Genomic DNA, 128117 nt, shown 5'->3' on the forward strand with positions numbered 1-128117 from the left:
CCCAGCACTTTGGGAGGACGAGGTGGGCGGATCCCAAGGTCAGGGAGATCGAGACTATCCTGGCTAACACGATGAAACTCCATCTCTACTAAAAATACAAAAAAAAAAAAAAAAAAGTTGACTGGGTGTGGTGGTGGGCACCTGTAGTCCCAGCTACTCGGGAGGCTGAGGCAGGGGAATGGTGTGAACCCAGGAGGTGGAGCTTGCAGTGAGCTGAGATCGCGCCACTGCACTCCAGCCTGGGTGACAGAGCGAGACTCCGTCTCAAAAAAAAAAAAAAAAAAAAGACCAGAAGATTCTTCTTTTTAGAGACAGGGTCTCACTCTGTCACCCAGGCTGGAGTGCAGTGGTGCAATCTCTGCTCACTGCAGTCTTGACCTCCTGGGATCAAGCGATCCTCCTGCCTCAAACTCCCGAGTAGCTGGGGCTGTAGGTGCAAACCATGCCCAGCTAATTTCTAGTTTTTTGTAGAGACGGGGTCTCCCCATGTTGCCCCAGCACTGGGATTCCAGGTGCGTGTCCCTGCGCCCAGTCCAGACTTTATCGTGTGAAGGGTTAGTGGTAAGCGGGACACCCTGTTCCTCTCATGCGCCCTTAAAGCCTGAGTCCACCTGATTTCTCGTCACTCCACGGCGGGGATGGGAGGGAACGACCTGGAGTCTGTGAGTATCACGTGGGGCTGGGTGGCTCCACCCATGTCCACATCCAGGGTCCAGAATCACAGTTCAGGTGAAGCAGCCGGCAGGCAGGGGAGGCATCCTTGCCAGGAACCACAAGCCTGCACAGCTCTGCCAGGGAGACAGCGCCTGTTTCTGCATCTGCACCTCGCTCCAGGGGCGCAGCCTCTCAACGCCAGTGACCCCACCAAGGCCTGGCAGATGGCCTTGGCATCAGCATTCCAGCCCAGCTCCCCAGGCTTGGCGAGATCATAAACCCGAGGCAAGAACAGGTGGTAAAATTTCAACTTTATTTGTCCAATGTGTTCAATTCCAGATTGTGAATTAGAAATGCCTCAAGAACTGTCAACGTCTGATTCAGCTCCAGCATCCTTGGCCACCTCCCCGCCTGGGAGTCAAGGGTCCTGGTTCTGCCTCAAGCAGGCCACGAGCCATGCTGTAGAGAGGCCAGTGGTCACAAGCAATGAGCCCACGACAGGATGTGGAGCCCTGGCTTGAGGGAAGGGGAAGGCCCAGGCCTGTGCTGGGCTCCAGGGCTGGCAGCCACCAGCCCTTCCTCCAGGCATGGGGGACACCCTGACAGGATCTGGAAGTCTCCATTTACCCAAAAAATGCAAGAGCCATGATCAGTCATGGCAACACTGCACGCGGTGCTGAGTGACCGTGTCCAGTCTGGCTCCGTCCCTCCCGCACGGGGGACAAGCTTCTCCAAAGAAGCCTGACCAAGGTGGAACAAATACCCTGATGTCGAAAAATGTCTAAAAATCCCACAAATGGAATTTTCAAAGAGAGCAGAAACCTCCCGCAGGAGGGAGGCAGCGAGACGCTGAACACTCTAGCGAGCACTCTGGACAGACCCATAAGTACATCACGGTTTCAAGAAACAAGCCCCACCGGGGTGGGCTGCCTGGAGATGGATCCCTTTCCAAAAACCGAAAAGCAGAAGGAAGAGACGGGGGTGAATGGACGGTGTGTGGGGGCGAGGTGTCACTTCAGAAAGGTTCCCTGGGTTTCCGGCGACGCCCTCCTTCAGATGAGGGCCGCAGGCTTCAGAGGCGTGCGCTGCTGCTGGGTGTGCAGCCCCGAGAGGTCTCGGCAGCGCCCGGGTCTGGCTTTCCGTCTTACAGTTCATCTTTCACAGCTTTCTGATCATCATCTTCCTCCATGTCTGGCTCCTCTGCTTCTTCCAGGTCCTCGAGATCCTGGGATACAGGAAAAGGTGGGGGACACGCTGGCTGCAACGGCTGAGGCTGCCGGCACCCAGCACCCCACGATGCTCACACTGGGGACCAGCCGGCCACGTTGGACATGGCCACCGGCCACTGGAGCAGCCAACCCTGGTCTTCACGAGATACACGGGGTCTTCCCAGGAAGAGTGAGGCCTGGGGGATTTCTGCCTATAGCAGGATGAATCAGAGCCCCCACTGTGTCAGGGACCCTGGGAGTCCCAGCTCAGCCTCGGACCCTTTCACTGGGCATGGCAGGCATGTGTGCCTCCCAGCTTGGCACCATGGAGCCTACAGAGAGTTCACATCTTGGCAGGACAACAGCCCCAGCATGATGTTTAGGCAGTCACCGCTGGCGTGACCCTTCTACTTCCAACCCTCAGGCTCTGGCCAGCGACAGACCACAGGCAGCACAAGGGGCCGGCCCTCCGTCCCCCGCCTGGGCAGGGTGTTTCCAGCTCCCACTGTGCACCAGCACTCCCAGCAGGCCCTGCCAGCCTAGACTGACCACGCCCTCATCTCCCTCACCATGGTCAAGCACCCTGCCCCTGCCACATCCTCCCAGCACCAGCCCCTCCTGCTTCTCCAGCAGAGTCACCAGTGCTGCTGGCCACGCGCTGACAGGCAGGACTGAGCTCCTGAGGGCGTCAGACCCACGTCTGCTCCCTCGTGCCCAGGCTCCGCCAGTGGGCTGGGGATGGACATGTGAGTCCCAGTTAGCAGCATGTGAGGAACGGGTGCCATGCGTCTGAAAAGGTTTTCTAAGCAAAATCTGGTTTTTAAAGATGTCTTTGACCTTGCCCCCTAAAGTGCTGGCCAGGGAGAGCTGTTTCAGCAGAGCGCTGGGAGCACATCCCTTGCCCTGCTGGGCAGAGGTGTGGAGCCCCAGAGCCCTGGATGTACAGACGTGCCTCCGACAGCACCGTTCTCATCACAAGTCAAGCCCAAGTGGGCATGTCCCATGGGGCCGCGGGGCTGAATCCCAGAGACGGGCCCAGGGCTGTGACCCCACTCACGTCATCATCCCCTGCCCCATCTTGGCCACCGCTCTCCAGGAACTTCTTAAAACCATCCAGTGTGCGTTCCCCGTTGTAATCGATGACCTGTGGAAGACAGGGATGAGTGCAGGGGCTGGTCCTGACCCAGAACCAATCTCCCAGCATTGGCTCCTCCTCCCTAGAGAAAGGCAGAGCAGGCCCGGCCCGGTGGCTCACGCCTGGAATCCAGCATTTTGGGAGTTCAAAACCAGCCTAGGCAATATAGTGAGATCCCATCTCTCTCAAAAAAGAAAAAAAGGTGGGTGCTTCTGAAGGAGCTCCCACAGCTCTTCTTCCACCCAACTAGCCCCAGGCTCCTTCCAGACAAAGCAGCACCCAGGCTGGCGTGGAGACCATCGCTCTTCCCAGGGCCCGCCCTGGCCCCATCTAGAGGGAAGGCGCACCGTCCTGTCGACGCTGGCAGGAAAGAATTTGAGTGTGGGGAAACTGTGCACTTTGACGGCCTCCACCTCGTTGGCGGTCGAGTCCATCTTGGCGATAACGATGTTCTCATGGTCCTTGTACGTTTCTCCCAGTTTATCCCAAATGGGAGCCAACTGTTTGCAGTGACCACACCACGGGGCATCTGAAAAGAAAGCAGTTCTAGGGTGTGTCCTGGACCACAAAGTCGCTGGCAGACGCTTCCCCGGGAGTCCGCACACCTCCCGCGTGCCCTGGTGGCACAGACCTGGGAAGCTGAAGGGGTAACACTTACAGAACTCCACGAAGACGTTCTTTTTCTCATCAAAAGCGACCTCTTCAAAGTTCTTCCCAACAAGCACCTTGACAGGCTGCTTGTCCCAGTCCTCCGGCAGCTCCTGGCTCATCAGGTGGGGCTGGAGGGCAGGCAGGGCTCCGTGAGGGGTGGTGCCGCCTGGGGGACCACAGAGCTCCATAACCCTCACCCCTGCCTGGCTGAGGTGCACGGCTGCCCTTGGCACCACCAGGATGGCAGCCTCGGAAGCCAACGGTGCCAAGAATCCAGGAAGAGAAGGCTGAGCCAGTGGGCTGGGCCCAATGAGCCCACGCAGGCCACACCCTCGCCGGCCAGGAGGCTTCCCTGAGGAGCATCTGGGCCAGCAGTGTCAACAAGAGGGCTCCTACAGGTCCCCAAGGGTGTGACCATAGTGGTCTTCACACGATCTTGGGCTCCGTCCTCTTATCTGAAGACCTTACTTTGAGGACGAAGCCCAGGACACTGAGAGCCCAGACCCCCCAAGGTGGCAGCTCTACCTGGGGGGCAGCCTGGCCCGGGATGCACCCGCACCTTGATTTTGCCCTCCAGGAAGCGGTGACAGAACTCTGTGATCCTCTCTGCCGTCAGCTCATCCGATTCGGGCTTGTACTTGGTCATCTCCTCCTCCAGGGTGATGAGGCGCACGGCCGGGCACTCTTCCTTCTTCAGGCCAAAGAACTCGAGGATGCGCTGGTTGTCGGTGTGGTCGCTGTCGATGAAGATGAACAGGATCTGGGGGAGAAAAGGAGGTTGCACAGGTGCGGGAGATGGCTGGCCTCTGCCTCCAGCCCTGACGTCACTCAGATGGTGCGGGAGACGGCTGGCAGGCTAGCCTCCGCCTCCAGCCCTGACTTCGCTTGGAAGCAGATCATGCCCCTGGTGCCTTTCCTCCAACCTGGACTCTGGGGTTGCCCAACCAGACCAGCAGGTGACTGGGAGCAGAGGTCTGGCCTGGCTGACCCCTCATCTACATCCAGGCTCTCCTGAATCGGGTGCCTGGTCTGGTCCAGGAGGCAGCCTCAGGAAGGCCCCACACTTCTGTCACCTCGGGAAGAGTCTACTGTTCCCTGGCACCACCCCACAAGCCACCCGGAGGAGCAGCTCACCTTGCCCTTAAAGCTCTCAGCTGCTGTTTTGAAGTTGCTCAGTTTGCCATCATAGTCAGACACACTCTTGGGCAGGAACAGCAGGATGTGCGTCTTGATTTCACCTCCAAAAATCTTCGGGGCTGTCTGTGTTATAAACTTAAGTTACTGGGTCTGAGTCACAGGCTATTAACGCAGAATGTTCTCCCAACGGCCTCCAGTGCTAGATGCTGGACAGCAGTGGTGACCGGGAGCCCCATGCTACCCCCAACCCACTCCTCCCCATCCCCAGCCTGGGGGCTGCATGGCAGCAAGGGAGCCGCACCTGCTCAGTGAACTCGATGACAAGGGGCAGCTGGTTGTATTTGATAAAGTCCAGCAGGTTCTCCTTGGTGACCTCCCCTTCAAAGTTGTTCCGGCCTTCATCAAACTGTGGACAGAAAGGGGGCCCTGACTGAGCACTGCTGCCAGGAGCACAGCCCCCGGGCCCGCATTTCCCTGGATGTGGGAAGTCACAACAGCCAGCAGCCCTGCCCTCCTGTGGGGTTTCGAGCCATAGATCCCAGCAATGGGTATAGGACATGACTGTTCCCTGACAGCCAGACTGGCTCTGGCCATGGCCTTATGACTGCCAGTGAATTCAACAGCTGGTTTTACATTCACAACTTGAGCCTGGTGCATGTGGTTCCAACAACCCTTGAAGTGTGGCCCATCCCCAGGGCCCCCAACCCTTTCAGGGCACCCATGTGGTCAAAGCTTTTTTTTTTTTTTTTTTTTGAGACGGAGTCTTGCTCTGTCGCCCGGACTGGAGTGCAGTGGCCGGATCTCAGCTCACTGCAAGCTCCGCCTCCCGGGTTTACGCCATTCTCCTGCCTCAGCCTCCCGAGTAGCGGGGACTACAGGCGCCCGCCACCTCGCCCGGCTAGTTTTTTGTGTTTTTAGTAGAGACGGGGTTTCACTGTGTTAGCCAGGATGGTCTCGATCTCCTGACCTCGTGATCCGCCCGTCTCGGCCTCCCAAAGTGCTGGGATTACAGGCTTGAGCCACCGCGCCCGGCCACTTTTTTTTTTTTTTTAAAGACGGAGTCTCGCTCTGTCGCCCAGGCTGGAGTGCAGCGGCCAGATCTCCGCTCACTGCAAGCTCTGCCTCCCGGGTTTACGCCATTCTCCTGCCTCAGCCTCCCGAGTAGCTGGGACTATAGGCGCCGCCACCTCGCCCAGCTAGTTTTTTTTGTGTTTTTTAGTAGAGATGGGGTTTCACCATGTTAGCCAGGATGGTCTCGATCTCCTGACCTCGTGATCTGTCCATCTCGGCCTCCCAAAGTGCTGGGATTACAGGCTTGAGCCACTGCGCCCGGCCCAAAGCTATTTTCTTTTGTATTTATTTTTGAGTCAGAGTCTCACTCTGTTGCCCAGGCTGGAGTGCAGTGGCACTATCTTGGCTCACTGCAACCTCCGCCTCCCGGGTTCAAGTGATTCTCCTGCCTTAGCCTCCTGAGTAGCTGAGACTACAGGAGCCCGCCACCACGCCTGGCTCAATTTTTTTTTTTGTATTTTTAGTAGAGATGGAGTATTTTAATAGATAGTTTCACCATGTTGGCCACAAAGGTCTCAATCTCTTGACCTCATGATCCACCTGCCTTGGCCTCCCAAAGTGCTGGGATTACAGGCGTGAGCCACCGCGCCCCACCGGTCAAAGCTGTTTTCACACTCACACTTCCCTAGCCTTTGCACTCTCCCCTCACGTGCCGAGGCACAGATCCAGAGGCGGCTGGCTGTGTGGTGCTGCAACAGCAGGAGGGCGGGAGAGGAAGATCCTGCTGGAGGAATCTAAAACACCACTTAGCAGTAAATTGTTTTTGTCTGGGAAAAATTAGTTTCCACAAAGGTGTGATTTATGGTAACATGTAATTGGATGATTATTCTTTTAAATTAACTTGGCCACAGTGGCTCACGCCTGTAAGTCCAGCATTTTGGGAGGCCAAGATTGGTGGACTGCTTGAGGCCAGGAGTTCGAGACCAGCCTGGCCAACATGTTGAAACCCCATCTCTACTAAAAATACAAAAATAAGCTGGGCGTGGTGGTGGGCACCTGTAATCTCAGGTTCTTGGGAGGCTGAGGCAGGAGAATGGCTTGAACCCGGGAGGCGGAGGTTGCGGTGAGCTGAGATCACGCCACTGCACCCCAGCCTGGGCAACAAGAGCAAACTGTCTCAAAAAAAAAAAAAAAGGGCCGGGTGCAGTGGCTCACACCTGTAATCCTAGAAGTTTAGGAGGCTGAGGCAGGTGGATCACTTGAGTTCACGAGTTTGAGACCAGCCTGGCCAACATGGTGAAACCCCCACTCTACCAAAAATACAAAAAATTAGCTGGGTGTGGTGGTGCGCACCCATAATCCCAGCTGCTTGGGAGACTGAGGCGGGAGAATCACTTGAACCCAGGAGGTGGAGATTGCAGAGAGCCAAGATCGTGCCACTGCACTCCAGCCTGGGCAACAGAGCAAGACTCTGTCTCAAAAAAAAAAAAAAAATACGGCCGGGTGCAGTGGCTCAAGTCTGTAATCTTAGCACTTTGGGAGGCCGAGACAGGCGGACGATGAGGTCAGGAGATCGAGACCATCCAGGCCAACACGTTGAAACCCCGTCTCTACTAAAAAATACAAAAAACTAGCTGGGCGAGGTGGCGGGCACCTGTAGTCCCAGCTACTCGGGAGGCAGAGCTTGCAGTGAGCTGAGATCCAGCCACTGCACTCCAGCCTGGGCAACAGAGCGAGACTCCGTCTCAAAAAAACAAACAAACAAACAAAAACAAAAATCAGTTGGGTGTGGTGACACCTGCCTGTAATTCTAGCTACTCGGGAAGCTGACGCAGGAGGACTGCTTGAGCCTGGTAGGTAGACATTGCAGTGAGATCGCACCACTGCACTCTAGTCTGAGTGATAAGAGTGAAACAGACCAGGCGTGGTGGCTCACACCTGTAATCCTAGTACTTTGGGAGGCTGAGAGGATCACCTGAAGCCAGGAGTTTCAGAGCAGCCTAGTGCAACATGGTGAAAGCCCGTCTTTACTAAAAATACAAAAATTAGCCGGGCATGGTGGCGGGTGCCTGTAATCCCAGCTATTTGGGAGGCTGAGAGGCAGAGGATGCAGTGAGCCAAGATCGCGCCACTGCATTTGAGCCTGGCAACAGAGTGAGACTCTGTCTCAAAAAATAAAAAATAAATTAAATACAGAAATAAAAGAAAAGAAACAAAAACATTTTTTACATTCTTAGTTCTAGTTTCTAATACAACAGATCCTGAAAGGCGCAATCCACATGCCCGTAAGGCTCTGGCGATCCCTAATAATGTGAGGCAGCTTCAGGGAGTCCTCAGGCCACAAGATGGAGAGGCTGTAGCGGCCCAACCACGAGGGGTCAGTCTGCAGCTGAGGATGCTGCCTCGGCTCAGGCTCAGAGAGGCGCTCCTGGGCTGACGCTCTTCAAGTGAGAATTTTGGGTGAGCCTTCCATCATTCCCTCTGAACTACATTTTTATTTTAAAAATTTATTTGATTTTTTTATTTTTTGAGATGGAGTTTTGTTCTTGTCACCCAGGCTAGAGTGCAACGGCGTGATCTTGGCTCACTGTAACCTCCACCTCCCGAGTTCCAGCGATTCTCCTTGCCTCAGCCTCCCGAGTAGCTGGGATTATAGGCATGTGCCACCATGCCTGGCTAATTTTTGTAGTTTCAGTAGAGACAGGGTTTCACCATGTTGGCCAGGGTGGTCTCGAACTCCTGACCCCAGGTGATCCACTTGCCTTGGCCTCCCAAAGTGCTGGGATTACAGGCGTGAGCCACTGAGCCTGGCCCCAAAATTTTTTTTTTTTTTTGAGATGGAGTTTCACTCTTGTTGCCCAGGCTGGAGTGCAATGGCATGTTCTCGATCTTGCCTCATTGCAACCTCCGCCTCCCAGGTTCAAGTAATTCTCCTGCCTCAGCTTCCCAAGTTGTTGAGATTATAGGCATGTGCCACCATGCCCGGCAAATCTTGTATTTTTATTAGAGATGGGGTTTCTCCACGTTGGTCAGGCTGGTCTCAAACTCCCAACCTCAAGTGATCCGCCTGCCTCGGCCTCCCAAAGTGCTAGGATTACAGTCATGAGCCACCACATCCAGCTAAAAAAAATTATTTTACTTTTATTTTTTGTAGAGACGGTCTTACCATGTTGCCGAGGCTGGTCTCGGACTCCTGGCCTCAAGCAATCCTCTTGCCTTGGCCTCCCTGAGTGCTGGGATCACAGGTGTGAGCCACCAAGCCTGGTACCCTCCCCTCAACTTTTTTTTTTTTTTTTTTTTTTTTTGAGACGGAGTCTTGCTTTGTCGCCCAGGGTGGAGTGCAGTGGCCGGATCTCAGCTCACTGCAAGCTCCGCCTCCCGGGTTTACGCCATTCTCCTGCCTCAGCCTCCCGAGTAGCTGGGACTACAGGCGCCCGCCACCTTGCCCGGCTAGTTTTTTGTATTTTTTGGTAGAGACGGGGTTTCACCGAGTTAGCCAGGATGGTCTCGATCTCCTGACCTCGTGATCCGCCCGTCTCAGCCTCCCAAAGTGCTGGGATTACAGGCTTGAGCCACCGCGCCCGGCCAACTTTTTTTTTTTGAGAGAGTCTTGCTCTGTTGCCCAGGCTGGAGTGCAGTGGCGCAATCTCGGCTCACTGCAAGCTCCACCTCCTGGGTTCATGCCATTCTCCTGCCTCAGCCTCCCGAGTAGCTGGGATTACAGGCGCCCGCCACCACACCCGGCTAATTTTTTGTATTTTTAGTAGAGATGGGGTTTCACCGTGTTAGCCAGGATGGTCTCGATCTCCTGACCACCTCGTGATCTACCGCCTCGGGCTCCCAAAGTGCTGGAATTACAGGTGTGAACCACCGCGACCGGCCCCCTCGAACTTCTTAAATGAGACTTGGGGAAATGAATCACTCATCCTTTCTTACTGGCCATTTCTCTTTATGCATCCTCAGAGTAACTTCGAAACCAGGTGCCATTTCCTGCTCTTGTGCACGCTGTGCCCAGGTCACCCTGACCGGGCCTGACCACCAAAGAGCTGATACTAAACCAGGCCAGGAGCACCAGTCACGCCTGCCCAAGCCTGAGGGGCAGAGACTTCCAAGCCTGCTACATCTTCCCCAGAGGGGCAAAGGTGGATTAAAAAAAGGCAGAAAAGCCAAGGTCAGGAGGCCCTTGGAGGGAATCCTTTGGAACACGAGCTGCTGATCACAGCCGGGCTCCCGGTGGCACTGGTGGGCTCGCACTCTGCCCAGGAGTAACGCTGGGCTGCAACTGCAGGCAAACAGAAAATTCCCCCCTGCCCTGCAGAACGTCTCCGGCTCCCTCCAGAGTGTCAGGTGCTGCCTACATCATCTCATGCCAAGAAGCCAGGAGGAGACACTGCCGCAGCTGTCCCAAGGCTGCCACCGTTTCAGCAGAGATACCACATCACACTCGATCACGGTCTACTGTGGTAAGGGAAACTGGTCCCCTTCGCAGGGCACAGCAGCAGGAGGCCAGCCCTGCCAGGCCACAGTGACAAACAACACAGAAAGGCCCAACGCAGGCCAGGTGGTGTAGCTCACACCTGTAATCCCAATGTTTTGGCAGGCTGAGATAGGAGGATTGTTGAGCTCAGAAGTTTGAGACCAGCCTGGACAACACGGTGAAACCCCATTTCTACAAAAATATTAAAAAATAGCCAGGTGCGGTGGCACACACCTGTGGTCCCAGCTACTCAGCAGGCTGAGGTGGGAGGATTGCTTGAGCCCAGGAGGTCGAAGCTGCAGTGAACTGTGATTGTACCACCGCACTCCAGCCTGGTAACAGAGCAAGACCCTTTCTCAAACAACAACAGGCCCAGTGCTGCCAGCTGGTGGAGAAGACAAAACGAAATATCAGAAGCTCTCACACCCATGGTCCCAGTGACCAGCGGCCCCCGCAGAGGCTTTCCTGGGCTGCAGTGCCCGCTAGGGAAGGAAGGGAAGAGCAGGCAAGAGCGGGCCACACAAGAGCACCTGACTCAGCCAGGCTGCCCACTGTGGCCACTGAACACACAGGAAGACCTCACTCACTTTGAGGGATGGAAGTTAATAGCCCGGAGGAAAAGGAACAAGTTGGACTCATCCTCTCAGCTGTGGGGCGAGCTCTGACTTCCAGCGCAGCCCCTACTGTGTGCACAGCACAGGGGGCCAGGCTTCTGCCCACGACCACCACATTCACCATCACAGACACCTGGGCCACCTTCGGTGGGCAAGAAAGCACCACCCACCAACTGGCATCAGACCCAAGTGGGGTTGTCTGTGCCCAGCTCTAGTGGACTCCAGAGAATCGAGGCAGAATGTTAACCTGTGGGGAGCCCACATGGATGGCCATGTGTGAGCCCTGGCAGGCAAGAGCAATGAAGCCGCCCTCCCAGCCTTCGCAGACACATGACCACCAAACTGTCCACAGAGTCCAAACGGCCACTCCAGACATCCAGGGCACTGAAGGAGCTGTGGGCTGTGTGACAAAACAGGGTTCGCAAGTTTCATGGGCCCTGGAGAAAGTCTCCCCCAGAACCCAAGTTTCAAGACAAGACTCGGAACCTTCTCTCTCTTTTTTTTTTCAGACGGAGTTTCGCTCTTGTTGCCCAGGCTGGAGTGCAATGGCATGATCTTGGCTCACTGCAACCTCTGCCTCCCGGGTTCAAGCAATTCTCCTGCCTCAGTCTCCCCAATAGCTGGGATTATAGGCGTGTGCCACCACCCAGGCTGATTTTGTATTTTTAGTGGAGATGGGGGTCAGGCTGGTTTTGAACTCCCGACCTCAGGTGATTCGCCCACCTCGGCCTCCTAAAGTGCTGGGATTACAGGTGTGAGCCACCGTACCCGGCCTGGAATCTTCTTTCTAATAAAAGCTCTAAAAAGACCTTTGCTTCCCTCAACTTATTCAACACCACACTGGCTTTTTCTAGTTAGATGTTTAATTTCCTGGGCACCCGGCAGTGGTAACTGTGTCATTTAGAAAAACCCTCTTCCTTTCAGGAACATCAGGAAAACGTCTCCTGGTAAAGAGCATCTACTGTCTTGAGTTATCTTGAGGAAGTGGCTGCAAAAACAGCTAAGTGACAAGAACAAGGACATGGAAACAAGCCGTCCTGACCCACCCACACCACACTCCAGGAAGGCTCCACCCTCCCTCCTACCCGGTCCCAGGGAGTGCTGGATGCTCAGTGCTGACTACAGAAAGTGAACGGGTTGGTGGCTCACACCTGTAATCACAGAACTTTGGGAGGCCGAGGTGGGTGGATCATGAGGTCAGGAGATCAAGACTATCCTGGCTAACACGGTGAAACTCCATCTCTACTAAAAATACAAAAAATTTAGCTGGGCTTGGTGGCGGGCACCTGAAGTCCCAGCTACTCAGGAGGCTGAGGCAGGAGAATGGCGTAAACCCGGGAGGCTGAGCTTGCAGTGAGCTGAGATCGCACCACTCACTCCAGCCTGGGCGAGAGAGTGAGACTCTGTCTCAAAAAAAGAAAAAGAAGGCCGGGCGCAGTGGCTCACGCCTGTAATCCCAGCACTTTGGGAGGCTGAGGCGGGTGGATCACGAGGTCAGGAGATGGAGACCATCCTGACTAACACAGTGAAACCCCGTCTCTACCAAAAATATGAAAAAATTAGCCAGGCGTGGTGGCGGGCGCCTATAGTTCCAGCTACTCAGGAGGGTGAGGTTAGAGGATCACTTGAGCCTGGGAAGCACAAGTTGCCGTGAGCTGAGATTGCACCACTGCGCTCCAGCCTGGGTGGCAGAGTGAGAAACCCTATCTCAAAAAAAAAGGGCAGCCAGGCGCGGTGGCTCACACCTGTAATCCCAGCACTTTAGGAGGCCGAGGCGGGTCGATCACCTGAGGTCGGGAGTTCAAGACCAGTCTGACCAACATGGAGAAACCCTGTGTCTACTAAAAATACAAAATTAGCCAGGTATGGTGGTGCATGCCTATAATTCCAGCTACTAGGGAGGCTGAGGCAAGAGAATCGCTTAAAGCCGGGAGGCGGAGGTTGTGGTGAGCTGAGATCGTGCCATTGCACTCCAGCCTGGGCAAAAAGAGCAAAACTTCGTCTCAAAAAAAAAAAAAAAAAAAAAAAGGCCAATGGGGCTGGGTGTAGGGGTTCACGCCTGTAATCCCAGCACTTTGGGAGGCTGAGGCAGGCAGATCACGAGGTCAAGAGATTGAGACCATCCTGGCCAACATGGTGAAACCCTGTCTCTACTAAAACAAAAATTAGCTGGGCATGGTGCACACCTGTGGTCCCAGCTACTTGGGAGGCTGAGGCAGGAGGACTGCTTGAACCCAGGAAGTGGAGGTTGCAGTGAGCCGAGATTGCACCACTGCACTCCAGCCTGACAACAGAGCAAGACACCGTCTCAAAATAATAAATAAATAAAAACAAGGCAAATGTTGTTACATGTTTTATCCTAAACGGAAAAAAAAAAATAAAAAGCTAACAGTCAAAAGCAGCTCTTCTGGGATGGCTGTGGCAGGAGAGTGACCAGAGGGCCCACAGCTGAATGCAAAGGCCACAGGTGTCAGTGCTGCCTACAACCCAACTTGGCAAAGCTGCAGAACATACCTATTGGGCCAAAGGTGCCAGGAGCAAGGTTCCCTTAAGGATAAGGAGAGCAACGCCACCCTCTGCAGACCAACCCCGGAACTAACCCGGGCAGAGCTGCCTGGGCCCACTCACCTTCTTAAAGAGGACAACCCCATCTTTGTCGAGCTGGTATTTGGAGAACACGTCACTGTTGGAAGTGATCCCAAATGGTATGTCATCGATGGCCTCTGCTGCCTGCAAGAACTGCTTGGCAGAGTCTGACTCCACGTCCTGAACGAGGAGGGAAAAGCAGAGGTAGTCACAAGCCCACAGCACCAAGCAGTAGGGGCAGACCCTGTAATGCCTGGGCCCGGGGGGGACACATGCAGAACTGCCAGCCGCAGCCGTGGACCCCTCCTCAATGGACGACAGAAAAAAGAAAGACTGGAATGACGCTCTGGTCTCTACCTTGAAGAAGCCGATGACAGCCACCTCGCTGGACTCCACCAAGGACTCTGCAGCTGCGCCGTCAGGCAGGGTGGTGGCAGCCGGGCCCGTGCGCTTCTTCAGCCAGTTCACGATGTCATCAGCCTCTCTGCCAGCTAACCCCAAACAAATGTAGGTTCCACTCTCAAATAGGAAGTGCCGCCCGCCCTGCCGGGCCTGTTCCTGTCTCTACTCTCTGCCAGCCAGGTTGAGGACACCTGACTCACCCCTAAGCAAGATGTTTTCCCACCACGGAAGAGGTCTGGTGTCATCGGCCCGCCTCCTAAACCCCAGTGTATATGAGACTGTGGTTGTGTTTATGGCGAGTGGGGAGGAAAGAGGATGATTCTCTCTATGAATAACAGGATCACTAACTCGTTTTTTTTCTCTGATCTCTCGGCATTTTGTTTTCTCTTTTGACACAGGGGCTCACTCTGTTACCCAGCTGGAGGCAGGATCTTGGCTCACTGCAGCCTCCACCGACTGGGCTCAAGCAATCTTCCCAACCTCAGCCTCTCAAGTAGCTGGGGTACAGGTGCACGCTATCATACCCAGCTCATTTTTGTATTTATTGTAGAGACGGGGTTTTGCCATGTTGCCCAGGCTGGTCTTTAACTCCTGTGCTCAAGCACTTTGCTCACCACGACTTCCCAAAGTGCTGAGATTATACGCATGAGCCACCAATCCCAACCTTTTTTTTTTGGAAGATAGGGTCTTGCTCCGTCACCCAGGTTAGAGTGCAGTGGCATGATCACGGCTCACTGCGACCTCGAACTTCTGGGCTCAAGCAATCCTCCCACCTCAGGCTCCCAAGTAGCAGGGACCACAGGCATGTGCCCCCACACCCAGCTAACTTTTTTTTTTTTTGAGACAGTTTCGCTCTTGTTGCCCAGGTTGGAGTGCAATAGTGCAATCTCGGCTCACTGCAACCTCCACTCCTGGGTTCGAGCAATTCTCCTGCCTGAGCCTCCCGAGTAACTGGGGATTATAGGTGCCCACCACCACATCCGGCTAATTTTTAGTAGAGACAGGGTTCCCCATGTTGGCCAGGCTGGTCTCACTCCTGACCTCAGGTGATGTACCTGCCTCGGTCTCCCAAAGTGCTGGGATTACAGACATGAGCCACTGCACCCGACAAATTTTTCTTTTTCTTTTTTTTTTTGAGACAGAATCTACCTCTGTCACCCAGGCTGGAGAGTACAGTGGCAAGACCTTGGCTTACTGTAAACTTCTCCTCCCAGATTTAAGTGATTCTCCTGCCTTAGCCTCCCAAGTAACTGGTATTACAGGAGCCCGCCACCACGCCCAGCTAATTTTTGTATTTTTAGTAGAGGCGGGGTTTCACTGTGTTGGCCAGGCTGGTCTTGAACTCCTGACCTGGTGATCCGCCCGCCTCGTCCTCCCAAAGTGCTGGGATTACATGCATGAGCCACCGTGCCTGGCCAATTTTTCTATTTTTTGTAGAGATGGGGTTTCGCCATGTTGCCCAGGCTGGTCTCAAACTCCCGGGATCAAGCAATCCACCCACCTCGGCCTCCCAGTGCTGGGATTACCGGGATGAGCCACTGTGCCCAGCCCCAGCTAATTTTTTTTTTTTTTTTTTTTGAGACGGAGTCTTGCTCTGTCGCCCAGGCTGGAGTGCAGTGGCGCAATCTTGGCTCACTGCAAGCTCCGCCTCCTGGGTTCACGCCATTCTCCTGCCTCAGCCTCCCCAGTAACTGGGACTACAGGCGCCCACCACCACGTCCGGCTCATTTTTTGTATTTTTAGTAGAGACGGGGTTTCACCATGTTAGCCGGGATGGTCTTGATCTCCTAATCTCATGATCTGCCTGCCTCAGCCTCCCAAAGTGCTGGGATTACAGGCATGAGCCACCATACCTGGCCTGCCCCAGCTAATTTTTCTATTTTTTGTACACAGGGTTTCACCATGTTGCCCAGGCTGGTCCTCTGCATTTTCAAAATTTTATTTTTTGAGACAGTCTTACTCTGTCGCCCAGGCTAGAGTGCAGTGGCACGATATCAGCTCACTGCAACCTCCATCTCCCATGTTCAAGTGATTCTCCTGTGTTAGCCTCCCGAGTAGCTAGGATTACAAGTGTGCACCACCACGTTTGGCTAATTTTTGTATTTTTAGTAGAGATGGGGTTTCACCATATTGGCCAGGCTGGTCTCAAACTCCTGACCTCAGGGGATCCACCCATCTCAGCCTCCCGAAGTGCTGGGATTACAGGCATAAGCCACCGCGCCCAACCTGCTCTGCATTTTCTAAATTTTCTTTGACGTGTACATTAATCAAACACACATGTTCTCACCCAGGAGTCTGACACAAGGCCTCATCTTAGAGCGGTGGTCAGTAACTCAAAACTCAGTGCCAGTTTTTCTACCTGTGAGAACAGGCTGACACCTAGTCCACCTAACTCGCCTCCGAACTTATCCCAGGCATTTCAGAAGTTCTCGCCAATGGCCCACTCTACGTGTCTCCCAGACTAGGAAGATGACACACTTCATGCCACCAAAGGCAATCAAACGACAGGGAAGAAACCTACTCCTCCTGGGAGACTGAGGCTAAGGAATGCTGACCCTTTCCCTCTTAGAACTTGAAACTTGACTCCCTGGTCCGAATGGGGAAAACCCCATTCAGATGTAGAAGGATTCTGCCAGTGCTAACAAGACAGTCACCAGCAACAAGTGGATTTAGGAGTGCTCATCTCATCTGCAAACCTGAGTGTGACAGAACCACGGTGACTTTGCACAGAGCACTTCCCATTCCAAAAGTCAACATGTGTAAAAAATGGGAACATCAATCACGCCTGTCATCCCAGCACTTCGGGAGGCTGAGGCGGGCAGATCATGAGGTCAAGAGATCGAGACCACCCTGGCCAACATGGTGAAACGCCATCTCTCCTAAAAATACAAAAATTAGGCCGGATGCAGTGGCTCACACCTGTAATCCCAGCACTTCAGGAGGCCGAGGCGGGAAGATCAAGAGGCCAAGAGATCGAGACCATCCTGGCCAACATGGTGAAATCCCATCTCTACTAAAAATACAAAAATTATCCAGGCTTGATGGTATGCACCTGTAGCCCCAGCTACTCAAGAAGTTGAGGCAGGAAAGTCACTTGTACCCGGGAAGTGGAGGTTGCAGTGAGCAGAGATCACACGGCACTCCAGCCTGGTGACAGAGCGAGACTGTCTCAAAAAAAAAAAAAAAAAAAAAAAAAAAAAAGAGAGAGAACATCAAAACAGCCAAGTGAGAGGCAACCACAGAGTTTGCTGCCACTAGAACAGGACAGGGCACACCTGCTTAAGGGGACAACCCTGCTAACACTAGAATGAACTGCTTTCGGGCCGCCCATCATGTGCATCTGACGTGCCACAGAACTGGTTTTACAGATGAGTCTTCTTTTGCCACAGTCACTGATTTGGCTACACAGGGGCTCGGCCTCCACGAAGGCAGCTTCAGAGGTGGCAGATGAGCAGCTGAGGGCCTGTGCTACAGACAGAGCTGGGTGGGCTTGGATTCGAGGTCTGCTACCGACAGGCGCAATGCTGTTACTCGGCTGCTCTAAGCCTCAGCCCTTTGTCTGGGAAAGACCTGCCTCACAGAGAGGATGCAAGGAGAAATCACGCAAGCACATGGCGCGGCAGCTGGCACGCTACAAACAATAGCTAGCAGGTGTCACCCCAAGAGCTACAGCTACACTGCTGCTCTGAGGAAGAGAGGCAGCACAAAGAGCCCATGTGGCCAGAAAGGCACCAGTCTCCTCTCCTCGATAGTCAGTCTCCAGACAGACCTCAGTCAGCCGACCCCAGAGTGGCACCAGACAAGACAGGTTCTCCACTCGAAGGTTCTTCCAGGATGAAAACTTTCTTCACAGGACCCTCAGGACACAACGAGGAGAACCCGGCCTGAGGAACAGGATCCCTCCAAGCCTCTGGAACCCGGCCTCCCCACCGCTCAGACTACTGCCTGTGCCTTTCCAAGCCGGCAGACCAGTCCCTGTCTAAAGACAGTTCAAGGGTAGTGCCACAGCCACACCTGTATATTCCTTGGGGGAAGCCGTGTCTCCGTTCCTGAAGAACTTGATGGTGGGATAGCCGCGCACACCGTACTGCTGGGCCAGGTCAGACTCCTCCGTGGCATCCACCTTGGCCAACCTGATCTCGGAACCTTCTGCCTTCAGCTTCCCAGCGGCTTTGGCATACTCAGGGGCCAGAGCCTTGCAGTGGCCACACCAAGGGGCATCTGGAAGCGGAAATGAGATGCTAGAAAGCAGCCTTGATTTCTTGGCACTGCTTCCCTTTCTCCTCTGGCACTTCCCTTCATAAAAACCTTATCTACTCACCAAGATAACCCCTCCTAACGCACAAGGCTGAGCTGATAGCCTGATGCTCTTGGGCAATATCAGGACAGAGGCCGTGAACGACAAACCACTACCAACCAACACCAGCGCCCACTCTGCTATGTCACCGTCAGCACAGGAAGACAAGTCTCTCAATGGTTACTGACTTCTTATTACCTGTAGGCAACCAAGGCAAGGGTCTCCCTAGAATTTCCCTTTAAGAGTACAGACAAAAGTGAAGACGTGAACGTGGCGGCCTGTACCAGCACTGGCTGTGAGTATGGGATGCACATCCGTGCACACAGGCCCTGAGTTGCTTAGAGTGCGGGAATAAGACGATCTGTCAACAGAGTTAGCAACTGTGTCCGGCACAAGATTCCCACCCCAGGGACAGAGCTCAAATCCTTATGGACGTGAGGAAGGCTTCGGATTCTCGTCCGAGACACCATCGGAATGACTACTGTGGCAAGGTGAAGGTGGGGTGGGCAGGAGCGGGGCGCCTTCCGGGTCGGCCCCCGGGGACGACTCGGCAGGGCTGGACCCTGGCTTGCTCTGTTGGCTCACACAGGTCGATCCTGTTTTTCTCGCACTAACAGGAAGATACTGCCGTGCGCAAGGCGCGTACCTGGACGGCCCCCCGGCTCCCAGCCAAGCTCTCATCCCCGAGAAACCCCGGACACGGCCCCCAAGGCGGGCAGGAAGGGCGCCCTTCAGTCCCGGGCGCGCCGGGGATCCCGACCCCGGGGGCGGCCGGGCCGTGCCTGCGTCCCAGAGCCTGGCCCGACGGCCCCGAGCCCCGCCCGCCAGGCCCGGCGCTCACAGAACTCCACCAGCAGGTACTTGTGGGCCGCCAGCGCCTCCGCAAAGTTGCTTTTCCGCAGCACCAGGACGTGGTCCTCCTCCTCGGGGGCGTCGGCGTACACCTGGGCGGCCGCGGCCACGGCCAGGCACAGCAGAGCGCAGCGCAGCATGTCGCACACGGAGCAGGCGGGGCGCTTCGGTTGGCGCCGCCGGGACAGCGGGGGCGACGAGAGCGCGCGCCGGTCCCGGCCTCGCCTTTATAAATCCTGGGTCCGGGGCGCGCCTGCCCCCCCCGCCCGCGCGCGCTGGCCGCGGCGCGCACGCGCCCCTGGGCCCGCCTTCGATTGGCCGGCGGACTTCGAGGCTCGTCTTTGCCGCTCTCGGATTGGACACTCACACTAGGCCCGGCCCCGGATTCGGAAACGCTCCTGAGGCCTCCCTGGCCTTCGCCCGGGATTGGCCGAGGACCTCGCGCTCGCTGTGTTTCTTAGCCTTTCATTGGCTGCCATCGAGAACTTTTTCTGCCTTGGCTTCTAATTGGTGGCTTTCTCGCACACCTTCTACGGGTCTGGAATGGCTGCCACTTTCGGTAGCCGGAGCTCTGCGCCTCCTGATTGGCCAAGGGATGCGCGCACTCTGCGCGTTCCTTCGTCGAACGTGGCAGTGGGGCGGAGTTCCCAGTCTAGAGGCGGAGCTGCGGCTGCGCCTCCGAAACCCCTCGTGTTGCATTCTGACTGGGCCGCGTACCCAACTGGCACGCCCCCTGGGCCCCGGGCCGGAAGCTGGGGTGACGCAATTTCCGGCGCGCGTGTCAAGCGTGCGGCGGCGGCCCTGGAAGGTGGGGTCCATCCCTTAGGGGCGGCGGTGGGCTCGGTCTGTGATATCCGGCGCGGTCCGACGCGCTCCGCGAGGTCACGCAAGACACCCACCAAGGCATGACGGCAGGGCCTTGGCACGGGAATCGTGCGCACAGGTCGAGGACGCCTCGGAGGGGATGAGAGCACAGGGACGGGGGGTTACGAGAATGGGGCTGGAGAGACGGGCGGGAGGGGCGGGACGTGGGCGCTGGGGACCTGCCGGTTCCCAGGCCCCAGGCAGACGCTGCCCCTGCGTTGAGCGGCCATAGGAAAGGTCCTCCCGGCTAAGGCCTTCAGGGAGCGGCCCTTTGCCCTGTACGATGTCTTCCCTCCCTTCCCACTGGTTGCCAAATCCTGTGAAGCTGTCCCTACTCTGGTGCTTCTCAGATGCTCTGGTCGGTTCAGGAGACCTCCCAGCCGTTATACAGCTGTGGAAATACCCTGGGCGCTGCTTCACTCCGAAGGCAGCAGCTGGGTTTGCCTCCCGACTCGACCCGCCACCGAGGCTCCCGAGCACTTGAAATGTGGCCAGTCCACCCGAGACGGGCTGTGAGTGCGCAGTGCACATCAGACTTCTAAGACTGAGTGCGCAGGGCCGGGCGCGATGGCACACGCGTGTAATCCCAGCACTTTGGGAGGCCGAGGCGGGCGGATCACGAGGTCAGGAGTTCGAGACCGGCTTGATCGTGGTGAAATCCCTACTAGAAATACAAAAATTAGTTGGGCCTGATGGCGCGCGCCTGTAATCCCAGCTACTCGGGAGGCTGAGGCAGGAGAATCGCTTGAACCCGGGAGGCGGAGGTTGCAGTGAGCCGAGATCACGCCATTGCACTCCAGCCTCGGCAACGGAGCAAGACTCCGTCTCAAAAAAAAAAAAAAAGACTGAATGTGCGTGTAGGGGCTGGGGGACACAAGGTACAGTATTTCGTTAATAACTTTACTTTGACTACTACGTGTTGAAATACTCTCTATACATACGTTGGATTACATAATAATATTGAGGCCAGGTGCTGTGTGACTCACTCCTGTAATCCCACCGCCTTTGGAGACGGAGGAAGGAGGATCCCTTCAGCCCAGGAGTTTGAGACCAGCCTGGGCACCATAGTGAGACCCCGCCCCCCGTCTCTACAAAAAATACATTTAAAAAATTAGCCAGGCGCTGTGGTGTGCACCTGTGGTCCCAGCTACTTGGGAGGCTGAGGTGGGAGAATCACTTGAGTCCAGGAGGCTGAGGCTGCAGTGAGCCATGATCCCACCATTGCACTCCAGCCTGGGTAACAGGTAGACACCCTGTCTCAAAAAATAATATTTGTTTACTCTTATCTGTTTTTATTTTTTGAGATAGTGTCTCATTTTGTCATCCAGGCTGGAGTGCAATGGGCAATCTCGGCTCACTCCGCCTCCCGGGTTCAAGCGATTTTCCTGCCTCAGCCTCCTGAGTAGCTGGGATTACAGGCACCTGCCACCACTCCCAGCTAATTTTGTATTTTTAGTAGAGACAGGGTTTTACCGTGTGGACAGGCTGGTCTCGAACTCCTGACATAGGTGATCCACCTGCCTCGCCTTCCAAAGTGCTGGGATTACAGGTGTGAGCCACCGCACCCGGCCTCCTCTTTTATCTTTTAATGTGGCTTTTAGAAACTTTAAAATTACATGGAAGGTCTGCATTTTGTTACTGTTGGACACTGGCAGCCCTCCCTCTCCCTCACTGCCTGGAACCTCCTGCTCTCCTTTTCCCCAGGTGCCTGCCCTCTCCATTCCCCTCACTTTCCTCCGCTGGGAAGCAGCACCACCACTAATTTTAAAGTTGAAATTTGGCAGGGAAAAGAGAAATGCTCCCATGTTAAATGTATACACATTGACTGCAATAGCATCCTGACTTTTGAAATGGTAAAACGTAGAGTAAGTTGCTTTTGTACTTTGAGAGTTTGTGTTTGTTGATCAGTTGTTCTGAGAGCATGCTTCTCATCCTTCGCACAGGGAACTCCCTCCACTAGAAGGTGAGTTCCTTGTGGTCAAGACTGGGTCCTCTGTGCCCCTCCCCCCAGTGCCAGCGGAGCAAAGGTCAGTCGGAGGCATAGGTTGTAACTGCTGGGAGAACTGTCTGCTTCCTCTGGGTGATTTTCCGGCCTAGAAGGAATATGAGTATGTGCCTCGCTGAGCACTGGCCTGGAGCCCACTCGGGAAACACCATCTCTTCAGAGCTCGTTTTGATTGCAGGCACGGTCCCTTCTGCCTTCTGGACAGATGGAAATTGCTTCAGGTTGCTGCACTATCTTCCAGCGTTTTTGTGGTTGCCGTGAGCTGTTTTACAGACCACAATTTGGGGCCTGAGACAAGCTGGGCATGGTGTTGCCTGCCTATAATCTCAGCTGTTTGGGAGGGTGAGGCAGAACAGCTTGGGCCCGGGAGGTTGAGGCTACAGTGAGCCATGATCATACCACTGCACTTCTGTCTGGGTGACAGAGACCCTGTATCTTTCAAAAAACCCCACCCCACATTTGTACCACATCTAGGTACGAGGTCAGAGTTCAGATGCCTAAATATTGGAGCTTGTGTTTTGTCCACTGTTGGGGAAAGAGTGAAGAGATTTGACTAACGTAATGTTGACTAGCTTGTGATGGTTTGGCGGCAGCTTAGTCTAGAGCATACAGTGAAATAAAAAGGAAAAGTGTTCACAGACAGTGAGAACTGGGACCAGGTGGAGGTACTCAAGGCACACAGACCCGGCAAGGATCCCAGTGGCTGTGGATAAGTCTCGGCACACAGACCAGACGAGGATCCTAGTGGCCATGGATAAATCTCAGGCTGGCTCTGGGCCAGTAGAACACACCTCAGTGCTGGTGTAGGCCTGGCCAGAGTAGCAGAGGACAGGGTTGCTCTTCAGCCCAGGTGGCTGTGGCCGACCTGACATCCTTCTGTGAAAACCAGGGTGCCCAACCAGAACTAACCTAGATAGATGGCAGCATTTTTATTTTTTTCTTTGAAGATGGGATCTTGCTATGTTGCTCAGGATGGTCTCGAACTCCTGACCTCGAAGGATCCTCCCCTCTTCAGCTTCCCAAAGAGCTGGGGTTAGTGTGTGAGCCAGCATGCCCAGCTGAATCACAGTATTTTAGACGGATGCCATGGCTGCCCAGAGTGTCCTCTTAAGGTGCCTCTGCCCTTGGACTGGCTTCCTGCACCAACCCAACAGGTGCAGCAAAAGTGGGCTCTGGGAACGCTGGAGGGAGGAAGCCTGGTCTGCGATGGCCTGAGATGCCCTCCTCTATGGGGGTTGTTCAGTGGATGGAAATGTGCAGGGCATGGGTCCTGCCCCCAAGAATGCAGGCTGGTTCCGCTGGGCACCTGTAGAGGGCTGATATCCTTTTCCTGAGGCCTGCTCATGTGCCTTCTAACCCTCGGGTGAGAAGATGGGCTGTGTTCACCTCATGCCCAGGCCCTTCGAGGAGTGTGCCCTTGGGGGTCAGGGCCGTCCTGTGGTTGGCATTTCTTTGGATCACCACAGGTGCTCCAGACATCCTTTAGGGAGTCTCAGGTTTGGAGAAGGGACCCATTAAATATTGGTTAGTTGTTTTTTTTTTTTCTGAGACAAAGTCTCGCTGTGTTGCCCAGGCTGGAGTGCAGTGGCGCAATCATGGCTCACTGCAACCTCCGCCTCCCAGGTTCAAGCGGTTCTCATGCCTCAGCCTCCTGACTAGCTGGGATTATAGGCACGTACCACCACACCTGGCTAATTTTGTTTTTTTGAGACGGGAGTCTTGCTCTGTCCCCTAGGCTGGAGTGCAGTGGCACGATCTCAGCTCACTGCAAGCTCTGCCTCCTGGGTTCACGCCGTTCTCCCACCTCAGCCTCCTGAGTAGCTGGGACTGCAGGTGCCTGCCACCATGCCTGGCTAATTTTTTGTGTCTTTTAGTAGAGATGGGGTTTCACCGTGGTAACCAGGATGGTCTCGATCTTCTAACCTTGTGATCCACCCGCCTCGGCCTCCCAAAGTGCTGGGATTACAGGCATGAGCCACTGCGCCCAGCCAATTTTTGTATTTTTAGTAGAGACAGAGTTTCATCATGTTGGTCAGGCTGGTCTCGAACTCCTGACCTCATGATCCGCCCACTTTGGCCTCCCAAAGTGCTGGGATTACAGGCGTGAGCCATCATGCCCGACCAACTGGTTAGTGATTAAATGTTTTGATTGATGCATTTTTTTTTTCTTTCTCCTTGAGACAGAGTTTTGCTCTTGTCATCCAGGCTGGAGTGCAATGGCACAATCTTGACTCACCGCAACTTCTGCCTCCCTGGTTCAAGCAATTCTCCTGCCTCAGCCTCCAGAGTAGCTGGGATTACAGGCATGTGCCATCATGCCCAGCTAATTTTTTGTATTTTTAGTAGAGACGGGGTTTCACTATGTTGGCCAGGCTGGTTTCAAACTCCTGACCTCAGGTGACCCGCCCGTCTCGGCCTCTCAGAGTGCTGGGATTATAGGCGTGAGCCACCGCGCCCAGCGATTTTTAAATGTACTGTGTGTACAATATTAGTCTTTTGGGACAGGGTCTTGCTGTGTCACTCAGGCTGGAGCACAGTGGTGCAGTCATGGCTCACTGCAGCCTCCGCCTTCTGGCCTCAAGTGATCCTCCTGCCTCAGCCTCCTGAGTAGCTGGGACTACAGGTGTGCACCACCATGCCCACCTAATTTTTATTTTTTTAGAGACAGGGTTTCCCTGTGTTGCCCAGGCTGGTTTTGAACTGCTGAGCTCAAGTGATCTGCTTCTGGCCAGACTACTCTTAAAAATATAGTTCTCGGCCAGGTGCGGTGGCTCACGCCTGTAATCCCAGCACTTTGGGAGGCTAAGGCAGATGGATCACGAGGTCAGGAGATCGAGACCATCCTGGCTAACATGGTGAAACTCCATCTGTACTAAAAAATACACAAAAAATCAGCTGGGCGTGGTGGCGGGCGCCTGTAGTCCCAGCTACTAGGGATGCTGAGGCCGGAGAATGGCGTGAACCCAGGAGGCGGAGCTTGCAGTGAGCCGAGATCACGCCACTGCACTCCAGTCTGGGCGACAGAGCAAGACTCCGTCTCAGAAAAGAAAAAAAAAAAAAAATAGAGCTCTTAGAGCAAAACAGCTCCCTTTCAGCCTGCAGTCTGGTCGAAGGTATGGTGGGGGTAGCAGCAGGCTTATGGGCACCTGGGCCGTGCTCTGAAGTCCCTCCTGTGTTCCCACTGAGCAGCAGCCCGCTGTGCCCAGAGGAGGGAGAAATCCAGCAGCAGCGCGGTGGTGAGCATGGGCCCTGCAGCATGTAGTACGTGATCATGGTGCAGGGCAGTGCTGGGCACAGAGAAGGTTCTCAGAAATCATGGTAACCTGTGGTTATTTGGTCACATCCCAGACCCTGACCTAGCACTGGCTGGCACTGTGACTTGTCACCCTCCTGAATGGAAGAAGTGTCCACCTGGGGGTGGCTGAGGAGGTGGATGCTAGGGGACTGCTGGGAGCTATGGACCTGCAGAGGTTGGGAGAGGAGACTGTACGTGCAGGCTGCTGGAGGCGGGGAGGCCTATCTGGAGCACCAGGCAGTACAAACAGGTCCCAAGTGGGGCCACGAGGATCAGGTTAGACTTGGGACCCGAGAGACACGTCATGCCCACTGTGCAGGTGCCACCTCATGTTATCCTGCACCAGGGGAGGGGCCAGCCCAAAGTCCTGGCTGCTGGCAGCATGCCCGTACAGCTTGGCACCCGGGTCTGAGTTCACATGTCTAGCAAAGCTGGGAAAATCCAGGAGCAAGAAGGTGAAGCCCTTTGGCTCAGCCCGAGCTCAGAAGGCCCTTGCCCGATGAGCCGAGCTGCTGACAACACCCTGGCACTGGGCTGGGGGACTCTGCTGGAGCATGGACGAAGCGAACTGGGAGCATGGAGGAAACTGCCTGGCAGGGGCAGCGGCCGTGGAGCTCACCCTCCCTGGCTGGGCTGGTGTTTGTCCGGTGGGGTGACCCTCCAGCCTGTGGTTTCACCGCCCCACCCCCTCTCCCCCACAACACAGGCAGAAGCAGCAGTGCGACACGAGACCACCTCACTTGGGGCCAGGAGCAGTTCTGGGAGAGGCTGGGTAGGGTCTTTGCTCCTTGCAGAATCAAGGGCTGGGGGCTGACCCAGCCTTTCTCTCCGACTGCTCTCAGATCTGGGTCTGGACCAGCTTCTTCAGGAAGGTGCCATTCTGTTGGGGTGTTTAACATAGGGTCAGCTCTAGGCTCAGCCTCTGTGGCCCCCACAAAAGCCTGGCAAGGATGGGGTGAGGGGGCAGTGGGGCCCACATGCAGTGCCCTGGCACAGGTGTGTGGTTAGTGACCTGAGGCATGAAGGTGTCTCCCTGCCCACCCCAGCTCTGCTGATAAACCCCAGAGCAGCATGGCTGTGTCAGAATGACCGGTAGGAGGGCCCCAGGGTAGCAGCTGCCTCTGTGTGGAATATGATTTTTCTCAACACCTTACCACAGAAGGCAGTTTGAAACTGGCATCAGGCCAGAAAAAGGGTAATTTCTGAATGGACACTTGTTAAGTGGTTCTTTGTTACTCTGCCTCTTCTCCCTGCACAGTAGAGGGGCATGGGTTTGAAGTTCCTGAAGGCTCTTGGAGATGGAGCTCAAAGAGGAGGCAGTGCTACCCCCACGTGACTGCAGACACGGAAAAGCTGGGCTGTCCTGATGCTGCAATAGTTGGGGCCCCTGGCTGAGCGCACCTGCCCCAGGAGGCCCTGTGTGGTTCCCCAGTAGCCCCTTTGCACTGGACCGCAGTGATGCCCTTAGTGTCCTGCCAATCCCATCACACCAAGCCTTTTCACTGTTGGGTTTCTGGCACTGCCTGATCCTGGAGGGTACCTGACTGTGGCTGTGAAGAGTTGGTGCAGTAGGCACCTGTGGACCCCGCTACCTGGGTACTGACTTCCTGCCTCAGCCACAGCCGCACCCACATGCGTCAGGGGCTACCAGGCCCACCCTGGCTTGGGCCTGTTCCTCCCTGGGTTTCCTTGGGATCCAGTCACTGGAGGGCACGCCAACAGCCGAGCCAACTTGACACCCCGGAGCCCAGCCAGGGAATCAAGCAGCTCTCCCTCTGGCAGCATCCGAGCTGCACAGGCCAGGCCTGCCTCCCCATTCCCTCGGCAGGGACCGGCCACCGCAGCCAAGGTCTGCACTGTTCTAGGCCGTGCTGCCTAGGGCTGGTGTCGCTGGGAGTCTTTCTTTTCTTCCCAGATAGTTGCAAGGGGCCCAGCAGCCACAGCACTTCAAGGGGGCCCTGCTCTTCCCACCACCCCACCAGGGTCCTCATCTTCCCTTTTGTCTCCTAAATCTGTCAGGCAGCAGAGGAGCCAGGCCCTCCCCTGCCAGACCCTGAAAATGCCAAGCAGCAGACAGCCCTGGCTCCTTCAGGGGCATTTATTTCCCGGTCAGAAAAGGAGAAGCAGGGACAGGTGCCTCTGCCTGAGCCTGGCAGACACAACATGAAGACCAGGGACGGGGTCGGGGAGGCACAGGAGACAGCTCTCAGCAATGTGTGCACTTGGTCCCTTGTTTGTTCTTGGCTGGGTCAGGGAGGGCCTGCTGGGGGTGGTGGCACCGAGAGCCTGGGGAAACAGGCGGCAGGCCAGCGGCCCAGGGACAGCGCGGACGGAGGCAATAAATACTGATGGCCAGGCAGGGCTCCTGGCTGGGCCCAGGTGGGGTGAGTGAGGCTGTCCATTGACGGCTCTCTAGGGCGTGGGTTCTGGGCGCTGTCCGCTGAGACAGAAAAGGCAGAGGCAGGACAACGCCCAGCCTCCTGGATGGTACTGAGGTGACTTGAGTTTTGGCAATTTGGCTTTCCCCAAGCCGCCGGAGTCATCTCCACAGTCCTGGCCATGGGAGGGGGCGGGCTGGCCAGGCACTGGTGGGCTGGGGAGCAGCAGCAGCACACCCCACATGTCCCTGGGTCACTGGGTTCGCCACCGGGGAAGGGACGGGGAGGCCACATGCTCATGCAGACACAGGGAGTTAGAGGCTAGTGAGGCCCCACGGCACACTCCACATGTTAAGGCATCATGGTTAGACGGGACTGACAGCGACAAAGGGGCCGGCCAGGGAGCAGCAGGGCTGGAGGATGGCCCGGCCCCCACAAGACCCTGCATCCCACACCCCAGCTCCACCACGGAGCAGCAAACGCACACGTCCAGGGGCAACCACGGGGCCTGGAGAATGGCTGCTCCGCTCCTTCCTTAAGCCAGGCCTCAGGTGTGACAGGGAGATAGAACCTGGGGGGCACGGAAAGGGCAGCAGAGGCCTGGCTGGGGCCTCTCTCCCCCACAGCACAGGCAGAAGCAGCAACGAGACACAAGACCACCGAGGAGGCTGGGCCTGTGGGCGGGGGAGGGTTGAGGAGGGGGGTCGGAGGCACTCGGTTGAGCCAGGCCAGGGAGGCGGACCAGGGTGGGAGGGGCACGGAGGGCCTGTCAGCACTTTGGTATGGGGAGGGGAGGGGCTGGGGGTACACATCCGCCTGTCCGTCGTCCGTCCGTCCGTCTGCCCTGCCTGCCTCTGGCTGGGCTCAGTCCTTCCAGTCCTTCTTGATGGTGAGATTCCACTCCCAGGACAGGTGGTCGGTCTTGTCGTCGTCTGTGAAGCGGGACTTGATGCTGTAGCTGCCCCGGGCCAGCATGCCCTTGGGTGCCTCCTCCACGGGGGTCAGGAACTCGTACTCCTCGGCCCGGGGCCCATAGCTGCCTACCATGTAGTCAGTCTTGTCAACTGCGGCACAAGGAAAGGGCGGTCAGCGGCCCTGCTTCCCCGCTCGGCAGCGCGCACCCAAACGGCCCCCGCCGCCCTGCCTGGGGCCCCACTCACTCTTGACGCCTTTCCTGTACGTGTGCTGGATGTACTTCATGCCGGACACGATCTCTCTGTTAACCTGCAGGACCCGAAGCGAAGATCAGGGAAGGTGGGCCCCAGCCCCGCCTCCCTTCCCTGGCCGCAGCAGCCGATAGCTTACCCGGAAAGAGATTTTTATCCGGTACTCTACACCCTCTTTCAGCACAAACGACTGCTTCTTGAAGCTCTCCAGGTCACCTGTTGGGGGGACCTCTCCTTCAGTGACTGCCCCGCAGCCGCGCCCCCAGCCCTACGCGGCCCCTTGGCTGCACTTCCCGAGATCCCCACCAGGGGCCGCCCGAACCCCCGCAGCCGCAGGGCGCTCACCTGTCAGGTCCAGCTCCAGGGGGCCCGGGGCCGAGCTGCACACCAGGGTCAGGCCAGTCACGACGACGTTGGGGACGTTGGGGTCTGGGGAGTGACAGGAGGTGAGGGCCTCACCCCCGCCAGTGGAAGCAGGGGCTGGGGAGCGGCAAGACAGCTGGAGTGCACGAGTGGTCACCGGGCTCCTGCAGCCCAGACTCACCTGCCGAAACGGCCACGCGGCCCAGCAGGGCCTCCTTGTACTTTCGCAGGCTCTCGTCGTCCTTGTCCAGCTCCTGGATCTCCTGGATGCTCTTCTGGGCCGGGGGCTTGTAGTTGACCGAGTGCTCATCTTCCTCGTTCTCTGCTGCAATCTGGGCCAGCTGCTCGGCTGTGGGCTCCTGCTCAGCCATGCTCACGCTTAGCCTGGGTCAGGACACCTGTGGGTGGGACAGTGGCAGGCCTTGGACCTCAATCCCCAACGGAAGCGCACTTTCTGAGCAGAAGCGTGGACTGCAGCCAGAGCTCCAAAAGGGCTCCAAGGGGGCCACCCTCACTCCTCTCCTTTGCCCAACTCCTCCTCAGGGGCATTCTCTGGGGCAGTGTGAGGTGCCCGCACGCCAGGTATAACATTTAAGACAAAATGGGAACTGCAGCCGGTCCTGGGGAGAGAGGGCACACCTCCCCCTCCACGATGGAGGAGGCAGCAGCCCCCGGCATGCGTGGGGCGGGGCTAGCAGGCCCCAGACCCAACTGGCAGTGCCCACACTAAAGCCTCTCTTAGGGCTTGCTGCTCCCGAGCTGCCCAGGCCCTCGCCCTACCGGGTAACGGGGCTGGGTAATCCTCAGTAGGGATGCTCCTCTGGCTGTGCTAGTCACATGTAAACCTGTGTGGTCGGCTATTCCTCAACCTTCAAACAGGATGCCCCTGGAGCTCGGATGCTAGGGGCAGCCAGAATACCGCAGGGAGCCAACGGGGCACGCGGATCCTAAGTATCTCCGGTTTCTCTACAATTGTACGAGTCTGTGACCTACACTTGGGAGCTACCACAGCCACTCAGTACCGTCGGGCCCTCTTGTAGATCGGGAGCCAGGAGTGCCCGGGGCAGCACTGACCCGGCAGGGACCCGAGCGCGGGAATGTCAGGCTCAGATTCTTCCCGGCAGCGTGGGCGGTGGGTCAGGGAGCAGCCCACCCGAGACGCCCAGGCCGGGGTCCAGGCCGCCCTGCTTCCTCCAGGCGCCGGGGCCTCTGCGCCGCGCAAGGGTGGCCGCAGGCGCCGAGATCCTAGGGCGCGGCCCGCACTTCCGCAGGGCCCGCAATCCGCGCCGGGCGTGGCCCGGGCGCTGGGGGAGGCCGCGCCCCAATCCCCGCGTCGCCCCGGAACGCGATGGACCGCGGCTGCCGGCCCGGCGCCCCCCGCGTCCCCAGGGAGGGGCCCTCCGGTCTGGCCCGGGCCCCACGCGCTTCGGCGGCCATGAAAGAAGCTCAGGGGCGCTCGGGCGGAGCTCGCAGTCCCCTGGCCCCCGCCGCCCCTCCGGCCCAGATCCCGCACGTGGGTCCGGGGCCGCCACCGCCCGGTCCCGCCCCGGCCCCGCCCTGACCCGCGCCGCCCTGGTCCGCTGTCACTGCGCCCCCGCCCGCCGAGACCCCGCCGCGGGCTCAGGGCGGGGCGCGAACAAAGGCGGAAGCCCCTACCCCGGCGCCCCCCGCCTCCACCGGCGCCGCCGGTCCCCGCCCCAGCCCACCGCCTCCGCCCCGCCACGGCCACTCACCGGAGGGTTCGGTCGCGCGGCTCAGGCTCCCTCCCGCACTAAATGACGAACGTCGTCGGCCGCCCCGCCCGCCCTGCCTGTCACTTCCGGGGTCACGAGACTTCCGCTCGCTCGGGCGGGGAAGGCCAGGGCGCATGCGCGGCGCGCGGGTGGCCGGGGACACGGCGTCGCCATCTTGCGGCCGGGCCTCGTGGGCGCGTTCCGCGTGGGTTCTGGAGTCGTCACCTTCCACCCCGAGCCCTGTCAGTGGTCACCTCTGTAAGCCAGGGCACTCCCCCACGCGAGCCCAGGGCGCCCGCGCCCAGGAGGCGAGGTTCTGTCCCGCCTCTCGCCGCTGTCCAACCCGCGCCCACTGCAGGCCTGCGGCGGCCGCGTGGGCTTTGAAAGCTCGCGCAGGTGCAGTGCGCTGCCCTCCCCGGCCCAGTCGGTCCTACTGCGACTCTTGTTTCGGGGCCTTGTTATCTAGTCCCGGGACTTCGGGGAGGTAACGGGCACGGGGATTAAGTTCTCGTTAAACGTGGGCGAGTGCACCGGCGCGCGGGCCGCTCCAGAGCCTTGGTGTCTCCCGTGGAAGGACAGGGCTTTGGGACAAGGAGGATCCCCTTGCACGCCCACGCCCCGTGGAAAGCTCGTGGTGGGCGAGGGCGCAGCCGGGGCTTTTTTCTCTAGGCTGAGACAGAATTCATGCGCAGCTCCCGCGGCTACTTGGCGCAGGCACAGCTGCAGAGACCCTAGTATCCCTCAGGAATCTCGCGACTCCTCAGGACCAGAAGGCAGAGACCTCCTGGCACCGTGAGCAGATGAGGGGCTTCCTTAGCCTGGGCTTCAGCGCAGACGCTCAGTTCCCCACTCCACTTGTTCCGAGATTTCACACATTCGCCCACAAGGCCGCATAACGTGAGTGGCCTGGCCCAGCTGTAGTGCTCGCACCCAGCCCTGTGCTCTCCTCTACTGGAGGCCAAGCCCCTAAAGGCCCTGCACCAGACACTGGGTGGGACGCTGCCCCACGTCCAGCCCGGAGCACTTGTTAGGACTGTGGACTCGTTAGCGTGGACTCCTCTTTTTATTTATTTATTATTTTTTTGAGACGTAGTCTCTGTGTGTCACCCAGGCTTGAGTACAATGGCACAATCTCGGCTCACTGCAACCTCCACCTCTCAGGTTCAAGCAATTCTCCTGCCTCAGCCTCCCGAGTAGTTAGGACTACAGGCGTGAACCAACATGCCCAGCTAATTTTTGTATTTTTAGTAGAGACAGGGTTTCACCATGTTGGCCAAGCTGGTCTCGAACTCCTGACCTCAGGTGATCCACCCGCCTCAGCCTCCCAAAGTGCTGGGATTACAGGTGTGAGCCACCACGCCTGGCCACCCCACCTCTTTTAATCACTCTTGAGCTCCAAGCAGACAGGGCCCTGTCTGGCCCATACTGCCCGGCTTCTGGCAGGGAACCCAGGCTGGCCAAGAGAAGCAGAGACCACACGCACACACTCGCGCAGCTGCTTTGTTCGGACACATAAATGAACACAGGAGGGCATTTTTGGGAGCCACTCTGCCCAGCCCCAAATTCTTTTGACCTATTTTCAGCTGATGCCTGCTCCCACCACCCACACCCTACACCCTGTCCCAGGCAATCACAGTCCTGCTTTTAGTATCTGTAAACTTGCCTCTGATGGACACTTCACATAAATGACGGTTATACTGTGTAATGTTTTTGAGGCTCACTCATGTTTTAGAGAGTATTTTATCCTTTTAAGATTCGATTGTGTGGGTATACATTTTGTTTGTAACCATTCCAGTTGGCAAACATTTGGATGGTTTCTTTTTTGTGCATTATGAATAATGCCGCCATAAGCATTTAGGAACATTATAAACCATTATAAACATTGCATTAACCCTTTTCATGAACATGTGCTTTCATTTCTCTTGGGTAGATTCCTGAGTGGAAGTCCCCAAATGTTTCCCAATGTAGGTGTGCCACTTTGCACCCCCTAGCAACGCTGGGCTGCTCCAGGTGGCCACAGGCTTGGCAACACCTGTTGTGCTCAATCCCAGCTGTACGAATGTGAAGCAGTGTCGTGTCACACTGTGGGTTGCACCTGCATTTCCCTGATGAGTCTTCCTGGGCAGAAACCTATTTAAATCTTTCCTCATTTTTAATTGGGCTGTCTGAGTTATGAGTACTTACATATCCTATATACAGTCCTTTATCAGATATATGAGATGGGGCGCTGTAGCTCACACCTGTAATCCCAGCACTTCGGGAGACTGAGGCGGGCGGATCACCTGAGGCCAGGAATTTGAGACCAGCCTGGCCAACATAGTGAAACACAATCGCTACCAAAAATACAAAAATTAGCCGGATGTGGTGGCGCACACCTGTAGTCCCAGCTATTTGGGAGGCTGAGGCAGGAGAATTGCTTGATCCCAGAAGGCAGAGGCTGCAGTGAGTGGAGATCACACCATTGCACTCCAGCCTGGGCAACAAAAGCAAAACTCAGTCTCAAAAAAAAAAAAAAAAAAAAAAAAAAAAGTGATTTGCAGACATTTTATGTGGTTTGTCTTTCATTTTCTTAATGATGTCTTCTAAGGGGCAAAACCTTTTATTCTAGTGAAGTAGTTTCTTTCCACATGGCTCATGCCTTTGCTATCCTAAGAACTCCTGAGCTGAGGAAGGCGGATCACTTGAGCCCTTGGTGTCAAGGCTGCAGTCAGCTATGATTGTACCACTGCACTCCAGCCTGGTTGACAGAGACCCTATCTCAAAAACAAACTCTTAGCCCAACTGGATATTGTAAAGATTTTCCCTTGTATTTTCTTCTGTGATCTTCTGCTATATTTTATGCTTGTTGACACTTAGATCTACAGTCCATATTTTTTAGGTTAACTTTTGCATACGGAGTGAACATCTTTTCTGTGTGTAGGAACATCCACCTGTCCTGGCACCTCTTGTTGAGAAACTGTGATTTCCCCCCGTGCAATGCTTCACTGTCTTTGTTGAAAATTTATTCACCATAGGCTGGGCATGGTGGCTCACGCCTGTAATCCCAGCACTTTGGGAGGCCGAGGAGGGTGGATCACATGAGGTCAGGGGTTTAAGACCAGCCTGGCCAACATGGTGAAGTGTGGTCTCTACTAAAAAATATAAAACTAGCCAGGCATGGTGGCGCATGCCTGTAATCCTAGCTACTCGGGAGGCTGCGGCAAGAGAATTGCTTGAAACCGGGAGGCAGAAGTTGCAGTGAGCCGAGATTGTGCCATTGCACTCCAGCCTGGGTGACAAGAACAAAACTCTGTCTCCAAAAAAAAACCAAAAAAAGACAGAGCGCGGTGGCTCACACCTGTAATCCCAGCATGTTGGGAGGCTGAGGCAGATGGATCACAAGGTCAGGAGATAGAGACCATCTTGGCTAACATGGTGAAACCCCGTCTCTACTAAAAATACAAAAAACCAGCCGGGCGAGGTGGCGGGCGCCTGTAGTCCCAGCTACTCGGGAGGCTGAGGCAGGAGAATGGCGTAAACCCGGGAGGCAGAGCTTGCAGTGAGCTGAGATCCAGCCACTGTACTCCAGCCTGGGTGACAGAGCGAGACTCTGTCTCAAAAAAAAAAAAAAAAAAAAAAAAAAAGGCTGGAACTTTTAAAATAATTTTGTTTTTTAAAAACTTTTTTTTTTTTTTTTTTTTTTTGAGATGGAGTGCAATGGCACGATCTCGGCTCACTGCAAGCTCCACCTCCCGGGTTCAAGCGATTCTCCTGCCTCAGCCTCCTGAGAAGCTTGGGACTACAGGCACGTGCCACCAGGCCCAGCTAATTTTTGTATTTTAGTAGAGACGGGGTTTCACCATTGTGGCCAGGATGGTTTCGATCTCTTGACCTTGTAATCTGCCTGCCTCAGCCTCCCAAAGTGCTGGGATTACAGGCATGAGCCACCACACGCGGCCGAAACTTTTTAAGATAGGATCTATGTTGTTCGAGCTGGATTCAAATTCCTGGGCTCAAGTGATCCTCCTACCTCAGCCTCCCAGGTAGCTGGGACTATAGGCATGTACTACTTCGTCCAGCTTCCAGCTTTTTCCATGTTTGTAAACTGCCTATTCATGTTCTTGGTGGTAATTGTTTCCCAAGGTTCTGTTTGTTTTGAGTTTGTGAGACTGTCTGATTTACAGAAGTTTTTGTTTTTTGGGTCTTGCTCTGTCATCCAGGCAGTACAGCGGCACAATCTTGGCTCCTGGCAGCCTCGACCTCTGGAGCTCACGGGATCCTCCCACCTCATCCTCCCAAGTAGTTGGGACCACAGGTGGCGCCACCATGCCCAGTTAATTTTTTTTTTTTTTTTTATGTTACAGCAATGAGTCTGGGTACTTTTTGTATTTTTTTTGTAGAGATGGGTTTTGCCATGTTGCCCAGGTTGGTGACTTACAGAAGTTTAAAAAGTCCTTACTGTCCTGCAAAGATAGGGACTTTTCTTTTTTACCTAACAATACCATGAACACACCCACCAAAACTGACAATACTTTCTGACATCTAATAGTCTCTGCTCAATTTTCCCCAAGTTTCTTCTTCTTGCAATCGTGTCCCCACATCAGGGTCTGGACAGAGGCCACGCTGTGCACTGGGAGGCCACTGCCTCCATTTCCTTTTCTGTGCTTCGTGCCACTCAGGTGTTGAGGAGCAGGTGTTTTGCTGACAATGTCCTGTGTTCTGGATTTGCTGGGCTGATCCCTCCGGTGTCCTGTGAACCGTCTGCCATCCTCTGCCCTTCTTAGGCAGGATGAGCCCAGTTCGAGTTGTAGAGGCAGGTGCTGGGGGCCTTCTGCTGCTTCACCTCATTGGCCTTGTCTTCTGGTCCTACCTGTAGTGAGGTATGGTTGGTTCTGGGAAGCTGGGCTGGTCTGGTCCACCCGTTATCAGTGGCCTCCTCAACTGTCGTCGTCAATTTTCACTGTTTCTCACGTGCATCATTTTATTGGGCACTCCAAAATGCTGATTTTCTAATTTTGGGATTTTTTTGAGAAAGTCTTGCTCTTTTGCCTGGGCTGGAGTGCAGGGGCACACTCGTGGCTCACTGCAACCTCCGCCTCCTGGGTTCAAGTGATTCTCATGCCTTGGCCTCCCAAAGTGTTGGGGTTACAGGCTTGAGTCACCGTGCCTGGCCTGATATTCTAATTATTTCTGTATTTCTTAGCTGGAGTTCTTTATTTTTTTAAAAAGGGACCCCCTGTCATCAATTGTTGCTCCAAAATTAAATACTTCATACAGAAAAGACAAATGCCTGATTCTTTCCTTTTATTTCCCAAGTTTTATAAGTCAGTGCCCTTACAACTTCCAAAGGTAAACATGAGGTTTCTTTCCTTAAGCAGCATCATCAACTCTTGGATGTTGATATATTCAACACAAGCTAAAAAAAAGGAATCTTAAGTCTTAAGATATCATTAAGAGTAACTTGAATTACTTATGAAGGATTTATATACTAAATATACGCTCACATTAGTTTTCATATATAGATATTAATTTACAAGTAATTAACATGCTAAAACATTTTATAATTCACTTCAATAATGTGTAGAGATAACATAAAAATTAACTCTAGCCTACCTTAGGCTACATGATCACAGACAAGCTGATGTAATTAAAATGAAAAGATTGATTTCCTGGTACTTTCATGGCTTTATTTTTACATTAAAATCTTTCATGATGTATTATTTATTGCTATCTTTCACCAAATGGTTGGCCAGTCAATCCCAGGGTGACTTCTTAATAATAACAGCTAATACATGTAAACCATAAACATTTATGAAAATTATACACCCTCATATAAATTTCATTATAACATACATAAATTACAAAAGAAAGAAAAAGTCAACGAGGATATGGCAGAAGCCAAAAGGAATACAAACTAACAAATGAACCTAACTATGTACAAATTATGCAGATCACATAATTTGCAGGAGGAGGTGGAAAGAAAGAAAAGAACTCATCTAGGCAACGTTTGAAACCAGTACCGTAGACGTAGACGCTACAGGTCAAACACAAAAACAACAGTGCACAATTAAGGAAGGTGCCCTCCATAGTGACTGTGCCTCCTGAGGGCACAGGTTGAGCAGTTCACCTACAGCACTGACATGGCATAAGTGAATGTCGTGTCAATCTGAGAGCCAGGTTTACCCCTGTCACAGGAAGAAACTACACATAAGGAAAGGGGCAGGTGAGACAGGAACAGTAGGAACTGGACAGCTACAGAAACCAACAGGGGTAAATGCATAAGCACGTGTCACAGATCCACTTCCCAGCTCTGTCCCAGGAGGGCCCAGAAGCAACAAGCACAGCCAGTACCCAGGTCTTGGTTGCTAAATCCCAGACTCCAGTGAGGGAGGGCTCCCTGGAGAAGTAGCTGGGTCCAGAGCTGGGACGAGGAAAACCGAAGACATCCCAAAATAAGGAAGTGCTTAAATAAGGATGGGGCACAGGAGACAATCTCCAGGAGCTCCCAGCGGCCAAAGCATGACAGTATCAGATTATGACTCACAGAATCAAACAAACATCCCTTGAGTTCATACTGATACACACATCTAAAGAAATAAATGGTAGGTCAGGCGCAGTGGCTCATGCCTGCAATCCCAGCACTTTGGGAGGCCAAGGCGGGCGGATCACTTGAGCTCGAGAATTTGAGACCAGCCTGAGCAACATGAGGAAACCCCATCTCTACAAGAAATACAAAAACTTCGCTGTGCGTGGTGGTGAGCACCTGTGGCTCTAGCTACTCAGGAGGCTGAGATGGAAGGATCACTTGAGTCCGGGAGGTCGAGGCTGCAGTGAGCCATGATTGAGCCACTGCACTGCAGCCTGAGCGACAGAGCAAGACCCTGTCTCAGAAAAAAAAAGCTGGAGAAGGGACTGCTCTTTCTTAGAGACGAATTCCAATTAATAAATGTCAAAGGAATGAGGAAAATGCAAAAATCACCTTTGAAAACTAAGTTAATAATTACTGCATTGCAAGACCCACCAGTGGATGCTGAAATCGGTGGGTAGACCGGGCGCAGTGGCTCACGCCTGTAATCCTAGCACCTTGGGAGGCCGAGGTGGGTGGATTGCCTGAGCTCAGGAGTTCAAGACCGGCCTGGGCAACATGGTGAAACACCGTCTCTACTAAAAATACAAAAAAATTACCTGGGCATGGTGGCGTGTGCCTGTAATCCCAGCTGCTTGGGAGGCTGAGATGGGAATTGCTTGAAGCTGGGAGGCGGAGGTTGCAGTGAGCTGAGATTGTGCCACTGCACTCCAGCCTGTGTAACAGAGTGAGACTCCATCTCAAAAAAAAAAAAAAAAAAAAAAAAAAATTAGTGGGTAAAACTTGGAAGAGAAACAGACATTCACTTAGTCTGGAAGTATCTCCCCAAGGTATTTATGGATGACAAAGGGAAAACAGTAACTATGTAGTGGAGAAGCCCCGGCAGCCGCAACTGCCACCTGAACTAACACGACCAAGAGTTGGACAGACTGACATTGCATATCTCCACTATCCATTGAGAAGAGGACATCCCAGCTGTGGTATTCATGCCAAAAAATAAACCAGCAGGGCATGGTGGCTCAGGCCTGTAATCCCAGCACTTTGGGAGGCCAAGGCAGATGGATCACAAGGTCAGGAGTTCAAGATCAGCCTGGCCAGCATGGTGAAACCTTGTCTCTACTAAAAATACAAAAATTAGCCAGGCGTGGTGTTGGGCGCCTGTAGTCCCAGCTACTTGGGAGGCGGAGGCAGGAGAATCGCTTGAACCTGGGAGGCAGAGGTTGCAGTGAGCTGAGATCACACCACTGCACTCCAAATTGGGAGAAAGAGTGAGACTCCATCTCAAAAAAAAAAAAACAAAAAAACAAAAAAACAAAAACCTTGTCCAGTCGTAAGGTCGGAGTCCCCAATGCGAAGGACATTCTACGAAATAGCTGACAGTACTCTTCAAAAGTGTCAAGGTCATAAAAGACAAAAGCTTCTTTTCTATAAATCTGAATATAAAAATGGTAACATTTCAGGAAATTCGTAGTTAAATAGAGAAACAGACTGACATTAATAGGCTGTGTTGGGTGTGGTGGCTGACGCCTGTAATTCCAACACTTTGGAAGACCAAGGCAGGAGGATCCCTAGAGTGCAAGAGTTCAAGACCAACCTGGGCAACATGGCGAGACCCCATCTATACAGTTTTAAAAATCAGCCAGGCGCAGTGGTGGGTGCCTGTAGTCCCAGCTACTAAGGAGGCTGAGGTGGGAGATCCCTTGATCCTGGGAGTTTCAGGATGCAGTTAGCTGTGTTTGTGCCACTGCACTCCAGCCTGGACATCAGAGGGAGACCTTGTCTCAAAGCACAATTTTTTAAAATTTAGCTTTTTTTTTTTTTTTTTTTTTTTAAAGATACTGAGATGCTACTATGTCCATTTCAGGAAGAATATCATAGCACTTTTCAGACAAGTTTTTTTTTTTCTTTTTTTTTTTGAGACAGAGTCTCGCTCTGTCACCCTGGCTGGAGTGCAGTCGTGCGATTTTGGCTTACTGCAAGCTCTGCCTCCCGGTTTCATGCCATTCTCCTGCCTCAGCCTCCCAAGTAGCTGGGACTACAGGCGCCCACCACCACGCCTGGCTAATTTTTTGTATTTTTAGTAGAGATGGAGTTTCACCATGTTAGCCAGGATGGTCTCGATCTCCTGACTTTGTGATCCGCCTGCCTCAGCCTCCCAGTGTGCTGGAAATACAGGCATGAGTCACCGTGCCTGGCCTGAGACAAGTTTTTCTATAAAACTTAATGACATAAGTTAATAGGAAGAGACATGATCCTCATCTTTACGTAACTGGAGTTCAGGTATTCATTATGCTCAACAAAATCAACCTTTTATGATGCTACTTTGTTGAATGTGATGAATGCCACTGATAATAGGAAATTTAATTCCATTTAGGATATGTGTGTTTCCAAGTAAAGTCGTTCTAAATCTGCCACGGTGGCGATTTATCCATGGTAACGTCTATTCAGTCCAGACATAAAAAAGATAAGAGATTACAGACATTAAAAAAAAAAGAATTACAAAGAAGAAACTGCAAAGCAAAATCACAATGAGATATTGCTTCACACCCAGTAGGATGACTAAACTATAAAAGATGAGTGTTGGTGAGAATGTGGAGAAATTGGAACCCTCATACATTGCTGGTAGAAATATAAAATGCTGCAGCTGCTTCGAAAAGTCTGGCAGTTCCTCAAAAACTTAAAGTTACCTCATGACCCAGCAATTCTACTCGAGAATTGAAAAGATGTTAATATAAAATGTATATAAAAATGTTCACAGCAGCATCATTCTTATAAAGTCATGGAGTGGAGGCAACCCCAATGTCCATGAACAGATGAACAGACAAAAAAAACATGTGGTATATCCATGCCAGTAGTCGGCCATAAAAAGGAATAGTCTTAGACATAGTACAACACAGATGCACCTTAAAAACGCTGGCTGGGGACGGGCACGGTGGCTCACGCCTGTAATCCTAGCACTTTGGGAGGCCAAGACGGGCAGATCAGGAGATAGAGACAATCCTGGCTAACAGGGTGAAATGCCGTCTCTACTAAAAATACAAAACACATTTGCCGGCCGTGGTGGTGGGTGCCTGTAGTCCCAGCTACTCAGGAGGCTGAGGCAGAATGGTGTGAACCCAGGAGACGGAGCTTGTAGTGAGCTAAGATTACGCCACTACACTCCAGCCTGGGAGACAGCGAGACTGTCTCAAAAAACAAAAACAAAAAACACTGGCTGGAAGCTGGGCATGGTGGCTGATGCCTGTAATCCCAGCACTTTGGGAGGCCAAGGTAGGCAGATCACCTGAGGTCAGGAGTTCAAGACCAGCCTAGCCAACATGGGGAAACCCCATCTCTACTAAAAATACAGAAAATTAGTGGCTGGGCACAGTGGCTCACCCCTGTAATTCTAGCACTTTGGGAGGCCGAGGTGGGCAGATCACGAGGTCAAGAGATCGAGACCATCCTGGCTAACACGGTGGAACCGTTTATACTAAAAATACAAAAAATTAGCCGGGCATGGTGGCAGGCGCCTATAGTCCCAGCTACTCAGGAGGCTGAGGCAGAAGAATGGTGTGAACCCGGGAGGCGGAGCTTGCAATGAGCTGAGATCACGCCACTGCACTCCAGCCTAGGTAACAGAGCGAGACTCCGTCTCAAAAAAAAAAAAAGAAAAAGAAAAATAATTAACTGGGCATGGTGGCGGGTGCCTGTAATCCCAGCTTCTTGGGAAGCTGAGGCAGGAGAATCACTTGAACCCGGGAGGCAGAGGTTGCAGTGAGCCGAGATTGCGCCATGGCACTCCAGCCCAGGTGAGAAGAGTGAAACTCCATCTCAGAAAAAAAAAAAAAAAAAAAAAAAAAAACTTGCTGGATGTGGCAGCATGTGCCTGTGGTCTCAGTTACTTGGGAGGCTGAGGTGGGAAGATTGCTTGAGCCCAGGATTTGCATTTACAGTAAGCTATGATTGAGCTACCACACTCCAGCCTAGTGACAGAGACCCTGTCTCTTAAAAAAAGAAACCTGGCCGGGTGCGGTGGCTCATGCCTGTAATCTCAGCACTTTGGGAGGCCCAGGTGGAGGGATCATGAGGTCAGGAGATCGAGATCATCCTGGCTAAGATGATGAAACCGTCTCTACTAAAAATACAAAAACAAAATTAGCTGGGCGTTGTGGTGGGCGCCTGTAGACCCAGCTACTTGGGAGGCTGAGGCAGGAGAATGGCGTGAGCCCAGGAGGCAGAGCTTGCGGTGAGCCGAGATTGCACCACTGCACTCCAGCCTGGGCGACAGAACGCCTCCGTCTCAAAAAAAAGAAATCTATTATGTTAAGTCAAAGAAGGTAGATACTAATGACACTGATTTTATGAAATGTCCAGAACAGGCAAATCCAGAGACAAAATGAAGGTTAGTGGTTGCTGGGGCTAGGGAGTGACTGCTAGTGGGTAGGTTTTTTTTGTTTTTTGTTTTTTTTAAGACAGAGTTTCACTCTTGTTGCCCAGGCTGAAGTGCAATGGCGCAATCTCAGCTCACTGCAACCTCCACCTCCCAGGTTCAACCAATTCTCCTGCCTCGGTCTCCTAGTAGCTAGGATTACAGGCATGTGCCACCACGCCCGGCTAATTTTGTATTTTTAGTAAGAGACAGGGTTTCTCCATGTTGGTCAGGCTGGTCTCGAACTCCTGAACTCAAGTGACCCGTCCGCCTTGGCCTCCCAAAGTGATGGGATGACAGGCGTGAGCCACTGCGCCCAGCCTAACTAGTGGGTAGGGTTTTTTTCTGAAATTCGATGGTGGTGGATGTGTGACACGGTGAATATAGGGAAAGTCGCTGACCTGTGCAGTGACTTTAAGTGGGTGAACTTCATAATGTTAATTACATCTCAATAAAGCTCTTACTTCAGACAACCCTGCGGTAAGTAACAGCATTCTCTCCGGAGGGTCCTGGGAAGGCAATTTGGTTCCCACCAATGTGTACCAAATGGAACCACAAAAGGGTCAATCACCCTTTTGTGATTACTGAATGCTACTTTTTGAACTAAAAAACTGGTTTTCTTTTTTGTACTTTTTATTGGGGGGTGGTGGGATGGGTCTCACTGTATTGCCCAGGGTGGATTCAAATCTCTGGGCTTAAGCAATCTTCCCAAGTAGCTGGATTACAAGGAAACACTACCATACCCAGATATAAACAAGTTTTAAGAACAGTTTAGGCTGGGTGTGGTGGCTCACAGTGGTTCACACCTGTAATCCCAGCACTTTGGGAGACTGAGGTGGGCACTTGAGGTCAGGAGTTTGAGACCAGACTGACCAACATGGTGAAACTCCATCTCTATTAAAAATACAAAAATTAGCTGGGTGTGGTGGAGCACAGGTGGAGTCCCAGCTACTCAGGAGGCTGCAGGCTGAGGCGGGAGAATTGCTTGAATTTTGGAAGTGGAGGTTGCAGTGAGCTGAGATCATGCCACTGCACTCTAGTCTGGGTGACAGACTCTGTCTCAAAAAAAAAAAAAAAAGAAAGCACTTTGTATTTTTTATATATATATATATATATGTACATATACGTATATGTCTGTGTGTGTGTGTGTATGTATATTTTTTTGAGACAGAGTCTCACTGTCACCAGGCTGGAGTTCAGTGGCGCAATCTTAGCTCACTGCAACCTCCGACTCCCGGGTTCAAGCGATTCTCCTGCCTCAGCCTCCCGAGTAGCTAGGATTACGGGCATGCACCACCATGCCCAGCTAATTTTTGTATTTTTAGTAGAGACGGGGGTTTCACCATGTTGGCCAGGATGGTCTCAATCTTCTGACCTTGTGATTTGCCCTCCTCAACCTCCCAAACTGCTGGAATTACAGGCGTGAACAACCAAGACCGGCCTATATTTTATATATTTTTAAAACAAAACAGAAGTCAGTCTACTCCACGTCCTCTGCCTTCAGGTGTCATCTACATCGAGGCCCTCCATGCCGGGCCCCAGCCCGTGGCCTCCCCACGCTGGCTGGCTCTTCCCCAGGCTAGACCACAGCCTCTGGGTGACGTCCTCACAGGGCTCCTTCCTTCATGGCCTAGCAGGGGCCAGATATTAATGCCGTGTCAACTGCCCACCCTGGCCATGCTGGGGGCCTGGCTTGTTCTGGAGCCTTCCAAGTGTGTTCCCAGCATGGGACCTTTGCACCTGCCATTCTCTGCCAGTGAAGCTTCCCCCAATACCCATTTATTTATTGAGGGCAGGCCTGACCCTGAAGAACTAAGACTGGCCGGGTCCCGCCCAGCTCCTCCCCGGTCCCTTTGTTTTCTTCCACAGCCTTTTCACCATCTGACATCCTGTATTTCACTGACTTCTGTCTTTTCCTCATTAGAATGTGTGCTCTACCAGGGCAGAGATTTCGTGTTTCATTCATTGCTGGTTTCCCTGGCACCTGAAATGGTGCCTGGAGTGCAGCAGGCTCCACGTATCTGTGGGGTAAGAAAATGAACTTCCTGCGGGGAGCGGTGGCTCACGCCTGTAATCCCAGCACTTTGGGAGGCCGAGGCAGGCGGATCACGAGGTCAGGAGTTCCAGACCAGGCTGGCCAACACAGTGAAACCCTGTTGCTATTAAAAATACAAAAATTAGCTGGGCGTGGTGGTAGGCACCTGTAATCCCAGCTACTCAGGAGGCTGAGGCAGGGGAATTGCTTGAACCAGGAAGATGAAGGTTTCAGTGCTCCCTCAAAAAAAAAAAAAAAAAAAAAAAAACAACCTCTAAAATGAAAGACTGTATTACTAGATTGCTGAGAGGATAAATGAAATGTATGTAGAACATCCAGCAGAGCTGCAGGCTCGGACACTGGCTGACCATTTGTGCAGCCTGAGAGAGGAGTGCTCTTGCAGCCTATGTTCCCACCATGCCCCACACTCCACTCCCGTTAGGCTAGACTGCAACGTATCACTTCTATGTTTCCTATATCAGACCATCAGTTCACTGCAGGTAAGAACCAAAAGTTACTCATTTACATGACAACTCTGTTGCCAGACACAGATATAACCATCTCATGAGATCTGAAAGGATTTCTGAGAGCAACAATGTAGCCCCTTGACCCACAGGAGGCTGAACATGATTCAATTAGCTTCCTAGTCTAGACTGCTTGTTAGATCTCTGTGCACACCAGCCAAAAGCCAGAGCACCTGTGGGAGCTGCACGCTGACACCTGAGACCCTCTCCAAGGACCCCAGGCTGAAGACAGAGCTGGGCAGGCCATGAGCCACTCTGGAAGAGCTCCAAGTCCCACAGGAATGCTGCCTCTCCTGCCTGGGGCTGGCCAGTTCCTACTCTCAACCCATGCCGGCCAGGGAAAGGGACCAGGAAGAACAGGGCTTCCCTTTTCTCCCCACATTTGAACACCCTGAGTGTAATCTGGCTTTGCCACCCTTCAGTCATATGTCCCATCTGGGTCAATCCCTGTGCTTTCTTTTTTTCCCAAGACGGAGTTGCACTCTTTTTCACCCAGGCTGGAGTGCAATGGCGTGATCTCGGCTCACTGCAACCTCCACCTCCCCGGTTCAAGCGGCTCTCCTGCCTCAGCCTCCGGAGTAGCTGGGATTACAGGCACATGGCACCACGGAACCACAGGACTGCCAGAGGCAGAGAAGGTTCCCCCCGAGTGCCCATGGGGCAAAGGCTGTCAGTTCAGTTCGTTGGCTACAGCTTGCTGCCTGAGCAAAGCATCACTCAGTCACCAGGTGGGGGGCAGCAGGGCGCTGGGCAGTGTGGAGTGTCTGCCCTGCAAGGCCCTGTGCCCGGAGGACTGGCAGCACCCTTCAGGAGAGGACCAGACAGCCCAGCTGGCCAAGACCTCAGGTCTACCTGCTGTCTGTGCAGTCAGTGGAAGAGCCCGCTCTTGTCTCATAAGCCCCCCAATGGGACAATAAATTAAACAGTCCTCTAGCCTTGGAAGTAGAGTAAGGTTTTGTGTTCTATGAATAAGGAAATTAAGGCTGGGTACGATGAGGCTCAGCCCAGCTACCCGACCTGCTGCCCACCAAAAGCCCCAGTGGCTTCCAGACCCAGCCTCTACCCTAGTTATAAATGGCCAGCCCTGCCCCCACCCCAGGAACAGAATCAGGTCATTCTCCTTTGACCACTCAGCAGCACCTGCCTCAAAGACCCCACCACTGGACCCCCAGCAAATGCCAGCTATTGCTTCTATGACATCATTTTCTCTACTTCCATAACCTCCAACCCTCCCAAGACCATGCCACATGTGGACACCACCTCAACGTGTCCACGTGCTATCAGCTGACAAACTGGAGAGGTCTGGCTCTAGGCAGTGCTCTCCTGTGGGCCAGCTGGTGCCTCTGCCCAGCCTGTCCGATGCGGAGCACTCCAGATGCTGACACCCCTCAGCAACGACACCTACCCACCCAGTCCCCCAAGGCCTCATAATACTTCATTCCCATGCCCCTAACTCCTGAGAATGCCAGAAAGCCCCAAATGCCAGTAAGTCATTCCTCCCTCCAAATGCCTGTTACATCACTACTGCACAACCAAAGCAGGGCTGCCTGTCAGTCCTGGCATTTGTCGCACCCTGCAGAGGCTGATCATACCAGTCCACCAGGTGCCCTCTCCACTTCCTAAGCAACAGGGAGCCAGTCCTAGCACGGCCCCAGAGAGCAGCACCCCTGCCTGGCATGAGCCTGCTCAGGTCTTGCTCCAACACTGACGCCAGGCCAAGGGCACCTGCTTGGGGATAACCTGATTCCAACTTACTGAACTGATGACATTTTCCTGTCACATTCACAGCAACTAAAGCTGGGTACTTAGTAATCCTTTCTCCTGCTAGACTGGGCTTCTGGAAGGGCCAAGATTAGTCATCCTGCTCATCTGGGTTTCTAGACTGTGGCCCTGGCTGGCATGGGGCAAGCTGCTTAGATGGCAGCTGCTGACCTGTAGTGACATCTGTGACCAACAGTGAAAAGGCCTCCCTTAGTCACACTCCCCTGCCCATGACTCAGCCAGGTCCATCCCAGCGTGGAAGCAAGCTTAGCCTGGGACGTGTGCCCACAGGAGCCCCTGGTGCAGGGAAAGGTTTCTGCAGACACGGCATATATTCCTGTCTGTCTCTCCACTACCACTACCCACTGCCCTGGTCTTCCGTACATCCCAGCAGTGGGACAGTGGCGTCAGGCAAAACTCAGGAGCTTCCTTGTCCCCCTTCCCATCTCATTCTCAAACCAATCCAGCATCGGGGACACAAGGCTCTCTCTCCACTGCCCAGCTTGGAGTGCAGGGGCATGATAATGGCTCACAGCAGCCTCGACCTCCAGGGTTCAAGCAATCCTCCCACCTCAGCCTTTAGACTAGCTGAGACTACAGGAGCATGCCACCACACCCAGCTAATTTTTGTATTTTTAGTAGAGACGGGGTGTTGCCATGTTGCCTAGGCTGGTCTCCAACTTCTGGGCTCAAGAGATCCTCCTGCCCTGACCTCCCAAAGTGCTGGGATTACAGGTATCAGGCGTTGCCCCACTCTTTTTTGAGACGGAGTTTTACTCTTGTTGCCCAGACTGGAGTGCAATGGCACAATCTCAGCTCACTGCAACCTCTACCTCCCCGGTTCAGGCGATTCTCTTGCCTCAGCCTCCCGAGTAGCTGGGATTACAGGCATGCACCACCAGACCCAGCTAATTTTGTATTTTTAGTAGCGACACAGTTTCGCCACGTTGGTCAGGCTGCTCTTGAACTCCTGACCTCAGGTGATCCGCCTGCCTCAGCCTCCCAAAGTGCTGGAGATTACAGGTGTAAGCCACCACGCCCAGCCGCCCCACTCTTAAATGGACAGATTGTCACAGCTTCCACCAGTCACTTCATCAAATACACAACTAAGAGAGAATCCTCATACCTTGCTCTGTGGCAACGTTAAAAAAAAAAATAGAAAAACAAAGGAATTACACTACAAAGTCAAAACTGCTGAATCCACGTTTCTCTGAAAACCAGAGTACCAGAAAGGAAGGAATAGCCCAGAGATGCTCTGGCTGTGGGAAGTCTGTGGACAGCACACAGGGCAGCCCGCCCCACCCCAACCTCCCCTCACCTGGAGGCACAGGCACAAGGGTCAACAGGTGGCTCCGGGCAAAGGTGTCCTCCCACCTAGTGAGTTAGAGAGGAAGGCGTTAGGCGTGAGGCAGGAAAGAGGATGAGAAAGGAAGCAGGCAGCTTCGGCCCTCCAGGAGTGGGGACCCCCCACCACCCCCACAACCCATGCCAGCGTCAGGCGTCCAACACCAGATGGGGCTGCACCCTCCATCCCCAACTCAGGTTCCCCCACCCCCCTCCCAGCTGGACAGACACCAAAGTCCTAGCCCAGGCTTGGACTCCAACAGTGGGACGAATCAAACAGTTCCAGTTCTACACACATTTCTATTTTATTATGGAAAAGGTGGAAACGCCACCTTCTCCACAACAGCAACCGGTAAAATTTATCCCAAAAATAACTCGGTACAAAACAGGTCTGTTTCAGAATTTAAAAAAAAAAAAGGAAAAAAAAAAAAAAAAAAACCTTTACATGAGTTTTTAAATCCTATTTTAAAACATAAAAGAAACAAATCCATCATTGGCCGCACAGCCCCAGCCACCGCCCACCCCCGACCAGGGAGCAAGAGGAAACGCCTGGGTCCTGTTCCACACGCGGATTTGCCGGTCTGTTTAACTGGTGTCCATCTGAAACACAGAGGAAAAAGAGGCTCGCATTCACAGAAGGCCTGCTCCCCACTGTGGCTTCGACCGGGCCCCCAGCTGGCTCCCCCGGGACTCACTCTCGCATTATAGGCGTCCAGCTGGGCATCCAGCTCCTCTGCCGAAAGCTGCTGCTTTGAATTTCTGCCGGCACCTCTGCCTCTTCCACGGGCGCCTCCACGGGTGCCCCTCCGAGTGCCTCCACCGCCACCAAAACCTCCAGCGCCACGGTTTCTAGTCATGCCACCTCTGTTTACGCTAGCAAGGAAAACGAAACCGTTCACGTAGCTGGAAGGACCCCAAGGGCGATACAGCTACACCCTAGGCCAACACCCTTCCCCAGAGGCCCCGGAAGTCACCTCTGTGCAGGTCTCCGCTGTGTATCAATCTGTGATGTGACAAGCTGAATATTCATGGGGCGGCCTGCGGCAAAGAATACAAGAGAGCACGTTCTAATGACAGGCTCTGAAACCAACCCAGCTGGCACCACACCCTGGTCTCCATGCAAACACTGGAAAGGGCCTCTGTGTGTCTCAAATGCCCCCGACAAGGGAAATGGCCTGGAGATACTGGTGGGAGAACAAAATGGCAAGGAAGCAACCCCACCAACACCTCCTCATCCTTCTCAGTCCAGACTGGGTGGGCTGCTTGCTGAGGTGTCAGGGTGCTCGTGGGTGGAGAGGTGTGGGTGACCTGACGAAGAAGAACCGGTACCTTTGTCTTTACGACTACAGCCCCGCACTCAGAGGTGTACTATGGCGGTTCTGAGAAGGCTTCACAGAAGTGAATCTTCCGGAAGGAGCTGAAGGAGGGGAGGGATGTAGCTTGCTGGATGGGGGTTCACAAGAGGTTGGTCCAGATGTGTGGGGCAGCATGAGAGGTGGCAGATGGAAGAGAGAGACAAAGGGGCAAATGCAAAGTGTCCTCAGCCACAGGGGTACCCCATTTTCCTACCTGGACAGGTGCCAGCCCCAAACTCCACAAGCCCCACAGTCAGCGTGGGTCCACCCCCAGACTCACCATCCAGCGGGACACCGTTGTACTGCTTCATGGCCTTCAGGGCATCTGCCTTCCGCTCAAAGTGCACGTCTGCTGTTCCTAAGCTGCGGCCAGAGCGATCATAGTGCACGGCCGCCTTCTTCAGCGTCCCGAATTCAGCAAAGAGTTCCTGGGAGTTGCAAAGAGCAGTTGTCAGAAAAGCAACAAAACTGGGTTCCTTCTGGTGGCCCAGGGACAGGCCCTGGAAGCGTGAGTTGCTTTGGGGGTGGTTCCCTGGGAGGCAGGACAGTGGTAACGGGAAATGAGGGAAGGGTGGGGCAGGAGGGACAGCAACTTCCAAGAGCACCTGGGTCTGAGGGCTCCTGCCATTGTGGGGACCTGACACGTGTACCATGATGCAGATAGAGGAAGTCGCAAAGCCCACTAACAAGGGGCACAAAATTAAGCCACTATCCTCCTCAACGAAGGAAAATTGACAACACACCCAAGGGCTGTTCCAAGAAACGGTAAAGGCCAAGATCAAGAGCAAGGGAAGCAGTCCGCTATCAGACCAGCTTGAAGGGCCTGTAGATTCGGGAGCCCTGACCCCAGCCCCTCCCCCAGAGGCAGATTCTGGCTCACCTTTCCCTCTCCTCCTACTCAAGCCTGCCGCAAAGTCTGAAGTCAAGCGCTGCCATGGAAACTGCCCTGACCTCAGGCAGGCTGGGAGTTGGAGAGGGAACCCAGAGTGTGGGGATACTCCGGCCGCAGGCACACAGCGGGAACTGGAGTTCACCAAAAGCGGTTTCCAGTGGATGCTAGAAACCACCTTAAAAAAAGTGTTGAGACACTGTGAGTGCTCACTGGCCCTACTCTGTCCTCCCAAGGCAAATGGCTGGGCTGTGGGCAACTGAACCCTGCCCAGCCATCTCCAAAACTGATTCCCAAAAAATCATTTCCTAACCAGAAAACAAGTTTAAATGCCATTGGGATTCAATTTTTCTTTTTTAAAAAAAGAAAAGCTTCAACCAAAGATGGGCTTGAGAATCACGTCACTGAAGGGACACGGGGGTGGGGAGTGATAAAACCACAGCGTACAACGTCTTTATAAGACAATACTCAAGGCAGACAGAGCCAGAAAATCACACAGGCTTCCTGTGCTTCATAAGGTACATAAAGAAGATTATTTTTCTCACATTAACCCACTAAAAGGGGCACAAAATTTAAAGAGCAACTGGGCTGGGTTAAACAGCCAACAACCACTCACATTTGATCAGTCTTGGTCCCTGTTAGAAACTGGAAGCCCTGGCTGGGGATTTTCACTCACAGAACCTATCTTCAGACTATCAGCAGCAGTTCCTCACGCTCAGCTAGGCTCGCACCTGCCTGCGGACTGAGCCCGGCTTTACTAGAGCTAGGTCTGTCCTGCAGCCCTTGAGAGCTGGGAGCGCTCCCTTCGCTAAGGCGGGAAGGGGGCTCAGGGCCCCATCCCCCAAATCACGATCCGTCCTGTGCAGGGCGAACGGCTCACCGAGAAGCCCTCGTCTCTTACCTGAATATCGGCGTCTGAAACTCCAAAATCCAGATTGGACACCAGCAGTTTCCCACCCGTCTCCACGCCGGCACCACCCCCGAAGCCACTGTCGAAAAGATCGTGCTGCCACTTGTCGGGAAGTTGTTTTGGCTGAAGAAAAAAACCGCAACAACAGCAGATCTGTGAGTCTCAGTCCAGGCCTTTCCTGGTCCTCACGGCTACTCCGGACCCTTCCTCTTCCCGGCCTGAGAGGATCCGGCCGAGACGGGGCCGCCAGCGCTCCCTCCGGCGCAGCAGCTGCCCCAGCCCGAGGCCGCACGGTCCCACCGCGGCCGCACAACTTCAGTTCCCTTCGACTAACTTCCCGCCGCCAGTGCCGCGCCCAGCGTCCCCTCCTCTCCTGCCGCCACGAGGCCCCGGCGGCCGGAACAGACAAAGAGCCGGGAAGGGTCTCAGCCTCCGAGACCGGGCCCCGAAAGAACGACCTCGCTCCCGCCCACCACCCCCTCCGCGCCCACACGCACCCTCCGGACCTCCGGGCGGCCGCTCCACCGGCCCTATCTGTCCGCCGGCCCAGGTCTCCACCGCGAGACGCCCCGGCCCCGGCCCCGGCTGGTCCCCTCCCGCTCTCCGGCGCGGCCGGCCTCCGCACTCACCCTGCTGTAGGGCGCCGGTCGGTTCCTGCCGCCTCCGCCGGCCGCGCCGCGGGCGATGGCAGGCCGGTTCCGGATGGGCCCGCCGCCTCGACTCACTCGCGCGGCGGCCTGCGCCCCACCGCCGCGACCGCCCTGGGAGCCGGCCCGGCCGCGGCCCCGGCCCCCGCCGCGACCGCCTCGTTGGCTCCGGTTCAGTTTAATGATGTCGTCCAGAGACATGTCCATTTTGTCGGCCATGGCGGGCGCGGAATCGGGCATCGGCTCGAGCCCGCGCGTCAGCACGCCGGCGCGTCACTTCCGGCGCCGCGTGAGGCCTTCCGGTGCCACGGCCTCGGAGCGACTGCTGATTGGCCGCCGGTGGACGGCTGCGCGCGCGGGACGGGGTGAGGCGGGAAGGCGCGTGCGCACTGGCTCGCGGGACTCGGCGGGCGCTGCTGAGGGAGCCGGGCCGCGACTGAGGTCGTTTTTATACCTTCCCGCGCGGACGCCGGCGCTGCCAACGGAAGGGCGGGCAGGGCGGCGCGTGATTAGGTTGGCGAAGGTGCGAGGGCGCAGGGGGTGGGGCGGCAGCCGTTGGGGGCGGAGCCTGCGCGCCCCTCCCTCCCCGCACGCCCCGCCCGATCGCCCTGGGCTGGGGGCGCTGGGGGCGCTGAGGGCGCGGCGGGTGCCCGGGAGCCGCTGGGAGTCCTTGTTTCCGCTCCCGCCCAGGACTGTGCGCTGGGCTCGCGGCGGGGTCCAGCGGGCGCGGCCTCGGCGGGCGACAGCCGCCGCAGACGAGCTGCGGGTTGGTTGTTTGGTCCCCACCTGCAGACCCCCGAGTCTGCACTCTCACAATTTGCTAGTCATATCCTTTACAAGTTTTCGTGCGCGGTCACGCCTGTAATCCCAGCGCTTTGCGAGGCCGAGGCAAGAGGTTCGCTTCAGCCCAGCAGTTTGAGACCAGATGGGGCAACATAGTGACACCCTATCTCTTAAAAAAAATTAGTTGAGGCCGAGACGGGCGGATCACGAGGTCAGGAGATCGAGACCATCCTGGCTAACACGGGGAAACCCCGTCTCTACTGAAAAATACAAAAAACTAGCCGGGCGAGGTGGCGGGCGCCTGTAGTCCCAGCTACTCGGGAGGCTGAGGCAGGAGAATGGCGTAAACCCGGGAGGCGGAGCTTGCAGTGAGCTGAGATCCGACCACTGCACTCCAGCCTGGGCGACAGAGCGAGACTCCGTCTCAAAAAAAAAAAAAAAAAAAAAAAAAAAAAAAAAAAAAAAAAAGATTAGTTGGGCTTGGTGGTGCACTTTTGTACTACCAGCTACTTGGGAGGCCGAGGTGGGAGGATTGCTTGAGCCCAGGAGGTCGAGGCTGCAGTGAGCCATGATGGCACCACTGCACTCCACCCTGGGCGACAGAGCCAGACCCTGTCTCCAAAAGAAATTATGACATATTTGCAACTTATTAATGAAAACCAATGTGCTATTTCATGGATTTTTTTTTTTTTTTGGAGACCGTCTCCTTTCGCCCAGGCTAGAGTGCAGTGGGACAGTCTTGGCTCATTGCAACCACTGCCTCCTGGGTTCAAGCGATTCTCCTGCCTCAGCCTGCCAAGTAGCTGAGACTACAGGCATGTGCCACCACACCCAGCTAATTGTTGTATTTTTAGTAGAGACAGGGTTTCGCCATGTTGGTCAGGGTGGTCTTAAACTCCTGACTTCAGGTGATCCGCCCGCCTTGGCCTCCCAAAGTGCTGGGATTACAGGCGTGAGCTACCACACCCAGCCCACTTCATGAATTTTAAGTTGTTTTGAGATAACTTGCTTTTGTTTTTGTTTTTTGAGCCAGGGTCTCCCCTTGTCACCCAGACTGGAGTGCAGTGGTGTGATCTTGGCTCACTGCAGCCTTGAACTCCTGGGCTCCAGCTATCCTCTCGCCTCAGCCTCTCAGGCAGCTGGTGCAGGCCACCACAGCAGGCTTTTTTTTTTTTTTTGAGACAGTCCCACTGTGTCGCCCAGGCTGGAGTGCAGGGCTGTGATCTTGACTCACTGCAACCTCTGCCTGCTGGGTCCAAGCGATTTTTGTGCCTCAGCCTCCCGAATAGCTGGGTGCTGGGATTATAGGTGTGCGCCACCATGCCTGGCTAATTTTGTGTGTGTACGTGTGACGGAGCCTCACTCTGTTGCCCACACTGGAATGCAATGGCATGATCTCGGCTCACCATAACCTCTGCTTCCCAGGTTCAAGTGATTCTCCTGCCTCACCCTCCCGAGTAGCTGGGATAACAGGTGCCCACCACCACACCCGGCTAATTTTTCGTATTAGTAGAGACAGGGTTTTAGTATGTTGGCCAGGCTGGTCTCGAACTCCTGACCTCAAGTGATCCACCTTCCTCGGCCTCCCAAAGTGCTGGGATTACAGGCGTGAGCTGTCACCCGCAGCTAATATTTTTGTATTTTTTGTAGAGATGGGGTTTCGTCATGTTGGCCAGGCCCACTTGAGATCTTTGAAGATATCCTCAACGTGAGGTAAAATGAAACTCCTGACAGTGTGATCTCTTTGTCCGTGAGGAGCTGAGTTCCCTCCCTTGGAGAGAAAAGTGTGCCCTTTCTCTAGATGGCTAAAGAAACCTCACAGATAGTTCTTTCTTTTTCTTTGCTTTTTTTTTTTTTTGGTAGAGACAGTCTCACTATGTTACACAGGCTGGTCTCAAACTCCTGGGCTTAGGCGGTCCTCCCAAGCTGGCCTCCCAGAGTGCTGGGATTACAGTCGTGGCCACAGCGGGTTGCTGCCGGGACTCGCTGTTCTGCAGTAGCTCCCCTGTAGCCCTGACCCTCTGTACCCAGAGCCCTTTATCTGTTATTTGTTTTAATAGAAACGGGGCTCACAGCAGGGCACGGTGGTTCATGCCTGTAATCCCAGCACTTTGGGAGGCCGAGGCGGCAGATCGCTTGAGGCCAGGAGTTCAAGACCAGCCTGGCCTACGTGGTGAAACCTCGACTACTAAAAATACAAAAATTAGTCTGGTGTGGAGTCGCGTGCCTATAGTCTCAGCTACTCAAGAGGCAGAGGCACAAGAAATGAGGTGAGATCATGCCACTGCGCTCCAGCCTGGGTGACAGAGTGAGACTCCGTCTCAAAAAAAAAAAAAAATTAATAAAAATAAAAGTAAAATAAAATAGAAACAGGGCTCACGATGTTTCCCAGGCTGGGTTCCACGATGTTTCCCAGGCTGGGTTCGGACTCCTGGGCTGGAGTGATCCTCCTGCCTTGGCTCCCTGAGTAGCTAGGACTAAACTGTACCAGGCTTATACCTATTTTGGCGCCTAAATGTTCTAGTTCTGCAGGCTCAATTTAGCCAGTCGTCCTGTTCCCCTCCACCACAGGCTCTGTTGCCATGAAGGTGAAGATTAAGTGCTGGAACGGCGTGGCCACTTGGCTCTGGGTGGCCAACGATGAGAACTGTGGCATCTGCAGGATGGCATTTAACGGCTGCTGCCCCGACTGTGAGTGTCCCCTCCATGCTGTCTGAGCTGCCCCGACTGTGAGTGTCCCCTCCGTGCTGGCTGCTGCACTAGCCTCGGTGGCTCCTGTTAAACCTGCATGACATCCCCACAGTTCCTTTTCTTTTTTTTTTTTTTTTTTTTTGAGACAGAGTTTCGCTCTTGTTGCCCAGGCTGGAGTGCAGTGGCGCAATCTTGGCTCACTGCAACCTCCGCCTCCTGGGCTCAAGCGATTCTTCTGCCCCAGCCTCCTGAGTACCTGGGATCACAGGCGTGCGCCACTACACTCGGTTAATTTTGTATTTTTCAGTAGAGACGGGGTTTCTCATGTTAGGCTGGTCTCAAACTGTCAACCTCAGGTGATTCACCTGCTTCAGCCTCCCAGAGTGATGGGATTACAGGCATGAGCCACTGCACCCACCCCCCAACATTTTCACTGTCATTTCATGAAGAAAAGTTGATAGAAAAAAAGCCGGGTGGTTGGGACTCATGTTTGTATAAAGACCCCGCACAGACTTGATAGCATGAAACTCAGCTGTGAAATACCTGGGATTAAAAAGGGATTAGAGGCCAGGCGGGCGGCCTACACCTGTCATTCCAGCATTGTGGGAGGCCAAGGTGGGCGGATCACAAGGTCAAGAGATCGAGGCTGGCACAGTGGCTCACGCCTGTCATCCCAGCACTGTGGGAGGCCGAGGCAGGCAGATCACAGGGTCAAGAGATCGAGGCAGGCTGTGGTGGCCCACACCTGTCATCCCAGCACTGTGGGAGGCTGAGGGAGGCAGATCTCGAGGTCAGGAGACCATCCTGGCCAACATGGTGAAATGCCATCTCTACTAAAAATACAAAAATTAGCTGGGCGTGTGGCGCGTGCCTGTAATGCCAGCTACTGGGGAAGATGAGGCCGGAGAATCGCTTCAGTCTGGGAGACGGAGGTTGCCATGAGCCAAGAGCAAGACTCCATCTCAAAAAAAAAAAAAAAAAAAACAGATTAGTTTAAACTTTTTATTTGAAAATTCTCAAAATTGAATGGCATAGGCTAGGCGCAGTGGCTCACGCCTATAATCCCAACACTTTGGGAGGCCAAGGCAGGCGGATTGCTTCAGGCCAGGAGTTCGAGACCAGCCTGGCCAACATGGCAAAACCCTGTCTCTACTAAAAATAAAAAAAAATTAGCTGGGCATGGTATCAGGCGCCTGTAATCCCAGCACTTTGGGGGCCAAGGTGGACAGATCACCTGAGGTCAGGAATTTGAGAGCAGCCTGGCCAACATGATAAAACCTCGTCTCTACTAAAAATACAAAAAAGTAGCCAGGCATGGTGGCGCATGCCTGTAATCCCAGCTACTCAGGAGGCTGAGGCAAGAGAATCGCTTGAACTTGGGAGGCGGAGGTTGTGGTGAGCCAAGATCGCACCATTGCACTCCAGCCTGGGCAACAAGAGTGAAACTCCGTCTCAAAAAAAAAAAAAAAAAAAAAAAGGTTTGATTACATTTAGGTTGAAAGCAGAGTTTTGTATCAGCAAAATGGTTTTCCATGAGACCAAAATGAACGTAAAGCAGAAGCAAGGGTCAAGGTTTTGCCCAGGGAGGACAAGAAGAACTCCCCAGAGGACAGTGGGCAATGGAGAGGACAGCGGGGAATGGGGAATGGGGAGGACCGAGAAGCTCCCTACTATCCCAAGTAACCAGGCGTATTTTTGTGGGGCCAGGTGTATGCCCATATTGCTTGACAGGGTCTCACTATGTTGCCCAAGCTGGACTTGAACTTCAGCAATCTTACTGCCTCAGCCTTGCAAGTAGCACACCACCACACTCATCTGGCTTTGCTTTTTTTTTTCTTCTTTTTTTGAGATAGAGTCTTGCCCTGTTGCCCAGGCTGGAGTACAGTGGCACCATCTCAGCTCACCGCAACACCCACCCTTCTGAGTTCAAGGGATTCTCCAGCCTCAGCCTCCCAAGTAGCTGGAATTACAGGTGCGCACCACCACAGCCAGCTAATTTGTTATATTTTTAGCAGATAAGGTTTTACCATGTTGGCCAGGCTGGTCTCAAACTCCTGACCTCAGGTGATCCGTCCACCTCGGCCTCCCAAAGTACTGGGATTGCAGGTGTGAGCCACTGCGCCCACCCCTGTCTTTGCTTCTTTAGGTGAAATTGAAATGACTGGATCTTAGTACAATTTTTTTTTTTTTTTTTTTGGAAACAGGCAGCAGTGCAGTGGCAAAATCATAGCTCACTGTAGCCTTCAATTCCTGGGCTCAAGTGATTCTCCCACCTAACCTCTCAAGTAGCTGGGACTGCAGGCAGGCTCCACGATGCCTGGCTAATTTGTTTTTTAATTTTTTGTAGAGACAGGGTTTTGCTGTGTTGCCAAGGCTAGTCTTGAACTCCTGGGCTCAAGGGATCTGCCTGCCTTGGCCTACCAAAGTGCTGGGATTATAGACGTGAGCCACCATGCCTGAACAAAACTACATAAATTTTTAATTTTTAATTTTTTTTTTTTTTTGTGGAAATGGAGTCTCACTATGTTTCCCAGGCTGGTCTTTGACTCTGTCCTGCCACAGCCTCCCAAAGTGCTGGGATTATAGGCGTGGTGCCTGGCCAGTACAAATACTTGTTATTCTAGGCTTAACTTTTACATTGGCCCTAGCTAAACAGAAATCTTATTACTCAGGAATTAATCCTCATTTAATCAAATGGGTAGGGTGTAATATTAGGAAATTATTGATTGACTCTGCCTGATTGGATTTGTACTTAATAGCTAATTAGGTTAATAACTAAATTCACAAGGCATGGTTTTATTTGACCTCTTTTAAATTGCTCTTAAGGATGTAACAAAGACAGCACGGGGTGCCCTGAGGGCAGTCACTCAACTTCTGGAGCAGCAGGTTAGCTTCTGAAATTCCTCCAAACCATGTGTCCACGCCTAGTCTGGCTGCATCTGTGGGCCAGATGTGGGTGGTGAATCCTGTGGATTAGAGGCGGCACTAGGCAGCCGCCAACTGACTGCAGTGGTGGGTCCACAGGCAGCCTGCAGAGCCAGCCTGCACCGTGCCAGCCGGGCCTGTGATGGGACATCCAGAGGGATGTTACCCTGAACTCTCAGCATCTCTCCACTGGCTTTGTTAAAATGGGGCCTGTTGGCTGCACACTAAGGAGTTGAGAGTCTGATTTTTGGATCTGCTGATGGTTAAGTTATAGTGAGTCAGTGTTAACGCGCAAAGTGTTTGACAAGTCTAATGTGCTTCCGGGCTAAGCAGCACCAGGTTTCTTTTGCTAAAATTGAACTCCTTTGAAAAATTCAGAGTGGCTAAGTTCCACAAAGACCGTGGGAGCCCGAGGCTGGTAAACAGTGAGTCTGTCCCGCATCCCAGAGGACTCTCGTGGCAATGCAGTTTTGCCGAGAGGAGTTTTAATTTAAAGAAATGCAATCAGGAGATCAGCAGGTCCTTGAATGAGTCAGCCTCAGTGCATCTGCGGACTCATCAGACACCCCAGGCCGGCTTTGGGTGGGGAACGCACTAGAACGAAGCAGCATCTTTGTCTAACTGGGCCTCTCCTGCGTACTCAGACCCCTCTCCGCAGGGGGCTAGCAGGCTTCAGCTCTCATTTGAAAGGGGTGATTTCAAGCAGAGTTGTGCTGAGGCTAAAAAGCCCCCATGGGCAGGTCCTCCCAGGGCTGGGAGTGGGCATGCTGTGGGGCCAGTGCCACCAGGACAGGAGGGCGGCCATGAGCTCCAGCTCCACAATGCCAGACCGACCCTGCCACGGGGCTGGGGCTGGGACTTGCTGTGCTTTGCTGGCAGCAGCTGTGTCATGGGGTTTTCCAGGCTCTTGGAGATCAGGGACACTTGTTTCTCTTGATCATGGCTGCTAGGAGTATCCCTCTCTGTCAGGCCCTCTCCATGGAGAACATTTCTAGGTGTTTGGGCTGGTGCCCGCAGCCTGTGCCTGTCCTGGGAGGCAGGGCCCATCAACATGGCGTCCCCAGTGCCTGGGCGGCACCCTGGATTCCTGATGTCTAGGGAAGAGTCTTCTAGGTCCCCAAGCCCCACCCCTCATGCCCTTGATCAAGAGACCAGTTCACTACTCAGATGTGTGTCTCCTTGGTGCCTTGACCATTCATGTGACCTTTTTGGCATCACAGATCAAGTGTCTGCAGGTGGGCTCAGGGCCTGTAGGTCAGACGATGCCCTTTTTCCCCAGCCTCAAGCACAGGGAACAGTGGTCTAGACCAGAGTGCCTCCTCCCTGATGCCGCCTCCTCAGCAAGGTCCCTGGGCTCCCCACTGAGCATGATGAGCCTGAGCCTGGGCGTGGTTGCCCCAGGTGGAGGCCTCATGTCTGGCGTAGTTGCTGGTGTTCGCCTGGGGGCAGGCTGGTCAGGAGACCGATTGGGTAACTCTCCTGATTTCGGCTTCTCTGAAACATGAGAGGCTGCAGTGCTGGAGCCACTGCCCAGGGTCCCAACCTGCACCCCTGCCTGGCTTGTCACATGCTCTGTGTCCAGCCTGATCATGCCTGTCCTTTTCCCCGCCTCCCCTCTGTAGGCAAGGTGCCTGGCGACGACTGCCCGCTGGTGTGGGGCCAGTGCTCCCACTGCTTCCACATGCACTGCATCCTCAAGTGGCTGCACGCGCAGCAGGTGCAGCAGCACTGCCCCATGTGTCGCCAGGAATGGAAGTTCAAGGAGTGAGGCCCGGCCTGGCCCTCGCTGGAGGGGGCGTCCCGCGGCCCCTTCCTCATGCTGGCGCTGATGGCTGCGGTAGCTGCTGCTGGGGACAGCGCCCCTGGGCTGTAACAAGGTGGAAACAAGGGCTGGAGCTGCGTTTGTTTTCCCATCACTATGTTGACACTTTTATCCAATAAGTAAAAACTCATTAAACTACTCAAATCTTGCTGGAGGCCACTGGGTGCCTGTGTTCTCAGCATATTGATGCAGTCTCGGTGTGTTTTGATATGAAAACTCTCATGAATAAACATCTCCGTGAAACGCTGTCAAAGCACTCATCAAACCCTGAGTCACAACTGGGAGGAGAAGCAGCGGGATCAGACGGTAGGGCCTGAGGCATGCTCTTGCCTGCTGGATGGCCGGGCGGCCCTGGACCCTCCCTCGGGCTGGCTCTGACGGACTCTGGCCATGCACAGCTGGCAGCCTGCTGCTTGTGGTACCCCCAGACTGAAGGCCACCATCTCTAAGCAGGCGTCCATTCTCACTGGGACTGTCTGCAGCTCCTCGGTGGAGCTGGGCCTCCCACAGTGTAGGGATCGGTGTCCTGACACTGGGAAGTGTGTGCACACATGTCTGAGGCTTCCCTACCTAGGAAAGGGTGGCCCTGGGAGGCTCCTTTGCTCCCCACAATTGTGGGAAGGGGCCACTAGGGGAGCGGCAGCCCCGGGGTCTCAGGCTGCTTCTGGACAGAGCGCAGGCTGTATCTCTAGTAACCTAGGGAGCCTTTGGCATTCATGGGGCCAGTGCCCTGTGCCCAGTGTGAGCCTCTTGACACTTCCTTCCTCACAGCACCCTGGGGAGTTGACCAGGCCTCAGCTGAAATCTGTGTCAGAGTTCCCTAGAAAGACAGGACTCTCTATATGAAGAGTATATATGAAGAGTTTATTGGGAGCATTGACTCACACTATCACAAGGTGAAGTCGCACAATAAGTCATCTGCAAGATGAGGAGCAAGGAAGCCAGTCTGAGTCCCAAAACAAAAGTAGAGAAGCCGACAGTGCAGCCTTCAGTCTGTGGCCAAAGGGCGGAGAGCCCCTGGCAAGCCACTGGTGTGGGTCCAAGAGTCCGAAAGCTGAAGAACTTGGAGTGTGATGTTCGAGGGCAGGAAGCATCCAGCACAGGAGAAAGATGGAGGCCACACTCAGCCAGTGTGGTCCCTCCACGTTCCTCTGCCTGCTTGTCTTCTGGCTGTGCTGGCAGCTGATTAGGTGGTACCCACCTGGATTGAGGTTGGGTCTGCCTTTCCCAGCCACGGACTCAAATGGGAATCTCCTCTGGCAACACCCTCATGGACCCAGCAGGGACAATACTTTGCATCCTTTGATCCCATCAAAATAACCCTCAGTATTCACCATCACACCTGGGAAGCACGGAACCCAGAAACAAGTACCAGGGCTCCAGTGCCAGTGCCTGTCCTGGCGAGATATCCAAAAGAAGACGTGACCAGGACCTTGGGGGAGCATGAAATGGTGAGGGCACAGTGAGCCTGAAGGCGGATGTCACCTGCCAAGAGAGCGGCTCGCAGTCCTGCCTGGTGCCCTTCCAGGGGCAGAGCTGGCAGAGAGGGGCCTCCAGGAATCGTGGAGCCCCAGTGCCTTGGTGTGGCTTTCCTGAGGTCAGTGCCTGACCTTCTTGCCCCGCTCCCAGAGCACCCTGTCAGTAGCAGCCCTGCTGGTGGAACCTTCCCCGAAGGGCGTGAAAGAAATGAGGGCCCCACAAACCACATGGACTCTGATGCCTGGAGCCAAGAATACGCCTCAGGGTGGGAAAAACCGCCCCCTGGGCACTGTGCAGTGTGGCTGGCTCTCCCGCCTCAGGAGTACTGGGGACTTCCTGGGGGACGACTCCTAGGGCTGAGCGCCCGTGGGCCCTCCCCTGCTCCCACTGAGGCTCACGCAGGCCGGGCCTGAAGGATGCGAGCGGCGTGGGTGGGGAGCTTGGGGCGTCGGGCTCCGACCAAGCGCCAGATCCCTGCGCGCCTCCAGCGCTCACCCGCGCGGCTGGGTCCTCTGGGATGCGCAGGTGCGACGGGTCCTCCGCGCGGGCTGGCTGCACCCCCAGCCCGCCCGCCGCCCCTCCCGGCCCCCCGCAGCCTCGGCCCGCCCCCGCCGCAGATATAAGGCGGCCCAGGCGGTGGCTGCTCCGAGCCCCGACGCCGCCGCCCGCCCGCCCGCGTCCCCATGGCCCGGCCCGCGACACTGGTGGCCGCCGCCCTGGCGCTGTGCCTGCTGCTGGCGCCGCCCGGCCTCGCGTGGTACAAGCCGGCGGCGGGGCGCAGCTCCTACTCCGTGGGCCGCGCCGCGGGGCTGCTGTCCGGCTTCCGCAGGTCCCCGTACGCGCGGCGCTCCCAGCCCCACAGACGGGCGGAACCCCCGGGCCGGGCCGGCGCCTCCCCGGAGCTGCAGCTGCACCCCAGACTGCGGAGCCTCGTGAGTCCAGCGGGCGGGCCGGGGGCTGACGGGGGTGGGGGCGCGGCGGCCTCTCAACCTCTGCCCGCCCGCCCCAGGCCGTGTGCATCCAGGACGTCGCTCCAAACCTGCAGAGGTGCGAGCGGCTGCCCGACGACCGCGGGACCTTCCAGTGCAAGGCGGACGTCTTCCTGTCCCTGCGCTCAGCCGACTGCCGCGCCCCCTGAGCCCGGAACCCGGACCTCTCCTGGCACTGCTGGGGACCCCCGCCACCATCGTCCTACTGGGGGACCCCAGGCCCCGCCGGCTGGGGATGGCGCCCCAGCTCTCCCCTATTCCGCCCACCCCGCAGTTCATGGTAAACAAATAAATAGTGAGGCAGCCTCGGAGTGAGGGGTACTGGAGGACTGGCAGCCAGGCCACGAGGGGATCGGGACCTGGAAGTCCCCAAGCCTGGGTATGAGAGGGCAGCCGAGTGTGCGGCGGCAGGGCAAGGTTGGCCTGGGCTGCCCAGAGGTCTTCAGACCCAGGGGCCAAGCTGGCCACGATCCAGCCCCGCGGTGAAGCCGCGTCTAACCTTGGTGCTCCCTGGGGGAAACTGCAGGGCCACTGCTGGCCTGGTCCCCAGTGTCTTCCCCAGTCCTTCGCTCCCCCACTCCAGAGGCAAATCTGTGAGGGCATGGCCTGGAGCCCCTGGCTGCTTTCCTCTTGCCCCCATCCCTTCTGGCCAGGCCAAGTCCGAGGGCGCAGGGGCGAGGAGGAGAGTTGGGGGCCTGAGCCCTGGCCCCAGAGACCCAGAGCATGCTTCCCCAGAGCTGAGGGTGGGAGACAGGTGGGTTCTCCCTCCGCGGTTGGGTGTGACTCCAGCACTGGCTTGGGCCCTGGCCTCCAATGCTTCTAAGGGAACAGGGCCAGGCCCACTTCCGGGCCCAGGCAGCAACAAGCGGGGCCTTTCCACCCTCCCCAAGCCTGGGGCCCAGGCAGCCCCTGTCCAGCACCAATCTATGGGGAAGTGGCTGGTCCCTCTGCTCAGGGGACCCTGCAGCCCAGGGGTCTGAGTGGGAGCATCGGCACCACCCCACTTCTGAAAGCAGGGGCCTGACAGCATGAGGATGGCCTGTGCCCCTCACACCTTGGCCCCTGGCTCGGAGAGCAGGGTGAGAGGCTGCCTTCCGGGGCTGTGGAGAGCCTCATGTGCACCTCGCCTCCGGCTCCTGTGCTGGGTCATGAGGTCGACCTCACAACAGCAGAGGACAGGCCCATGGAGGCCCCACATGGGTCAGGTGCTGTACGGCAGAGCCCATTCTGGAGAGGAGTGTGGGGCTGAAAAAAGTCCTGATCATAAGCCTCATTTTGAGTGCGGCGAGACCAGGCAATCTGTGGGCTCCCCAGACACCTCCTGGAGGCTGCAGTAAGAGCCTCTTCAGCCTCTGGGCTGCTCCAGTCGGGCCCTGACAGGCATGCAGGAGACAGAGATCCCATGGCCCCTGGAGGGGCCGAGGGGCAAGGAGCCTCAGCCCCGGCTCTCCTTCCTATTCTAGCGTTGCCTGCTATAGGGGGTGGCCCCTGGCTTTGGAGGGCTGGAGGCCGGGGTTTCATTCACTGCCAGGCTGCCCACTGCACACCCGGCTGCTGGGTGCATGGTCGGGGCAGGGCCAAGAGGCTCTGCTTGCTGGGTGGTTCCCTGGTCCTTCCCAGCAGGGCTGGGAGCCCCACGCAGCAGTGCCACCAGGCTTTATTTGGTTGTACCAAAGAGATTTACATCAGCCACGTACAAACAGAACAGAGTCCATAAGGAGAGCGGCGAAGCTGCTGGGAATGAAGGCAAGCGTGTTTTCCTGGAGCCGGCGCCGGGTGGCAGGACACCGTGTTGGGGGGTGCCAAGTGGGAGGTGCTGTGGTCTGCACCCAGAGAACTAAAGGGGTGACCGCAGTCGCTGCTCCCTAAAGCCCTCCGCTCTGCACCTCCTGCCACAGCTGGGTAGGCAGTCAATGTGGCCTCTGTCCAGGTGGTGGGGACATCCGGGGACCAGGTGGGGGCGCACGCAGGAGTGCTGCATTTCGGGCTGCAGGTGCCGTCTGCCCATCTCACTGCCGGCCTCTCCACTGTGCTGGACGCCCTCTCTGAGCAGCTTCGCTGGAAAGGGTGGAGAGTCTGCTGCAAACCAGGCACCTTGAAGGCAGGCAGGAGGCAGAGTCGTCACCAGCCCTTCCAGAGCCAGGCCAGTTAGAGAGGGTGGCCCTGCAGAGTCCTATGTCCAAATGCAGAAGGTGCAGAAGCAGAGCAGGGGGAGGGCCGGCCAAGGCCTCCACCAGGTCAGAAGTCGCCATCGTGCTCCCCCAGGGGCTGCGCTGCCTGCCGCCTGGCGGCCTCCAGGAAGGCCAGCTCCTTGGCTTCTTTCTTCTGGTTTCGTGCCTCATACTCCAACCTGGGGGGAGGGCAGGGTAAGTCTAGTAGAGAGCGCCTACGAGGCGGCTCCAAGGTGCCCCCACCCAGCTGCACCTGTTGGTGATGATCCGCTGCACGATGAGGTCCGTGGTGAGGTTGCTGCCACTGTCAATCTGACGGAAGATGCCCCTTCTCTTGGGTTCCTGGGGGTCCGGAGAGGAGGAGCGGGATGAAGGTCCCTGCTGACCTCCCCAAGACCCATCCGGTGCCCTGCCCCAGAGGGAGACCAGTGCCCAGGGTCCTGTGGGAGTGGTGTAGTCAGAGCAGCTGCAGCCACGATGCCAGTTTCCCAGGTAGGCACAGTGAGACATTAAATGGCTGGGAGGTGCCAGTGGCAACCCCTGTGCCCAGCAAGGGCCAGCATGACCCACCTGGTATGGGTCGGTGCCGTCCCTGTCAGGGATAATTTCCGTCTTGCCGTGACACACCAGGTCCACCTGGAGAAGGAGTGGGGGTCAGGAGCCCTCCCTGGGGAGGCAGCTGCCGTAGCCACCCACAGCCCAGCACAGGCCCTGGGGGTTGGGAGAGCTGACCCTGCCCCTTCCTCAGCCCAGGCACCTCCTAGGCCCTGTGTAGGAGGAGCCCATAGCCCGCCCGTGTTCCCAGCCCATGTGGGAACGAGGTGAGCCCATGCAGAGCCTCACCTTGAAGTGACTCAGGAGCTCTGCTGTGACTGCGTACGGGGCCCCAATCACCACTTCGGACACGTACTATGGGGACAGTAGCAGAAAGGCTTGCACGGTCCCTGCTACTGGTAAGCCAGGGCCACAGGGTAGTGGGAGATGGCCCAGACACGGGGCTTCCAGTGAGTAGCAAGAGGGCAGTGACCTGGTCAAAGCAGGGATAGGCTGGGCAGGCTGAGGACCCCTGGGGCTCCTCCAGGAGGCAAGAAGGAACAGCACCTGGAGACCCGACCACCCCTCCTCCCGCCTCAACAAACAGGTCTGGGCATGTGCCACAGAGCTCGGGGTGCTGGGTGCGGCTCTGCCAGGACCCAAGCCCCCTGCCCCGGCTCAGGGAGGCTCTTGGTGGGGGGATGTTGTGGGAATGTCCCCGTCCCTGGGCTGGCTCCTGGCCCCACTCACCCGGCAGGCCAGCACGCTCAGGGTGCGCTCATGCAGATTCATGATGGGGTAGTTCTTCCCCTTGTAGCGATTGACCTCCTGTGGCCAGAGTGAGGCTAGCTCAGCCCCGGAACCCTGGGGGGACAGGGTGTGCCCCTCCCAGCTGACCCTCAGGGTAAGAAGTCGGGAAGGGTGCCCGCCCTTGTAGGGATGCCCCAGACAGGATAGCTCTGGACCCCAGAAGCCCACGATCACCCCCCCGCCGCAGGGTCTCCTCTGACTTCACCTGGGGCCTCCTCCTAGAGACCACCTCCACCCAACACCAACCCTTAGGCCCCTCGAGGGCCCATCAGCTGCTCAGGGGCCCAGGGAGCAAGAGGGCAGTGACCTGGTCAAAGTGTAAGCCCGCGATGATATAGGGCCTCTCTGCCAGCCTGTGCACCTTCTCCAGGAAGTCCACATGCCCGATGTCTGTGCCCAGGTTAAGCAGTCGGGATGGAGATGACAGGTGGCAGCTCCCTGACAGCTCATGCCCAAGGGCCTCCCCGCCATCCTCCCTGCCGACAGCTGCTCCCCTGCAAACCAGCCCAGTCTGGGGCCCTAGGGAGTCAAAGTGAGGCCCCGGGGTCCCACCCCATGTGGCACACGTAGGGAGCAGCAGAGGTTCAGAGGATACGGAATAGGTCGAAGGCGCCAGCCACATAGATGACTGTCTCCCCTGGCTGGGGCTCCTTCCCGGAAGCAAACTGGATGATCTTCTGCGATGTCTGCAGGAACTGGGATACCCCGGTCCAGGGGTTCCGCCCACCAGGGCACTGCAAGCCAAGAGAGGGAGCAGGTTGGCTGGGGAGGCCTCCCAGGTGCTGCCCTCGCCAGCTCACCAAACCCTCAGCTGTGGCCTGCCAGCAATCCCATTTCCAGCCAGTCACCTCAGGCGGGGGACACACTGCCAGGCCAGGTGTCAGGCAGGACTGTGGCGCCACCCCACAACCACAGCAGGCACCACAGCTGACACCACTTGAGCCCAGACAGAGACCGCCAGGAGGAGGCAAGGAGCCCGGCGGCTAGTGCACACAGCCCTTGGGAGGGACCCGGCACCCTGAGACCATTGTCTGGTCACCTGGGAGGATCCTTCTGAGGAAAGTATGTCCCCAGTGGGTATCGGGTGAGGGGGCTACAAAGGGAGAGAGGGCCAGGCCACTTGGTTAGAGAACACCTGTCCACAGGCAAGTCCTTGCTCCTCCTCCAAGCAGTGGCTGCTGTGACCGGCCAGCCGGTACCACCGCTGCCTGCCCTCCCCCGCAGCGTCCACCAGTCGGCCGAACCTGGCAGTCAGTGCCTGGTCAGTGCCAGGGAGGGAGAGAGGAGGGTGAGGCTCTGGGCTGGCCTTTCCCCAAGGGATGCCCAGGACAGGTGGCCGGGGGAGCCCCCTGCAGCTGCGTGCTCAGCTTCCCCTCCACGGCCGCACTCACCTTGCCAAAACTGTCTGCATACTCCCGGTACTCAGAAGACATCTCCTGCACAGAAGGGCAGAGCAGGGCTGAGGGGCCTGCCCTCTAGGCGTGGCCACCCCAGGACTGGGTGGGGATGGGGAGCAGTGGGCAGGAGGGCCCTGAGGGGGCAGGGAGGTGCCCCTCCTTTCCCCTGGCGACCTTGACCCAGGGGCCTTGGGGATTCCGCCCCGACTCACCTGGCTGCTGTGGTGGGCTTTGGTCACCAGCAGCATGCGGCCCACGAGGTCTGTGGTGGACACCCCTTGTGTGCGCTTGCACTCTCTGGGGGACAGAGCGGGAGTGGGGTCTCAGCCTGGGACACTTGGAAGGCTGTCTCCTGCTACCACCACTAGGGACACTAGCGGCCCTGCTGTGGCAGAACCCACGGCTGCCCCAAAGACGAGGGTCCCCTCCCTGCGCAAGGCTATAACAGAAGACCTGGGTTGGGAACGTGGGGAAGGCTTCCACGCTTTTACTGACTAAAGGGAGTGACAGGAGCACAGAAAAGGACCCCTGCTGGGGCTCAGGTGTGCAATGCCGGGGAGAGGGCGGGCACTTGGGCAGTGGCTCTGCTCCCCGCCTCCCTCACACCCACGTCCTGAACGCTGAGCATCTGTAGCTGAATGAATTCTCAGCTGCAGCATCCCGTGCAGGAGCCACTGGCCTCATGTCCCTGACGTCTGGTAATTCAGATATAGTGCCAGCTCCCCAGCAGTGCCAGCCATGTCCCCCGAGTTCAACAGCTGCCACCTCACAAAGCTGTGCCTTTGGAGCCCTGAGGCCACGGGTCTGCAGCACCAAATGGTGAGGGCCTCCAGGCCATCCCACAATGGCACCTCCATCCCTCAAGTTCCCGGTCCTTGGAGTGAGGAACATGACTCAGGGCCCAGACGCTCCCCTCACGGGCTCCCGGGAAATAGCAAAGCACGAGCCAGGAGGGAGCCCAGTGTCCAGCTCCCTGGATGGCCAGGTCCATGGTGGAGACTCACCTGTACCTCCCGGCCTGCTTTACCTCCTCGTAGGTGTCCCGGCCGTCTACAGTCAGGGTGATGTCATCTAGGCAGTGACACACAAGGACAAGGATCCTTAACTCAAAGCCATCAGACCCTTCAGAGCCCAGGACCCTCTCAGCCCCTGGCCTGCCCTAGTGCCCGCGTGCCCATTTCTAGGTAGGGGCCCGGAAACATCTCAGATCCTCGAAGGGCATGGAGGCCCCCTGTTCCCAGATGTCCCACCAGCAGATCTGATCCTGAGCCACCTGATGTCCCCAGGCCCCCAGGCCCACCACTCACTGCCGTGAACACAGAAGTCACAGTTGTATTTGTCCAGGGTCTCTAGTGTAGTGACGTAAGGGGCTGCTGGCACCACCTCGTCCACCCATTTGATGGCCTGCACCATCTTGTATCTCTCCTCCTGAGTGAACACCGGGGGCCCCTTGTGCTTGGCGATCTCCTCTAGGAAAAGGACAACAAGGAGACTGGGGACCCAGCCCACCTGGCTGCTTGCGTACGAGGGCCCTTCCCAGCACCCAGCTGTAGCCACACAAGAGGGCCGGTGGGGGCAGGCTGTCTGTCTCGCCTGGCCCTTAGCCCACTAGTGCTGGTCAACTGGGGTGGCTGTCTCCCCTGTGAGGGTCTCAGGCAAAGGCAGAGATTTCTTCTGAAGAGCAGGTGCTCAGCCCCTGAAGGCTTGGGAGCCATGCTGGGGAGCAGGTGCCCCTTCTCTTTAGCTGGGACAGGAAGTGCAAGATGGGAAAGGCATTAGGCCATCCTCAGCTGGGGCTGGGCTGGGTGAGCCTACAGTGCTCTCCCCTACAGCTGAGCCCTGGCAAGGCGGCCCAGGCCTGCAGGCTTTCAGTCAATGGGCGCAACCCACAGGAGGGCTGGGGGGCCATGGGTGGGCGAGGCCACCTGTGCGTACCATCAGTGTGCACGCCTACGATGAGGTAGTCGCCCATGGCCCGTGCCTGGCGCAGCTGGTTAGAGTGGCCGTAATGCACCATGTCATAGCTGTGGAGACAAAGAGAGTGGGTGGTGCCTGTGCCAAGGGTGGGGGCCAGGTGGCCCTGTGGCTTAGGGGCAGAGTTTTGCTCCTCTGAGGACTCCTTAGGAAGCACTCTGAGAAGCTGCTGCTGGGAGCCCTGGGACTGGGATTCAGAAGATGTAGGTGCTCAGCTCTCCACCCTAATGACTCCTGGGCCTGACGGTGGGACCCCTGTGCCAGATATAGAAAGGGTGGTGGGGGCAGAGACGTCAAGGCCTGGCTGGGTCTAGAGGACTGGTGGGTGCAGGACAGACTGGAGCCCACGGTGAGCTGCAGGGCCACGTGTCCTATCCCCTCACCGAATATCACCTGCCCTGGGCAGTCACTTTAAAATAGGCCAATGTTAACTCTTGGGGTAGGGTTGGATCCTAGACTACAACAAGCGAACAGTCCCTGGGGCTAACCCAAAACAAATCCAACCACAAAATAAAACCTTGGGAATCGCCCTGAAAATCCTGTTTCCTCCTCCCTGACGGCCTCTGAAGCTTCCCAGGCTTAACACTAAGGATGTACAGCCACTGCCTTGCCACCTGGTTCTAGAGTTTTCATTCATAAATCTGGGTCTGCTAACGTGAACTCTCAAGCCCAAAGCTACACAACCCTGTCACCAACTGGGCCCCGCTGGCCTGGCTTCTTCGACACTTCCTTACAGCAGCTGCCCATCCCCTCAAGAGTGGACGAAGCTGTCCCTGCCTCTCCAGGAGAGGTGTGACCCTGGCAGCCCGAACAGTGCACAGAGCTGCTCCACTGCACACCACTGCTTCCTCCCAGCACCCCTGCCACAGTGCACGGAGTCCCAGCAGACATGCAGGGTGAAGTCTGGCGGGCCCATGTACCCACTGGACAGGCTGGAGGGGAGGAGGGGTCAGAGGCTAGGCCAGGGGACCACAGCCTGGAATGGGGCTGGGGCCTGGTCAGGGCAAGGTCAAAGTCCACTGACACAAAGCCACATTCCTTCGCCCAGAGGTGACTCAGACACAGGGAACAAGGCCCTGCCTGCTCTCCTGGGAAGGGCTAATCAGAGGCGCTTGCTTCGGGGATTCTATGCGGCAGGCACGTGAAAGGGTCAGAGGTAGCAAATTATCAGTAACGGTCATCTTTCTTTCACTTGTTGACAACCCTAAACTTTTCTTAAAACAATGCCCTCTGTGTGACTGGCCAGGGAAGACCGATTGCATTCTAGCCCCGGGGAGGAGGACCCGGGAGCCCGCGGGCTTCACTGCGGGTCCCGGACAGGCAGGTCACACTCGATGTCCACCTACAGGGACGCTCGCCCGGAGGCCAGGGGAACCCCTGGACCGGAGCCGGGCAAGCTGGTTGCTGGTGGTTACGGAGAAGCAGGGAGGCCGTGGCTCCAGATCTCAGCACGGTGGCTGCACCGGAGGTCGGTGTGACCGGGCGGGGCCTCCGCCAGGGGTAGACCGGGGCGCCCACGGCAGGGCGCGGAGCCTCCGTAGCCCGACCCTCCCGGCGGGTGCGCCCCGCAGCCTGCCAGCCCCGGCCCACGCCAGACGAGGACGCCACCCAGAACGCAGGCCCGGTCCCCGGGCAACGGCTGGCGCGGCGCCCCGGAAGGAAGCCGGTCCCGGCGTCCCCGCGGCCCGCCCCGGTCCCGCGCTCACCAGCCGTCGCACCACACCCTCACGGCGCGCCTGCCTCCCGGGCCCGGCTGCTCTGCGCCGCCTGCAGCCCCGCGCCCGTTCCGGATCATGGCCCCGCAGCGGCGGTGCGGACAGCCTGGCAGCTCCCAGCGACTACAGCGCCGCCACCCGCCCCGCCAGGCGCACGCTCAGCCGCCGTCACGCGGGCCTCACCCGCTGCACACGGCCAATAGCGTGCGCCATTCGGCCCGAGCCCCGCCCCCACCGCCCCCACCGCGCCGCGCGCCCTCCGGCCGGCGCCCCACCCCCGAAGGCCACGCCCCACCGCACCTCCGCGCGCGGCCAATGGCGTGAGCCCCTGACAGAGTCCCACCCCCTCCAAACGCACAGCCAATGGCGTGTGCCGCGCGGCCGGAGACCCGCCTCCGGCCCACACCTGGCCTCTCCGCACTGTCCACACCTGGTGCTGGGATGGCCGGGCAGTGCCGCGAGCCGGCGTCCCACCCCCCCTTTTTTCTTAGTTACTTTTTGGCACAATAATCTACACTTGTCCCTTCTCCAACCAAGGGGGTTTTAGGCCAGGACCGCGCTGCCAGGCAGCAAATCTGAGCCCGGGGAGCCCCCGCCGACCACTTGGGGACACTGGAAACCAGTGCAGAAACGTTTAATAGAAATAAAAAGGTCTGCATAGAGCCGAGGCTCGGAGCCACCCCTCTGCCGCACGTCCAGTACAGAAAGGGTTCTATAAAGTTTTCACACTTTTTCATTAAGTAGTAGAAATAGGGTGAGGCCCTGAGACTGGCCTGGTGAGTGAGGAAAGGCCGCTGGGCGCTTCCACTCTGCCGGCCGGGGCTGAAATAACCCGAGTTCCGTTCTCACAGAAAAGTGTGGCTGCCACCTCTTGACATAGAGGCCGGATGGGCAGGTGTCCTCCATGGCCAAGTCGTATCAGGGGACAACCGCAGCAGTGCAAGGGGCTTCCACAAGGACAAATGGCTAAAAATGTCACGGTGAAAACGTCATCCCCAAAGAGTTCTCACTAGACCCGTGGGGACAACCCAGCCTTCACCGTGACACTGGCCATCTGCAAAGTGCCAACTGTTCTTCATCGAGCACCAGGTTACGTCACTTTCTTCCTTTTTGTGCGTTTTGTGCAGCCCCTGCCAAACCAGCCCCCTAGGATGGGGGCCGAGCTAAGCGGTGCACCCCGGTCCCCAGGTGGGGCCTCCTCTCTGCTTCTGCACAGCGACTTCCGACTGTGGCTGCCTTCTTCGCCAGCACGCAGGGGAGTCGCCAGTGAGAAAATGGGATCCTGCCACCTGCCAAAAAGGGAAAGCGGCATCAGGCGGGCCTGGGAGCCTCTCACAGCCACACCCACCCCAGTTCGGGAAAGCTGCCTGCGGTCCCTGGCCTTCCCATCCCGTTCCCTCCCCTGTGTCCACTGCGGCTGGGCTCTGGTTGGTGGCAGCTTCATTGTTATCAAGCTGCAGAACGGATGCGGGAGAGGTCACCTCTTAGGTGGTGACTCAAAGGTCAGCACCCACACTAGCTTGGTCTCCTCAGAACTCCGTGTCCTCGTCCACCACTGAGCGGCGTGCACACACAGGACAGGGCAGCAGTGGCCCCAGGGCTGCCTCCGTCTCCAGGGATGAGTCACTAGCAACTCTGGGCCCCACCTTCCACTTGTACCGCCAGGGGCAGGTGGACCAGACCCTCTCCCCCTTCCCAGCTGACTAGGGAGGCGTGGCCTACAGACGACACCGTGAAGAAAGCATGTGTCTGACTGAGATGCAGAACCACAGATCATAACTTAAGATACAGATACGCACTGATAAGGAAAATGAGCTAAGTTAATGTAAAAAAAAAATACAGTACACGATAGCCCACATCACAGAACACCACACACATAACATACAAGAAGTGCCAGGCCCAGAAGGTGAAGGGATCCTTAATTTCTTGAACCCTTTGATTAAAAGAAGTTATTGATTTCCCCTATAAGACCCTGAAAATTCACAGAGAAAGAGAGTGTAAACTTTTTACTCAATACATACACCAAGTCTAAATTATCACAAATTCTGTATTAAGGCACAGTCTGTTTAAGCTTTCCCAAAGTACGCCAACTCCCAAAACCAAGCACACAGATTCTGTCTGACCAGAGCTGCCAAGTGCTCGTCCCCTCAAGATGCTTCCCACCAGGCATCTTGAAGAGCTCCACGGGGAGGCCTGGAGCAGGAGCACGTGGGCAGAGTCCCTCTCCCCGCGGGGACTGTGTGTGCCACATCAGCCAGGGCAGGAGTGGCACATGCAGGGTCTCCGCCAACCACTGAGGTCAGGCCCTCTGGAGACCACCACGCTTCAGTCATGCCTCAGACACTGCTGCAAACACCTCAGAGCTTCCTCCACGCTCAGCTCACGAGAGAAGACAGACACGGCCCAGCACACAGAGGTGCAGGGAAGCGGGCTGCTGCAATGGTCCACTCACCTGCTATAGGCGGGGATCTCCAAGCCCAGCTCCGCCATGAGGAGCCGCATGACATCATCACACTTCCCGTGTAGCTTCAGGGCAGCCCAGTCATCCTTCGGGGTCCACTGAGGACAGGGAAAGCCGAGTGAGAGTAAGAGCAGCCCAACCCTTCCTGGTGGCCTGTCAGCCTCGGCCCGTGGGCTCGGTCAGTGCTCCCTGAGCACCCCTTCCTGGTGGCCTGTCAGCCTCGGCCCGTGGGCTCGGTCAGTGCTCCCTGAGCACCCCTCCTGGTGGCCTGTCAGCCTCGGCCCGTGGGCTCGGTCAGTGCTCCCTGAGCACCCTTTCTGCTGGCCTGTCAGCCTCGGCCCGTGGGCTCGGTCAGTGCTCCCTGAGCACCCTTCCTGGTGGCCTGTCAGCCTCGGCCCGTGGGCTCGGTCAGTGCTCCCTGAGCACCCACGGGGGCCCTATCAGACCGTTCTGGTGCATGGGTGTGGGGTGTCTCCGGCTCTGCGTTCTAAAACCCAGGTCTAAGGATGTGACTCTCAGAACCCAAGTTACCTGCAAGTTCACAATGTAGAGTTTCGGCCGCCGGCTAGGGGGCTTGGTCATGCACCAGAGGCGTGGGTACTTCTTTAGAACCTGCGGAAACAGACAAGACAGATACAGCACACACACAGGGGGACAAGTCTGTAGAGTGCTGGGCAACAGAGCTGGACACCCTCGGGCAGGCAGGGGCTCGGCTCATCCCTGGTGTCATCAGTACGTACCTTCAGGCTGGACCCTAGACACAGGATGGTGTCTGCTCTGCTGGCAGCCTCAGTCGCCGCTTCCCAGTTCAGAGGCTGCCCCAACGTCCCCCTCTCTCCAAAGTGCACAATGGTGTCCCGGAGCTGGGTCCCACACTTGTGGCAGGTCCGGCCTGTCTGGTGTCTGTGGAGGGCGGTGCGTTCCGTCACATCAAACACTCGCACGTACTCCCTGTTGGGAACGCAGGAGGTGCAGACCTGGAGGCAAGAGGGCACAGTGAATGGGACCCGCCTGCCCGTGGAGACCCCGAGTCACCGCAGGACTGCTCACTTCAATGTACATGTTCCCGTGGAGCTCTGAGATGGCCGTGCGCGGCAGCCCACTTCTCAGGTGGAGCCCGTCACAGTTCTGAGACACCACATGCTGCACCTGGAAGGCAGAACGGGTGGTGACGGGGAGGTCAGTACTCAGCCACAGCGAGGCTGTTATGAGCGCAGCCGATGGCTCCCAAGACCAGGGTTAGCTCCGACCCCGCAGAGAGCCATAGAAAGTAAAACACAACAGGTCCAACCACCAGGACTCAAGAGGGCCTATGGTGGGGAGGGGCTATGTCCTTTCTCCAGCCCTGATGCACCCGGAGTGGCTGGGAGGGCAAGACACTGCACTGTCAAGGCAAGGATGGGAAGTGGCTCAGGGCTTTGGCAAGGGCCACTCCACTCCGGATCCATGCTCTCTTGGGTCATGACATTTCAGGTGCCTGGGGACCTAGGCAGGTCAACCCCTATACCCCTTGGTTGAAGGTGTTCAGCAGAAGGTCCCCAGAGATTGTCCTATAAGCCTCCCCTGTGACCAGGATGGCTTCTGAGGTCCAAAGAAAAATGCAATGGAATCACAAAGGGGAAAGGCCACCAGCAGCTCTGAGGATGAGGCTGGCTGTGGATAGGATGGTTCAGAGGGGGCGCTCCCCTTCTGTCCTCGAGAGGACGCATGGGAGGATCCAATCTGGGGCCTAACCCACTTGGTGGGTGCTCATGGTGGGAGTCAACTGGTAGACGGAGGGAGGATGCAGTTGCCCACTGGGCACCAAGGTGCTCTGCCTGGTCCCTGGCAGTGTACCAGCCACCCAGGGCTCTTACCAGCTTCTGCTCATGCAAACGGGTGATGCTCATGTGGGTGAGGGTTGGCTCGGCCTCACTCAGGTCAGCAGCACTGCCAGGCAGAAAGGAAGGCAAGGTGAGGACAGCCGGAGCTCAGGCCCATGCTGCCTCTGCTCAGCCTATGTGGGAGGCCGCGCCTGGCCCACTTACCTCACGCTTCTCCCTTTCTGAAGCAGTGTCCACACTCCATTAGGGCCCCTGTAGTCTGGGATAGATGCTGCCTGCATGTCGAGAAAAAAAGTAAGCCAAGTAAAAAGGCACCACCATAGGTACTGGCAGAATTCCCAGAAACGGGAACCGTTGTCGCTCCTGCCACATTCCAGGCTGGCCTGCATGTTGGCATCTATTCATTTCACAGGCTGACCTGCCTGAGCCCATATGAAGTGCACCCCAATTCGGCTCCTCCCTTCTACCTGGACTTCTGTTTCCCGCCTAGCCTGGCTCTCCTTCCAGGTTGCACGCAGCCCTGCCTGTCCCCACAAGCCTCTCTGGCACCGAGCACAAAGCTGGGCTCTGTGGCACATGTGTCCTCCACACCACAGGGGAAGACTAGTCATGTTCCTAAGTGCCCCCAGGGCTGAGCCCACGGCTCACACATTTAGCAAAAGGTAAATCCCTAGGTGGGGGCAGGCAACTGTCCATTCTCACGTCCCAGTGCTGACTGTTCCTGCTCCACCTTACCAAAGGCAGAATAGGCCGGGCGCGGTGGCTCATGCCTATAATCCCAGCACTGTGGGAGGCCCAGGTGGGCGGATCACAAGGTCAGGAGATCAAGACCATCCTGGCTAACACGGTGAAACCCCATCTCTACTAAAAATACAAAAAATTAGCTGGGCGTGGTGGTGGGCACCTGTAGTCCCAGCTACTTGGGAGGCTGAGGCAGGAGAATGGCGTGAACCCGGGAGGCAGAGCTTGCAGTGAGCCGAGATCGTGCCACTGCCCTCCAGCCTGACAGAGCCAGACTCCGTCTCAAAAAAAAAATACACACAAACAAACAAACAAAAAGGCAGAACAACTTCTCCAGATGAGATAAGCATCTAACTTTCCAGGATTTCAATCCTGTGAAACAAACTGAGGCCCAGAGAGGGCACAGAAGATATGCCAGGATCAAGGTGCCTTCTGTTCCCTTTTGGGGACTCCTGACTCCTGCTTAAACTCAGAAAAATGCACCACCCCCTGGCAGTGGTTTGGACAGTCACATTCAAGATGGAAACCTCAGTTACACTCAGATGAAATCCACAAGCTGCATGTGCTTCTAGTTGCCATTGGAAGCGCCATAACAGGTCACATGACTGTTACATAATTACATGACTGGACTTTTTTTTTCTGAGACAGAGTTTCGCTCTGTCGCCCAGGCTGGAGTATAGTGGCACGATCTAGGCTCACTGCAACCTCTGCCTTCCAGTTTCAAGTGATTCTCCTGCCTCAGCCTCCCGAGTAGCTGGGATTGCAGGTGCCTGCCACCACGCCCGGCTAATTTTTGTATTTTCAGTAGAGACAGGGTTTCACCATGTTGGCCAGGCTGTTCTTGAACTACTGACCTCATTGATCTGCCCACCTCGGCCTCCCAAAATGCTGGGATTACAGGCATGAGCCACCGCGCCCAGCGTGACTGGACTTTCACATGTGACTTGTGGAGGGAGGAGACCAAACGCCAGTGCCCCAGGTATTTGAGTCAGCAGTGAACTCCCTTTCTGCATTCTTCCTGCTAAGCCTCTGCTCTTCTTTGCTTGGCGTGCCTCATTCCCACCTTCTCCTGTAAATTTCACCCATCCTTCAAGGCCCAATCAAGGCTACCTCCCACAAAAAGCCAACCCAGGTAGGTTTCCCAACTCCAAGAGCACATAGTGTGTGTCTGGGTTTGTTCTAGTGATCCAGCACAGCCAGCTTTACATTATGCTTATTTGTTCACATGCCTGATTCTTGTCACCTAAAGGCTTCCTGAGAACACAAATCACCTGGCATTCAGATCTGCTATGCCTACGCATGCCCAGCACTCCACACTCACCCATCGGACTAGATGGACGACGTGCCAGCTACACTTTCAAAGCTAGTGATGTCCCACAGCCCAGGATAACTTGTCAGTGAAACTTCTCAAAACACAATGCAATTCTCTCCTTCACCTGGTGTATTCCGGCTCTTACTGTGTCACTTTCTACTTATCTTCCCTCAACATGGAGAGAACACAGTGGAGAATCACGACAGCTTTGGGCTTAGCTCTGTCCACATAACCTGGGGGTGACTGCGAGCCGTCGGCTACTACACCCCATTCGTATCTCTGCTCCTTGTCTGTTTTTAACTGGCTGTACCACAAACCAAGCGTTTAAAAAGCGTTTACCTTAGGTAAGTTTTGGTCATTTCGTGTTTCTCTAAGAAAGGGAAAAAACCTTAAAGCTGCTTTAAAGGCGACTTTTTCGCGATTACAGGAGCGCGTACTCCGTCCTGGGGTCCGCCCCCGCCTCCCTCCCTACCGTGCTGATTCCCGCGCCTGTGTAGACGACCAAGTATTTGGCGTTCCGGACGGCGCTGGCCAGCTCCCGGACCTTCCCTCGCAGCTCCTCCGGGTCGTCGCACACCTGCCAAGACGCCAGGATGGTCACCGCCCCGGGCCGCCCCACCCAGGACCGCCCGTCGCCCCAGCTGCTCCCGAAACCGGGGGCGCCCGCGGCCGCCGCGCGCGGAACTCGCCTCCTCCTGCCGCCGCTTCAGGCCCTCGCGCCGCCGGCTCCGGCCCTGCAGCTCCGTTACCAGGTCCGCGCTCTCGGCCAGCAGCCGGCCCTCCTCGGCGCTGCGCTCCGCCGCCGCCTTTCTCAGGATGCGCGACACCTGCGGGCAGGCGGGCGGTGAGCGGCGGCGCGGGCCGGGCATAGCCGGACCGGGGAGCGACGGCGGCGTACCTGGCGGAGGCGCTCCCTCTGCTGCTCCTCCCGCAACCTCCGGACCCGCTCCGCAGCTTTGCGTTCCGAGCGGCTCAGACCCCCGGCTGCCATCGCTCCCCTGGAGACCCGCTCTTCCGCTTCCGCCTTACACGGCAGGCCGCGCTCAGGGCGCATGCGCAAGACGGGTCCCGCCCCCACCCACCTCTTCCGGCTCCGCCCGCCGCGTCGCCCCAAAGAAGCACCTGCCAGTCTCTTTAAAAGGTTTATTGATCATATACAAAATAAAGAAAACCTTATATATCACAAACATACACTATGTACAGCAATAAATACCCGGGGGGCCAGGCCCAGTGCTGCCCCTCCTGGACAATAATTTAGCAATAAATACTGCGCAGGGCAGGGGTGGGGCACCAAGGCCACTGCCCTGCCCGAGGTCAGGCCCCTGCCAGCCCTACACGAAGTGTGAGCGCTCGGGCCTCACCCCGCATCCAAACCCCAGCCCCTCCTCACTTAGATCTTTAATAACCTCCATCCCACCCCAGCACATCCCGGGGTTTTCTCCCACACACACACAACCTCCCCTGGCTAGACCTAGGCAGGGCAGGCAGGGGGACTGATCAACTCTGCTTGGATCCACCTCTCAGTGCCAGGAGAGCAACAGGGCTGGACACGCGGGCAGCCCTTGTCCTGTTGCCAGGAGAAGGCTTTCTGTGCCCACTCCCGTTTGGTTAAAGGCTTCAGGGACTAGCAGATTGAGGGGGTGGGAGGAAGGGCAGGGATGGGACACAAGGTTGCTGGAGGGGTCAAAGCCCAACTGGGGTCACCAAGAACAGGGAGGTCTCACAGTTTATCGGGGACACACTCTAGCTCAGACTCAAGGGACACCCATGGTATCAAAGCTGCTGCTCCAGGGGCAGGGTGGAAATGTGTGGGACTGGCCCAGCAGGTACGGCACACACCCAGGACACAGGCCAGAGGCAGGACAGGCATCAGTCTCAGACATGCCCTGCCTCTGTGTGGCACTGATTATGTACTTCACTCTCCCGACCTGCTCCAAGGCCAGACAGCCAACAGGAAGGCAAAAATACACCAAAAAGAATTATTCAGTGGCTTCTGGGGGGAAAAATCGTTACTGTGTTGGTTCCTTTCACCAAACCACAGCCTAAAAAAGTAACTCACAAGATCCCAGAGCGGAAACGGGGCAGCAGGCCGCAGCTCAGACTTTCCAGATGTGGATGGGAGCTTTGGCCAAGTGGCCACTCCAGAGGGAGGCAGCAGGGACAACATGGGACCTGACCATCGTCCCAAAGCAGGCTGCAGCCGCTCAGAGCCGTGGGCCGGGCCCTGACCACCGGTCAGAAGTGTGCACACATATCTGAAACGTGCACCAAGAGCTGAAGCCCCAGCAACACCAGCGCCACCCGGAGCAGCAGCCAGGGGCCTCACTCTCCGGGTGAGAGGTGACTTGTCCCTGCTGGGTAGTCCTCTGAAATCTGAGTGTCCATGTTAGGATAAAGGAGTTGGGGCAAAGTCAAGGTGGAAGGGAAGACATATATCACGGTTTACTTGGCGGACAAGTTTGAGAGACCTGGCCTTGGCCAAAGCCCTCGATTCGCTGTGTCAGAAAAACTGAGGTGAGAAGAGACCACCACCCTCTCAGTAGGAAAGCGGGATTAACAGAGATCAGAAGGACAGCACATTCACATCTGCACATGAACACAGCATCTATGTCAGGAAATCCAGGGGAAGGGGAAGAGGGGCAGAGTGGCTCCACAGGGCTGGCCTCACAAGGGATAGGAACACTCCCCTAGACCCAGGGAAGTCGCTCCAAATCCAAAGCTCTTGAAAGGAGGTATGGCCTCGAAACTCCAGAAGCCTCTTCTGCCAACGCACCGAGGACCTGCACCTCCCATTCAGCACCTGCACCTCCCACTCAGCACGCGCCGACCCTTACACCCTCCTCTTCCGCACTCCCTTTGCCTCCAGGTCTGCAGCCTGGCAGAGGAGCTCAAAATGGAGGGCCACCCGCAGCCAGGACAAAAGTGAGGGCCGCACAAGGACAGGGAGGGCCTGTTTATCCCTGCTCCAAGGCAGATCATGACATTTTCTTTATGGATACTTATGATATGATTCCAACTAACGCCTGGATTCTACTTACACAAGATCAGACTGAGGGGAGGGGGATGAAGTCACTAAATGACATGAATCAACAGCCAAAATTTCCATTTTCAGGCTGACCCAGGCAGAAACAGGACTTGTCTCTGAATGCTTAGAGCAAAGAAAAGCTCATTAAGATGACAAGGGTTGATGGTACATCCCTGTTCCCATCTCATGGGCACACCAGGCCAAACTCTTGGATCAAAATCCCACCACCCACAGGGTTAAGCCCTGTCAGGCCAGTTTTTCATCTTACCAGCCCCCATTTGTGTGCTTTACAGCAGTCTGGGCCCCACAGAGAAACCAGCAGCCCTGATGAAAGGCCAAGGCTCACATGGCCAGACACGGGGCTGCAGCCTCTTGGAGGTGGGTGGGGGCACCCCTTCCCCGTCATATGCCTATAAGGAGCCTCCTGAGCCCAGCCGGGAAGGGCAGCAGCCTCTGGCGAGGAACTGGGAGCAGGAGGCAGGTTGGGCCCCCAGAGGGAGGCACCTCCAGCAGAAGCCAAGCAGCTGATCCCTGGAAGACACAGATCCCAAAGGGAGGCAGAAGGCAGGCCCAAAGCCAAGAGCTGCCAGCGTGGACCAGCGGAGAAGAGGGACAAGACCGGCCCTGGAGACTGTAGCCCTTGTCTGCACTGGTGGACACTCCCAAGGCTCTCAGAGTGAGGCAGGGACAAGGAAGAAAGGGTTGCCCCTGGTGGGCCCCCAACCACTCTGCCTGGAAGCACCACCCGCAGCATGGAAACACCTCAGGGATCAAGTAGGCGGTGAAACCTGCAGCCCACGGTGCGGGCCCCGGGGGTTCCCCGGCTGAGGCCCCACATGAAGCCTATAGGAACAAAACTGAGGCCAGAGGAAGACAGCCAGGGAACGCTTGGCCACAGCCCTGTGGCCACCCACAGTGACTCCTTGGTCCCTGCACCACCACCACCCAAGGCCAGAGGTGGTGGGTGTGGAGCAGTGTGGGGGGGCCCCAAGGGGCCCCCAGTTTCAGCTACCCGGCCACCAGATCAGCCCAAGCCCTAGACACAGATGTAGCCAAGGCTCAGTCGGGGGGGAGTGTGACAGAACCCCACGTCTCACCTCCTAGGGACCAGGAGCTGGTGGTGGGCACAGACTCCTTGAGCTCTGACGCAGCAGGTGCCATCTGGCACCCCAGCCCAGGTCCGGCAAGCCAGCAGAAGCAAAAGCACAACTAAACCCAAAAAACGAACACGGGAAAACAGACACAAGAAGTGACACCCACAGGTCAAAGGTCACCAGAAGCACCAGCACTTTACCGCTGCACAAAACCTCACCAGGCACGGACGACACCACGGCACCGGCAAGAGACGGAAGCAGGAAGGGCAGAGGAGTAAGTCACTTTCGGTACAATTGCAAAAGATATCAAAGAGGACGGCCTTCTGGTCGGCTCACGGCTTGGCTTTTTTTTTTTTGTCTTTTTTTAAACTAAGTTTTATAAATAATGTCTGATAACTCTGTGTATATAAAAACTAAACTCCAACAGCCACAAAGAGTTGTCCGTAAGTTTACAAGAAAGGGATTTTTTTTTGTTTTTTTTTTTTTTCTTTTTTTTTTAACTAGCAAAGTTTCTATTATACTTTCTTCCCTTTTCCATTTATATGGTCAAATGGTCTTCTTGCTTGTTTTTTTTTTTTCTAAAAGACAGTTTTATAAATACTCTGCAGCTCTTTTTTTCTTTAACTTTTAAACATATAATTAATTTAATAACTTTGTAAAAGGAACTTCTCTCTTTTAAATAAAGGGCTATATAACCACACAAATAGGTCATGTAAACAGTGACACGGGACCCATCGCAGGGCACACTGGACTCACCCTCACGTAAGTGCACAGCCAGCGATTTGGTCTTGTTCAGTGCAACGGGTCAGGCCTGAGCGCACAGCCCTTGGCCCCAACTGCACGCCCCCAGCACCACTGTGCCCAGGCTGGTGGTCCACCCATCAGGGCCTTCAAGGCCGCCCTACTCTCAGAGCAGAGCCCATCTCTTTGTGCTGGGCTAAGCTGAGCTGCCCTCCTGGGGCTAAAGAGAGTGAATCCTTCCCAGCCCACAAGCCTACGGCCACTCGGGAGTGGAGGGCACACTGGAACCCTCACTGCTCGGGGACACGTGAGGCCCAGCGTGCCTTCTCCTTCTCTCTCCCGCAACTCTCTCAAGTCCATTCCCACAGCACCAACTCTGGACTCCAAGACTGCATGGCCCTGGTACAAAAGGGGTTGGCGCGACCCCACGTCACCGCCGAACTGACCAATCCCAACATACAAAACACACGACGACAATGACAAAGGGGCTCAGCCCGGCGCCCCTGGGGTACAGGTTGTGCTTTGCAGGGAAGAGAGAAGGGCAGGGAAGAGAGGGAGGAAAGAGAAGAGAAGGAAACAGAGGGACAGGGCAGCCAAATTCGCCATGTGCCTAGTGGCCCCGCAAAGACCCGCCTGGGCAGACGCGCGTCCCTACGATCGGGCATCCGTCTTGGACTTTACTATTGTGATGACACTGGTGGCGGCCACCTTGCCTGGGACGAGGGGCCCCAGGCCGGCGGCAAGGGGGCCCCGGGCTGGCGCCACGGGGCTGCGGGCCACCGTCCGGGCGAAGGTCTGCAGCGCCTCGTACTTGGAGCGCAGTGCGTCGAGCTCCAGCTTCATGCTGGCATTCTCCGAGGCCAGCTTCTCCACCTCCTGCTGCAGCTCCGCCTTTTGCTTCTCCAGCTCCTCCTTCTGCGTCACCCGCTTCACGCGGCAGCTGGCAGCGTAGCCGCGGTTCTTGAGCGTGCGCCGGCGCTGCTTCAGCTGGACGATCTCCTCCTTGGACAGGCCACGCAGGTGCTGGTTCAGCTCCCGCACCGACATGGTCACCAGCTCCTCATCCGTCAGGCTGGTGCCATTCTCACCCGGCTCCCGCTTCACCTGGGGCACAGGGCACAGGGTCACAGGCCACGCGGGCATGCCCACTGTGCCCCCCAACCCCGGGCCTGAAGGCTCCTGTCCCTGCCCACTCACCTTCAAGGCCTTGTTTCCTTTATTGGGGGTCGTCATAACCCGGGGGCACAGCGAGCAGGCGCTCTCTGCAAGACATGGAGCAGAGGTCAGTACCCTGGAGACCACCCTCGCCCCCGACCCCAGTTCACAGAGCCCTTGCCGCACAGCCCACCCCAGCCTGCTGCCCAGGTGCCCAGCCCCCAATACCTGATCGGAGGCAGCCCTTGGCCTCTCCCAGGCTAGGCTGAGCTGCTTCTGTCCACCCTACCCTCAGAGAACCAGGTGGGAGGTCAGGAAGGTCTGATGGGAGAAGGGGAACTGAAGGCTGTTAGGGAGGCAGGCGCAAGACAAGGGGCGGGGGAGAGATTAGAAGGAATAAGACGCGGGAGAGGCAGGCCTAGAAGGAAGCCGGGAGCTTTAAAAATAACCCCAGCACTGCCCCAGAGCACGGCTGTTCCTGGCGAGTCACGCTGACTCAGCACATTGCCTCCTGCTCCCCCGCCGCGCCCGCACTCCCTGGGCCCGCCAGCCAACAGCGCCCCAGGAGAGCCGCAGCCGAGCTGCTGGGGGCCAGAAAGGCCAGCCTGACCAATAGCAGGTGAGGGCCAGCCAGTGACCCTGTGCGTGCATCTTCCAGGGTCCTACCTCCTACAACCATCTCCCCTGAGCTGGCCTGAGACAAAGCCCCCTGCTCCCTGGGTGCACAGGGGCCCCACTGGGGACCTACCCAGAGAGGAGGCTGTAGGGAACCCCGAGTCTCTCAGTCTCCTAACTTTGAGAAGCTGAGGGTGGGCTGTCCATCTAGCTTTGGTCTGTTGGCAGGACTGACCAGGGAGTTCCCCCACCTTCCAGGTGGCAGGCCATCAGCTGGGAGGAGCCTGGCCTGAGGCCCCTCCGGCCCTCCCAGTCTGCCTCCTCCACTGATGGAGTAACCATCCTGTGGCTTTGGGTTGCAGGAAGCAGCCCCTGCCCCACCCCATCCAGGGTATTTCACAAGGGCTCCCACAGTGAGCCACCCCGGGGCCTGCCCAACTGAAGGATGGTGGAGCCAGCCCCTCCAAGTGGCAGCCTGCTCTCTGGTCCCTGCCCCGGGTCAATTCCCACAGGGTCAGGGAGCAAAAACAAAAGTGCTGGGGAGGCTGGACTAAACAATCAACTCTCACCCACTCGGGTCCCTCTAGCACTCCGCTCTCACTTTCTTGCTACGGATATTTCTGTGCACCTCATCCCAGAAACCCATCTGGGATTCCCAGCTAAGTCCAGGTCCCACCAGACCCTTGGGCATGGACCCCACCCCATGCTCCATCCCCCACTTTCCAGGTTTGATGCAGACAGATGGGAGTCTCCTCCAGAGCAGCCAGGAGCATTTCAGGAAATTATGGGCTGGGGGGCTTCTTACTCTCACCAGGGTCAAGACTCCACCTCACCCAGCCTTGGACCAGGACGTGAGGCTGCAAGCCCAGAGCAGGGAGGGGAGGCCAGAGACCCCTCTCCACAGTCAAGCCAGCTCAGAAGCAAGGTCCCAAGACTCCAGCCACTGGATTCTTCCAAATAAAGGATGGGGTAGACCTGAGCTGGAGGTCAGAAGGCCCACAGGAGCTCTTTCCTACACATCTGGCAGGACACTGCCCCAGGAGACAGGCCCCCAGCCTCGAGTCAGGGTGCAGAGACACTGCCCTGGCCCCAGCTTCTCCCACCCCCATCGCCCCCACGCCTGCTGCTAAGCACAATGACAGCGGTGACTTCCTGAAGAGATCACACAGAAAAGTGCCTCCTCAACAGATTCTGCCCTCCGCAGAAGGCCTGAACTCAGCACAAGCGCAACCCATCGCCTCCTAATCAAAGGTGTGCCTGGGGCGGGGGAGGGGCAGGCCTGAGCACAACCAGTGCTTCCAGGCTCCTGGCCTGGCCTCTGGCAAACCGGGATACACGGACACACGCAGAGCAGAGACAGCCTCAGGAGCTGGGCTCAGAGGGACGTTGCAGGGATCCCAGGAGCTGGACTGAAGAGATGCTGCCCCAACCCCAGTCCTCCTCCAGCCCTCAAGGCTGGCCAGAGCTGGGTCCTGTCACACACCCTCTGCTCCCGCAAAGGCTAAGCCCACCTCACACAGGAGGCACAGATGGTCAAGGCCCCGCAACCTACCAGGGTACCTGGTCCACCCATTCACACTGAGAGCCAGGAAAGGGAGAGAGATGTGGGAGCTCCGTCTCCTTTGGCTAAAGTAGAAACTCCCGTGCCTGAACAAAGACAGCCCCGATCGGCTGCAGAGCCCAGTGGCCGAAACTCCCTGGCAGTCATGGTCTCTGCTCCATAAGCTCTCAGTTCATGAAAGTCACTCTTTGAACAGAACCTAAAACTTAGTTTCCACTGATGCATAAGTGACTGAGAAGATGCACATAAACGCCCTTCCAGGACCCCGAAATTTTCTCAGGGCATCAAACTCTAGGTCAAAGGTCAGTTGAAGCATTGAAACATCTGGAATCTATAAGCCCCAGGGCTCACTGAGAGTGGAACTGTGTTTGTGTGCATGTGTGTGTGTGCACACGGGCATGCGGAGGGAGATCACTGAGGGCAAACCACAAAGTGGCCTAACCCAGCCATAAACTCCTGGGCAAAGGAAGTCTACCTTCGTGAATCTCCACACACCCAAGGAAAGGTGGCTCTGGCCACATCGCCCCCAGGCTGCCACTTTCTAAGCATCCTGCGCCAGGCCTGACACCCAGCAGGGTCACTCCCTTTGCTAACTTCACACAACACTGAGACCCCACTTCAGGTAGGGGCAACTCTGGGGTGACTGGGTGCTGCGTTCTGCCACCCTGTGCCATCCACACCAGCCCATCTGCCGCACCCCAAGGCTAGGCACCCTGAAGCTCCCACCACCTACAGTCTCAACCCAGACTCCAGCGCCAGCTAGGGAGAGAGGCAGGGCTGCTTCCTCCCCCTTGCCGTTTCCTGGTAGAGCTGCCCCTGCTTCCTCCCCACCCAACCCACTGTCACCCAGGGCTTGGTACACACACCCCTCTTTCTCCCAGGGCCTCGATCTCTAGCCAGGGGCTGTCCAACCAGGCCAGTCCCAGGGAAAGCTGACTTCCCCTTTGGCTAGCTCGGCCCACCGAAGCTCCTCCCCTCCCTCACTCAGGGAACTATTTCCCAGTTTGGGAAACTGCTCCAGACGTGGGACCAGGACCAGCTGCCGGAAAAGAGCCGCCTGGGAAGGGGTGGACCGCCCGGGGCTTCACCTTTGACCCCGGGAGAACACCTGCAGCGAGCCACCCCCACTTCCTCTTCAAGCACCCCTGCCTTCAACTGGATCGCTCGGCGCTCACTTAAACAGGCACCCCAAGGCGCCGGGCCTGGCCCCCTCCCACATCCCCAAGGCTCCCTCTCACCTCCCGCTGGCGGCCTTTTAGTCCCCGAGGCCCCTCGCTCCAATCCCCTCCGATATCAGCTTGAGCACCGAGTGACCTCATGCTGATGACTCAGCAAGTCTCCCTCCGGGCTCTGGCACGCGACTGACGGAACCCGAGCCCGAGCCAGGGGCAAGGTCTTCCCCGCAGCCCCCCCACCGCCGCCCCTCCTCCCCGGCTCGTAGCGGACCCCCGCGCCGGGGGAGCGCTGACGCGGCCACCTGATGAATCAGCAGCCGCGGGCCGGGCCGCCGGGCCCTGGCGCGGACCCCCGGGCGCCTCACTCGACCCCACCCTTTCCTCCCGCCGTCCGGTGCCCCTCCCTCCAGGACGCCCGGGTCTCCGAGTCCGCTCCGCACTCGCCCGGCTCCGCGGGTCCGCCGCCGCCCGTGGCCCACCCCCGGCACCCAGGCGGCAGGGGCAGGAGCTGGCTCCTGACCGCTGGGGAAATCGAGGCACGGGCCGCCAGCAGGGTGCGCGGCAGACCCGAAACCAGCGGCCCCCGCCGCCGGGCCTCCAGCCGCCCGCCTAGCTCTGGGAGGAGCCCAACCCGCGCGCCCTCTCGGGCCCCGCCGCCCCCGCCGCGCCGCCCCCGCCACCCGGGCCCGCCGCCGCCGCCGCCGCCGCTGCACTCACCACACTGCGGGCCCGGCGGGCCGAGGCCGGGACGGGGCGGGGCCGCGCGCGCTCCGAGGCCGCGCGGGGCAGGGACCGGTGCGAGGGGTCCGGGCCCAGGGCTCGGGGGACTCGCCGCCTGCGCGGGCCGGGCCGAGCGCGCTGGGAAGGCCGGGCCGGACCAGGCTCGGGATCCGCCGCCGCCGCCGCCGCCGCTCCACAGACGTCACATGATGTTTGGTCACGTGGGCTCCATTCATGAAGCGGCGACGCGGCCGGCCGGCGCTTAAAGGGGAAGGCGCGGCGGCGGGAGGGCAAACTGCGCGTGCGCAACCCGCGCGCCGTTGTCCCTGGCAACACTGGCTGCGCCAGCCCGGGTAGGCGTCTCACGGGCCGGGCCTGGGCGTTCGGCCAGAGCGCCAGGTCCCCACCCCCAGCCCCCGGCGTCCTGCAGCCCGAGCGCGCCTCGTCTGGCTCCTGCGCCCGCCCTCCAGGGCCCCTGCCCAAGCTCGCAGACGGCGTCGGCGTTCTCCAGCTCGAGTGCCCGGGCTAGGGCAGGTTCTGCGTGCGCCCCCTCGAGTGGTGGCGGCGCTGGCCTGGGCCCTGCCACGTGGAGGCGCTCTTGCGTCAGGACGGCGCCGCCGGGGTCCCGCGATTCCAAGTCGGGGGTCCCGGAGAAGCGCGGGGCGGGAACGGCCTGGCAGCTCCCAGCAGCGGGGGGCGATCCCCCCCACCCCGCAGCAGACCCGGAGCTGCCTGGGCCCCTCCTGCGCCACGTGTGCCCAGAGCTCGGCCCGGGGAAGACTTCGCTGCTTGTTGGAGATGCCCAGCGGCAGGGGTCGAGGACTCAGGAGGAAGGGAAACGGGGGATCCCGTGTCTGGACTTTCTCCTCCACCCTCTTCCCTTCGCAGCTGTAAAGCCGGGGAGGGGAAGGGTGGCCGCCCTGCCAGCAGGTGAGCGGGGAGGAAGGGGCGGGGACAGGCTGTGGGGTCCTCCTGGGCTCCGTCCGTGAATGATGCAGGTGGACGGAGGCCGGCCCCGGAGTCCCGAAGCCGTGCGGTGTAAGGCTCAGAAGCGTCCCTCCGCCCGTCCCTGCCAGACCCCAGAAAGTCCTCCCAACCCCACAGCACGTTGTCGCCATGTGCGCTGTGGGGCTGCGTGTGGTTCTTATGGTGGTGTGTTTGGTCGTCGGGGTCGTGCCCCCCCTGCTCTGGGCACAGCCCGAGTCTCACAGGCTCTAGGGGCATGATATGGTCCTGGCGTGGCTTCCGAGGCCTCCACCTTAGTGTACAAAACGGCACACGGGGCCCTGGGGCCGGGAGTGCAGCCCCGCCTCCTGCCTCTCCTCCCTGCTCCATACCACACTGGGCTGGCTGGGGAGGGCGCCCTGAGCTGCTAGGCATCCTGCCCCGCGGGAGTGTGCAGTCGTGCATTGCTAGGCTGTGAGGGCCAGGTCCACACAGCAGGGACCTGGCGGGCCCCCGAGTCTCCTCAGGACCCGCCCTCGGTGCCACACAGCGGGAGCTGGAGCCACGGTGCCCTCAGGAGCCAGGGGTGACTGGCCCTGGGGCTGGCAGCCCCCACCCCGCGGCAGACACTCACCAGGTTGTCCCCACTCACGCCCGCACCCCGACTCCTCCTCACAGGGTCGAGCCCGCTCTCATTTGCACCCTCCGTGCCGACTTGGAACAGATTTATGAATCGTCCTCACTGTGGTGCTGTCTTCTATTCCCAGGAAGGAGCCTTGCTCCCACCCCCCCCCCCCGCCCCCGCACTGTCATAGAGATGGGTGGGATGGGCTGAGGAGGACACTCGGGGACTGCCCAGGCTCCTTTGCTGCCCGTCACCCCAGAATCTTCTTGGGGGTGGGTGGGGTCCCAGGTCATCTGCAGAGTAGCAGACAGTGGCTTGTAGAAAGGGTGTTGAGGGAAGGGAGGTGCCTCGTGGAAACAGCCCAAGCCAAACCCCCAGGACCTGTCTTCTCGTCATCCTAGAGAGCCCAAGGTGTTGCATGGTCAGTGAGGGCCAGCACTGGCTCTGCATGAAGATCTCACCTCCCCAGTGGCTCCTGGCCAGCTCCCCACAGACAGCCTGGGGCACTTGTCCCTGGAAACGGTGGTGCAGCCATGCTTGGGCCAAAGCCCATGAGGCCACCAGAACCACAAAAGGCTACTCTACTGAGAGGGATACTGTGAGAGAGGCCCACGGGTTTCCAAGCATCCCTCTCACTCCACACAATCATCTCCATGACGAGCTTTAAGTGCCACCTTGAGGCCTGACTCCCTGATTGGACTTTGCTGCACCTCCAGGAGCTCACTTCCCATCACAGCCAGACGCCTCCCTCCCGCAGGCACCTCCCCAGCATCCTCCTGCCCCAGGCTACACCTTCTGTGGGACTGACCTTAAGACCCCGTTGGTTCCTCCTGAGAGCAGCAGGTCTCAACCAGATGCTGCCGGGAGGCAGGTGCTAGCGTCCACACCCAGACACGGGTCCAGTCCTGCCCTGCTCTTCCTGGTCTCCAGGCAGGGCCCTCCCAGGGTGGACATTTCCCATCTCTGCCTGGCCAGGGGCTGTTCTGGAGCCTGAGCCTGTCCTGCACAAGTACCATGGACAGGGGTCAGCCGGGCACTGAAGAGGAGTGGCAGAATGGGCAGGACAAGGGCCCCAGCTGGCAAGCTGGAGTCAGGGCAATTCCAACCAAGAAACGGTGGCAAGCCAGCTGCAGTGTCTCACGCCTGTAATCCCAGCACTTTGGGAGGCAGTGGGGGAATCGCTTGAGCCCAGGAGTTTGAGACCAGCATTGGCAACATAGAGATACCCTATCATTACAAAACAAACAAACAACAAAAATGGGCATGGTGGTGCACACCTGTTGTCCCAGCTACTCAGGAGGCTGAGGTGGGAGGACTGCTTGTGCCCCGTGGTTGCAGGCTGCAGTGAGCTGTGATCATACGACCACTCCAGCCTGGGCAATAGAGAACCTATCTCTCAAAAAAAAAAGTAAAATAAAATGAACAATAAACTGGGGCAGAAGCTGAGCCAAGCAGAGGTGGGCAGCTCTTCCTCCAGGGCCCACCCGGCTTGCTAGGGACTCACTCCAAACTGCTTCATTTTTGGAAGGGGCTTTACAAGACTGAGAGGTGTCAGAGCTGCTGGTGACAGGAGCAAGGAAAGCACCAGCCAGCCAGCCCACAGGGCCCCATGTAGGGTTCCTCTGCCTGGCAGTATTTCGATGCTTCCTAGCAGGATTCTTGGGTCCTTGGCCCCCAGAGCCATCTCCCTCCTCGACCTGCTGCAGACCCACATAAAAGGTGATGCTGCTTGGCTTGGGTCTGTTGTCACACTCTGTGGCTTCCTGGGTGTCCGCCTCCCCACAGCCTGCCTCATGTACCTCCCCAGACTTCTCATGCGTGTCAGGAGCCTCCTGTGGACTCTGGCTCTACCTGCCTCTGCTTAATCAGGAACCCACAGCGGGAAGGCTCCTAGGGCCCGCCTGCCGAAACAAACACCTCCCTGCACAGCCTCTCTGCACCCCCCGCCCCGGCCACCTCCCCACCTCCCTGTGCTTCCTCTGGGGCCCAAGACCTGTCTGCCTCACTTGAAACCCATGTTGCCTGCTGGCTTTGTGTCCCCAGACCAGAAACACTTTCGGCAGCCCCACACCCCTCATCTTGCTCTGCATCAGCACCTAAGAGTGGCGCTGGCAGGGAAATTGGCTTTGAGGGGAACGGTCAGGGGGCAGCTTTAGTCCTGGGACAGGCGTGTGGCCTGTGGGACAGTCTCTTCTGGGGGCACCTCTGCCCAGGTAGGAGGGATGCCAGGGTCTCCCAGCACTGCCGGGCACTTTGCTGGGGCAGGGGTTGATTCTGTTGCTCACAGCCCTGACACAAGGGCATTCCCCGCCCACCCTAATGCCCACGTCCACCCACACAGGAGGGGACCTTCAGGGGAGCCTGCAGGGACTCCCGGCCTAGCACTGGCCATCTGTGTCCTCTGCTTAGCTCCTGCGCTGCCAGATCCCAGCCAGACAGCAGGGACTCACCCCACCTGCCATCCCCTTTGTGCCTGAGTGTGATGGGTGCTCAGTTTGTGGGGAGCGGCCAGGACCCTTGCCAGGTGGAGTGGCAGTGGAGGATGTACCCATGCCATCTGCCCTGCCGCAGCGTTTCCTTCCTGTTCCCCTGCATGTCTTCCCTCCCTTGGAGGGAAGTGCTGGATTCTGTCCCCCAAGCGCCCCTCCACATGCCTCATACATACCAAGCACCATTCTTCGGTGGGCCTGTGGGGGCTCTGGAAATGAGTTCCCGTGATGAGGTTCCAGAAAGCTGCTCAGCTCTCCTAACCCTTGCACACCCTGACACCCTGCTGCCACCCAGCCCGCCTCCCCCCACACAGTGTGCACTGCCTCTGGGGGAAGGGGGCCTCATCTTGCTGTCTCCATACTCAGTAACTATGTGTTGGTTGAAGGAATCAGAGCATCCCTGGCCCTTGTAACCCAACCCCCAGCAGCTCCTCCAATCCTGTGGACCTCCTGGGATCCTGGGATGGCTGACTGTATGTGTCCACTTGACTGGGCCACAGGGTGCCTGAGCGTTTGGTCAAACATTATTCTGTTTCTGGCGGGGGTGGGGGGGTTGCATGAGACTAATACTTGACTCTGCAGACTTTTGCATTATATTACATTGACATTTTAATCAGTAAGGCAGATGCCCTCCAAGATGTGGGCAGGCCTTGTCTAATCAGTTGAAGGCCCCACTATTCCATCCACAGTAACCACCCTCCCTGACAGGCAGGGCCTCCCTCCTCATCTGGCAGACAGAAGTCAGGGCACTAGGGGCTGGAAACCGATTTATAAAACTGGAAGGGCCAGAAGTGATAGCACCCTGCCAGGGAGGTCAGGAGCAGGAGGGGGTGGCCACAGGAAGTTCACCGGCAACCCAAGGAGCCCTTTCCCCAAATGTCCGTGAGATCTGGGTGCTTGGCAGCCAAGAGGGGCTGTGGCCCTTCACCCTGGACTCGCGATGCCTGGACCCTCCGGGCCTTCTCACACGGGAAGGAGAGGTTTCTCCCTGAATGGAGGGCAGGGAGGGGCCAGGAGGGGGTGTGGGATCCCACCTCTGCTGAGCCTTCACAGAGGGGGCCTTTGACCTTTGCACTCAGGAAGGAGCCCATGCCAGCTGACACTGGAGTAAGAGTGGGTGAAGACCCTCCGGGCTCCTGAGCGCTAGAGGAAGGTGGTCCTGACATGGTTTGGGAGCAGAGGAGAAAGGAGGTTGAGGTTGGGGAATCCGCCCCTGTTCTGGGCTGGGAAACACTTGCAGACCACAGAGATTTCCAGTGGGAAGTGACGTGGCCCCTCCCTGGCTATGTCCCTGGCTGGCCCCTGCGCTGATCAGAGCCAGACAGTGGGCCACTATCGGGGACCCCCTAGTCCCCCTAGTGATGAGAGAAGAGAAGATGGTGGCAGGGTGGTGGTCAGGCAGGACATGTCAATCCTTGCCCACTGGCGCCAGGCTGCGGGGGAGCAGCTTGGTGTGGCCAGAAGGCGACAGAGAGGTCCCTGCAGGGGATTCCAGCTTCACCTTGTCCAGGATGGTCTTCTTGATGGCGGCTGGTGACACCTGCTCCTGGTCAGCCATGGACTGCAGCTCCCTGGAGAGGCAGGGAGAGGTTGGGTTTGGAGCACAAGCATGCACCCAGGAAGAGGGAGCGAAGTCCACAGCTCCCAGTGCCAGTCAGCCCTGGGCAATGCTGTCACCCTCATCTCAGCACCTTTACTCCCTTCTGCCAGCGACACACCCCACACAGCTGCTGGGCTCCCCTCACCTTATCCCCCTCTGCCAGCGACACACCCCACACAGCTGCTGGGCTCCCCTCACCTCACTGGAATCAGCTCAGCATCACCAAATCTCCCCACAGTGCCCCCCAGACCTGAGTTCTCATGGCCCCACCACAGGATGTGGGTTTATGCCCGTCTGTCCTGCAGGCTGGAGGTCATGTTCCCCTCACTGTTACAGGGTGGCCCTCGCAGACTCTGAGAGCGTCTGGACTGGAGAGTGGGCAGTGTGGCGAGAAACACGTCCTCACCCACCCTGCAGACCTGAACTGGGAACAGCAGCTCTCAGCCTGGCTCTGCCTTTGACCAGCTGTGGGATCCCAGGCAAACAGCAAACTGTCTCTCGCCTGCTCTTTCCTTCTTTCACCTTCCATGGAATTTTCCTTGTGCCTGGATGCTGCTGTGTGTCCTGCTGGTCTAACTTAATCCCCCAGCGAGGGCAGGGGGAAGGTGGAACCAGGCACACAGGTTCCCTAACGTGCCTGGCCACCCCGCCACCCCACTCGTGTGGCCCCTGGCTCGAATGACACTCCTGGCTATGACGACGTGGACCTATGTGGGGAGCACAGGGCAGAGCATCCGGGTCCCTCTGTGGATGTCCCCTCCTCGCAGGAAACGGAAGGTGGGGAGGAGCACTGCACACGGTAACCCAGGGAACCTCAGGGCCCCGTGTCCTGCCCAACGCCAGGCCGGAGTTCAATACATATCTGCTGAGTGCATGAATGAGCCGATGTATGGGAGATGATGGAGGCCTCTGCCATGCAAGGACCGGAGACCAGGGAAGCGGGCAGGGTGGGGGCCCACCGTGTGCGGATGCAGGAGGCCTCCACAGCGTTGATGAGCAGAGAGCGGAAGCCCCCACTTTCCAGCACGTGCAAGGCATGGATGGTGGCCCCACCAGGAGAGCTGACGTTGTCCTTGAGCTGGCCTGGGTGCTGTTCTGAGTGCAGCAGCATCTTGGCAGCCCCCTGCAGTCAGAAGAAAGGCTGACGGCTGTGAGTACCCACCTGCCTCTGCAGGGCACTGCCCCAGCCACTGCAGCACCCACTGACTCCCCACTTGGCTCCTCCCAGTGAGGCCCCAGGACCCTGCAAGGAGTGGTCCCACCAGAGGGTCAGGAAACACACTGACCAGGAGGGCCTGGGCCCCGAGGCGGACTGCCAGGCGCCTTGGAAGTCCCATCTTCACGCCCCCATCAGCCAGGGCATCCAGGGCTGTGAACGCCTGTGGGGAGAAGGCACCCTAAGCCTCTCTCCTGGGCTTCTCCTCCTTCCCTTCTGGGCAAGCTCCAGCTCCCACAGCCTTGGAGCCCTCCACCGTGGCCCTCCCAGGGGGGCAGGGACAGATGTGCCCTGTGGTCCTGGGAAGTGTCCGCCGCTGCCATCTGCCCCCGCAGTCCTCACGTAGGCGGGGCCACTGCCACTGAGCCCCGTGACGGCATCGATCAGGTCCTCTTCCACCTCTGTGCAGAAGCCCACGCTGCTCAGCAGCTGCTCCAGGAGCCTCCCGTCCTCCACCTGGGCGTGTGTGCCTGTGGCGTACACGGTGGCCCCCTCCCGGACCACGACCGGGATGTTGGTCATGCAGCGGATGACCCTGGGGGTTGGTCGAAACGCTGACAGCTTCTGGAAGAGAAACCAGTGTGTCTGTCTGGCCTTGGACGCAGTGCCTAGATGCACCCACCCCCCCGAGCAGTGCCCGAGCTGTCCCAGTGGGCCGGGACACTGCAACCCTTTTGCAGATGAAAACTGAAGTACTGAGGGCCAGGGCTGTAGACAGCCCCTCTCCACACCCCACTAGGCCTGCAGTGCTACCTTCTCTATGGAGCCGATGGTGACGCCGGCCGCACAGGACACCACGATGTGCCTGTCCTCAATGTGGTTGCCTATCTCATCCAGGATGAAGGGGATGATGTGTGGCTTCACAGCCAGGAAGAGCACATCACTGTGCTGCACCGCCTCCTTGTTGTGGGGTGTCAGCTTCACCCCCATCTTCTGTGGGGGCAACAGGTGGGCTCAGCCTGTTCCTGTGGCTGTCTGCACCCCCACCAAGCCAAGAGCCCCACAGGTAGAACCGCACAGAGAATGCTGGAGTTCGGGGTGGGGAGGGCTGGGGGCTCAGGGCTCTGACCACCGCCTTGATGACCCTTCCCACCCAGAAATGGAGGAACTCTGTGTGGAATGTGTCCCTGTTGCAGACAGAAAAGGAGCCTCCATCCACATCACCACCCTGCCACCAGCCTCAGACTGCCGTCCCCCAGACCCCCGCTCTCCATGTGTGAGTGGCAGTCTCAAGCAGCCCCCAGATGTGTTGTTTGGCTGCCCGGCTGTGGCCCCACCTGCCAGGCCCCCAGAGGACCCCTCGAAACTTTAACTCTGTGCAGGGAGGTCCATTCCAGAGCAACACCCTCCTATTAGCTGTACACACTCTCACCACCCAGGTCCCAAGAGAAATTGGCGGGGCAAGGAGGCAGGGTCCATGAGACTCCAGCCCAGGGCCCCTGCCCTCACTGCGTGGGAGCACTCCTGCATCTCCACGCCCAGCCCCACAGGGACTCAGTCTCCTTCTCCCCTTTCACCTGCACCTACCCTGAGGGCAGAAACCGTGGCCAGGTCCATGTCTGGGGAGCTAGCCATTATCTTGTGGGCAGCCAAGATGCCTGAGAGGGGAAACAGTTCCTCTTCATGGCCAGTTCTGGCTTCCCTCCCTCCCCATTCCCAGGAAGAAGAGTAAGACAGCACAGGTAAAGCCCCAAACACACAGAAGCTGCCAGTTCCCCCAGGACTCAGGTCTTGTGACCCAGCCCCCACCTTCAGCCCCCAGCCCTACAGAAGTGGAAAGGGGACAGTCTCTCCCACTGGGCCTCACCGTCCCCCACCTGGGGACCTACCTGCTGCTGTGAAGCCCTTGACCAGGGCAAAAGCCAGCTGGCCAGCGCCGATGAAGCCCACGCTCATGCTGTCGGGAGACCCCCGGCCCAAAGCCCCCACAGATGGCACCGGCTCTGCGGGATGAGACTGGCAGGATCAAAGCAAGTTAGGAGGGCAGTGCGAGCCTGACCGCTCCTCCCGCAGCCAGGTGCCCACCCGGCTTTCCACTTTGCTGTCCGATGGCCCTGGCCCGCTAACTGCTCCGGATCCCCTAGCCAGAGCGGCGAGGGGTCTCGCACCCACCGCAGGGGTAGAGGCTCCGCAGAGGAAATGACTGGGAAGGGGGAAAAGTACGGGCAGGACCCGGCGCCCCGGGGGTCCTCCGTCTGGGCTCCCACCCCGCCCGGAGCTAGGCTACCTTCGCGCCCCACCCGACAGCCGCCGCCCACCATTCCCGGAGCCCGACCCCAACCCAGCTACCGTGCGCAGGCCGTCCCCACCCCTCCGCGCCGCGCCCGCCACGCGGCACCCGCACCCCAGCCCCGCCCCCGTCGCGCCAGCAAATCCGGGCGCGGCCGCCAGGCGCTGGCCAATCAGAGCGCGCGGCGGCGCCAAAGCGGTTGCATCATCCGCGCGCCCCTCCGCTCGGGCCCCGCCGCTCGCGTGCCCTGGGATCCCCCGACCCCCGGACACACCCCCTCTCAGGCTCGTGGTCCCCTGACCCGCGCTCCTCCGGGTCGCGCTTCCTGGGACCTACCGTGGGGTCCGAGGACGCGGGCGGAGGGGGCGGTCCAAGGGGGCCCTGCACGCAGGGCTTTGTCTTGGGCCACCCGGACACGGACGCGTCAAGCTGGCAGCCCTGGGCGCGTGGCCGGTGCTCTCTGGGAATCAGTCCCTTCTACTGTCATCGAGTTTGGAGAAGCCCGGCTGCACCGCGTTTTCTTTCCTTTGTGTGTGTGTGTGTGCGCGCGCGGGGGCGGGGTTGAAAACAATTTGCTAAGTGGAAACATTTTAAATGTAACACTATTTCCGCTGGGCGCGTTGGCTTACTCCTGTAATCCCAGCACTTTGGGAGGCCGAGGTGGGCGGATCACCGAGGTCAGGAGTTCGAGACCAGCCTGGCCAACGTGGTGAAACCCCACCATGATGAAACCCCATCTCTACTAAAAATACAAAAAATTAGCCGGGCATGGTGGCAGGCGCCTGTAATCCCAGCTACTTGAGAAGCTGAGGCAGGAGAATCGCTTGAACCTGGGAGGTGGAGGTTGCAGTGAGCCAGAATCGGGCCTCTGCACTCCAGCCTGGGCAACAAGAACAAGACTCCAACAACAACAACAACAAAAAAAAAAAAAAAAAATAAGGAAGAAAAGAAGAAAGGAAAAGAAAGGCATAACACTGCAGCCACGAGTGTTCTTCTAACTGGGCACACAGTGGTGCTCCGCTAGCAAACGCAGGAAGCCCACCCCATCGTGCCCCAGCTCCCATGCGACCTGGAGCATCCTCCAATACCCAAACATCACGCCTGCCCTGGGTTTTAGGGAGAGTGAAGCTCCAGTCACTTCCCCCTGAGAGCATGCTCAGAGTTCATCTGATTCGGGCTCTGGATAGTCAGGGTCTCTGTCGGTGGTGAGATTAAGGACAAAGTCAGAAGGGATCACTGGCAGCCCATTCCCCTGCCAAGGGGTGAGAGGAGCTACCTTTTTTTTTCTGTGCTGTATCTTAGATGATGACAGGCTATTCTAGCACATCATTTCAGAAGGCCTGGGACGCTCCTGCCACAGCGGCAGGGCCACGTGTTCTGGCTATCTGTCTACCTGTTCCCCCCACTGTCGACATGTAATGACCACCACCAACACTGGGAGGCTGCTCTGTGGTGGCCATGGGAGGAGCTTGTCCAGATGGACAGCTCAAACCTGGGGCATGAAGGCTAGCAACGCCACGGTGCTTTGAGAACCAAGCTTCCCAGGCCATTTCAAAATCAGTTTTCCCCAAGTGATAACAGCAAGTAACACTTTTACCTAAAAACCCAAAAACCCAAAATGGACAGCCCTCTGGGCCAGGGATACACACCATCAACAACATTGATTCTGAAGGAAGCCTCCCAGCCAGACCTCCCAGCCCTGGGTCTCCTCCCCTTCCTTTCTCTCCCTCAGGACCTTTGAGAAGGTGGCAGAAGGCCACCAGACAGGGAGGAAATTGGGAAGTTGGTGACAATTAACTCGTTTCCGAATTCTGGCCAGTAAAAAAAGGAGAGGAGGCTGGGTCCCCTGCAAGACTGGTGCCCAGGTCTCCCCTGAGTCAGGAGGCAGGTGATCCCTGTACCCCTCCCCGCCACTGTCTGCCAGCAGCAGGCCCCACAGCTGACTGCCCTTGTCTGGGATCTGCCATTGACCCACCCCCTCTGAGTAAAGGACGTCGGCCAGACCCTGTTTGTCGGCTAACGTGAGCAAGACCCCTCCTCAGCGGCCAGCGAGGCCCTTTCCTATATTCTTCATGGCAGCAGCACAGGCCTGGTTGCGGGGACCGCCATCCAAAAGGAGCAACAATGCATCTGTCCATCACTGTGTCTGGGGCCTCTCGAGACCCCCATATGGGCATGGGGGAGGAGGTGAGCGCTGCAGGCCTCTGGGAGGGATGGGCATGAGCCACAGGCCTGTCGGAGCCAGGCTGACCTGTCACCCCTCTGAGGCAGAGGACACTGCCCGCCCCTTCCCCAGGAGGCTGCTCAGACCCTCAGGAGCCCAGCCTGCCCTGACCACAATCCCAGGCCACTTCTTCCTCAGCCTTCCCCCAGAGCATGCTAGGAGGGGCCGTCAGGAGGGGCAGGTGCCCATGGTCCCCTCAGAAGAGACTGCTGGTCCAAAGACAGGGTGCATCTAACTGTCAGCATTTATTTCCTGCTCAAGGACGTCAGTGGGACCCAGTCAATGGGCTGAGGGGCTGTTGTGCCCCTGCCCACCCGGCTTGGACTCAGGGGCGGCCAGTGGGTCAGCTCCTGGGTGGTCCAGGCTGGGCTTCTGTGCAGGAGAAGCTGGCTGGAGCGTGGAGGATGATGGCCTCGGCGTCAGGAGTGTTTGGGCAACTGGACCCTTGAGCAGAGGCAAGCAGTGCCCAGACTCTGTGTCCAGTGGCTGTCCTCAGCTGGGCTCCCTCCCAGTGCCACAGAGGCCCACAGTGCACAGATGCCCACCCGGCCACTGCTAATGCTGCTTTGTCACAGCCGATGGTGGGTGTCCAGGTGGGGCTCTGTGGCTATGGCAGAACCAGGTCCTCTCCGTCCACTGTGCACTTGGCGCCGCTGGGCTCTGTAGGCTCTTCCAGGCCACCTGCACCACTTCCAGCCGGCGGACACCCCGGAGGCAGCCTGCTTCCAAAGGCTGTGGCTACTAGCCAGACATGGGTGGGAGAGGCTGGTCCAGATTTCTGGCTCCTCTGTGAGCCGGCACAGCTCCCCAGGCAGGCCCCTCTTCGCAGGGTTCTGGGAGCTGCTTCTCTGAGCCAGGAGTGGTTCCGGCTCCACACGCCCCTCCCTCCCCTTGATTGGCCCAGCTGCTCTGCTGGGTTCCTTTCCTCTGAAAGTCATTCATTTTCCAGCTTGCCTTACCCAGCCTGAGTGTGGTCTCCAGACACTCACGGAGGTACTGGGTGCCTCGCAAATCCTTCTGACCTCAGTGTCCCCAGCTGCAAAATGGGTCACAACAGCAGCAGCTTTAAAGTTTTCCCTTATGTTACAGTGACCAGCACTGAGCCCCAGGAGCGCCGGGAAAGGCTGAGAGAGAGAGAGCTGGAGATTAGCGGAGGTGAGGTTCTCCCCTGCGTCTGCTCAGGGCCTCAGCCCTCCTGTCCTGCCCCTGTCCCTCCGTTCCTCCATGAGCCCAGCCTGGAAGTCGGGGCACGACCTCTCCCGTTGTACTTCATCTGCCCTGAGCCCGCGACTTCCCTCCTACTCGCTACTTGACACCTCGGTTCACCTGAGTTTCCCTTGCAGGGCCTGGAGCTGCTGGCCAGAGAGCAGAGGTGGGTGGGCTGCCGATGTGGGCTACAGGCTGGGCACGAAGCGAATCCTCTGGGAGTAGGCGAGGTCAGCGACGTACAGGAGCAGGTTGACATAGGTGAAGATGGCCACCACCAGCTGGCTGTCCCAGGGACAGCTGCCTCGAACGCAGTCAGGGGGCCGTTTGGGCTCGCCATACTTGGGATCGAAACAGAAGACTGGCCAGATCACGGCGGCACTGAGGTACAGGAGCACAGCCAGGAACGTGTACACCACCACCAGCCGGTCAAAGGGGCAGCCCAGGCCCCCTGTGTGGCCCATCACACTCAGGGCCACCACGGCCACTGTGGCAAGGAAGCACAGGCTATAGACGGCCACACACCACTGGGTGGCCACATAGCGCCCGTAGCGGCTGTCGTGGACCAGCGCCCCAAAGATGATGCAGGCCACGAAGGCCTGGACGATCTTGAGGAGCCCTGACACTGTGGCCATGTAGCTGGTCACCTGGCCGGGCCGGGCCCGTGTCAGGGCCACCTCCACGGCGTAGGCCAGAAAGAGGAGCCCGGCGAAGACGCTGGCTGCCAGGCGGAAGTCCCTGGCAGCACAGCCGGCAGGCTCGGGGGGACACTCCCGCCGGGTGAAGTACAGCGGGTACAGGACAGCAGCCGTGGCGCACAGCAGGGTGGCCAGCATGGCGAAGGCGGCGGTGAAGTTGCCCCAGGAGAGCCGCAGGCAGCCATGGAGCCGTGTGAACTCACAAGCCACCACCAGTGCGGAGACAGCAAAGCAGAAGCCCCAGGCAGCCATGCAGAAGGTGCCCTGGACGCCCGTGAAGCCGCCCCGGTGGGCCACCAGGCTGAAGGTGGTGCAGCCAAAGGCCAGCTGCAGCACGCGGGCTGTGCCCACAGGGGACGTCACAGCGCCCAGGTGCAGGTATGCACTCCCAGGGGGCTCCATGGCGCTGCCCATCTGGCCAGCCACGTTTCCGGCTCACACAGTGCTCCAAGGCCCTGGGGTCCCTGCTGGACCAAGACTCCTCAGTTCCCTGCGGTAGTGGCAGGTGCCCGCAGCCTGCAGAGGCGGTGACAACGGTGACATTGCAGCAGGGCAGCCTCTCTGCTGCCTATGTGAGGCGGCCCCCCCAGCGCTATAAATAGACAGCCGTGATCAGACCCCTAGAATAGCAGCCCACGTGCCTGTCCCCATCTTAGAGAGACATCTGACCCCGGTCCGCTGTGGAGTCCGCTGTGGAGCCCCTGCCGGGACCATTAACCCATTGGCTGCTGGCACCACCCCCACCTCCGCCTCCGCTGCCTCCCGCGCACCTGCATCTGTCAGTCTGGTGAGTTGGTTTCACAGCTCTTGGGGGAGGGGGAGGAAGAAGGAGGGGAGCAGAGAGCATGAGGGTCCCCACGGGGTAACCCCAGCTCCAGCAGCCTCCAGGGCCAGTTGTGTGGGGGAGGGGTGTAGGAGGCGGGAGGCGGCAGCCAGGGCTCGCCGCGGGTAGGGGGGTTTCCGCAACACTTACCCCACCTCTTCCGGATGGCCGTGTGGTTCAGAGTCTGCGTGGGCTTCAGGATCCTGCTGTCATAGCCTGAGGTTCACAGGGCTCTACTGTGGCCGCGGGGGGAGCAGAGCGTGGAGACCGTGGCTCTACTCCCCAAGCCCCCCTCCCCACCCTCATTCTGTCTTGTCCCTAACCTGCCTGGGCAGAGACGTTTGCCTGTTAGTTACTGTCTGCAGGGGCCATTCCGGGGCTCTTCACTTGTTCTTCACATTAAACACCTAGAAAAACACTCAACTCTTCCCGTTTTTTTTGAGACGGAGTCTTGCTGTGTTGCCCAGGCTGGAGTGCGATGGTGCGATCTTGGCTCCTGCGTTCAAGCAATTATCCTGCCTCAGCCTCCCGAGTAGCTGGGATTACAGGCGTGAGCCACTGTGCCCGGCTAATTTTTTTTTGTATTTTTAACAGAGACGGGGTTTCACCATGTTAGCCAGGCTGGTCTTGATCTCTTGACCTCGTGATCCGCCTGCCTCGGCCTCCCAAAGTGCTGGGATTACAGATGTGAGCCACTAGGCCCGGCCCCTCTTGTTTTTTCAAGACAGGGTCTAGCTCTGTCACCCAGGTTGGAATGCAGTGGTAAGATCACAGCTCACTGTAGCCTCAACCTCCCAGGCTCAAGTGTTCCTCCTGCCTCAATCTTTTTATTTATTTATTTACTTATTTATTTATTTAACCATTTGCAGTCTCTCCCAAATCTTCCATTTTTAAACTAAAATATGAAATGTTTTTGAAAAGAAAAAAAAGATTTCTTTTTTTTTTTTGAGACGGAGTCTCGCTCTGTTGCTCAGGCTGGAGTGCAGTGGCGAGATCTCGGCTCACTGCAAGTTCCGCCTCAGAGGTTCAAGCCATTCTCCTGCCTCAGCCTCCCAAGTAGCTGGGACTACAGGCGCCGCCACCTCGCCCGGCTAATTTTTTGTATTTTTAGTAGAGACGGGGTTTCACCATGTTCGCCAGGATGGTCTCGATCTCCTGACCTCGTGATCCACCCGCCTTGGCCTCCCAAAGTGCTGGGATTACAGGCGTGAGCCACTGTGCCCGGCTGGAAAAAAAAATTATTTATTACTAAATTTTAAAGTTTTTTCTTTTCTTTTTTTTTTTTTTTTTTTTGAGACGGAGTCTTGCTCTGTGCCCCAGGCTGGAGTGCAGTGGTGTGATCTTGGCTCACTGCAAGCTCCACCCCCCGGGTTCACGCCATTCTCCTGCCTCAGCCTACTGAATAGCTGGGACTACAGGTGCCCGCCATCACGCCCGGCTAGTTTTTGTATCTTTTAGTAGAGACGGGGTTTCACGGTGTTAGCCAGGGTGGTCTCGATCTCCCGACCTCGTGATCTGCCCGCCTTGGCCTCGAAAAGTGCTGGGATTACAGGCTTGAGCCACCGCGCCCGGCCAATTTTTTCTTTTTTTGAGATGGAGTTTTGCTCTTCCCAGGCTGGAGTGCAATGGCGAAATCTCGGCTCACTGCAACCTCTGCCTCCCGGGTTTGAGCGACTCTCCTGCCTCAGCCACCCTAGCAGCTGGGATTACAGGTGCCTGCCACCATGCCCAGCTAAGTTTTTGTATTTTTAGTAGAAACGGGGTTTCACTATGTTGGCCAGGCTGGTTTAGAACTCCTGACCTCAGGCAATCCACCCGCCTCAGCCTCCCAAAGTGCTAGAATTACAGGCGTGAGCCACCGCGTCCAGCTTTGTTACTACAAAGAGAAACAAAAATTGCCTGTAATTGCATCACCTGGATTCAACCACTTTGAACATTTTCTGGTATATCCTTGTAGGTATTTCCTGAACGTTTTAGTTAGAAAAACTGAAATCCGCAGAAGGGCTACAAAATAGCATGACAAACACTCATATACCCTTCATCTCGTCATGTCTGAGCTCTCTCCCCCACCAGACACTTAATTAATTCTTCGATTATGACGATGTGACCTTAGATTTCACAGACCTGGTCTTCCTTTTTCTTTTTTCTTTTTTTTTTTTTTTTGAGATGAAGTCTCACACTGTCACCCAGACTGGAGTGCAGTGGTGCAATCTCAGTTTACTGCAACCTCCACCTCCCAGGGTAAAGCAGTTCTCCTGCCTCAGCCTCCCGAGTAGCTGGGACTACAGGCGTGCACCACGATGCCCGGCTAATTTTGTATTTTTAGTAGAGATGGGGTTTCTCCATGTTGGTCAGACTGGTCTCGAACTCCCGACCCCAGGTGATCCAACTGCCTGGCCTCCCAGAGCGTTGGGATTGCAGGCATGAGCCACCGTGCCCAGCCTTAGAACATTTTTCGATTAGCAGAAAAATTGACCAGGTAGTGCAGCCTCCCACACAGCCCTTACCCAGCCTTCCTATGGTTAACCTCCTAGTGAGCTATGGGGGGCGGGCTTTGTTGCAGTTAATGAATCACAGCCGATACTGACACGTCGTTATTGACTAAGGCTCGCACTTGATTCCTATTGCCTCAGTTGCACTTGCTGTCCTTTTCCTGTCCCAGGAGCCCATCCCAGACCCCACAGCACACTCAGTCCTCAGGTCTCAGGCTCCTCTCGGCTTCCCTCGTGTTCGATGACCGTGGCAGTTTTGAGGAGCGCTGGCCGGTGTTTTGGAGTGTGTCCCTCTGTTGGGATTGGTCTGATACCTTTCTCTTGGTTAGACAGGGGATATGGGTTTTGGGAGGAAGACCGCAGGGTTGAAGTCCCCTCCTCATCCTGGGCTGTCAAGGACGTATGCTCTCCACCTGCCAGGTCACGGGTGGGGCTGGCCTGGACCACCTGGCTGACTCAGAGCCTGTCAGGTTTCTCCACCGTGAAGTCCCCCTGTTCACACGGTGCCCTTTGTGGAGAAGTCACGATTTGCAGCCCCCAAGGAAGAAGTGGGGGGTTAGGTTCCCCCTCCCTAGGGGCAGAGTGTCTATAAAAATTACATAGAATTTTTCAGCAAAGGAGACTTGTCTCCTCCCCCGTTTATTTGTTTGTTCAATGATGTGTCTATACCAGCTTGGATTTACAGATGTTTATACTTTGTTGTTGGTGGTGGTTTTTCTATTTTTTTATTTTTTTGAGATGGAGTCTAGCTCTGTCACCCAGGCTGGGGTGCAGTGGCATGGTCTCGACTCACTGCAACCTCCACCTCCCAGATTCAAGCAATTCTCCTGCTTCAGCCTCCCGAGTAGCTGGGACAACAGGTGTACGCCACCATGCCCAGGTAATTTTTGTATTTTCAGTAGAGACGGGGTTTCACTATGTTGACCAGATGGTCTTGATCTCTTGACCTCGTGATCCACCTGTCTTGGCCTCCCAAAGTGCTAGGATTACAGGCATGAGCCATCACGCCCGGCCTGTTGTTGTATTTTTGAGATGGAGTCTTACTCTGTCACCCAGACTGGAGTGCAGTGGCATGATCTTGGCACACTGCAACCTCTGTCTCCTGGGTTCAAGTGATTCTCCAGCCTCAGCCTCCTGAGTAGTGGGGCTTACAGGCGCTGGTCACCACACTAAGCTAATATTTGTATTTTTAGTAGAGATGGGGGTTCACTATGTTGACCAGCCTGGTCTTGAACTCCTGACCTCAAGTGATCCACCCGCCTCAGCTTCCTGAAGTGCTGGTATTACAGGCGTGAGCCACCATGCCTGACTGGGTGTTTATAGTTTGGATTAGAATCCGGAACTACAGGGGCTCTTGTGGTCTGCCGGGCTCCCCCAACGTGCTTCCGTCAATGTGTGTGTGTGTGTGTGTGCGCGTGTGTGTAAGCACTTCCTTACTTTTTGGCACTACAAGATATTCCAGGTTCAACCTGTGTATTTCCTGTGATACTGTGATATAGTAAAAAATGTGGCCGGGCACGGTGGCTCACGCCTGTAATCCCAGCACATTGAGAGGTTGAGGCAGGCAGATCACCTGAGGTCAGGAGTTTGAGACCAGCCAGGCCAACATGGTGAAACCCCGTTTGTACTAAAAATACAAAAATTGGCCGTGCGTGGTGGCGGGCACCTGTAGTCCCAGCTACTCAAAAGGCTGAGGCAGGAGAATGGCGTGAACCTGGGAGGCGGAGCTTGCAGTGAGCTGAGAACGTGCCACTGCACTCCAGCCTGGGCGACAGAGCGAGACTCCGTCTCAAAAAAAAGAAAAAAAAGAAAAAAGCCGGGTACAGAGGCTCACACCTGTATCCCAGCACTTTGGGAGGCCAAGGTGGGCGGATCACCAGGTCAGGAGATCAAGACCATCCTGGCTAACATGGTGAAACCCCGTCTTTACTACAAATACAAAAAATTAGCCGGGTGCGGTGGTGGACACCTGTAATCCCAGCACTTTGGGAGGCCAAGGCGGGTGGATCAACAAGTCAGGAGATCGAGACCATCCTGGCTAACATGGTGAAATCCCGTCTTTACTAAAAGTACAAAAAGTTAGCCAGGCGTGGTCGTGGGCGCCTGTAGTCCCAGCTACTCAGGAGGCTGAGGCAAGAGAATGGCAGGAACCCGGGAGGCAGAGGTTGCCGTGAGCTGAGATCGTGCCACTGCACTCCAGCCTGGGCAGCAGAGCGAGACTCCATTACAAAGAAAAAGAAAAGAAAATACAAAAACCAAAAATAAAACAGTAAATAAGGCTGGGCGCGGTGGCTCATGCCTGTACACCCAGCACTGTGGGAGGCCGAGGTGGGTGGATCACCCGAAGTCAGGAGTTTGAGACCAGCCTGACCAACCAACATGGTGAAATCCCGTCTCTACTAAAAATATAAAAATTAGCCAGGCATGGTGGTATGTGCCTGTAATCCCAGCTACTCCAGAGGCTGAGGCAGGAGACTCGCTCGAACCTGAGAGGCGGAGATTGCAGTGAGCCGAGATCATGCCACTGTTCTTTAGCCTGGGTGACAGAGGGAGACTCCATCTCAATAATAATAATAATACAAATAATACAAATTTAAAAAGCAATACGATGTAACAACTGTTTACATAGAATTTACATAGCAGGTGTTATAAGTAATCTAGAGGTGATGTGAGTCCACAGGAGGCAGTGCCGAGGTTATATGCAAATAACATGCCATTTTGTATCAGGGACTGCAGCCTTGTGGATTTCGGTGTTTTGGAGGTCCTGGATCCCATCCCCCAAGGATACAAAGGGACAGCTGTACTTGGGACTGGCATCAGAAATGGAGGACACGCTTGTGGAACTGAGACCTTAGCCTGCAGGATCGGATACCGTCTGCAGGGAGAAAGTGTCACAAGGGAACAGGGCTGGAGGACGCCCAGTGCGTGTCGGCTGGAGGCTCGCTTGGTGTTTGGGGAAAATCCCCACACACATTTTGGTGACCAGAGTTGAAGTGTTCTGTGTTGGATGTTGACTGTTGAGTATGTGAGAGCAGGGAAAACACTGTTTTTTTTTTTCCTGTCTCAGACGCCAGCCCAGCCCTGGAGTCAGCCATGTCTCTCCCAGGAACGTGGTTCCTTGTGTTGGGGGAATGGCGTCGAGACCAAGATGTGGGGCCAGGCACATTTGTTGCTACTGCGGTATACATTCACAAATATTTTTATTTTTACTTCTTTATTTATTGAAGATGGGGTCTCGCTCCGTTGCCCAACCTGGAGTGCAGTGTCGTGATCTCAGCTCCCTGCAACCTCCGCCTCCTGGGTTCAGGAGATTCTCCCGCCTCAGCCTCCTGGGTAGCTGGAATTACAGGCATGGAGCACCACACCCGGCTAATTTTTCTATTTTTAGTAGAGATGGGGTTTCACCATGTCGGTCAGGCTGATCTTGAACTCCTGACCTCAGGTGATCTGTCCACCTCGGCCTCCCAAAGTGCCGGGATTACCGGAGTGAGCCACCACGCTTGGCAGGCTTTTTTTTTTTTTTAAGTACAGAGTTTAAATTTGCAATGGATGTTGTCACACAGTAGAAGTTCCCTGCTTCCGGTCCCTGGATAGCAAAGGCTACGCCTCAGCCATCGCTGCTGGAAGAGACACGGCTCAGTGTTGGGTGAATGTCCTGAGTGTTTTCTTTCTTTCTTTCTTTCTTTTTTTTTTGAAGTGGAGTCTGGCTCTGTCGCCCAGGCTAGAGTGCAGTGGCGTGATCTCGGCTCACCGCAAGCTCCACCTCCCAGGTTCACGCCATTCTCCTGCCTCAGCCTCCCGAGTAGCTGGGACTACAGGCGCCCGCCACCTCGCCCGGCTAATTTTTTTGTATTTTTAGTAGAGACGGGGTTTCACCATGTTAGTCAGGATGGTCTTGAACTCCTGACCTTGTGATCCGCCCGTCTCGGCCTCCCAAAGTGCTGGGATTACAGGCGTGAGCCACCGCGCCCGGCCCTGAGTGTTTTCATTCCGGAGAATGAAAGGTGCCAACCGTCCTGGGAAAGGTGAGAAGTCAGCGTGGACAGCCTGGGGTCATCATCACCATGGAGCTACAGGCCAGCATCCTCTTCGTGTCCTAGGGCTCGTTTTGTCCCTGGTCCTGCAGGACAGCCTGGGGTCACCGTCACCACGGAGCTACAGGCCAGCGTCCTCTTCGTGTCCTAGGGCTCGTTTTGTCCCTGGTCCTGCAGGAAAGTGTGGCACCAATTGACCGATTGACCATTAGGTGAGCTGGGCCTCTCTCTCTTTTGGCACAAACGTGGGAAGAAAGTGTTTATTCACTGGTGAAATCCCTTTGGGCCCAACCCACAAGTGTCCTGTTCAGTGAGCCTGGTCCCTCGACATACCACCATCCGCCCTCAGGTCCCTTTCAGCCACCTCAGAGGAGCAAACGTCACGGCTGCTGGACCGCAGTGCTCAAGCCAGAGTTGGCCAGGAGCCAGCACCTCGAATGTGGTTCCCCAGCTCCGACAGCACTGCAGGCCCCGCCCTCCCAGCAAAGGCGATAGCCCTCCCCAGACAGGGCGACAGCCAGGCCTCTTTCATGTCCCCCAGCCCCCTCTCCCTCCGGAGCTCTGTCCTTGTGGGGAGTCCCGTCCGAGGCCCTGCCTAGAGGTTTGGCTCTGGAGGCCCCGAGGAGGAGGCCACCAGACTCCCCAGACCCCTTCTCTCACCTCCAGCCCTTGGTCTCCACGTCTCTGACCTTGTTGTCTCCCGTGGCTGCTGGGACTGCATGGATTCCCACCAGAGACTACATAGGAGCCCAGAGGGGGATGGTGGACAGGCCACTTGGCTCTGCCTGGGGTGGCAGACACCTGCCCATGGGCACCAGTCCTTCCTGGGTATTCTCGGGCCCAGGGCAGCCCTGACTCATTGGCACAGAGAGTCAGACCCCAGGACATGTCCCCAGGGCACAGGGTCTCTACAGTCCTGGTCACTCTGGGAATGGAGCTGTGGCCGCAGGGCAGGTGTGAAGCTCAGGCTGGCCTGGCCTCAGCATCCTCCTGTAACCCTTAGGGTCACACTGCCTCTCTGGGCCTGTTTCTTTGTAAAGTGGAGTATTTTATTTTATTTTTTGAGTCAGAATCTTGCTCTGTCACCCAGGCTGGAATGCAGTGTTGTGATCTCGGCTCACTGCAACCTCTGCCTCCTGGGTTCAAGCAATTCTCGTGCCTCAGCCTCCCAAGTAGCTGGGACTACAAGCACCTGTCACCACGCCCAACTAATTTTTTGTATTTTTAGTAGAGATGGGGTTTCACCGTGTTAGCCAGGATGGTCTCGATCTCCTGACCTCGTGATCTGCCTGCCTCAGTCTCCCAAAGTGCTGGGATTACAGGCATGAGCCACTGCGCCTGGCCTTTTTTTTTTGGTATTTTTAGTAGAGATGGGATTTCACCGTGTTGCCCAGGCTGGTCTCAAACTCCTGGTCTCGAGCAATCCACCCACCTCGGCCTCCCAAAGTGCTGAGATTACAGCATGAGCTAGTGTGCCTGGCCTGTAAACTGGCGTTTATAATGAAACCTACCTTGTGGGGCTACTTGGGGATCACATGACAATTGGCATGAAATGCTTTGCTTAGAAAGCTCCACCCACAACGGTGCCCAAGGTTGGCGCTGGTGTGACCTCGGTATTATCAAAACTACAGAGGGGTGTGTGTGTGTGTGTGTGTGTGCGCGCGCGCGTATGTGCGTGTGTGTTTCGAGACAGAGTCTTGCTCTGTCGCCCAAGCTGGAGTGCCGTGGCACCATCTCGGCTCACTGCAACCTCCACCTCCCAGGTTCAAGCAATTCTCCTGCCGCAGCCTCCCAAGTAGCTGGGATTACAGGTGTGTGCCCCCACACCTGGCTAATTCTTGTACTTTTAGTAGAGACAGGATTTCACCATGTTGGCCAGGCTGGTGTTGAACTTCTGACCTCAAGTGATCCGCCTGCCTCAACCTCCCAAAGTGCTGGGATTACAGGCGTGAGCCAACGTGTCTGGCCTGTTTTTTTTTTTTTTTTTTTTTGAAACAAGGTCTTGCTTTGTCACTCAGGCTGGAGTGCACTGGCACAATCACTGCTCACTGCAGCTGTGACTTCCCAGGTTTAAGCAATCCTCCTACCTCAGCCTCCCAAGTAGCTAGGACCAGAGGTGTGCATCACCACCCCCAGCCAATGTTTTAATTTTTTTTTTTTTTTTTTAGAGACAGGGGTCTCCCTATGTTGCCCAGGCTGGTCTCAAACTCCTGGGCCGAAGCGATCATCTCACCCTGGCCTCCCAAAGTGCTGGGGAGACAGGCTAGAGCTTCATGTTCTTGTCCCAGGAATCCCACCTCTGGGGTTTAGCCCACAGACATACTTGCCCTTATGCAATGTGATGACCACACGACAAGGCTGTGCACGAGCACCCTTTGCACCTGAGTGTGCAGGAGAGCCCTCCGCAGGCCCGGGACTGTCACACCTGCGGCAGCTTGCTGCGCACCCTGAGATACAGTGTTAAGAGGAGGAGACACCAGTGTGTGATGTGTAGCCATCTGTGTAAAATAAAAAATTGCATGCATGTCAATGTGTGTGGGCGCAAGTCACCCAGGTGCCGAGGCAAGAGACCGAGGGCACGAACTGTTCCAGTCTAATAAAATATATAAAACAACAAGAGATATAGTAGATCTAGATCATATACATGATTATATATGAATATCATTAATCGTTAGTTTGTAACAATTACTCTTTCCTCCAATATTATAATAATCCTCGCTCTACAATCATAACCTAGGAAAAACCAGGCCATACAGAGATAGGAGCTGAGGGGACATAGTGAGAAGTGACCGGAAGACCAGAGTGCGAGCCTTCTGTTATGCCCGGGCAGGGCCACCAGAGGGCTCCCTGGTTTAGCGGTAACGCCAGTGTCTGGGAAGACGTCCGTTGCCAAGCGGACGGTGGTCTAGTGGTAGCGTCAGTGCCAAGGAAAACCACCCACTACTTAGCAGACCGGGAAAGGGAGTCTCCTTTTCCCGGGGGGAGTTTAGAGAAGACTGTAGTCCTCCCCTTCTTGTGGAGGGCCTGACATCAGTCAGACCCACCCGCAGTTATCCGGAGGCCTAACGTCTCCTTGTGATGCTGTGCTTCAGTGGTCACACTGGTCCGCCTTCATGTTCCATCCTGTACACCTGGCTCTGCCTTCTAGGTAGCAGTAGCAAAATTAGTGAAAGTACTAAAAGTCTCTGATATGCAGAAATAATGGCACATAGGCTGTCTCCTCTCTCTCTCCTCTCTTTCTCTCTGCTTTGGCTCCCAGGCAGGGAAGGGCCCCCTGTCCAGTGGACACGTGACCCACGTGACCTTACCTATCTTTGGAGATGGCTCACACTCCTTACCCTGCCCCTTTGTTTTGTATCCAATAAATATCAGCCCAGCCTGGCATTTGGGGCCACTACTGGTCTCCGTGTTTTGGTGGTAGAGGTCCCCTGGGCCCAGCTGTCTTTTCTTTTCTCTCTTTGTCTTGTGTCTTTATTTCTACAGTCTCTTGTCTCTGCTCATGGGGAGAAAAACCACCGACCCTGTGGGGCTGGTCCCTACAAATGTGTGCACCTGTTTACTGGAATTTTCACAAAATGATCTCTGGGAATATCCACAAGGTAGTGCTGTTTGCCCTTGGAAGCAGAGCCAGGGAGCCTGGGCTGGGGGGGAAATGGACATTCACCTTCATACCTTCTGCATCTTTTGAATTTTGAACCATGTGCACGAATGACCTGGTAGAAATGAATAAAATGCAAACGTTTAAGGAATTGTCAGCTGGGTAGGAAGCGTTCTGGGTTGATAAGAGTTTTGAAACTAGGGGCTGGGCGGAGGGGATCACACCTGTAATTCCAGCACCTTGGGAGGCTGAGGCGGGCGGATCACCTGAGGTCAAGAGTTTGAGACCAGCCTGGCCAACATGCGAAACCCCATCTCTACTAAAAATATAAAAATTAGCCGGGCATGGTAGGCACATGCCTGTGATTCCAGCTACTCGGGAGGCTGAGGCAGGAGAATCACCTGAGCCCAGAAGGCAGAGGTTGTAATGAGCTGAGATTGTGCCACTGCACTCCAGCCTGGGAGATACAGCGAGACTCAGTCTCAAAAAAAAAAAAAAAAAAAAAAAAAAAGGTTTTTTTTGTTTTTGTTTTGTTGGTTTTTTTTTTTTTTTTTCTGAGACAGGTGTCGCTCTGTTGCCCAGGCTGGAGTGCAGTGGTGCAATGTCGGCTCAGTGCCACCTCTGCCTCCTGGGCTCAAACAATTCTGCCTCAGCCTCCCGAGTAGCTGGGATTACAGATGCATGCCACCACACCCAGCTAATTTTTTGTATTTTTGGTAGAGACAGAGTTTCATCATGTTGGTCAAGACTGGTCTCAAACCCCTGACCTCGTGATCTGCCTGCCTCGGTCTCCCAAAGTGCTGGGATTACAGGTGTGAGTCACTGCGCCTGGCAAGAGTTTTGAAACGAGAGAGAACCAGGGATTGCATAGCTCTCTGAATGTGACAGATGCCTCTGAGTCGCTCACTTGGAAATGGTTTGTCCTATGTTACGCGAATTTTTTTTTTTTTTTTTGAGACAGAGTCTCGCTCTGTCACCCAGGCTGGAGTGCAGTGGCCGGATCTCAGCACACTGCAAGCTCCGCCTCCCGGGTTCACGCCATTCTCCTGCCTCAGCCTCCCGAGTAGCTGGGACTACAGGCGCCCGCCACCACGCCCGGCTAGTTTTTTGTATTTTTTAGTAGAGACGGGGTTTCACTGAGTTAGCCAGGATGGTCTCGATCTCCTGATCTCGTGATCCTGACCTCCTTGAGCCACCGTGCCTGGGCTGTTACGCGAATTTCTTCCCAATAAAAAAAATATAAAAAGGGGCCAAGTACAGTGGCTCACACCTGTAATCCCAGCACATTGGGAGGCTGAGCAGCGAGGATGGCTTGAGTCCAGGAGTTCAAGACCAGTCTGGGCAACAAAGGGAGATTCCATCTCTACAAAAAATTCAGACAGTAGCTGGGTGTGGTGGTGTGTGCCTGTAACCCCAGCTATTCGGGAGGCTGAAGTGGGGGAATTGCTTGAGCCCAGGGGTTCAAGGCTGCAGTGAGCTGTGATTGTGCCACTGCACTCCAGCCTGGGCAACACGAGATCCTGTCTCTAAATAAATAAGTAAAAAGAAACGCAGCTACTACCATCCGCCCTGGGAAGTGGGCACCTGCGGAAGGGTTGAAGGGAAGCAGGGCCCCTCCAGAAGACCCTGCTCTGAGTCTGTGCATCCAAGAAGGGGTCAGAGCTGGGGAGTCCCCATGGCTCCTCCCTGTGTCTTTCTGCTGCCCTGGGGCCGGGGAGGGGAAGGAGAGGTGTGAAGCTATGAAGCAAATAAACACGCCAGCAGTGAGGTTCTTTTTTGTCTCTTTTTTAAAAATCATTTTTAAAAAGTTACAAAACAATATCATTCATCATATATTTCTTATTTTCCCTTTTTTAAAAATTAAAGTAATAAAAAAGTCACTTTATAAAATAATATAAAAGGGCTTGATGGGCGGGGCCAGGTGGGGGCTGTCTGAGCTGGTGGGCTGAGGAATCCAGTGCTTCTCTTCTGGCTCCCCACTCGTCATCAGGAAGGGCCCCCAGGTCACAGCTGGGGATGACAGCAGGTCCTTTTTCTCTGGCTGGGCTGTGGGAGAGGGCCAGGGAAAGCCGGGGCAGGGAGGGTGGTGGGCAGACCCAGACAGAGGGACGGCTGGGGCCCTGTCCTGAAGAGATGGGAGGGCCTGCTGGTGGGGGGTGAGGTGGCACTGGGGCAGCGGTGGCTGGGCCCCTCAGTGCTGGCATCTCCTCCAAATGGTCCGCCTAGCTTCCGTCGCTCAGCAGCCCCAGCAGCTTGCTGGGCTCCAGTCCCTGCTGCTGGGCCACCGTCTGCACGTCGAAGCCCATGTGCATGAGGAACTGGGCCACGTTCATCTCTTGCCCCGTGAACTGGTCTCGGACGGTGGGGCATGAGGGGTTGCAGTGGGGCCAGGGGCAGCTGTCCACCAGGTGGATGGGGCAGCCCTTGACGGGGGTCTTGCTGGTCTTGTGGCTGTCATGGAGGCTCCTGTCCCAGCAGTGCAGTGCTCGGGGCAGCGATGTCCCCTTCACCTGGACATCAGTCCAGTGGCTGCAGAGGAAAACCAGGTGGGTCACATGGGGGGAGGGGCATCAACACTGAGGCGGCTTTTTTTTTTTTTGACCAGGCTGGAGTGCAATGGCACGATCTTGGCTCACTGCAACCTCCGCCTCCCGGGTTCAAGCGATTCTCCTGCCTCAGCCTCCCGAGTAGCTGGATTACAGGCGCCCGCCACCATGCCCGGCTAAGTTTTTGTATTTTTAGTAGAGACAGGGTTTCACTACATTGGCCAGGCTGGTCTCGAACTCCTGACCTCAGGTGATCCGCCCGCCTCGGCCTCCCAAAGTGCTGGGATTACAGGCGCGAGCCACTGTGCCCAGCCCAGGGCTGAGTCTTAATTCTTGCCATACAGCTGTTGGTACAAGTGGCTCTGGCACCCCTACAAGGAAATCCTGCCCCTAGAAGGGCCAAGAAGAGGCCCGTGGGAGGCCCAAGTGCTGTTGAGGAGCCTGTGGACTTTTTAAGTTGATGTCACGGATGCAAGCTGCCCAGAGCAAGGCCACTGACCTCCGGATGATGATCTCATGGGAGAGGCAGGCAGGGGCAAAGCTGGCTCTGTTGGAGAGAAGACAGTGGCTTGTGAGCTCCCCACCCCTCAGCCCCTTTTCCACCCCCACTCCCCTAGAGCTGTCCCCGGCCTGGCCATCGCCCCTTCCTGTTGGCTGCCAGCTGCTCCTCTGACCCGGGCCGCCCCCTAGTCGGCCAGCTCCCGGCTGACCCTTACCGCTTTGTGCCTCAAATCCCTGCCCAGCGTCCACCTCTTCCAGGCAGGCCCTCCCAGGTGGTGGCAGGAGGCTGTCCCAGACAGGCAAATATTCTGCTACTATCCAGAACTCTACTTTTATTTTGTTTGGAGTTGGGGTCTGGCTCTATCGCCCCAGCTGGAGTGTAGTGGTACAATCGAAGCTTGCTTGCCTCCTGCAGGCAAGGTTAGCTCACTGTAACCTTGAACTCCTGGGCTCAAGTGATCCTCCTGCCTCAGCCTCCTGAGTAGCTGGGATTACAGGTGACACTACCTGTATAATTTTTGTATGTGCAGTACAATTTTGTATGTGCAGTAGAGACAGGGTTTCACCGTATTGCCCAGGCTGGTCTTGGACTCCTGGCCTCCAGCAATCCTGCTGCCTCGGCCTCCCAAAGGGGTGGGATCACAGCCGTGAGCCAGCGTGCCAGGCCCAAGACCTCTGTCTCTCTCTGCATATACAAAGAGAGAAAGGGTGTTTTATACATACATATATATGTGTGTGTGTGTGTGTGTGTATATGTGTATTTTTTGAGACAGAGTCTTATTCCGTCACGCAGGCTGGAGTGCAGTGGCACGATCTCAGCTCACTGCAACCTCCGCCTCCTGGTTCAAGTGATTCTCCTGCCTCAGCCTCTTTAGTAGCTGGGATTACAGGTGCCTGCCACTACACCAGACTAATTTTTGCATATTTTGTGGAGATGGGGTTTCGCCATATTGGCCAGGCTGGTCTTGCACTCCTGACCTCAGGTGATCCGCCTGCATGGGCATCCCAAAGTGCTGGGATTACAGGCGTGAGTCACCGCGCCCGGCCTACAAAACCTCTATTTTTTTTGTTTTGTTTTGTTTTTTCTTCTTTTGTTTTTTCAGGACCTCTATTTGTAAATCAAGAGGGAGCTACTTGGCGTGGGGCTCCCGGGGCCCACGCACTCACGGCACATCCTTGAGCGTGTGGCGCAGCTCGCGGCCGAGGTTCTGGATGTATAGTCGTTGGCTCTCCTGTACTGGCTGCCCCGTCAGGTGCACGTTATCCACCGTCAGCTGTGCCTCGTCAAACAGCCACTGCACCACGAACACGGGGCCTGCGGGCAGCGGGGCTCAGTTCGGCCTCCCCATGACCCCTGCTGCTGCCCCACATCCTAGGCTCAGAGCTCAGCACTCCCCCGGCCCCCTGCAGTGCCGCTGAGGCTCACAGGCCAGCTAGCCTTGGCCCAACTCTCCCCAGGGGTATCAGTCATAAGCCCCCACAGAATGTGGCTTCCTTCTTTCAAACCAGCCTTTTTATAATCCATAGGTTCATAATTAACTAACTACATAAACTGTGTTTCCTTGAAGAAGGGCTCTTGTTAACTCTTCCATGACCTTGGCCTGGTTCTCAGTGACTCCACTTTCACCGAAATTTGGTGATGATGCCCTTGCACATAACCTCACCATTCCTCAGAGTGTGGGACTGGGGAGGAACTGGCTCAGGGTCCTGCAGCAGGGAGGGGCAGCACGGGGATGAGCTCCAAACCACATCCCTGGCCCCCGGTATAGACAGGGTGACCACCTGCCCCACTTTGCCTGGGACTGGGGGGTGTCAGTGCTGAGGGCAGGCAAGTCCCAGGCACGCTGCAGCGACTGGTCCCCCTGGCACACAGCCGGCCTCCTCCCTGGATCAGGGCAGTGGTTTCTAAGCCCAGCCTGAGAGATTGGAGTCCACGCTGGATTTTTAGAAGCAAGGAAGTGTGGCCACCCCACTGCTGCCCTGTGTGCTCCGCTCGGCCGCCCACTCACAGCGCAGTGTCGGGTAGATCTTATAGCCAAAGAAGCAGTTCCACTCCTCGCCCTCCTGGAACTGGCGTCGGCAGCGCTCCGGGACCACCCCGTTCCAGTACCTGGAGCCACAAACACAGGTTAGGCTGCTGTGGGCCTCGTCCCCCGGAGCTCCCCGCCCACAGATGCCACTCCACCCAGGCCCTTTTGGGGCAGAGCTGCAGCGCAGGAACGGGCCCTCCCCACTGGAGCACCTGATGCCACGGCGGATAGCCTCTGTGGGCGCACACGTGATGGTGTCAACACAGTCTGTGTGGCGATACTGCTTGTTGTCCAGGAACCAGCCGGAGTCAGCCAGGCCTCGCACCTGGATGGCGGGGTAACCCAGCTCCTCCAGCTGCTCAGCCACACGGTCCACATTCAGCAGCACCCCGGTGCCCCCCGCACTGCAAGGAGGGCCAGATGTGAGGCCAGGTGGCTGGGGAGAGGCACTCACCTCCCCCCAGAGTCTGCTCAGCGTCAGCCCGTGCCCCAAGTTGGGCAGGAGTCCTGATGCGTTCTGAACTGCAGATGCATTCTGCATTCTCTGTTCATGTGCAAGACCCATGGTTGTCCCCTCCAGAGCAGTCCAGGGCTGAGGCTGGCAGGTCACATGTGCTTGACACAGCCAGGCTCTCCCCTCTCTCCTCCCTTTCCTCTCTGTCTCTTTAACTCAGTTTTCCTTATCTGAAAATGAAGATAAACTACATGGCCTCAGGCCCCTTCATCTGTTCCCCATATGTCCCCTGGGTCTCCTGCATGCCTGCTGGGATACAGGGACCCACAGGGGTGATCCTCACCTACTGGGCCCTGGAGAAGGGGTGTTACACCATGGCCAACCTCTAACCAACGACCTAGGTCCCTGCGGCTCGAACCTTCCGCTATATCCAACAACCATGGGGTCCAGAAACATCCTCTAGACAGCGTCCGGTTACCCAGCACTCTGAAGCCAGGCCTCAGAGACGTCCCCAATGATGTGGGTTCTCCCAGCTCCAGCCTCTCACCCTCCCAGCCACCTGCCAAGATATGCACAGACTCCACCCCCTCCTCGCCTCCCATACACCCCCACCCCACACCCCTTCTATGCACCCTGCACACCGTCCTCGCCCCTCACCTCCAGCCCCTGCCCGCCCTGCCCACCTGCTCCCGGCCAGCAGCAGCACCTTGGCCCCGCTCAGCCCTCTGCCCAGAAGCTCCCGCACCACCTCCTGGATGATGAGGGCGCCCATGAAGGCATACTCGTCTGCAAGAGGGACGGGGTGGCCTCAGGTAGGGGCCTGGGCAGAGAACCACCTCCTACCCCAGAATGGCTGGCAGAGGAGTTCTTGCCCCGCTGGGGGACTAGGGGTAATCTTCTGAGGTGGGGTCAGGGGCTGGGGTAGACTGGAGGAAGGTGGGTGCACCAGGCCATGCTGGGGCCTCCTCCCCAGGAAATATTCAGAAATAAGGACCCCTTACAGTCGTGGACAAGCGAGCAGTGAATGCATGAGTCAGGCACCCTGGGACATACTGTCAAGGGCTTTGAAAGTGAGACAAGGCTGAGAGTCAGCTTTTCCCCAGAACCCCCCCATCCCGCCTCGTCCCTGCCCTGCCGTCCTGCCTTGTCCCTGCCCTGCTGTGCCCTGGGAAGGTCGGGGACTCACTCTTCTCGGACTTGGATGAAGCCCCACTCCAAACGTCACTGGAGCAGTAGGGGATGAAGCTGCAACACAGAACAGAGTGAGTCTGTCACAGAGCCTGCTGCCCGGCAGCCTCCAGAAAGGACCCCCAGGACAGGACTCCCAGAAAAGACCGACCAGGACAGGACCCCCCCCCAGGAAGGGCCAACCCAGGACAGGACCCCCAGAAAAGACCGACCAGGACAGGACCCCCCCCAGGAAGGGCTAACCCAGGACAGGACCCCCCCAGGAAGGGCCAACCCAGGACAGGACCCCCCCAGGAAGGGCCAACCCAGGACAGAACCCCTCCCCCAGGACCCAGGACAGGACCCCCCTGAGGAAGGACCATCCCAGGACAGGACCTCCCAGGAAGGGCCAACCCGGGACAGGACCCCCCAGGAAGGACCATCCCAGGACAGGACTCCCCTGAGGAAGGACCATCCTAGGACAAGAGCCCCCCAGGAAGGACCAACTCAGGATAGAACCCACGCCCCAGGAAGGGCCAGCCCAGGATAGGACACCCCCCGAGGAAGGACCAACCCAGGACAGGACCCCCCAGCAAGGAAGGACCATCCCAGAATAGAACCCTCACAAGAAAGACCCCCAGGATAGAACCCATCCCCCAGAAACGACCAATCCAGGACAGGACCCCCCAGGAAGGGCTAACCGAGGACAGGACCCTCCAGCAAGGAAGGATCATCCCAGAATAGAACTCCCCCCAAGAAAGACCCCCAGGATAGAAACCCCCCAGGAAGGACCAATCCAGGACAGGACCCCCCAGAAAGGACCAACCCAGGACAGGACTCCCCCAGGAAGGACCAACCCAGGACAGGACCCCCCCTCCAGGAAGGACCATCCCAGGACAGGACCCCCCCTCCAGGAAGGACCATCCCAGGACAGGACCCCCCCAGGAAGGACCAACCCAGGACAGAACCCCCCCAGGAATGATCATCCCAGGACAGGACCCCCCCCTGCAGGAAGCACCATGCCAGGGCAGGACCCCCTCATCGCCAGGGAAGAAACGCCTCCAGAACCCCTCTAGGACAGGACCTCCCCAGAAGGACCATCCAGAACAGGACCCCCGGCAAAGACCATCCCAGGACATGACCCCCCAGGAAGGACCCCCAGAAAGAACCACCCTCCAGGCAGGACTCCCAGGCAGGACCCTGCACCCCCTTACACCATGTTTGCGTTCCACCAGTAGGGGTTCTCCTCCGGCTGTGAGGACAGGATCCCTGTGCCTGGGGACAGAGGCGGTGGGTCTTTATAGCGGAAGGAGGCTGTGTAGGGACGGGTCTGGGAACCCCTGGCGAGGAGTAGGGGTTCCTACTTGACCTCAGCAAGGGAGGTGTGCTGGTGCTGCTGGCCTGAATCAAGGTTGCCGGAAAAGTGCAGGGCAGTAGGGTTTAGTTACCCCGGGAAGACACCATGGCCACAGTGCCCGGCTGGGCTACGACACCAGGTCTGACCTTGACTTCAATCCTCTGCCCTGCTTTGACCCCGGGGAGGGCCAGAACTGCTGAGTAAGCGCCTGAATATTAATGTGGAATGGACCCCAAAGGGCGAGAGTGAAGGGCGCCCCCTGCTCTTAGGAAACCCGGGCGCCAGGCTGGGCACGATGTGCGGGGCGGGGGCCTCGCTGGGGCTCCAGGGCGCGGGCGCGGCTTCCTCCCGGGCCTCACGTCGAGGCCGCCTTCTCCAGGGCCCGCTGCTGACCTGTGCGAGTGCGCGGCCAGTCCCGGGAGCTCATGAGGCGCCGCATGGTGTTGTATCTGGAGTCGCAGTTCTCGCGGTTGAAGCAGTACCAGCCGCCTGCGGACACGGCCACCGCTCAGGCCCGCGCGCGCAGAGAACCCCAGCCTCCCCCAGCCTCGACCCCGGACGCACCTTCCAGGAAGAGGAGCCACCGCCGGCTGCCCCTGGACTCCTTCAGGTAGTAGCTGCGGGGAGGACGCACCGTGGGGGTCGGCCGGGGCTGCAGCCCCGCCGCGCCCCGCGCGCCCAGCTCTAGCGGAGGGAACGCGCCACCTGTTCCGGCCGTGCGCGGCGGTCGCACGGGGGCGCCCTCGGCCAGGCCCACGCGGAGCTCAGGGACGGCGGCGGTCCCGGGAGGTGGCGCTCGCGGGTCGGGGAACGGGCCGCGCGGGGCTGTGGTGCGTGGAAAATCCCCACGTCCAGCCCAGCGCGCGTCCCGTTGTCACCTCGGCGCGGGCGGCGGTCCTCCCGGGGCGCTCGGCGGCTCTCGAAACATGAAACGCGTCCGCACGGAAGGAGCGCGCATGGCGGGGGCACGGGACGCTGCGGGGGAGCGCGGGAGGCACCGACCCGGCGGGGGAGCCTTCCTGCCGAGCCCCGACCCCACGCCCACGTCTCCCGCTGTCCCTGGGTGTCCTCGGCCTGTTGAGCGCGTGGACGCCCCCGCCACTCCTCGACCCCCGGCCTCACGTCTTCTATCTACTTCGGGGCTGTGGGGAGGTGGGCAACAAGCCTCTCCCGCCCCCGGTGTCGCCGGTTCCCGCTAGAGCCAGGCGCGCTCTCGGGCTGCCATCTCCCCGCCCCGGGACCGAAGGACGCCTGCAGAGCGGCTGGGCCCGGAGGCCGAGGGGTCAGTGCCCGAGCTGGCCGGGGACCAGCCCTTCCAGGGCCGCTCCGTTCCCCACACGGAGAGTCACCGAGCCGGGCCCTCCTCGGGGCCAGCACTGCGGGGCGCCCGACGGAAGCCCTTTCTCCCGGGGGAGAGAACGGCCGCGGCCCGCAGGGAAGGTCCAGCCGGAGACCAGGCGCGTCGGGCGGGGCGGGGAGGCGCAGGGCGCCGGCCTTACCCGGCGGGGCTGCCGTCGTTGCAGGTCACCGAGGTGTTGAGTAGGAGGTGCAGGCGCAGGTCCTCGTTGAGCTGCTGCGCGGAGCAGGGGTACAGGGACTGCGCCAGACTCTTGACCTGCGCCATGAAGCTGTCCATGTTGCCCTCCACGGCCGTGAAGTCCAGCGGGAAGCTCTCCACGGGCTGTCCAGCCGCCGGCGCCGCCTCGGTCCGCGGGGGAGGCGGCGGCTGCTGACCCCGGCGCCGCCAGGTCTTCCTGCCCTCGCTGCCCCCTGCGCAGTGCAGTAGGCCCAGCAGCAGCAGCACACGCACCCCTCGGCCCATGGCCGCGTCCACCTGCGGGGAGCGGGCGGCCTTGAGGCGGCGGCGGCGGAGGGTGCCGGGCCGGGGATGCCGGGGACACTGGCGCTCCTGCTCCCTCGCCCCCGCTCCCGCCCGCCGGGCCTGGCGGAGAACGCGCGCGCGGCTGGGCGTCGAGGCTCTCGGGGCTGGGTGCCGTCGGCCTCCGCAGCTGGGGCTCCGCGCCCGGCCGTCCGAGGGCAGCGCAGGGTCTGGGTGCGCTGGCTGCGGCCCGCGCCAATGAGCGGCGGGGGCCGAGGCTGGGCTTATTTGCGGGGGCCGCGGCGGCCCGGGTGCCCGCGCGTTAGATGTGCCGCCGCCGCCGCCCGGGCTCGGCGGAGGGGGGAGGGGGCCGCGCTCGCTCTTTTCTTGGCGGAGGCATCGCCTTTTCTTCCCAAACCGCAAGCCTGACGGAGGGGCCTGGACTACCCCGCCGCGGCCGCCGGAGGCGCTCCCGGCCCGGCTCCGTGGGGGGGCAGCGCGGCCAGGCGGCCCCGGCGGCTCCATTCACCGCGGCCAGCCCGGCGCCGCCGCCCCCGCCCCCGGGGCAGCTGGAAGGGGCGGCGGCGGCGGCGACGGGGAGGGGCGAGGCTTTTCCGCGCCGGCGGGGGGAGCGGGACGGGGAACTCCGCCCGCGGCGCAGCCGGCCGCGGCCGACGGGCTGGGGGCGCGGGGCGGGCGAGCTCACCTGGAGCCGCCAGTGTCCTTCCCATCCCCCAGTGCCCAGGCCCAGAGCAGGCCGTGGGGGACTCGGACCCCGGCCCGCATCTCTCCACCCCGCGCAGCCCTGGGGCCCCGCTCTCACTGCGGCCAGCGCGGGCGACCCAGTGGCCCCGTCGTCTCAGCGCCCCCGGCCCCGCTGCGCTCCCCCTCTGGCGCTGGCGCGGAGCCGCCAGGGACTTTTATCCAGCAGGGCCCCCCGGGATCAAAGCGGCGGCGGACACAGGGCTTCGAGCCGAGGGCTCGGCAGCAGCGGCGCCGGGGCCTCCTAGAGAAGCGGACAGGTGGGGCGCAAGGTTCTCGTTCCGTCGGAGACCTGCGAGATGGACCGCGCGCCCCAGCAAGGCGCCGCGGGGTAGTCGCCCAGTTCTGGGGCGCTCCTGCTGGCGCTGGGGTCAGAGAAGAAGCTACAACTTAGGAGATCACGGGGCCAGAGGTGAGGTTCTGGATCTCCACCCGCCCCAGCCTGGCTGCTGGCCCCATGACGAGGACCCCAGCCGCCCCTAGAGGAGGAGGCCAGGGGTCCAGTGGCTGCCCGCTAGGCCTCTGCTTGGGGCCCTTCATGCCACGAAGGACACCTGGAGATGCTTCACCTTGGAGAGCACCACTGTCCACTCCTGAGGTTGCGGGTGGTGGTGTCAGAACAAGGTTCCTGTAGGAAATCAATACTGGACCTGGGTGGACAGGAGGGGCTCAGGAGGCTTCCTGCTGTGGGCAGGGGGTGAGATGGACAAAAGAAAGGACATACACAGGGCCAGTGGGGTCAGGCAGACTTTCTCCTTGACCCTTTGGTCTGCAGCCTGCTGGGCACCATGACACCCATTTTAAAGATAGGAAACAGGCCGGGAGCGGTGGTTCAAGCCTGTAATCCCAGCACTTTGGGAGGCGGAGACGGGCGGATCACGAGGTCAGGATATCGAGACCATCCTGGCTAACATGGTGAAACGCCGTCTCTACTAAAAATACAAAAAAAAAAAAAACTAGCCGGGCGAGGTGGCGGCCGCCTGTAGTCCCAGCTACTCAGGAGGCTGAGGCAGGAGAATGGCGTGAACCTGGGAGGCGGAGCTTGCAGTGAGCTGAGATCTGGCCACTGCACTCTAGCCTGGGTGACAAAGCGAGACTCCATCTCAAAAAAAAAAAAAAAAAAAAAAGATAGGAAACAGGTCTTACATTTCAGGACAAGGATCTAGACCCAAGCAGAGCTTCCAGAACCCCTCCTAATTCAGGACAGTGGGGAGCCTACAGCACCACGTGGAGCAGGAGAGCGGAAGCGCAGGGCTGTGACTGCAACCAGGATGTCCCCTGAGCCAACGGCTGGGGCCCTGTGGATGTCCTCCTTGCCAGCCCCGGGCTGAGTGAGGAGCTTAGGCAGAAAGTCTCAGCACCACTGGCACCTGCAGACAACTGCGTTGCCTGGGCTCTTGTGAAACAGACAGAGCAAACCCTGAGAGCTGTTGCCCCATGCATTTGATGGGTGTAAGGCACCCCAGTGTAAACCACAAGGCCTAAGATCAGGCTGGGGTGCCCTGGAGGTCAGCCTGGCCTAGGGACATTTTCAAAGAGGGAGGCAGGCTATTACAAACTCAGGTCCATTCCACAGCCTCCCCCTTCATCACAGGGCGGGTTGCAGCATTTCCCTGACAAGGGGAACTGAGGTTCAGGGATGCTAACAGAAGAGCTGAGACTCGCCCTTAGCTCTCTACTCACTCAAAAATCCCCCCTGCCGTCCCTGTGTCATCGGGTCAGTTTAAAGGCCGCGTGTGGGGCTGGCCAGGGGCAGTAGCTTCAGATGCAGGTTCCATCCTGAGGTGTTCTCCCACTCACACCCTGGCGGGGAAGGCTGACCCAGGGCAGATTTCAGCATCCAGCAGGAACCTGTCTGGAGGAGGCCTCTCCCGCCGGGTACCTGCTATTCCAAGTCCAGAGTGTGATGGCATCTTCCAGTTGGCTGCACAGGGTTGATCTCCAAACCGCCCTGGCTCTGAGCCATCTCCTGGTGCGGTGTGGGGATGCCAGGCAAGGCCTGTGACCTTTCCCTATGCCTCGGCTTCCTCTTATTTATTTATTTATCTTTTTTTGAGATGGAGTCTTGCTCTGTTGCCCAGGCTGGAGTGCAGTGACGTGATCTCGGCTCACTGCAACCTCTGCCTTTCAAGTTCAAGAAATTCTCCTGCCTCAGTTTCCCGAGTAGCTGGGACCACAGGCGTGTGCAATCATGCCTGGCTAATTTTTTTGTATTTTTAGTAGAGACGGGATTTCACTGTATTAGTCAGGATGGTCTCCTGACCTCGAGATCCACCCACCTTGGCCTCCCGAAGTGCTGCGATTACAGGTGTGAGCCACCATGCCCAGCCGCTTTCTCTCCTTTAAAACGGGGCGATGGCTGTGCCTCCGTCAGAGGACTGTTGTGGGATTATAAGAGCCCATTTGTGAAAGTGCATGGCAGGGATGGCAGTTATGATCGCCGATAAAAATTCCAGGACGGGAGAAGAATATGCGTGTTATAGTCTCTCTGTTATAGATGCAGACATCTCCTGCAATGCAGATGAACCTGCATGTTGAACCACAGTGAGTTCACGTTTTGGTTTATTCAACACTGGTAGCATATGCAAGAAGGGGCTCAAACCGAAGACTTCCCCAGAACCTCTCTGCCCTTCTGTCCACCTCTCCCATCCCCCTCTCCTCTGAAGCCCCTGCCATGACCAGATGACTGACAAGGCTGTAACCACATGGCTGGGGAGAGGACTCCTGAGGCTCTGCAGCTGCTCACACCCATGTCCTCCTCTTGACTCACACCAACTGGCTCTGTCCTCACACTTCCCCAGCCCCTGCGGCAGCTTTATCCTCTGCACCTGGAACTCCCCACCCGGAATTTTGAGCACCCGGAGTCTGGCAGCAGCCCCCATGGCAGGTCCTGTGGGCCGGCAGGTGCTGAGCCTCTGCTTCTAGTCCGCATGCATCAAGACGGGGCCACCCTGGCCCTCACAGGTCTAAGGAAGGGGGACCCAGGTCCACCAGTAATGGGTCAGATGCTACCTCATGCCCACTAAGATGACCACGATCAAAAACAGAAAATAACAAGTGTGGACGCAGCTGCAGCGACACTGGAACCCTAGAGCATTGCTGTGGGGATAGACAGTGCGGTGGCCACGTCCCTAACCGTGGAAAACAGTTTGGTGGCTCCTCAGTATGTTACACAGAACACGTGACCCAGCAGGCCCACTCCCAGGGATACACCCAGAGAATTGAAGACAAGTGTTCAAACAAAAACCGGCTCACGGATGTTCACAGCAGGACTAGTCACAATAGCCAAAAGGCAGAAAACAGCCCCAAAGTCCGTCAGCAGATGGGTGGGTAAAGACAATGGAACACAGCCACGCAACGGAATGTATTCTAGCCGCGAAACAAACGAAGTTCTGACATACGCTGCATTGTGGACAAATCTTGAGGATATCAACCAAGTGACATGAGCAGGACACTGAAGGGCACATGCAGTATGATTCAGTTCATTTCGAGTGTCCAGAAGAGGCAACTTCATAGACACAGAAAGTCCGCTGGTGGTTTCCAGGAGGTGGGGAGAAACAGAAACAGGGAGTGATTACTATTGGGTACAGAGTTCCTCTCTCTCTTTTTTTTTTTTTTTTTTTTTTTTGGTGAGACAGAGTTTTGCTCTGTTACCCAGGCTGGAGTGCAGTGATGCGATCTCGGCTCACTGCAACTTCCGACTCTGAGGTTCCAACAATTCTACTGCATAGCTGGGATTACAGGCATGCACCACCACGCCCGGCTAATTGTTTGTATTTTTAGTAGAGATGGGGTTTCACCATGTTGGTCAGCTGGTGTTGAACTCCTGATCTCAGGTGATCCACCCACCTTGGCCTTCCAAAGTGCTGGGATTACAGGCATGAGCCACTGTGCCCAGCCGGTACAGGGTTTCTTTTTGGGGTGATTAAAATGTTCTAAAATGGATTGTGGTGGTTGCACAATTTTCTGAATGTACTCTGTCATGTGATTAGATTTTCTTTTTTTTTTTTTGAGATGGAGTTTTACTCTTGTTGCCCAGGCTGGAATGCAATGGCTCGATCTTGGCTCACTGCAACCTCCCCCTCCCAGGTTGAAGCAATTCTCCTGCCTCAGACTCCTAAGTAACTGGGATTACAGACATGCACCACCACGCTCAGCTAATATTTTTTTTTTTTTTTTTTTTTTTTTTAGTAGAGATGGGGTTTCACCATGTTAGTCAGGCTGGTCTCGAACTCCTGACCTCAGGTGATCCACCTGCCTTGTTCTCCCAAAGTGCTGGGATTACAGGCATGAGCCACCACACCCAGCCTGATATTTTAAAGTAATTAGTTTTGACTGGGTACAGTGGCTCATACCTATAATCCCAGCACTTTGGGAGGCCCTGGCAGAAGGATTGCTTGAACCCAGGGGTTTGAGACCAGCCTGGGCAGCATAGCAAGACCCTGCTTCTATCTAAAAGAATTAGTGTAAGACCAATGACCATCAGGCTGGGTACAGGGCACCAGGCAGCAGGGGTGAGGCCTGAGGCCCGGTGAGGGGAGTGGCCAGCTTCGGGTGGGGTGGGCTGGCTCCACTCTAGAAATCCTCCTGGCAGGTAGGGTGTTCCAGAACCCTCCTTTTGCATATTAGACAGATACCTACTTCGTCTACACCAGAGTGGATGGGGTAGGACAGCCAAGTACCGGCCGCTGCAGGGCCTGCAGCTGGGTCTCGGGTTCCTCATCTGTAAAACGAGGATGAGAACAGCACCTGCCTCACAGGGTCCTCATGAGCATCAAAGGTGCAGGATGTTTGGGGGCTCCGCGCAGCGTCTCTGGCAATGACCATGTGATAAATGGCAGTTATGCTGCCCAGGCACCGTGGGGATGCTGGCAATCCCCCAGGGACCAAGGTTGACTTCGAGGGCAGACACGGGGGCCTGGGGAGGAGAAGCAGCTCCGTGCCTCATCCCAGGCTGCATGGTTCTGTGTGGTGTCTCTCTCAGGGTGTGCCCTTCTCTGCTTCCCTGGCCCTTCCCCATCCCCACTGTCCCGTTCAGGGAGGACCATGCCGGGTTCCCCAGGCTCCCATTCAGGTGGCGCTGGGGCTTCTGACTGAGCCTAGACTCTGTGTGCCCCACAGCAGGAAAGCTGGGGAAACGAAGGCCCAGAGGGGGCTCTGTCCTTCAGGAGAGGCACCCCGAGACAGGATGGGCTGAGGGTTCAGTTCACTGCCTCCCCCCGGGAAGGGAGCTGGGGATGCCCAGGTGGTTCTGAGTTAACGCACCCGGGTCACGGCTGTGCTGGGGGGCCGGAGCCCACTCCCTGGGAAAAAGGGGTCAGCAAGGGCCCAGGCTGGCGGGCGGGCGCAGGCGGAGAGGGAGGAGGGTGTGATGGAGGGCGGTTGGCGGTACAGGGGTCCCCTCGAGACCTCGTGGGGGGCCCTGGAGCTTGGTGATATGAGCCGCATGTCAGGCAGCCGCGGACCCGGCTTCCCTGTCCAGACTGGAGGCGGCTCCCTGCCGCACATCCCGGGCCCCTCCCCCAAGGGCCTTGAGCGCCAGGGCCGCTCTGGGCTCCAGCTGCTGCCGGCCGTCTGGGGCCCAGCTGTTGTGTGCTGGCCTCAGCCGCCCCGCCCCGCCTGGCCACCTGGGCTGCCCTGCGCCCCAGCTGCTGGCCTCTGAGGCCCAAGTGAGCAGGGAAGTGAGGCGGGCCACCCGCTTCCCCATGTGGCTGTCTCTTGGGGGAGGCCGCCCACTTTCCCCTTGGCTGGCTGTTGGGGGAGGCCCTGCTCTGCAGCCGGCTCAGAGTGGGGGAGGTGCCCTGAGGCCAGGCGCTGCCGTCGCAGAGCTTGGCCCCCTTTTGGTTTTCCCCAACCTCCTTTTCTAGTCACCCCATCCATCAGAAGGACCCTTCTTGGCCTCACATCCTGGGACCTTAATGAGCCAAGTCCCTTGTCAGGAGCTGCTGTGGCTCTCGCCCAGGTCCTCGGAGGGGCGAGGGGGGCCACCGGGCGGGGCGGCTGCCCTCTCCCCGTCCCCAGTGCCTGGACTGAGTGGCCTCTGGGTTCCCTGGTGGAAAGGATCCGCCTTGCCCTAGGATGTCCTTCACCCAGGTGAGAGCTCCTGGAACCCAGCGGGGAGGCGAGGCTGTCATTTTTGGACCCAGGTATTTGGCGGGATCTGCCCCTGTTGGCACCCCTGCAACTGAGCCCCGCCCCATCCCGCCTCCTCCCTGAGGCTTCACCTGGCTGGTGCCAACATGTAGCCTACTGGGAGTGGCAGGCCCACCAGGGAAAGGCCACCTTCCAGAGCTGGGGGAGGAGGGGTATGGGGATGGGG

At 57.1% G+C, this 128117-nt stretch overlaps 11 protein-coding genes and 1 long non-coding RNA gene across 25 annotated transcripts; 3 read left to right on the forward strand and 9 right to left on the reverse strand.

The window, feature by feature from the left end:
* Positions 1–948: 948 nt before the first annotated feature.
* Positions 949–19306, reverse strand: P4HB (prolyl 4-hydroxylase subunit beta). Its single transcript, XM_008013276.3, has 11 exons — positions 19014–19306; positions 17890–18096; positions 13831–13964; positions 13516–13653; positions 5087–5191; positions 4783–4908; positions 4208–4408; positions 3656–3776; positions 3345–3526; positions 2920–3006; positions 949–1879 (listed from the first exon to the last, which is right to left on the reverse strand). The coding sequence occupies exons 1-11, from the start codon at positions 19162–19164 to the stop codon at positions 1799–1801; spliced, it is 1533 nt and encodes a 510-aa protein (XP_008011467.1). The 5' UTR covers positions 19165–19306; the 3' UTR covers positions 949–1798.
* A 7964-nt stretch (positions 19307–27270) lies between these two features.
* ARHGDIA (Rho GDP dissociation inhibitor alpha) lies at positions 27271–30929 on the reverse strand. 3 transcript variants are annotated; one of them, XM_008013279.3, is made up of 6 exons: positions 30829–30929; positions 29277–29493; positions 29078–29161; positions 28872–28948; positions 28727–28790; positions 27271–28630 (listed from the first exon to the last, which is right to left on the reverse strand). In XM_008013279.3, exons 2-6 carry the CDS (start codon positions 29464–29466, stop codon positions 28431–28433), a joined length of 615 nt encoding a protein of 204 aa, XP_008011470.1. In that variant the 5' UTR covers positions 29467–29493; positions 30829–30929; the 3' UTR covers positions 27271–28430. The 3 variants fall into 3 exon arrangements, with proteins under 3 accessions (XP_008011470.1, XP_008011471.1, XP_072861597.1); XM_008013280.3 differs by lacking the exon at positions 30829–30929 and adding an exon at positions 30170–30542; XM_073005496.1 differs by lacking the exon at positions 30829–30929 and adding an exon at positions 30089–30312.
* A 16822-nt stretch (positions 30930–47751) lies between these two features.
* Positions 47752–51539, reverse strand: ALYREF (Aly/REF export factor). The gene is made up of 6 exons (XM_008013285.3): positions 51252–51539; positions 50614–50745; positions 49104–49251; positions 48443–48506; positions 48164–48341; positions 47752–48068 (listed from the first exon to the last, which is right to left on the reverse strand). The coding sequence occupies exons 1-6, from the start codon at positions 51507–51509 to the stop codon at positions 48054–48056; spliced, it is 795 nt and encodes a 264-aa protein (XP_008011476.1). The 5' UTR covers positions 51510–51539; the 3' UTR covers positions 47752–48053.
* Positions 51540–51626: 87 nt separating this feature from the next.
* ANAPC11 (anaphase promoting complex subunit 11) lies at positions 51627–59639 on the forward strand. Of its 5 annotated transcripts, none has more exons than XM_008013282.3 (4): positions 51642–51792; positions 53703–53765; positions 54624–54743; positions 59291–59639. In XM_008013282.3, the coding sequence occupies exons 3-4, from the start codon at positions 54635–54637 to the stop codon at positions 59434–59436; spliced, it is 255 nt and encodes an 84-aa protein (XP_008011473.1). In that variant the 5' UTR covers positions 51642–51792; positions 53703–53765; positions 54624–54634; the 3' UTR covers positions 59437–59639. The 5 variants fall into 5 exon arrangements, with proteins under 5 accessions (XP_008011472.1, XP_008011473.1, XP_008011475.1 ...); XM_073005497.1 differs by having other exon boundaries at positions 51656–51782; XM_008013283.3 differs by lacking the exon at positions 51642–51792 and adding an exon at positions 51856–52035.
* Positions 59640–61618: 1979 nt separating this feature from the next.
* Positions 61619–62269, forward strand: NPB (neuropeptide B). The gene is made up of 2 exons (XM_008013287.3): positions 61619–61901; positions 61979–62269. The coding sequence occupies exons 1-2, from the start codon at positions 61653–61655 to the stop codon at positions 62105–62107; spliced, it is 378 nt and encodes a 125-aa protein (XP_008011478.3). The 5' UTR covers positions 61619–61652; the 3' UTR covers positions 62108–62269.
* Positions 62270–63597: 1328 nt separating this feature from the next.
* On the reverse strand, positions 63598–70719 carry PCYT2 (phosphate cytidylyltransferase 2, ethanolamine). Of its 3 annotated transcripts, XM_008013288.3 has the most exons (14): positions 70551–70719; positions 68806–68894; positions 68178–68339; positions 67875–67941; positions 67083–67167; positions 66865–66909; positions 66609–66731; positions 66069–66207; positions 65781–65863; positions 65414–65491; positions 64973–65038; positions 64700–64765; positions 64383–64471; positions 63598–64308 (listed from the first exon to the last, which is right to left on the reverse strand). In XM_008013288.3, exons 1-14 carry the CDS (start codon positions 70637–70639, stop codon positions 64197–64199), a joined length of 1293 nt encoding a protein of 430 aa, XP_008011479.1. In that variant the 5' UTR covers positions 70640–70719; the 3' UTR covers positions 63598–64196. The 3 variants fall into 3 exon arrangements, with proteins under 3 accessions (XP_008011479.1, XP_008011480.1, XP_008011481.1); XM_008013289.3 differs by lacking the exon at positions 66609–66731 and having other exon boundaries at positions 70551–70717; XM_008013290.3 differs by lacking the exon at positions 68806–68894 and having other exon boundaries at positions 70551–70660.
* A 458-nt stretch (positions 70720–71177) lies between these two features.
* On the reverse strand, positions 71178–77953 carry SIRT7 (sirtuin 7). Its single transcript, XM_008013291.3, has 10 exons — positions 77795–77953; positions 77586–77723; positions 77369–77473; positions 75048–75118; positions 74877–74949; positions 74071–74169; positions 73761–73997; positions 73552–73632; positions 73012–73118; positions 71178–71848 (listed from the first exon to the last, which is right to left on the reverse strand). The coding sequence occupies exons 1-10, from the start codon at positions 77948–77950 to the stop codon at positions 71650–71652; spliced, it is 1266 nt and encodes a 421-aa protein (XP_008011482.1). The 5' UTR covers positions 77951–77953; the 3' UTR covers positions 71178–71649.
* On the forward strand, positions 76456–77394 carry LOC140708736 (uncharacterized). Its single transcript, XR_012088953.1, has 2 exons — positions 76456–76563; positions 77324–77394. It is a non-coding gene; the product is annotated as an uncharacterized lncRNA (long non-coding RNA).
* A 72-nt stretch (positions 77954–78025) lies between the features above and the next one.
* Positions 78026–87192, reverse strand: MAFG (MAF bZIP transcription factor G). Of its 4 annotated transcripts, none has more exons than XM_008013292.3 (3): positions 86980–87192; positions 82954–83018; positions 78026–82860 (listed from the first exon to the last, which is right to left on the reverse strand). In XM_008013292.3, the coding sequence occupies exons 2-3, from the start codon at positions 82987–82989 to the stop codon at positions 82408–82410; spliced, it is 489 nt and encodes a 162-aa protein (XP_008011483.1). In that variant the 5' UTR covers positions 82990–83018; positions 86980–87192; the 3' UTR covers positions 78026–82407. The 4 variants fall into 4 exon arrangements, with proteins under 4 accessions (XP_008011483.1, XP_037849057.1, XP_037849059.1 ...); XM_037993129.2 differs by lacking the exon at positions 86980–87192 and adding an exon at positions 86326–86490; XM_037993131.2 differs by lacking the exon at positions 86980–87192 and adding an exon at positions 83660–86301.
* Positions 87193–91625: 4433 nt separating this feature from the next.
* On the reverse strand, positions 91626–96603 carry PYCR1 (pyrroline-5-carboxylate reductase 1). 3 transcript variants are annotated; one of them, XM_008013295.3, is made up of 8 exons: positions 96424–96603; positions 95687–95813; positions 95385–95455; positions 94611–94790; positions 94200–94421; positions 93928–94020; positions 93601–93764; positions 91626–92612 (listed from the first exon to the last, which is right to left on the reverse strand). In XM_008013295.3, exons 2-8 carry the CDS (start codon positions 95751–95753, stop codon positions 92450–92452), a joined length of 960 nt encoding a protein of 319 aa, XP_008011486.3. In that variant the 5' UTR covers positions 95754–95813; positions 96424–96603; the 3' UTR covers positions 91626–92449. The 3 variants fall into 3 exon arrangements, with proteins under 3 accessions (XP_008011486.3, XP_008011487.3, XP_008011488.3); XM_008013296.3 differs by lacking the exon at positions 96424–96603 and adding an exon at positions 96147–96199; XM_008013297.3 differs by lacking the exon at positions 96424–96603 and adding an exon at positions 96085–96130.
* Positions 96604–98537: 1934 nt separating this feature from the next.
* MYADML2 (myeloid associated differentiation marker like 2) lies at positions 98538–100873 on the reverse strand. The gene is made up of 2 exons (XM_037993128.2): positions 99638–100873; positions 98538–99435 (listed from the first exon to the last, which is right to left on the reverse strand). The coding sequence occupies exon 1, from the start codon at positions 100627–100629 to the stop codon at positions 99706–99708; it is 924 nt and encodes a 307-aa protein (XP_037849056.2). The 5' UTR covers positions 100630–100873; the 3' UTR covers positions 98538–99435; positions 99638–99705.
* Positions 100874–112926: 12053 nt separating this feature from the next.
* NOTUM (notum, palmitoleoyl-protein carboxylesterase) lies at positions 112927–121548 on the reverse strand. Its single transcript, XM_008013299.3, has 11 exons — positions 120717–121548; positions 119782–119834; positions 119611–119706; positions 119075–119135; positions 117880–117938; positions 117377–117479; positions 116452–116643; positions 116219–116319; positions 115377–115524; positions 114208–114255; positions 112927–113691 (listed from the first exon to the last, which is right to left on the reverse strand). Exons 1-11 carry the CDS (start codon positions 121037–121039, stop codon positions 113385–113387), a joined length of 1491 nt encoding a protein of 496 aa, XP_008011490.1. The 5' UTR covers positions 121040–121548; the 3' UTR covers positions 112927–113384.
* Positions 121549–128117: the final 6569 nt, after the last annotated feature.

The sequence above is a fragment of the Chlorocebus sabaeus genome, chromosome 16 (assembly GCF_047675955.1).
Source record: "Chlorocebus sabaeus isolate Y175 chromosome 16, mChlSab1.0.hap1, whole genome shotgun sequence".
Taxonomy (NCBI): Eukaryota; Metazoa; Chordata; class Mammalia; order Primates; family Cercopithecidae; genus Chlorocebus; species Chlorocebus sabaeus.

Excerpts from the sequence above, each read along its gene's own strand:
- MYADML2 (XM_037993128.2), bottom strand. The coding sequence starts at position 100,629 with ATGGGCAGCGCCATGGAGCCCCCTGGGAGTGCATACCTGCACCTGGGC.
- PCYT2 (XM_008013288.3), bottom strand. The coding sequence starts at position 70,639 with ATGATCCGGAACGGGCGCGGGGCTGCAGGCGGCGCAGAGCAGCCGGGC. Across the intron at positions 65,039-65,413 it reads TGAGCGTGCTGGCCTGCCGG|TACGTGTCCGAAGTGGTGAT; the intron begins GTGAGTGGGGCC and ends CTGTCCCCATAG. Across the intron at positions 64,309-64,382 it reads CAGCGGATCATCACCAACAG|GTTGGAGTATGAGGCACGAA; the intron begins GTGCAGCTGGGT and ends CCCTCCCCCCAG.
- ARHGDIA (XM_008013279.3), bottom strand. The coding sequence starts at position 29,466 with ATGGCTGAGCAGGAGCCCACAGCCGAGCAGCTGGCCCAGATTGCAGCA. Across the intron at positions 28,949-29,077 it reads CCTGGAGCTGGACCTGACAG|GTGACCTGGAGAGCTTCAAG; the intron begins GTGAGCGCCCTG and ends TCCCCCCAACAG. Across the intron at positions 28,631-28,726 it reads GTACAGGAAAGGCGTCAAGA|TTGACAAGACTGACTACATG; the intron begins GTGAGTGGGGCC and ends CTTGTGCCGCAG.
- MAFG (XM_008013292.3), bottom strand. The coding sequence starts at position 82,989 with ATGACGACCCCCAATAAAGGAAACAAGGCCTTGAAG. Across the intron at positions 82,861-82,953 it reads AAGGAAACAAGGCCTTGAAG|GTGAAGCGGGAGCCGGGTGA; the intron begins GTGAGTGGGCAG and ends CCTGTGCCCCAG.
- SIRT7 (XM_008013291.3), bottom strand. The coding sequence starts at position 77,950 with ATGCGCCCTGAGCGCGGCCTGCCGTGTAAGGCGGAAGCGGAAGAGCGG. Across the intron at positions 74,950-75,047 it reads CAGAAAGGGAGAAGCGTGAG|TGCTGCTGACCTGAGTGAGG; the intron begins GTAAGTGGGCCA and ends TCTGCCTGGCAG. Across the intron at positions 73,998-74,070 it reads ACGGGAACATGTACATTGAA|GTCTGCACCTCCTGCGTTCC; the intron begins GTGAGCAGTCCT and ends TCTTGCCTCCAG.
- NPB (XM_008013287.3), top strand. The coding sequence starts at position 61,653 with ATGGCCCGGCCCGCGACACTGGTGGCCGCCGCCCTGGCGCTGTGCCTG. Across the intron at positions 61,902-61,978 it reads ACCCCAGACTGCGGAGCCTC|GCCGTGTGCATCCAGGACGT; the intron begins GTGAGTCCAGCG and ends CGCCCGCCCCAG.
- NOTUM (XM_008013299.3), bottom strand. The coding sequence starts at position 121,039 with ATGGGCCGAGGGGTGCGTGTGCTGCTGCTGCTGGGCCTACTGCACTGC. Across the intron at positions 119,707-119,781 it reads GTGGCTCCTCTTCCTGGAAG|GCGGCTGGTACTGCTTCAAC; the intron begins GTGCGTCCGGGG and ends CCGTGTCCGCAG. Across the intron at positions 114,256-115,376 it reads CACACGCTCAAGGATGTGCC|AGCCAGCTTTGCCCCTGCCT; the intron begins GTGAGTGCGTGG and ends TCTCTCCAACAG.
- ANAPC11 (XM_008013281.3), top strand. The coding sequence starts at position 54,635 with ATGAAGGTGAAGATTAAGTGCTGGAACGGCGTGGCCACTTGGCTCTGG. Across the intron at positions 54,744-59,290 it reads TAACGGCTGCTGCCCCGACT|GCAAGGTGCCTGGCGACGAC; the intron begins GTGAGTGTCCCC and ends TCCCCTCTGTAG.
- ALYREF (XM_008013285.3), bottom strand. The coding sequence starts at position 51,509 with ATGCCCGATTCCGCGCCCGCCATGGCCGACAAAATGGACATGTCTCTG. Across the intron at positions 49,252-50,613 it reads TTTCAGACGCCGATATTCAG|GAACTCTTTGCTGAATTCGG; the intron begins GTAAGAGACGAG and ends TGCAACTCCCAG. Across the intron at positions 48,507-49,103 it reads CAACGGTGTCCCGCTGGATG|GCCGCCCCATGAATATTCAG; the intron begins GTGAGTCTGGGG and ends TCTTTGCCGCAG.
- P4HB (XM_008013276.3), bottom strand. The coding sequence starts at position 19,164 with ATGCTGCGCTGCGCTCTGCTGTGCCTGGCCGTGGCCGCGGCCGCCCAG. Across the intron at positions 3,777-4,207 it reads TCCTGGAGGGCAAAATCAAG|CCCCACCTGATGAGCCAGGA; the intron begins GTGCGGGTGCAT and ends CCTGCCCTCCAG. Across the intron at positions 3,527-3,655 it reads GAACGTCTTCGTGGAGTTCT|ATGCCCCGTGGTGTGGTCAC; the intron begins GTAAGTGTTACC and ends CTTTCTTTTCAG.
- PYCR1 (XM_008013295.3), bottom strand. The coding sequence starts at position 95,753 with ATGAGCGTGGGCTTCATCGGCGCTGGCCAGCTGGCTTTTGCCCTGGTC. Across the intron at positions 94,791-95,384 it reads CCACGGTTTCTGCCCTCAGG|AAGATGGGGGTGAAGCTGAC; the intron begins GTAGGTGCAGGT and ends TTGCCCCCACAG. Across the intron at positions 94,021-94,199 it reads GTGGCAGTGGCCCCGCCTAC|GCGTTCACAGCCCTGGATGC; the intron begins GTGAGGACTGCG and ends TTCTCCCCACAG.